The sequence below is a fragment of the Limanda limanda genome, chromosome 4 (genome assembly GCF_963576545.1).
Source record: "Limanda limanda chromosome 4, fLimLim1.1, whole genome shotgun sequence".
In the NCBI taxonomy this organism is placed as follows: Eukaryota; Metazoa; Chordata; class Actinopteri; order Pleuronectiformes; family Pleuronectidae; genus Limanda; species Limanda limanda.
In genome coordinates this window covers 16692237-16836415 of record NC_083639.1, presented here as the reverse complement: position 1 = coordinate 16836415, position 144179 = coordinate 16692237, and the positions used below count along the sequence as shown (strand labels likewise).

The 144179-nt window shown below is 41.2% G+C and overlaps 6 protein-coding genes, 1 long non-coding RNA gene and 4 other non-coding genes across 22 annotated transcripts; 3 read left to right on the top strand and 8 right to left on the bottom strand.

Annotated features, from left to right (window-relative positions):
- Positions 1-26855: 26855 nt before the first annotated feature.
- On the bottom strand, positions 26856-37665 carry LOC133000240 (inter-alpha-trypsin inhibitor heavy chain H3-like). The gene is made up of 22 exons (XM_061070122.1): positions 37499-37665; positions 35298-35333; positions 35123-35146; positions 34068-34225; positions 33879-33983; positions 33622-33784; positions 33327-33437; positions 33094-33222; positions 32898-33014; positions 32608-32776; positions 31688-31813; positions 31360-31541; positions 31042-31227; positions 30552-30691; positions 30266-30426; positions 29688-29807; positions 29551-29598; positions 29169-29282; positions 28885-29086; positions 28215-28390; positions 28016-28127; positions 26856-27512 (listed from the first exon to the last, which is right to left on the bottom strand). The coding sequence occupies exons 1-22, from the start codon at positions 37637-37639 to the stop codon at positions 27374-27376; spliced, it is 2859 nt and encodes a 952-aa protein (XP_060926105.1). The 5' UTR covers positions 37640-37665; the 3' UTR covers positions 26856-27373.
- A 246-nt stretch (positions 37666-37911) lies between these two features.
- LOC133000239 (inter-alpha-trypsin inhibitor heavy chain H3-like) lies at positions 37912-49913 on the bottom strand. Of its 7 annotated transcripts, XM_061070115.1 has the most exons (24): positions 49766-49907; positions 49462-49491; positions 49163-49186; positions 48346-48506; positions 48046-48150; positions 47789-47951; positions 47571-47681; positions 47310-47438; positions 47102-47218; positions 46840-47008; positions 46596-46721; positions 44955-45136; positions 43982-44167; positions 43732-43871; positions 42727-42887; positions 42521-42547; positions 42291-42314; positions 42059-42085; positions 41914-41955; positions 41357-41470; positions 41069-41270; positions 39291-39463; positions 38674-38785; positions 37912-38560 (listed from the first exon to the last, which is right to left on the bottom strand). In XM_061070115.1, the coding sequence occupies exons 1-24, from the start codon at positions 49877-49879 to the stop codon at positions 38422-38424; spliced, it is 2778 nt and encodes a 925-aa protein (XP_060926098.1). In that variant the 5' UTR covers positions 49880-49907; the 3' UTR covers positions 37912-38421. The 7 variants fall into 7 exon arrangements, with proteins under 7 accessions (XP_060926098.1, XP_060926099.1, XP_060926103.1 ...); XM_061070116.1 differs by lacking the exon at positions 42291-42314; XM_061070118.1 differs by lacking the exons at positions 37912-38560; positions 38674-38785; positions 39291-39463 and adding exons at positions 39550-40557; positions 40630-40784 and having other exon boundaries at positions 49766-49912.
- A 5590-nt stretch (positions 49914-55503) lies between these two features.
- On the top strand, positions 55504-56971 carry LOC133000238 (uncharacterized). Its single transcript, XR_009678179.1, has 3 exons — positions 55504-55648; positions 56091-56353; positions 56852-56971. It is a non-coding gene; the product is annotated as an uncharacterized LOC133000238 (long non-coding RNA).
- A 5318-nt stretch (positions 56972-62289) lies between these two features.
- Positions 62290-71875, bottom strand: LOC133000237 (inter-alpha-trypsin inhibitor heavy chain H3-like). 2 transcript variants are annotated; one of them, XM_061070112.1, is made up of 24 exons: positions 71739-71875; positions 71409-71438; positions 71128-71151; positions 69974-70134; positions 69674-69778; positions 69417-69579; positions 69199-69309; positions 68958-69086; positions 68731-68847; positions 68467-68635; positions 68225-68350; positions 67945-68126; positions 66893-67078; positions 66643-66782; positions 65638-65798; positions 65432-65458; positions 65202-65225; positions 64957-64983; positions 64812-64853; positions 64247-64360; positions 63959-64160; positions 63671-63843; positions 63052-63163; positions 62290-62938 (listed from the first exon to the last, which is right to left on the bottom strand). In XM_061070112.1, exons 1-24 carry the CDS (start codon positions 71850-71852, stop codon positions 62800-62802), a joined length of 2778 nt encoding a protein of 925 aa, XP_060926095.1. In that variant the 5' UTR covers positions 71853-71875; the 3' UTR covers positions 62290-62799. The 2 variants fall into 2 exon arrangements, with proteins under 2 accessions (XP_060926095.1, XP_060926096.1); XM_061070113.1 differs by lacking the exon at positions 65202-65225.
- An 8144-nt stretch (positions 71876-80019) lies between these two features.
- LOC132999597 (store-operated calcium entry regulator STIMATE-like) lies at positions 80020-95278 on the bottom strand. 5 transcript variants are annotated; one of them, XM_061069299.1, is made up of 11 exons: positions 95060-95278; positions 94273-94722; positions 90657-90705; positions 90478-90573; positions 90199-90320; positions 89836-89948; positions 87954-88031; positions 87590-87733; positions 85959-86066; positions 82187-82310; positions 80020-80147 (listed from the first exon to the last, which is right to left on the bottom strand). In XM_061069299.1, the coding sequence occupies exons 2-11, from the start codon at positions 94496-94498 to the stop codon at positions 80032-80034; spliced, it is 1176 nt and encodes a 391-aa protein (XP_060925282.1). In that variant the 5' UTR covers positions 94499-94722; positions 95060-95278; the 3' UTR covers positions 80020-80031. The 5 variants fall into 5 exon arrangements, with proteins under 5 accessions (XP_060925282.1, XP_060925281.1, XP_060925278.1 ...); XM_061069295.1 differs by lacking the exons at positions 80020-80147; positions 82187-82310 and adding an exon at positions 94840-94915 and having other exon boundaries at positions 84122-86066; XM_061069296.1 differs by lacking the exons at positions 80020-80147; positions 82187-82310 and adding an exon at positions 94840-94915 and having other exon boundaries at positions 84122-86066; positions 94273-94719.
- trnae-cuc (transfer RNA glutamic acid (anticodon CUC)) lies at positions 81364-81435 on the top strand. The gene has a single exon. It is a non-coding gene; the product is annotated as a tRNA-Glu (tRNA).
- On the bottom strand, positions 86583-86655 carry trnar-acg (transfer RNA arginine (anticodon ACG)). The gene has a single exon. It is a non-coding gene; the product is annotated as a tRNA-Arg (tRNA).
- On the bottom strand, positions 89186-89258 carry trnar-acg (transfer RNA arginine (anticodon ACG)). The gene has a single exon. It is a non-coding gene; the product is annotated as a tRNA-Arg (tRNA).
- An 85-nt stretch (positions 95279-95363) lies between the features above and the next one.
- On the bottom strand, positions 95364-114385 carry sfmbt1 (Scm like with four mbt domains 1). The gene is made up of 21 exons (XM_061069720.1): positions 114317-114385; positions 108760-108817; positions 108557-108651; positions 107911-108154; positions 106930-107018; positions 106078-106330; positions 104786-104883; positions 104569-104670; positions 103322-103481; positions 103056-103138; positions 102209-102335; positions 101485-101598; positions 101327-101369; positions 101155-101222; positions 100903-101042; positions 100277-100386; positions 99765-99940; positions 98788-98966; positions 98413-98637; positions 97400-97528; positions 95364-97220 (listed from the first exon to the last, which is right to left on the bottom strand). The coding sequence occupies exons 2-21, from the start codon at positions 108782-108784 to the stop codon at positions 97080-97082; spliced, it is 2601 nt and encodes an 866-aa protein (XP_060925703.1). The 5' UTR covers positions 108785-108817; positions 114317-114385; the 3' UTR covers positions 95364-97079.
- Positions 114386-116184: 1799 nt separating this feature from the next.
- LOC132999678 (protein kinase C delta type-like) lies at positions 116185-138630 on the bottom strand. Its single transcript, XM_061069415.1, has 17 exons — positions 138376-138630; positions 125912-126042; positions 125455-125727; positions 123467-123635; positions 122470-122501; positions 122286-122371; positions 121756-121885; positions 121563-121663; positions 121374-121458; positions 121020-121144; positions 119657-119830; positions 119348-119439; positions 119146-119208; positions 118839-118977; positions 118407-118595; positions 118115-118243; positions 116185-117642 (listed from the first exon to the last, which is right to left on the bottom strand). The coding sequence occupies exons 2-17, from the start codon at positions 126018-126020 to the stop codon at positions 117484-117486; spliced, it is 2055 nt and encodes a 684-aa protein (XP_060925398.1). The 5' UTR covers positions 126021-126042; positions 138376-138630; the 3' UTR covers positions 116185-117483.
- On the top strand, positions 125116-125187 carry trnae-cuc (transfer RNA glutamic acid (anticodon CUC)). Its single transcript has one exon. It is a non-coding gene; the product is annotated as a tRNA-Glu (tRNA).
- Positions 138631-144179: the final 5549 nt, after the last annotated feature.

Below are 144179 nucleotides of genomic sequence, written 5' to 3'. Positions count from 1 at the left end.
AAATTGGTTTGGACACACTAAAAAATGTTCCCATATTTTTACATATTTGGATGAACATGAGGAACGTGAGCACAATGCAGAGTTTACAAACCGTACAAGAAGATGTTTGGCGACTGTATGAGTCTCACAGAATAGTAGCCCCCTTCTCCCTTACTGTCATATCTCTCCACGTCTCCATCTGCTATATATCCCGACGATGATTCACGTCTGCTACTAATGCTGCAAATCCAGAGAAGGTGGCTGGGTTGGGTGTCAGGCTGCCTGCTTAAAAATGTCCAAAACCTAAACAGTGCAACAGCATTTTAAAGTAGTATTAAAAACACGTGACTAACACTGCACAACTATTACATGCTAGAGTGCACCATGAATTTTGCCTGTACAGAAATCACCTTCAGATCAGTATATTACATGAAGGAAGACGTAGAAGGGATTTATATGCAGCCTACACTCACATGTACACATGATAGGCCTGACTGCCAAGTCATTTCTGTATCATGTCTACGGGAGGGTTGGCCATGAGCCCCTTTTGCATTTTCTCCAAAAGAGTGGCTTTGGACTCACATTCAATCATCTGGTAAATTAGTTTAATCCTGCAGCAAATCTGTGCCTCTCCTGGGACGGTTCCAGAGGTGTCAATCGGAGATAAGGCCTGTGTGACAATAAAGCCACCAAACCACAGGGGGGGTGCTGGTCTTAAACTCTCCCATACATTCAAGGTATTTGATTTATGGGAGCGGAATGAAAAACAGCCATATTCTTTTCCATTAAACTGCTAAAGAAAAGCAAGACATGGTGAGGTCAGGCAGTGTGCTGGGCAGAAGCCTTACCTTTAACAAATTACACACATTTGTGTAGAAGTGCAAAACATTTCCGATGAAAAACACACTGATCAGGGAGAAGTAATAGTAAACCCTTTAATTAAAATCACTGCAATACTGCCGGAATCTGCTCGGAGCCAAACCCTGAGTCTTTGTCAGTGTTTAATAATTAGTTCATATGAGCCTTGTGGTGGCTACATCTCTGACAGTAGCACAATAATTACAATTACAGCCCCTTAATACTCACTTTCAATATTTTTGCTTTTCTACTTGTATATCATTGTGGGTTAATATTATTTCCGTTAATAGGTGGTCAAAATTTAGCATCAAGCACAAACAGCTGGACCAGAGATAAAATAAAATGTATTAAAGGCATAAACATGCAAACATGTATTTTCATGTGGTTAAGCCTTTGTGGATCACTTCTGCCCTCTATTGACTATGACCGGGACTGCGGCTGCAGAGATATGGAGTTACATGATGGAATTAAATAAGACGAGGATATTAACTTTTTCATTTTGACTGTATTGTATTGTTAGCAGTGTCAGTGTAAAATGTCATTAGCTGCTCAGTTAGTAATAGAAAACTGGCAGTGAGCCATAATAACGACTTAAATGATTTAAATCTGTGACTAGAATAGTGGGGAATTTCTTATTCCCTGTCATCTACATTATTTACATCTAAGAATTTTATATTGAAAATAAAATTACCAACAGCAGCTATTTTTTGTACAAATATTATTATTATTATTATATCATCATTAATAGTATTAACATTTGCAATTCTAAAATGTACACTAAAGTAAAATTGGTAGAACTCAATTAATTTTTTTAAAGTTAAGTTGTAAGAATGAATACGGTACAAAAATGTGTGAGCTGTCAGCCACAGCATTCTTTGTTTCTTTTACTAAAAAATGAATTTCAATTTCTCACTTCACTGTTGCTGACCAATGAAAGCTGAACGCGCTTTCCTCCATTACACCATGTTTTTACTTAAACAAGCTTAAGCAATTCTACATGTTAAAAAACAATGTTGTGATTCTAATATACTCTCTGAACCTGTAAAAGTTCCCTCTTACAGAGAGTGGAGAGCTAATGTGTTGCAGAATGGCATTTCAGAGTGGGGGAGACCCACATGGTTTAACATGAGTCATTTTAACATTAAAACAAGTGGAAGACAGAGGAAACTAAAAGAGCAAAAGAGGAAAGGAAACTTCAAAATGCTCTTTGAGGAAAATGAGATCACAGTCTGCAATTATATAATTCTCGTCAAGTGATGGTGGCGATAGTGCAAGAGGAATGCACACACACACAAACACACACACACACACACACACACAGGGAAATCCTTGTCTCACTATATTTGTGAGCACCAACATTAGAATAATGCATTCCCTAGCCCCTCACCCTAACCTTAACCATCAGGACCAAACACCAACCCTAAACCAAGTCTTAATCAACAGTCATGTAAAGTTGTGGGATCCAACATTTCGGCCCCCATAGCTTTGTGGTATTAAGACCTCACGAAAATAGTGCAACAAGGCTTAAACACACACACACACACACACACACACACACACACACACACACACACACACACACACACACACACACACACACACACACACACACACACACACACACACACACACACACACACACACACACACACACACACACACACACACACACACACACACAGATAATACACCCAGATGGGAGAACAGGCTTCTTGACTGCATTCTTATATGTTGGAAAGTTAGAGGGGTCACTTGGGGGTCAGATATGAGTGTGTGTGTGTCTGTGTGTACATGAGTGTGTCAGGCCCTGAATACTGGGCCCCTGATAAAAGCACTTCTTCCGATTTCCTCCTTTGCCTTTTGTTTTTGTCCATTTGGTCCCTCGCTTTCTTGTTATGATGAAAGTCAAAAAGCCAAGCGTTCCCAAGAGGTCCCTGATGCTGAATACAGATTTGAAGTGGGAGCATGACTGTGAATGTTGTTCGTACAGTGTGTGTGTGCCTCAGTGTCTCTGGGTTTGAGAAACAGTCAGTCTGGACTTTGCTTCTTCACGTAGACTACAACGCAAACATATGAATGCAAACATATTCAATGAAAAGTCAGATGAGCGTTATGGGGCACTGCTTCCTAATGAATGTTCAGAGAATAAACTAGGCATTCATGCCGGGCGCTACACATCTCCCAGTTTACAAAACCCATTTACAGACAGGGCAGCAACTGGGACACAAAGGTTCCAGTCTGAGCCTTCGTCCTCCATCCAAACACACACACACAAATATATATCCATATAAATGTATGTACATTTACACACACGCGCACACACACACAAACACACAGACACACACACACACACAGAGTGGTGATGGGGCCAGGGGGTCTGCTGCTGCTAGGTTCCCAGGGAGCCTCACTGGTCTGATGGAGGCACTTTGTCTGAGGCCGGGGCAGACTACAGCAGACTCCAGAGGAGATGCCTATCAGCTACTGGCTATGCTATGGCCTGGAGGAGCGAGGGAGGGAGAGAGCGAGTGATATGAAGAGAGGGAGAGAGAGGGAGGACTACAATACAAGATGCTGAATGGAAATATAATCAACATCAGCGAAGAAATCAGAAAAAAAGAATGCTCACTGAAGACAGGGACAGAAACCAAAAAAAAAAACACACCAGTTTAAAAAAGTTAAAGGCCACATCAGGATAAGATAACTCACAGGAAATAAACGTTTCCTGCTCGGTGCGTGTGCCAGATATCGACAACAGAGTTTTTTCTGCGTCAGTCGATTGGCATAAATCCCTCAACGGGCGAATCGAGTTAAAGAGCCCAACTACTCTCCATTGACAAAACTATCCCTCTGGCATTTGACGTAGTGCAGATAGCGGTAGCAGTTGAGGCCGTATGCAAGTGTTGACAGGCAGAGTGATGTATAGAGAAACTGAAGGAGAGTCAGGTCGGCGACACAGTAGAGGTCAACAAGGAGCGTGACCCCTCCAGGTGTGGCCTGCTCTCTCAGCTTTAACACTGTAGGCACACTTCCACACTTTCTTCATCCATCTTTTTATCCTGCTGAATAATCTGTGACAGGTTTAAAAATGATATGCAACATACAGTTCATCTTTCACTCTGACATGGACCCTGACAGTATTGTAAGGTGCTGAGCAACGATAGGACCATCAAAAAGGATACAAGGACAAATGCAATTCCTTCCTGCCGCCTCTTTTTCTCTAATCTCCCTCTCTGATTACTGAGGCAGTGAGGGGTTATGGACTGGGTGAGTTAGCCGGTGTAGTGGTAGACAGATCTAATGTGCGCTGTCTGCTGCATGGCGACTTCTTAGTTACAGTGTCAGGGCATATAGGGTTGGGATGAGAGGAGGGGGGGGGAGCGGTGGACTGGAGGGAGTCGCACCGTGACCCAAGGATCTCCATGGCCTCTGTCAGCGGAAAATTAGATTACAACAGTCGGACCAGGGGGTGACTGAGGAGGGGGCGTCAAGAAGTCTAAATATGGAGGGATCAGTATGTCTGTAATCACTTTATACAAGTTAGATGAACAAAAAGACTTATCTCCTTCTCGCTGTCCAGATTGCCTGTGTGCTGCTGGTGTCAAGCGTTATGTGTTTGCTGTGAAACCTCTCTGACACAAATCCTCCGCAGTCCTCCTACCTCTGTGGTGTCCTTTACCAGTGAGGGGGGAAGAAAAGTGCACGGTGGAGCATGAATGTTAGTGATATGTCTGAATGGGTGTTTGGGACGTGGTAGCAGCCAAAACAGGCCAATTCAGATGGCTCCATTCAGACAGTAGCCATGCCGGGACACAGGCTGAAATCAATGCAAGTTGTACATGTGTTTGGATTCATATTCAAATGATGGATGATCAACCCAAAGGAAGATAATTTTTTTAAGAGGCGGCCGATGAATAGGAATCAGTGTGATGTGAGTTAGGGGTGAAATCACAAGACAGCAAGAGAAAGACAAAAAGAAAGGAGAAGTCACCGGCCGTGACTGCAGACAAACGGTATGGTGATGAGCAGGGAAGGGAAAGAGTTGGTGGGGGTGGGTGGGGTGGGGTGCGGGGGTGATGGACAGAGACAGAGCAGAAAATTGAAGTACATGTAACATGACACAAATTGACAAAAGTATTTAGCTAATGATTTATTATTAAACAGAGCAGGCAGCCCTCCCCGGCCCAATCCCCCAGCCTAGCCCAGGCCCCGGCCCTATTGTAGGGAGATGGAGAGGCAGATAAGCGGGGCTGTAATGGTAGTCAGATGGCAGGTGGGCCGGCCGAATCCGGGGTTAATCACTGCTAAGTGCTGTGGAGAGGGGAGGACATGGGGCCTGGCTGAAACACTGTATCCTGGGGGGCAAAGGGAGGCCAGGTAAGTCAGCCCAGGTAACTCGCCTCGGCAGCTCAGTGAGACAGCTGGACTCTCGCGCCACTTGGCTAATGGTGTTAACTCAGGAGAGTCGCCACAATGATATGCTACATCAACACACTCCCCTCCGTCTCACTCTTTTATACCGTGTTAGGCTCTTTTGTAAGTGCTCCATCCTGCCTTATTGCTCGCAGCATTTCCGAGTAACACAAGTGATTTAATCTGTCTGAGAGGAAGGAGAGAACACTGTGCAACACAGTAACAAAACAGAGGCTTGTGGGCCTTTAAATGGAACGTATCTGAGGCTAAACCAAACAACTTAGTAATTTAGTAAGTTTTCCTTTCAAAGATGCATGAAATAAAAGGCTAACATGATGCATATTAAATTTTCTCCTAAAAAAAAAACCGCGGTGGTCACAAAGGCGCCAGATTACAAATGCTGTGCACGGAACAAAAACAACACTTAATCCAACATAAATATCAAAACCACTTCATTTAGTCCCTCTCTGCTTCCAATTCTTATTCACGTGGAGTGCCCCCTACTGGTGACTAACCGTGCTGAGGTGCATTTGCCTCCGGCGGCTATCAGACTACATGAAAAACACAACAAGTGGCCTCTCCTGCCACAGCATGAAATGCAGGCTGCTGTGCTTCCAAACGGCGGATGACAAACCCATAACGAAGGCGGTAATTGGAACAACATTTCCAGGTCCACTGTGCATGTCTTGCTCCGGTATCCCTGCCGCCATCAGGCCCTTCTCCCAAATCATTCCCAAACGTCCGGCAAATCAAAACAAAACACGGGGGAAGGAACACAACTTTACAGAGCACTGACATCTGATGGGCCATTTCTGCTGGAGACTCCAGTCTGCGTGGAGGTGGGCCTTACTCAGCCCTTAACATGAAACAGGCTGCTACTCTGGGCTACATTCTGCAAGAGCCAGCGAAGGTATGGGTGCACTGTTACTCCAACACACATGAGCTGTTGTGTTTGGACTGAAGGAGTCTGCACTGCACGCAATAGGTCCCATGATAATGTGAGGGGACAAAATGTACACATACATGGATCTCTTTCATTTTCTACAGTAAAACAAACACCTTCATCTTTAACACACACACACACACACACACACACACACACACACACACACACACACACACACACACACACACACACACACACACACACACACACACACACACACACACGTGCCCTCTCCCATCAACCATGTTGCCAATGTATTCCTCCGCCTGCTCCCATAAAATGGAGTCGTCGTAAACAACAGATGAAGTCATCTTGTTTTAGAGGGAGAAAAAACGGAGAGGTCAAGTTGAGCGGAGAGCGTTAGTTAAATCATCTGCTTGTAGTAAACAGTTGAGAGGAACATCTATCAGCCGGGCACGTGCCGCTGACAGTATAATAATAAGGTAGCGAGGGCTGGAGCGTGCAGGGAAAACAGATGAGGAGACCCGCTTCTCTACGGGATAGAGACAGAGAGCTGAAGGAAGAAAAGAGAGGACAAATAGAAGGAGAAAAGTAGCTCATCACCTTTTCCATCAGCGCGGTGGGTGGTGCTGGTGTGACTGAACACAGTAACACTGCCGACCCTGTTCATAATCACAAGGTTACTGTTCATTGTTCACAGTGACCTGGCGGACGTGAGTGACAAGGTGGGCGGCCGAGCTCGGTGCTACTGCACGGATAATTACCTCATGACGACAAAGTGAACTTTGATGTACAGTCGGCCGCTGTAAAGCTTTAATGACCTCGGAGCCGGTATACGTGCACATCTTGTGTATATGTTTGTGTAGAAAATGCCTGCACATGCACGTAGACACCCACGAACAATTGCGACGCGCACACTGTCTCTCTGACTGTCACACTTTCATAGGCGCACACTCGGCTTCAGCCAGCCAGTAGGCCTGATGTCAATCAAATGGGTGTCTAATTAAAAGTAACAGGAGGAAGCTGCTGGGGACAGCAATTGCTATCAGAATCCCATTTTCATATGAATGGCCTTTTTTAATTAAACTCAACAGCTAATAAGCCTCAGTATCCAGACCATGTAGCAGTTGAACAGACAAAGAGCCACAAAGAAAACACACGCGAGCAGAGAGGAGAATGGGGGATGAGAGGTAAAGACAGAGGGATGAATAATGAAGAGTCAGAGGCAGAGTGATGCATTGCCTTTGAACCTGTTGGCTCTCCTTTGTTTGTGGAGGCGCTTTGCCAGCAGCTATTGTTGTCAACAAAGTTTATTTAGCGTTGATGATATTAAAGAACACACTCGCACCGTCGCCGCGAGATGGGGGAGAAATGAAAGAGAAGGGAAAGAAAGAGCGAGAGGCGTTATCTCTTTCCCAGATGAAAAGGAGAGTCTACAAACGATTTGGGCACACGTGTGTTATTCTGTCCCACAGCTAAAGGCTAATTGTGTATTTATTTGAGTCAGGCGGACTGGATCAAACACAAACACCAATAAAACAAAACCAGCTGCCATTATTTGAGGCAAGAACGGAAAAACCATTCGAATATTTTACGACATGGTTTGGGGATATCCCACAATCAAATTATTCACAAGGAAAAGTGTCACTGTAAAAGCCGATCTTATTCCCATCAATTGATTTAGCAGCTTTTGAAATACAAAGAAAGAAAAGCATGACAGCATAATTCAGTGACATGAATGCAGTGCTTAGCGGCACGGTTATATGATGTTCAGACTTGTACTGCCAAGCTCTAACAATGACATTTAGCAGCTCCAAAAAATTGCTTTGTTCATGCGCCAGACATAATTAATGTGTTGATCCTCTTCTATATGAAATTAGCAAGCCACTCAAATCTGGTATTTCTGTAAAAAAAAAAGAAAAAAAGGAGAGATTTTCTTCCTCAGCATCCCTCCCTTCTCATATCAACAACGTGTCAACAAACACACCAGGTTGGCAAGATGCGCGTTGAGAGAATCCGGGACAAAAGGCGAAATAAATGGGATGTTATGATTCCCATACTGCTAAGATTTCTCCGCGGAGGAGATTATGGCTCCGTTCTAACAAACACGACAAATCTCCATTTTCCCAACCTTTTACAACAGATAATGGGTCTTGGATCCCTTTTCCGCACTAAATCCCAGATCATCTTCTCCTTAGCTATTCAAACCACCCAGCAGGTTGTTCCTTAAAAGGCTTGAAAGTGAGGCGGGAGATAGCATGCTCTGGGATCTCAAACCAGCTCTCAACGCCGCCGTGAATCCTCCCTCTTTCTCACTTCTTCAGAAACTTTTAACATCATGACCCCGAGAAACATTTGCAAACTATAACAATAAAATTAACTTGTAATGAGCAAAATAATTGCACATCAAACGCTGCTCGATAGCGGAGCGCTGGCTTGGAAGAAAGGGCCCAATTTACAGATTACATGGCTCATGACTGCCGAAGTTCAAAACACAGAGAAATTGGTTGTGAAGTGAGAAAAAGGGGCCCTTCCAAAACGACTCCGAAGCATTCTTTAAACTTGTGTAATGGATACGCTGCGGGCAACTGGGCGAATTTACCATGCAAAGAATCTCCATTCTGCACGCAGCACTTCAAAGGGGAAGAGGAACTGAGTTTCAGGGAGCCAGTGGGCACAGGCAGAGGGGGGAATGAACTCAGCGATGCACATTTGTCTCCCAGAGTGACAGAAATTGGCGGGGGGTGTTCAAAATGAGAGATTCAGCTGATCTAGGGCAGAGTGGCGGTTCAGTCAACACCACAGCGCTTCCTCAATCTTCAAAAACGGAGGAAAAATCATAATACAGAGAGGAGAAACGCTGAGAAAGTTAAAATAGGAAGACTAGACACAGGCACATCAAAACTCAGAGGGGACCGGGAATATTTTTCTCTCCTCGGCCAAGAAGTAAAAGAGAAGCAAGTTAAAGAGAGATAAAGAGAGATAGAAGATAGTGAGATAGAGGGCTGCAGAGACTAGGCCAAGTTGTATGTTATATTTTTCGGGGCAGCAGTCTTTTATGTCGTGTTGGTAGAGGAATGGGAGCAAGAGATTACATTAGAGATGATAAAGTGACCAATGCTGTGCCACGTCTTACCATCAGATACACGAGACAAAACACAGCAGATTACGCCAAAAAACACCTAAAACCCAGATACACTCTGGACTGCAGTGGACAGCTGATATCACCCATGCAGCTCAGCACACAGGGAAAATGTGCGCCAGAATAAAAACAAGTGTGAAGGGCTACAGCTCCAAGTTTCTCTCCCTCTGTACTGTAAAGAAATCAATAATCAGCCTTAGCTAAAATACTGGAATACCTAGAAGACCGTCGGACAATAATGTGTGGCTATTTATTTAGCCATCCTAAAAAAATTCAAGAGACATATTCTTGGCGACGATAGTTTGTGCTCATTTCTCCCATTGCCCTCCACTTTCACCCCTCACTCATTCCGTCTCCCCTCCGTCCCTCTCGGCTTCACAAGACAGTCTCCTTCTGCTGTTCTGGAGCCTTATCTGATGGGAGCGCTGCCACTGTTTGCATAAAACACTGTTTATAAGGGCTTGCATATGTTAAAACATTAAAAGACACATTAGAGGGCATGCATGCACAGACATACACATGCGGCACGCAGATGTGCGCACGTTGACAAGTTGAGCTGTTCTGACCTTACTAAAACGCTTTGCAAGTGACGTGCAGTGGATTTGTTTAAATTAGGCGTCTCCTTTTATATTATCAAGGAGACGGAGAAAAAAACACTTCACACACACACACACTTAAGTTCTTAGTGGCATACACATTAATAATATGATTAAGCTTTCAGTCAAAAATGTAGCTTTCACTCGAGACTGTCAATGCTTTCATAGTTACTCATTTACTCATTAATTATAGAAAGAATAAAATGACACTACCCAATAGTGACTGAGAAAGTTGTAATGTTGCTATTGTAGGAATAATGTAACCATACTCTTAAAACAACAAGAGAAACAATAAATGAACTGTTGTAATTACTCAGGTCAGCTGAATACTAATAATTTGTGGGTCAGATTGTGAAGTCTCACAATAAACAGAAATAACAATAAATGTATAGCAATGGGAGAAGGACTGCAACTGACATTTTTTTATTATTGATTAATCTTTAATGAGCAGAGCTTGACTAATGTGGATTTTTGAAGGTTGATGCTGATACCGATATTAGGGAGTAAAAAAATCCATTGTCAATTTATATTAATATAATATATATAGAGAGAAAATTTGGTGATGTCAAACCTTTATGATAAAAAAATATTAATGAGGTTTAATATTTTACAGTTTAAACATAAACTTTAATATACATACCTATAGATACACAGAAATCCCAGGACAATCTTACACAAATATAACTTTAATATAGAAGCATTATTTTTGTGTAAAAAAATCTTATCGGAATTCTTTTTCTTTTTCTGCAAAATTGTCTAAAAATGACTTGTTAACAACCGAGATGGCCTTTCATGTTACAATCAGAATATACTCATCAACTTTATTTTTATATTTAATATATTACCACTTAGTTCATCAATCAGAAAGACCTGCAGTAAGTCAGTCTTTTGGAATAGTTGCATATTTGTTTTATTGAGGGGACTACACTCTCCATAGGATTTGCTCTTACAGACCATTTTATTGATTATCCTCTGCGCTGTTCCACAAATTAAAGAGCAGTTATAATTTCCGCGGCAGCAGCCTACACAAACCATTAGTCTTCCCATCAGTCTCGCCTCATTTTCTCCTTTCTGCCTGGTGAGTTGACCATCATTGTGTTCAATTAAAATCCCCCCACTTGTTTTCTCTGTAAATTAGGTTACTTCTGAAAATTTACACTAATTTACTTAACTTGCGTCCACCTCGGGCTCCGGCCAATCAAAAGGCCCGCTGTTTGTTTAACATGCAACTTGAACTCTGTAACTTTTGTGTAAACCCTTCCTTCACCCGTCGCCTCCCCTTCTCCATCCCTACTCTGAGACCCCGAAAAAGGTGGATCAATGTGGTCCACGTGGTTCAAGCAAGGGCCATCTTTCCCAGATTGGTATTCAAATTGTAAAACTAAAGCGGGTTCGATCAGAGATAAATCAAGGTGGGCTTCCGATAAGTCCATCCCGTTGCTCCCTGAGGGAAGTTATCCTCTCAGCGCGCACTCCTGCAGAACAGCTCCTTGATATCCAAACTGCCAACAATGGCTCTCTATACTTTGGTCAGTCACGTCAACGTGTCTCTTCCTGTGTGGACAGAGCGCTTTAAACTAAGCAGCAGAGGAGTGCAGGTTCCAAGGAGGTTGAGGAGTGAGAGCTGTGTATAGACTAGGAAGGGTGCTGTCAACAGAGACGAGCCTTTTGCCCTGACACATGACCCGGCAACTTCCGGGTCATGTCGTGATAGCTTTCCTGAAGGTTATTCAGAGTGCCAGCGGTAGTTCACATGACCCCCAACACATCGCATTCCTCAGCACTAATATCACGAAGCCCTGTTCCTTTCCCCTCTCTCGCTCAGACACACACACTCACACAGACACTTGTCGACACAGACTGCTCATGACACATCCGATCATGTCAGTCCCACCACATCCACAGAGAGTGTCACTTGGTGCTGTTTGATGTGTGAACATTAGACTGGGGTGGGGTTAGTGTCAACATCTGAGTCATGGGGGTTAATGGAGATGATGGCGAGTGCAGGGGTCTTAAATGCAGCGCTCTCTGTCTTCGGCCACGCGTGACTGAGGATCATGATCATTAGAGCCGAGGGTCTGCAGCTATGAGATCATCACGGACAGATTGGTGCTCGTTTGTCACATCCGTGAAGAGAAATAAATCATTCACTCGGGAAAGACGTCAGGGCGAGGAATACATCAGGCTGTTGTCATGACTCTGTGTTTATGTAAAAAGCTGGTTTCTCTCTTTGTCATTGGATGAAAAGGTTTCGTGAACATATGAAGAAAAAGTCAGTTTGTATTTATACTCACATATTGTACATATTGGTAATTATGATATACATACCACAGAAGTTTTTTCTGGATAATCTAGTGAAAGAAATGCATGTAAAATTAACATGTAATTAGCCAATTCGCTGAATTATTTGTCAAAAGAGAAGGGGCTTAGTCACACCGACACAAAAATGCTTTAAATCTATTATTGCCATTTAAGCCTTTCAGATTAAACTTTAATACAATAAATTATTATTTATTCATTCAATTTTCAAGAAATTAATTGAACCACAAGCCAATCACAGCTTCTCTTATATAACAATGTACAGATTTTCAGTTTATATCATAGTAAAATCAATATTTGGGATTTTTGATCAGTTGGTCTGACATTCGTATAAATTATGTCACACTCCATAAGTTGTATTTGACAATTCCCTCATTAGTTTATCTAGAGTTGAGAAAATAATCTGCAGATTGAAGGACTTCTTTACAGACAGACATCGAGAATAGAGAAAAATGCATAGGGCAGTGTAGATAAAATAAAAAGTTAAAAGTAGATAAAATTATATAAAATGTAACAAATTCAACAAAAGCTAAGAAATGTATATTTAATAAAGGGCAAGTTTTTACAAGGATTAAGACATTAAATAAACAGCTTCCTCTGTAAAAACAATGTGTCTGACATCTGACAAATCTCTGTCATCTCAAGTTATACTAGGCTACTGTCAATATCACAACAAATAATAATACCCAGTAAAATATATGAAGAAGACAGTGCAGCATTTTAGTTGTTATAGAGTTTATTAATTACTTTAAATTCTACGGCTTTGCTATTATATTACATTATGCAACATTTCATTACCTGTTAATAAATAGACATGTACTCATACAACAATATGACTATTTCTGTCCACATGTGACCTTTATCAAAGGGCCAGACTTTTTGTTAGTTTGACCACTTTAGTCTAATTCCAGCCAGGCAGAGAGTCTTTGAACCTCTCGGTGAACCCCGACTTGGTGCTCAACTCTCAGCGGATACACTGGAAGTTGTGTGTCGACCCATTAAGGGCAGGCAGCGATAGGGTGGACTGAGGTCACGTGACGGGTTCCCACAGCTCAGAAACTCTGCTTCCCTAAAGCTACGACAGGAAGCAGAGTTTAGGGACAGACTAATGGACAATCATTATGCTTTCTGGCTCTGCTTGCTCTCATTGGTTCTGCTAGTGTGAGAACATAGAGCCTCTAGCCCCCCCGGCACCGAAAGACAGTGATATCTGCACTTTGTACATTTTCCTGTACAAGTGATAGCCTATTTTCCCATTTCGTGGCTTTTATTCATTTTAATTCATCCTCTACTTGGGCCATTTCCCCAGCCGTCCTGCTCTGCTCAGTCTCCAGGTCTCTATCTCTTAATTCTCCTCTGATTAGTGGAACTGAATGGAGCACTGAGGAATAAAAAAAATGCATCTGCAAAGTTTCCTCTGCAGAAAAGCATCACTAAATTGTCTGTGTCTTTGAAGAAAAATATCTCATTCATTTATTTTGTACTACGACTTAATGTTTAAAATGCGCGAATATGGAGCATGACGCAGCTGAGGCAACTAATCAAAGCACATGTTTCTTCAAACCCAAGACAACTTTTACCTCCTCTGTTCTCTTTCTTCTAAAGTTAGATAACCCAATACGGTTTGTTACAATGGGTGACAGTGTTCTGTCTTCCTGTCTTCGCACCTGTCTAGTCTGACTCAAATAGACCAGCATGGACAGAAGAAAGGATGGGGCATAGGCAATATGGCTGCAATTGTTAAAGTATCCTTGAGAGACAGCCAAAAGAGACAGAACCACCAAACTGGGCCAAAAGAGAGCTAGCTGAATGGTGTGTGGATGATGGGTGTGTATTTAGGGGGCAGCAAGGATGGGAGATGTCAACATTTTTCCTTCAGTGTGCCCATCTCCATTTGCATAATTTCCATTCCCTATGAGCAACAAAGAAAGGAACGAGATGCTCACACAAAACCCAAATTGACAAGGGAACAATGGTGGTCTGAAGGGTCGTTGTGAGGGGGCTAAAATGTCCTAAATCGTGGTTTAATATTTTGTCAGGCCAGTTTCAGAAAATGCCTTTTTGCCAAAGCTCAGAACACTGCTTTGTCTGATTTGATGAGCAAAATACATTTAATGTGAATAGTTCTCACATCATCTACGGAAAAAAAGAAAGAAAAACAATGGCTTTCATTTCACTAGTCGGTGTCTGTTAAGTTTGCCGCAGGCCAAAAATGAGCAGCCACAGATAATGGCACAGTGGACGGTGGACATATCAATGATTAATGTTCATCCTCCCAAAGATGAGTTTGAGATGCATCATTTATAGAAGAGTCTATGGCACATCAAAACAGCGGAAACAGTTTGCCGTTCAAGATGGAAGTTTATCAAGTTAACTGGCAGAAGTTCACAAACCAGTCCATTATAAAAATGGGGACAATGGAGAACAGAGATGCAGATAGTTGTGACTGCTTTATTTAAAGTTTCGTGAAAGGTCAGATGGTAACTGGGCACACAGCTGGCACAGGGGCAGGTGTAGGGAGTGATAGGGCGGCTGTTGTGAGGACGAATGCGCGCACAGCAAAGCAAAGATGGATGATGGATGGTGTTGATACAGGAGGCAGCCGCCCTGCTTTATCTACCCAGCACAAGCCAGGCCTGCCGGGTTGATGGGTAGGCTGTCAGCCCTTTGTTTATGGACCACCACCCATCTCCCATCTCCTATATGGCCCAAAAGCCTAGATCACTCAAAAATAGCTATTCACCGCTCTTTGTCTCAAAAATGTGAAAAAAATTAATATTACATTAATTGTAATCATTTTTAAATGTTGATAATAGAACATGTCTCCCAGACATTTCCGTCCACAGAGGAGGAGAGACAAGAAAGAGAGGAGGGGGAAGAAGAGACAGAGAGCAAAGGGAGGAAGTGAACCTAATCCAACCATATCCCCACGAGTTGCACGCTTCCAATTAACGACTGGTTGGTTTATCAGTCTCTGACGATGATTGCTGTTTTTAATCATTTTCTTTCTCTACACGGTTTCTTCCAGTCTATCAGTTCTTCCCACTCTTATCATCTAACCCCCTCCGTGCGCTGTCTCGCTTCCCTCCCCATCTCTGTTCAGCGCTGCCTCCATTTCACCACACTTCCCATGCAGCCGTACTCTCACGCTGCGTCCGACATGACTGTCTGTTGAGCCGCAACTTCAACCTGCAAGTTGAAAATCTGCCAATCGTTGTTCTTTGACCACTGAAACGGCCCCTTCCACAATTAATCATCCAACTCCACATACCAACCCAATTAAAACAACATGAAACAACAGCCAAAATAATAAAGCTACAATAAAGCTATATTGACGCTACAGTCAGAACAGAACATGCATCAGGCAGAGATGCATGCACTTATACCACTGTACTGGAAGTTAGACAAAGTTTGAGTCTTTGGTTGAGAACAACAGAGGGTACGGTCAGGCCTTTTCTCCTGACTCATCCAGGTATAAAGCTGTGGTCCCCTCTGAAAAAAAAGGATATCACCTCTTCTTTCACCTCCCTTTGTTAGTGTGATTGTTTCAGAGACATGAAATGTGTCACATCGATCGATCTGTCCACTTGATGTTGGGGGCACTGTAATTAATGAGGGGTGACGGGCTGTTGACGGAGCAGCGGTTATGGTTTCTTTAATTTACCTGACGCCTCACACTGACAGAGACTCATAACAAGGTGACACGGCGCTATAATGGTTATGCTCAGTCACCTCTTGTCGGGTGGAGAGAGGGAGTGGGGGCGGAGGTGTATGATAAGTGTGATTTTGTGTGTGTGTGTACAGGCTCGCTGATTTGATGTTGCCTCTCCTCCTCCTGGTCAAGGTGTTATTGAGAGTGGGACTGTTATCTCTTTCCAATGAGGTTGCCCGCTGCCTCACTAGCGTTAGTACACCGGCCCCTCCAATCCCAGCAAGCCCCGAGCGGTGTGTCCGGGTGGGTTGTTACTCGCCACCTCCTCCTGGGTGGGCTATAACTCATCTCCAGACGGGGAAGGGGCCTTATCTCAGTATCCCTCAGCAGGCCTGATCCTCGCCTGCTCTGTCTTAGGGAAAAGATTTGGCGGTGCCACGGTATGTGAGTTATAGTTGGGGTTAAGGGGACTGAATACGCCTGTCAGTTTGCGCTGCCTTTGTAAATCTATGTCTGTGTGTGAGCAGAGGAAGATGACAGTGTGTGCCTGTCTGTGTGTGTGTGTGTGTGTCTGTATTTATACAGCATGTGTGTCTTCATAACTGAGATTTATTTCACATGCAAACAAGATGTGTGTATGCTCATCTTAATGTTTCCTATCCCATGAGGTGAAACACTATTGTCACAAGTTATATCATGTGAAGGGCATCGTTACAGTTGCACCCCCCCCCCCCCCCAGCGCGCATACACACTCCCCTCCACCCACCTACCCCATCCACGCCGCCTCTCTCTGTCATCTTGGCCTATCAATCAAAAATGTATTAAGTCCAGAGTCGGGCCGATCAAAGGCAGAATTCCTGGGAGGAGAGCAGATAAGGCCTATCTCATTAATAAGTGCTTTACCATCGTAGGGCCCCGCGCGCCTCGCCACACCCTGCCTGCCTCCCTTTGATATCTAATTATCCATCCGTTTCATTCTGTCAGAGAGGGAGGAGAAGGACGACTCACAGTGTCATTACATGCAAATACTGTTGCGTATCTGCATGTACCGGGATCTGTGCAAAGGGGCTGCACCAAAACATCGTGACATGTGGCAAATCCGAATGTGCAGCGAGTGGCACGTGTAAACAAATGCAAATAAGATGTTCTTGCAAAAGGGAACTGGTCCCACGGTTGTACGGCACACATCCTGTGGAGCTGTCATGTGTTTACAGTGTGAGGCTGAGATGAAGAGAGTGATCTCGCACTAACAACCGACTGCAGATGAGACTCCCAGGCATCTTACAAATCAACCTTTTAACAAAGTGCAGGAGCAATGAGCTGCAGACAAATTAGATAGTAGTGGGTGAGGAAAAGAAACAAGTTATTAAAACATCAAGTTAAGATATTGAGGAAAGGGGACAATTGAAGGAGAGCAAGGGTTAAGAGGATTTTTAAGAAATACCAGGGAAAGACTGATGGACAAAAGAAGAAGAAGAAATGAAGTAGGAGGGCAGAGACAGACAGGAGAAATGAGAGAATGGGAAATGGGAGGGAGAGAAAGAACAGGGCATTCTTTTCCCTTCTCTCCTTGGTTTTCTGTAAGAGTAGCTCAGGAAGATAAGGCTAAAAGGTCCGTCAGTCTGTTGTGGAACAATCCGTTCTGTGTCTCCCCCTTTTTCTCTCTCTCTCTCTCAAGATACTGCCTTTCTTTCTCTCTAATGGCACAACTCAGATTTCGAGCGATGCCTCTTGTGATATGGCTCATCTCTGGTGGCATGGTTTACTGACATCACTTGTCCAATACAATATACTCACATGCCATGAAGAGCAAACCCGCCTCGAGTCTAATGTGACAGAGAAAATTCTGCAAACACTTTGGGTTCTTTTTCTTTTAAAGAACAAACCTTCAATGTATCTAATATTCACACCAGTGTCATTTATTCATATGAAGGAGGACGATTCAAAGCGACAATAAAGGGCTGAAATGATGTCTTTTAATTTAACCGAGCCGTTCGAAACCTCGTCCCCAATCGCTCAAAGCAGAGCTCTGAGACAAACACAAACCAAGGAGGATTTAGAAGAACAAAAATGACACAAAACACAGGCCCATGTGCCTCACAAAGACTCCAAAGTCTGCCTCCCAATCCCGTGTCCTCTTTAAAAAAAAGAGACCTTCATCTCCTGGCACTCCTGTTATGAAGAGACTTTCTTCAGGAGGAGAAAGGAGGCATGTCAAAGACACGGGTCACAGTGTTTACAAAGACGACTCTTAATCCAACCACAGCTTCCCCCTGCTTTTATTTCCTGTTTCATGGGATTAAAATTAAATAAAACATAATAAAAAACAAAATTAATTTATGGCTGAATAACTTATTTTTCTTGTTTTAAAGGGACAGGGTTTAAAGACTGAGGGGGGGAAATCTACAAAGGAAATAATTAAAGTCAAAGAAGCAAATTAGTTTCTTAGACTTTTAAATTTATTTTGTGTTTTCTAAAGGAATTTCTTTATGCGACCCGGGTATGCGACTGGATATTACCCAAAAAGACACAAACTCTCAGTTTGTTCTAATTAAAAGTAGCAGTCCTCATGCAACAGTCTGAAGTTAAGATACCAGTTAATCAGCACATCATCAGCTGCTCTCTCTTTCTCTCTCTCTCTCTCCCTCTCTCTCTCTCTCCCTCTCTTTCACTACCTCTCTTCAGCTTTCCCTCTGTTTCTGTCTCTGACCTGTTGTGAATCTGCCTGAGGGTTTGAATAACTGTCTGGTGCCAGGCTGCCTCACCCCAAGGCCTTGTGGGAGATGAAGAAGAGGTCAGTAGAGGTGGGGGCGGAGATTGTGTGTGTGTGTGTGTGTGTGTGTGTGTGTGTGTGTGTGTGTGTGTGTAGGTGTACACCCTTGGCTGATGCTGTTCACAGAGTCTTGACAGAGAAAGGCAGAGAAATTGAAAAAGTGTGTCAATGGAAAGACATGGGAATAGATGGAAAGAGAGACGCGTGTATCGCAGTCATGAGACCCCAGAAGGTTACACAAGGAGCTCAAACAGTAGCAGAAAATCACATGAAAAAAAAGAAACCAAATTGGCTTCTTCTACAGGATATATTTGGCTCCATACTCAGGGCACTGACAGACTCACAAAAGCTAAAAACAAATCTGAATCCAATTAGGATTTCATCCATACTGGGCACCTCGTCGCATTTGAAGCCAAGCTATTTTTTTACAGCAACTGGAAAAAGTACTTATGATTATTATTATAAAAAAGACTCCCCTTGTAACAGCTGTCTGTCTGTCTGTCTTCACCTAATTCCTCGCCCCTTGCAGCCCTACCCGGGGTGTGAGAGAACACCTCAGACCCACACGCAGATGAAAGGGAGGTCAACTCGCCGGGGTGAACCTCTTCTGGGGCTGACCAGGGCTAGAGGGGGCCACATGCCTGGGTGGCACTGCCTAACTAACCCCCCGGATGAGGAGTCTGGTTGTGATTTGGTTCAGTGGATGCAAAGACACAGAAGACTCTTCCTTCGTTTTCTCTTTTGGCTAACACGAGTTGGGAAGGGGTGACAGGGAGGTCGGGGGGCTCCAGTTGACTGTGCCCTGAGGGGGAATCCTGGGGAGGGATAGCAAGAGAGGTAGTTGAGAGAAAGAGAGAGAGAGGGGACGGGGGTGGGGGGGGTATCCCTCAGGAGCTTGGCCCGTCCTGAATCAAAACAAACAAACAGAGTGGTCCTCTGATCTAATCTGCCTGAACTAAAGCCCTCCAAACAGTCCGCTCGAAGCGGCTACTGCACTCACCAGCGGCACGTCCCTCACAGACATTCAGAAGCACCGTGAAGACAATAACTTCATTTTACTGCATCTTTACATTGTGAGTTAACAGGTCGAACTGAATGAAACTCATTTACATGAATACAATGAAGCACTGGGGGTTAGCTGCAATACTCTGACCCGGAGTTAAGCCCTGACTTCTGAGGACTGGATTAAGACACAGGACACTATTACTGTAAACACTGTAGTAAATACAAGTGTTTATATTGACTGACATCCACCCCTGCCTGTGCACGTTATCAGGATTATTCTAAGGCCACTGCCTGGGAAAGCCAACATGTTTGGCTCTTTGAATTCTCACCCTAAACATTCCTTCCATGTCTGTGTTTTGAGGCTTTGCCATGGTTTAGACAGTAGACTAAACTTCTCACTGGCTAGCTGTTACCCCAACACAATGCTAAACAAATCCCTCTTCCTCAGCGGCGCTCCCACCAATGGCAGCGTGGCCTGCTGTCAGCTGACCAGCGAGAGAAGATGAGGGTGAGATTAGACCAATCAGGGGTCAGGCTGAGGTTATCACAACCGCTGCAAAACTAAAACAGATGGGAGGACGGAGCGCAGCGCGACTCAACATCTACTGTTGGGATTCATATCTTCAGACCGAGTATTCTCCTGCTCCACTGGACTGGAAGAATGTCAGACTTAGTTTTGGTTTTGGATTCCGGGTCATGTTGCTTTAACAAAATAAGAGTGTGGATCAGCAAGTCCAGGGCGTACGATACGACACATGATAAGATGTGTAAATCTTACACAGTGGTTAAATCCCTCGGTCCCTTAACGAATGTGACATAGAAACAAGAAAACATGCAAAATAAAGGCCACTCAAGTGTGCCGTTCTCATCTTCAAATCTTTGCCTTTCATCATTATAACAAACATTATTAGAGAGTTACAATACACAACTTAAGCATCATCACTTTTCTTGTAAGTAGCAGGGACCAAGATCACCCTCCTCTTTGATTGACATTATTAAGAATTACATAAAATACACACAAGACAAGGTCTTTTATAAAGCCTTGGTAACAAAGTGTGTGTGGTTTCATTATGATCACAGACATCCAATTTTTCTCTTAACTGTAGACTGGCCTTCTGGGATTAAAAACCCAAACTTGCCCCAAATGGCATGTTTGCCCCAAACATCATTCCTGTCGTCTGTCAGTCTGCTCTTTCTATTTTCCCCCCACGTTTGTCTATTTTTGCATAATTGTTTGCTTGTTTTCTTCATTATCTCTCCATCTGAAATTCAACTCCCCTCTGTGGTAAACATTAGGCCCCTCGCAGTCTCTCTCTCTCCCTCGCTCTCCCTCCAACTCCTTGCACCTAGATGAGATGTAATTGTGATTAACAGCGCCGTGACAGGAGCACACAAGACTTTGGTCATGACGGAAAAAACAAACAAACAGCGCTGACAGAGATAAAATGATTGAAATATGTACAACATCTTATCACAGATGTTAATTGTTTCCGTGTGGGAGGGGAGGGCGGCTGCGGAGGGGAGAGGAGCGGTTCACGTGAGGGAGGGAAAGAGGAACTTGAGAATATCCTCCCTCTGCCTTTGGCCTGCGCCTGACTTCAGAGCTAAGCCCTCTCTCAAGAGAAGGTCAACACCAGGTTCAACTTTTCACCTCAGCAGCCTGAGAGAACACACTAAATACCAAGGATTACACCACGGTGCGCTGCAATATCGCCCGGCCTTCCACTGCATTTCAGAACAGACCTACACAGCACATTTCCAAAACCACAAAATTCAATAATGCACTTTCAATATAAAGCAAATGCCACAACTATGTGACTGTTGTCGTAGGGTTAGACACACTTGGTTCAGCAGAAAATACAAGTGCATCTGCTAGAAATGCATTGGCATTCAATTTGTATTATTATACGTGCAACAACTGTAATTAAAATTCCATGCATTCGATTTTTTCAGTTCAAGTACTCGCAAACTTTTTTTAAATTAAAGATTCAAATTTGGATCACACCAACTCTCAGCAGTAATCAGAACACCAAAGCCTCATGCCAATCTCATGTACTGAAGGGGCAAGTGGGAGCTGGTGACCCCTGGTTTAACTTTGTGCACCATATCTAGTGGTGCAGTCCGTGTGTGTGTGTGTGTGTCTGTGTGTGTGAGGGCATGATGATGTCTGTGCTGGTCAGGTGTAACCGAACAGACAGAAACACAGACAGGCAGGCGGCCGGCTGGCGTCAGCGGCCACACGCCTGTCACGACACACCACACGCCGTGCAGCCACATACCTCAGCGCCCACACTGCGTGCACACAATGAGCGCTCAGTCCCCCGCATCACGCACCAGCGGCAGCAGCAATGTGAAATATTCACACAGGGACAGAAGGTAGAGAGACGGGCGGGGAACGGCTCGGGGGGAGACCTGGGAGGTGAGGTCGGAGGGAAGGGTTCAAGAGAGCGGGGGTGAAACGACGGCAAGAGGGATGTGATACTGCAACTTTTGACAAACTTGAGTTGTCTCTCTGCACAGCTGTTTGAGAGGAGAGGAGTCTGGGTACAAAACAAATCAAAATCAAATTTAGATTATGAGAATTGCTTTGGGGAAAATAAATTTACTACAGTATAAAAAGGCATTGTAATGCCTGCCCTCAGTAGAATTTACAGTTACACTTATAAATATAATCTTTTACAAGAATCACAGCAAGAGCAGAAACAATTCACTGATAAATAGACATATAGTCAAATAATTGGCACCAATTTTGAAATATAAATTAACTTTAAAGTCTTGCAAAGAAAATATCCTAATTCTCGCGCATGAGGAGTTGCTGATCTTTTGTCATCTGTTTTTACACATTGAATTGTTGACTGTTGGCTGAACTGTGTTGGGACTGTCTTCAGAAAACTTGTGATGCAGTATTTTCTAAAATTGTGTAAACTAAATAACAAATACATTAATCACGGCATATCCAATAGATTATCAAAACACAAGTAATACTTATTTGCAGCGCTAATCACAATTTTAAATCAGTCTCTCCCTCATCCTAGTGCACTACTTTCTAAGTGAAACTTTCTGTGGAAGAATTTTTTTTTTTACATGTAATTTCAGCACAGGAACTCAGTACAATAACATGATGTTCCCGTGCTTTATTTGAACTGGAAACATTACAAAGATCCCTGAAAAAAAAAATAGTAGTCACTTCTAAATGTTGGACCTGAGTTTCAAGCCACTGCAGTTGTTATATAGCTCTCTCCCGCCCTCTGGTGGAGCAGGAGGAGACCTACATTAACTTCCTGTTAAAAAGCTCCACAACCTCCTTATTCAACATGTCAGACTGATCTGACGTTTCAAACTTTCTGTGGATCTGTCGGATGAACACCACAGATACGACGGTCTGTCATGTGAGAAGAAGGTGCTCGAGCACTTTCTACAGCCGGGGAGTGGATGGAGTACAGTGGGGCCCTCTCAAGCAACCGCCGACACCCTGAGCTGTGCACATCTGGTGTTAATCAGCAAAGCTTACACAAACACACACATACACACACGTACAAAGAGGCAGACACACACAGGCAAACACTTCGGCAAAGATCCCCCTTAAGAAAATCCCTCTCAACTCCTGAACTTCCGACATGACTGGGGTCAACACACTTGCCCTGGCTCTATTAGTACAAACGCCGTGGCCATGTCGTAAGAAGTGGTGAGTTGTTAGAGTACAAGGACTTTGCCAAGTACACACAGTAAATTCTGGGCTCACTGCGTCGAGCCATGACAACACATAACCACAGATGCATACATAAACACACATAGATTTGAATGAGGGTATAAAGGGGTCAATGTTCAGAGCTCTAGATAATTAAAAAAGCTGGGGACAGGGGTTGAATTTTGACTTGTGATTAAATGAAATTTACTTGACAATAAAGACTTGCACAATGAAAGAAAATGGAAAAACAATAACTTCTACACATTCTAATGACATTCATGGACTACGAGGAAAGAGCAAGATAAAGACAAAAACACAGTGTGACTAAATTCAATCTGCATCCTTCTGTGAAATTAACATCTTCATCAAAATGTTGCCCAAAAAGTTATTAAGAAGAAAAAAGCAGTAATCCAACAATAAAAGTGGTCAAGCCATTTCTTGATCCTTTGTGGGGATCAAATGTTTTTTTCTTTTGATCATTTATTTATTTTATTTTTCTTGATATGTATAATGTGTTTATCTCCAATTTTTCAGTGTCTTGGTCTTCCAATGTTACTCTTATTGTGGACAGCATGATGTGACCTTTCGTGACAGACCTCACACAACCTCACATATGTTTTCATTTGTTCAGGTTTAATTTGGTTGTAGCTGCAGAGTTATGAAGGGCTCTACATCATGGCACTATACTCTTTGTCCTATTAAGAATGATGAGTGTGGAAGATGTCAATCAGAATTTTTCCACATCAGACATGTCACAACACAAGTGTAAACTAGAGGGGTACTCAGGAATCACACATCTCCACCAAGCCTAATACCCTATGTTGCAAATAAAATGGTCTTGGCCCATACTCCACCCTTTCATCAAGTTTCAGTGAAATTGATTCTATATTTTTTGCTTAATCCTGCTAACAGACAGACAGGCAAACAGCGATGACAACATAACCTCCGAGGCAGAGGATAAAAGTTTAAATAGATTTTAAGTAGGAATGTTTTTTTTATATATATATATATATTGAGCACAAACCTTTTATTCATTTTTAAACTTTTATTCTCTATAACAAAGCTATCATTGCTTTGATGAGCTAACCTGTCCTTCTTTTTCAACACTTTAAATTTTTTCGTTGACCCTGTGTTAACTTGGATATGACAAATAAGACTTAATAAAATAAAATAAATACAACAGCCAGTCAAGTGAAATCCCCTGAGTGGGTGTGCCATAGGCACACGTCTTTAATAGCCTAAATGCTAAATTTCAAAATACATCAGAAAATGTATATTATAATTTGAATTGGAGTGTTAATGAAAAAAGCTGAAGCTAATCTCTTTTGAGAAAACAATAAGCTTAATTGATTTTTGAAGGTACAGCAAACTGATATATAAATGAATATCTTTATGACTGAGGATTAATTAGTTACATTCATGGGAAGTTTGTCTTCATTTTGGATTGTAATTTGTAAAAATAGACTTGAATCATTCCAATGGTTTCATAAATGTAAACAGAATGGATTATAATGTACTATATACAGACTATAGTCTTACTGTACCACAAAGTTGTGTACATATCATCATTAAGTTCTGTGTAGGGTAACATACCTGTGTGTGTTCCGGTCATAGACTGTATATATAGAGGTTCCGGTGAGGCTCAGGAGCTGAGGCTCTGTGGGGGCTCCCCTGTCAACAAACACATGATTTACATCAACATGCTCACACAGACACACACACACACACACACAGACACACACACCCACACACACCGCAGCATTGTGTTGTCATTACAAACCAACAACAATGTGTCATTGAACTCACACATTGAGATTCCTGGTTTTAAATACGTCTGTTTGTTGAAGTTTCAAACATTAGCTTTAGCTCCTTTAAACTTTTAGCTAGTCCTTTGACATAAATGTGAAGTTGGCTAACAAGGTCGCCTCACTGTTCTGTATTTGAGATGGAGAAGTTTTACCAGAGGTGGAAGTGGCTTCTCTTGTAAACTTGGAACATAACATTTGGTGATTAATTAAAAAACATTCACATATCTCACCTCAGTGTAGCTCAATTAGCTAAATTACATTATATTCTGTCGTTTCTTCTTCAGCTCAGCTGTCCGGTGCTACAAGTCGTACTTTGCTCAATGCTGCCACCTGTGATCAAAATAACCACCAACGTGTATGTCTTCACACAAACAACATGAAAATATAAACATGTCCCACAAATTACTTTACAGATGTAAATATGTTCCACTACAGTTAATCTACTGCTTTCAAAACTTGCCACAGTGAAGGTTTGGGGCCCTGATTGTAAAGTGGCACAAGCTGAAAATAACAGCAAAATTGCAGCATGTTTAGCTTCTAAACATACACAAAAAACTGGGGACTTTTACATAGTTTTTATGATTTACAGGAATATCTGTTTACTTTGTCATATCTGCTTTTCCCATAATGTTAATGTTTAATGTAAATATCAAATGTAAACATAAATGTCAAACATAAATCCAAATAATAAATCTGAAAATAAATATTGGATTTACATCTTAATATTAAATTTAAACGTAAATATTTAATCTAAATATTAATATTGAATCCAAATCCAAACATTAAATATAAATACAAATATCAAATATAAATGTGAATACTACACTTATTTATTAAATCTAAATGTTGAATCTAGTTGTTAAATTATATATTGGGTCTATCATTGATAAACTTTTATATACTCTTTATGAAAAAGTAAATGTTTCAAAGTTATTGCGGTAAATCTGGTTAAAATATTTAAAAATGCACACCACCTTTTAAAAACATTGTACAGCTAAACATGTTAAAATGTTGCTGTTGTCTTCAGCATGGGCCTCCTTTACAATCAGCAGCCCATTTAAAAACATATGAATATAATCTGACAAAGCTTCTCTTTCAACATAATAATGTTAATCATGCTTTCCACACCATGTCCAAACTCCCCTCCCCTATAATGCTCAGTCCCACGGCTGCTCCACAGCTCAAAGAATCTGGCAGCTTCCATCAGGTCAGAGAAAGAGAGAAGTACTGGGATCCAGAAAAAAGAGGAGGGACTCTGTGTTCAGGCTTTTTGTATTGGGGAGGAAGATGGAAATACTCAAGCACCTAAATATTTTATTACAGTACTTGACTAGTTGTATTTTCTTTTCAGCACTGGTTGCTGTCAGATTTGGTTCTCAGTCATCCAGTTTAGTACAGTTCAATGCAGAGGCAGTAAATAATTTTATTTAAATAGAACTTTTCTAATCTTATCAACCAGTCAGAGCACTTTACTGTGCAAGAATCAAACCACCGACCCTCTGGTTTGTGGATGAACCCCTGCCCTTGCGTGTGTAATGAGTATTAATGTTTTTAATTTATTGTAGAGACTCCTCACTTAACTTTCGCAGGGGTGTGACAGAACATGTCATCCCACCAGGTTTGCACCCACAGTTCAAATACTTAAACTTTGAAACCTGAAAATGCAGAACTCAACTGGACACACCCAGTGTCTGTCTTGCAGTGAAACAAGGTACATATTTTCACATAGAGAAATATTTATTTTAGACATGAAAACAAGGTTTATTTGGGTACAATAAGTAGACATACAGTGCCACTAAAGCTTTACCAACTCTAGTATTTAAGTCATTAGTGAATCTATAAAAACACTTTGCATTGCAGTCAGGCTTTACACAAGTTGCACACATTGGCATTATTATTATCTGCCCATGTCACAGTTATATGATTAAAGCCAATACTGAGTTGTAAGAAATATCTACTGAATAATGTCTAGCTATTAAGTTTAAAAGTTAACTGTTGAGAGATAACTGTTCAATTATCTAAAAATAGCATTAATGTTGCTAGAGTTAGATCACAAATTATCATTTCGTATTATCTTCAAATAAATTTGTCAGTGTCCCTGTTGTTTTAATAATTTTTATCTCTGCATGTGCATAATTGTTGAGAGATGACACACAAGTTGTGATTTGTCACAACACAACACTGTCACCGTCACCTTAGTGTGACCCAAGCACAATTCTAATTCATATTTTAAAATTCAATTTGTCTTATAAAGCCCTGACACAATGTAGTCTGAGGCTCTTCCATCGATGAGGCCGGCTCCATCATTGTCGACAAACCAGCAGGGAATACTTTCTCCATTCTTCACGTCCTGGCTGAAGTCCTTCTGCCAGTGTCTGAGGGGAAGAGAATACTGACCATTAGGTGTGCGTGTGGTCCAGGTATTACTCATGTTGTTTGGACCCACATCTGTTTACACAGTCACATTATGGGGACTTATTTTTCTTATGTGGACAAAAAGCAAGTCTCCATACGTAATTAATTGAATTTTAAGGTGAAGACATGCTTTAAGGTTAAGGTTAAGGTATAGGTAAAGGTTAGGGTTAGGGTTAGGGTTAGGGTTAGGGTTAGGGTTAGGGTTAGGGTTAGGGTTAGGGTTAGGGTTAGGTCTAGGTGTAGTCTTAGGTTAGGTTAAGGTTAATGTTAGATTTTAGTTAAGGTTATGGTTGGGCAAAGAGCCACAAAGGTTAAGGTTGGAGTAAGTCTCCAGGACATCAATGTAAGTATATGTATAGGTGTGTGAATGTGTGTGTTTGTGTGTGTGTTTGTGTGTGTGTGTGTGTGTGTGTATGTGTGTGTGTGTTTGTGTGTGTGTGTGTGTGTGTGTGTGTATTTTTACCTCGTCACATTGACTGCTTGTCCCTTCACATACATGGTGGCATCTAATTTCTCCTGGAGGTCACCTGGACGGAAGTCTGTCACCTCAAACTCAACCCCATGGTAGAACTGACCTGGACCAAAATTGCTTGTTTAATATCTTTTGATTTATTGAAAGTTAAAGAATAAAAGCATGAAAACATGAAATAGCTGTTGCTGACCTAGCAGGCCATGAACTGAAGCAGACACATGGTGGCTGTCCAGTGTGTAGAAGCCCAGGTAGTCCTGCTCATCCCGGAGTCTCTTCCATTTCTTTGTGTGTTTGATCACCGTCAATTTAATGAAATGCTTCAGGGTCACGGTCAGGCTGCAGTTCTTTGTTAACTTGAGGTCCATGCTGGAAGAGATACAGAGAATCTGTGTTTGACCCTATCCACTGTTTAAATGTTGCCCAAAACTTGGCTCAGAGCTGGAGGAGTACTGATACCAAAAGAGCGTGGATAAAAGGCTGAAACACCTCATGGCGCTATAGTCCACAAATGATGATATGCCCCTAACATCTGCTAGTGGTTGCTAACATCTAGTGGTGATCCCTAACATCTGCTGGTGGTTGGCAACTTATCATCAAACGATTTCTGGAAGACCTTCAAACGTACAAGGGATATTCTACATTTTGTCTTATTTTATAAAATATGAAATCATTTTAGATCACATACTCATATTTTGCACATGAACTTGAGCGAATTACGTGTATAATAAACACAACAAGTAACACCATTTTAAACTGTGGACAAAAAAACAAATATGTATTTATATAATTATAAAACATCTCATTTTTAACATGTTGCGTGCATGCATTTTAAATAATATTTGCACAGCAGTTTTACTCACTTGTTTTCTTTGATAGAGGCTGTATCAGACCACAGCAGCTTGACATATTTGCCATTGTGGAAGACGGAGATGTCCTGAGTGCTCACCTCCAGAGTCACTCCCAGCTTCCGGTGGCTGATACCAAAACGTCCAAAGTAGGTGTTGGTTTTACCATTTGGAGCAACTTTCTTCCTGCCAATAATTTGGCCATTCACCAAAAAGCCTGAAGCATAATGAAAATCGTTCATGTCATTGTTTCTTATGTTTTGATTCTTTTTACAGCACATGGTAAATGAGTGACTAACCTGATTTGGGGTCTTTGACCAGAGTGAGAATGGTTCCTGGTTTGTCGTTGATGTTGAAGCACAGAGCGTCCTTTCTCTCTGGCAGCTCTATCATGAAATGAGGATCTCCATCCACTGCACGAGCATCATCGAAGAATCAGACAATCGTCAGACACAAATACGATAGTAATAGTATTTGACTGAGCACTGTGGATCATCCCCTGACTTTCAATACAGGTATGTGATAGATAATGAATTAAACTGAATATTTGAAATATCCCAGGTATCATTGTTTCATTCGTGTCTGGTATGACTGGCCAATGCAATGATTTCATTTTAGAGGTAAAAAATAAACATGAATTATTTCTGTTTTTGATGAGTCAAGTATTTGTTAGAAGCTTACCATCTGAATGACTACGAGAACTGGCAGCACGACCTGAGCCTGAGGAACCTGTCGTGCAAACATATTATTGTCAAAGTTGTTCTGTCAAAGTCAGGGTCGATTAGTTGTGTCATATAATTAAGTTAAAAGAGGTTTACCACGACTAGATGAACTCTTGCGAGATGAACTCGGGCTAGATGCAGTTTTTTGTGAATTACTTGGATGAGATGCACCTTTTTGAGATGTACCCTGGCGTCTCTCTGCTTCCTGGCGCTGGCCTGTAAAATAGTTAAAAAACACAAAGTTGGTTGGAAGCCATTGCCAAGTTTTACTGACACATACTGATTTAAAAGATTTTTTAATAATCTATTCTGGTTTACTAGTAAGTTAAGCAGATAGCCAACCTCTCCATCTGTCCATTATCTATACCTCTTATCTGTTGAGGGTTAAGTGAGGGGGTTGGAGCCAATCCCAGCTAACATTGAGCTAGCATCAGGGTACAACCTGGAGAAGTTGCTAGCGAATCACAGGGCCAACACCCATGCACACAAGGGCAGAGAACATGCAAACTTCACACAGAGACCCTGGCAAAACTGGAATTCAAACCAGGCAAAAGTGCAAACCACCGCACCACTGTGCTGCCCCTGCTAACCTTTACTATATCAATTCCTTTCTATTCCTGCAAATAAAAGCAAAAGATATGATAATAATTGATAACTGGTCACATGTCCCTTACTCTCAGTCAGCTTGTCAGCAATGAGAGGGCTGTTTGATCCGTCCTCGGTTTCAGGCTTGGTGACCACCATGGAGGTGAGCGGGGTGACAAAGCTGTACTGCAGGGACATGTTCAAAACCTTAGCTGTTATAGCATCTTTCTCTTGCTGAGTACCGAGGTCACTGGGAGACAGAAAAGAAAGACGGGCTCAGTTGGAAGTTGAATAATAACATGTGAACTAATCTTTGAGTAATCTGTTCTTCTCAATCTTGTCAAAGGTACAATTTAAAGGTGAACGTGAACAAACCTGTTCTCCAGTAACTGCTGGATGGTAAGGTAGGCCCACAAACGCTCAGCAAAATCCCCAAAGATGTACTCTTGCTCCGGGTAGGTCACCTCCCAGTTTACCACATTGGCATTTCCCTGCACTTGTAAGTCTTTATCAGGCTGCAAAAACAAAAGGTTTTTCCAAAACAGATGATGAGAGAGGGTAGTAAATGTATGACTAGTCACGCCAGCCGCTCCAAGCTAAATGCTAACGTCAGCATGCTAAAAAGGTTGTAGCGAGTACAGCTGAGTTAATGGTTTTGCTCTTAGCAGTAGCGGACAAATTAATGTTTTAGCCAGGTGATAAAGTTTGAAGAAAAGTTCAGGAAAGTAAACCTGTCGGTTGGGCTACTTGTTGAGATTATTCAGTCTGGACCAATGTGTCATGTCAACCATCCTTGAAAAATTAACAGTACAATATGATGAGCTTTGAATATTCAGTGTCAGCTACAACAAGATTAACTTCGTACCCCCTGGCCAAGCACTTCCACCAGGAAATTATCCATGTCATTGCCGCTCAGCCGACCGGACACCACGATCTCTGAGCCGTTAAACAACTGGCTGAAGTGGTTTTTGGTCAAAGAGTCCACTGCATTGTCAGGGTAACGCAGGTCCACTTCCAAGAGCAGAGGGTTGGAAACCTCCTCATAGAAACCCTGGAAAAAAGGCATAGCACAAGTCATGCAATATCTGTATTCTACATTCCCTTTAAGGTGCAGAGATAGATTGGCAAAGTTGTGTTAGACAAACCCTTTTCTATTAATCTGTCTTTTATTGTTTTACTCTACCTGGAGTTGAATAGCAGAATCTGAAGCTTCATATATTCTGCGGGCCAGTCCCTTATTTTGTCTGCTCATCAAATCCAGGAAGGAGTAATCCACATTATTTCCGAATCCAAGACAGAACAAAGACATCTTCCCCTGGATAGCATCGTGCACATTCTTTTGGATCATTTTGGGGACGGACACACCTATATACAAGCACGCACACGTGAACAAAATCAAATGACAAACTGTCACATATAAGCTTGTTTTTAGTTATCTACTTAATGTAGGTACAGAGACTTCTGACCTTCCAGACTAAAGTATTATTATCTTTCAAATCAAGACAACTTACCGCTGTTTGGCATCCCATCAGTCAGTAAAATAATCATATCCACACTCCTCTCTGGACGTGGCTTCTCTTCTCTTTCTTTCAACAGCATGCTCACTGCCCTCAGTACGGCCCCATTGATATCGGTGGCTGAGAGGGAAAAGAAAAAGTTATGTAGTCATTCCTCAGTATTTTCTTAATATTCGCTAGCAGAAGTAGCAAAGCTAGCCACATGATGGTGTGCCAGAGGGTCAGTGAATGCACCTTTTATGAAGATATCAGAGGACATTTAGGCTTAAAACATTCTGTAAATGACCCTGTTTCAGTCAAATGTAAAGGTCGGGGCTTGCGGACACTTGGATGACACCACACGAGCAGTATGGAGGCATGTTATGTTGTTTTCTCTTGTTTTATTACGTCTTAAGTCACGCTTGACTTCAATTGTAATGGATTTGGTTGCTACACTGTTTATATCTGAGACTTGAGAAGAGTTTTATGGACTCATACATTTCACCCATCCCCCGATCGGCATAGTGGTGAGTAGATGATGAGTGAATTTTCCTTTTTTACAGTGACCTATCCCTTTAAAGAGACAGGAACTAAAACCAAGTGTTGCCCAGTGGCTGAAAAGAGGAGTTGCAGCAATGGACACTGAGGAAAGTGATGCATATTCTGAACACTTCAAGTAATAGCTCAAATTAAAATGATTCACCAGAATGTGCATAAAATATGTCTCCTTTGAATCGAAAAAAGACAGATTAAAGGCAGAAGACGTTTATGTCAAATATATATACATAGTAACATTATGCATCTGTTAAAATATATTTAGATTTTTTTTTTAACTCTATGAATAGTAAATTGTTGATATTCAAACAGGACTTCTGTTAATTTTCATTGAACAAACCACATTGCACTAAAGTTGGTGTCACTTGTTTTTCGCTTACATCCATTGTCTTTTATCTTCCTGACGTAGGCAATGGCTTCAACCACATTTTCCTTTGTTGCTTTAGTAAGCGAGTCCTTCCAGGTGATGATGCGATTGTCAAAAACGATGAGAGCGAAGTGGTCCTCCACATGGAGGTCTTTCAGAATGGCCTCCAATGCGTCCCTCGTCTGCAAAGGTGCACAGTTTAACACATAAAGACGATCATAGACTGATGCATGCAGTATGGAGCTTGCTTACTCCCCCCTCCCAAACTCACACACACACACACACACACACACACACATTTACCTGTCCCATCTTTCTCCCATTCATTGATCCGCTCCTGTCGATCACAAACGCCACATTCTTTGGGACTCTGCGCAGGTCAGGTGGAGCAAAGAAGTGCACAAAGTATCCATTCACAATCTGCAGGGCAGTAAAGAATTGAATCAACACTCATTTGTGATTCTTATGTGCTGTTGTAAAGACTTTGTTGGGAGCTGACCTGAACTTCTCCCAGGCCCTCCTCTCTTTTCACATCGTAGTTGATGAGGAAATCTCCGTCGATTATGCTCCCCTCACATTCTGGACACGCTCTCTGCTGCTCCAGTGTTGGCGAGAAAGAAATGTGGGCCTGAGATACAGAGAGGTTAATTTGACATTATTCAACACTTTACTTAAATTGTTCTAAAAAAGACAAAATAATTTTAGAAGAAGGAAATCTTTGTAATCCTCTACCTTTTTGTCAGTAACTGTTTTCTCCACCAAGGAAAGCAGGTCATTGGTGAGGAAAGTTGCTGAGGCTTCTAGAAAAGTGAAGCCCCGAGGCTCGTAGATGTTTGCTACAATCTGTCTCCACACATACACACACACACACACACACACATACACACACACACACACACACACACACACCAACACAGATCAAGAGTGTGATATAAGTCTCATTAATGCGCTAACAAATTACACACAATGAAGCAGCTTCTCTTTTACCAAACGTTATTTTGAAAGATAAAACAGGAGAGAGTAGAACCTGAAAGTTCTGCACCGGCTGCTTCGGTTTAACCCGAGTCACAATCTCATACTGGCCCCGTTTCCTCTGGAGGAGTTCCTCATAGGTCAGAATAAAAACCACTTTATTATTGGCTGCAATGTTGACAGACACTGAGAACTTCTCCATCTTTCTCCCAGAGGCCCTGAAATAAAACACAGACATAAGTGATAGCTGCAGATGTGCAGACAGTGTTTGGAGGGCTGGGTTTATGTATTTCTTCATCTCCAGAGACTCACTTGACCAGTCCAGCAGTCTGTCCAGAGGAAACAGCCTTCTCATACTCTTTCTTAGCTTTCTCTTTCTCCTTCACTTCCCCGACATACACCTGTCCTTCAATCTCCCTGAGAGACAAAATTACACGGGTCACACCCAGAGAAACTTGTAGCTTATGCTCAACTGTCAAAAGTTCTGAGGTTTGAACTGACATGCTGAAGTTGGTGATGAAGGCGGTCTTGGGCAGGTCCACCTCAAAGAAGATTTCCTGCGAGGAGTTTGCTTTGTTCCGAGCCTTGGAGGTCATGACAGTGTGGGCGAAACGAGACGTCACCGTGCACTCCACGGTGACACTGTACACCTCCACCACCTGAGAGGATGAAGGGAGATTTTGGCATGGTTGTCGAGTAAAATATTTTGTTTATGGGGCGTGAGCATCAGTAAATCGTAACCACTATAATTACAGCAAATAACCAAGACTGGTGGGGGACTGGCAAGCTCTGTCTTATGTCTCAGGAAGTGTCCTGAAATTCATGAAGGACAAAAAATCTGTATTAATATAAATGAATAAATAATGCAGAAATTAATAATAAGATACAAAATATTTCTTTCTGTATTTGTAAAAAAAATTATTTCTCTATTTGTACATTTATTAATTAAGAAGTTCTATATATTAAAAAAAAAGTATTTCAACATTGACTGATTAATTCATCTATTCAATTTTGCATTATTTTGTCAATATGTTTTTGTTAGTATTTCTAAAGTTATTAATTCATTCATTTCTACGTTTATGTATTTTTTCTATAGCCTGATTGGTTATAGCGGCGTTATCTTGTCCCTAATAGAAACAATTCACGTCATGAAACGGGAAGAGTTTACTTTAAAACATGAGATGAAACTTACAATTACTCGTGATGCAGATGGGAATAAAATACAGATGGAGAAATCTCTTCCGGGCTTTTTATTGTCATGTGAAGCACAGAGGAAATAAAAGCATGCCAGTGGACACAGGGGAGGGGGGAGTGGAATAAGTGGCATCTGGAACCAATGTGATCTATGGGAAATGTGGACTTCATTTCGCAACCGGTAACAATACCAAACAATCCCACTACTGTGAGAGAAGCTACCAGTGATCTTGACCACGGCCTCATCTTTATTCAATTATCATATTCAGATTTGAATCTGATCCATGAACAAATGTAAAAGCTTTGCTGTTAGTCAGACCCCCTGTCCTGATTTTACGTCAATAGAAAAATTAGTTCCTTACGTTTGTAGAGTTTGTGCTTCTTCTCTACAGAGAAAAAAGAGAAAAAAATATATTTTCATAATTAACATTGTACTCTTTTAGTTTTGCAGAAAGGCATGACCACAAAGAAGGAAGGAAAGAAAGAAAGATTTGTTAAATGGCAGTTTAAACTGTGATACGTAATTAAGTTTAATACCTTTATTGACCTGGTTGCCATAGTTTCTTGGTTCTCCTGAAACAGAGTATAGAGTTACTTTGATGTGCACCATATTAGACATCCCTTGATTAGACATTTCCCTGATGTTAACCATTGGATACAGCCTGAAACAATCACTTATTGCAAATACAAGTGTCCATACTGTTGATAGTCTTCATTAGTCGTACTCCTCTGTGTTTCCCAAAATGTCAGCTGAATGTCAAATAAACAGGTTTATCACGAATGTTAAGGGATCTTTGCTGCAGCATGCAGAGAAGTAAGAATCAGACAGATGACGAATAACAAGTGTGGGAAAACAACCTTAGATGTAAAGGTCACACACAAACACAGACACTGAGAAAGGGAAGATGATGAGTGAAATCGGTGCTCCACACACTTTAGTTCAGTTCAACCATTTGGACGTGACGGCCCCTCTGTGCCCTTTTTCCAGCTAGGCCTGATGCACTAGATTTCTAGAGCTTGAAAATGTGACATTCTTAACGTGTTCTGTGGAGTCGGGGGAACAAGGTGCAAGACCTGCTTGCTCCACTGCTGAGCTGAGGTGAATGAAAAATGGCTGTGGAACTGAAGGACGACCTTGTAGACAGATGAATACATGTGGACGCAGGGCGTCACGTTTACCATCACATCTGCTTTAGAGGTTCAATGTGTCCGATTTAGTGGCATCTTTTAATGAAGGTGCATATTGCAGCCCACTGAGTACCCCTTCTACCACCTCTTCTTTACAGTGTTAAGAAGAACCTGTAAAGGCCTTTTAAATGTAAAAACATGAGAGGCTGTCTCTAAAACCAGTGTTTGGTTTGTCCAGTCATGTGGAAATATGGCCTTCTCCGTGATAGGATGAGCCTCTCTGATATAGATGTATAGAGGACTCCTTCTGAGGTAACAAGAACACAAAAATGTGTACTTTCACATGGTTTTACGGTAATGAAAACGTAATTATCATAACTGCTGATAGTACCCCTAAATCCTACACACTGGACTTTTGCATGAAATGCATGAACAGAGATGGGTTCAGTCAATCCATGCAGGAGTGTGATATCAGTTTATGTATACTGTATATCTCTAACCTTGGTTTTCTATGAAAGTTCTATCCTCAGCTAATTTCACTATTCAAGATAATGCTGTAGAAAGATGTGTGCACACATTTATGAATGAAACTATAAATGAAAGACATGAAAAAGGTGTACGTGACAAATTAATCAAACCTACACTCTCGTCAACATTGTGACCAAATTGTACAACACCCATCTCACAAATGGTGGCATGCACAGAGAAGATCCCTGTTAATGCGCAATACACACAAGCCTTTTGTTACAAAAAATGAGGACTGGAAATTTGACTTGGACTCAACTCCTGAAGATCAGACTTAACTCAGGACAAGAGTTTAAAATCAAGTCTGAATGTTTGACCTGGTAAAAATATGGAAATGGTAAAAAGTTAATAAGACAGACATGAGTTTAGTGACTGCACCAAAGTAGTAAGCCTTTATAAGTTTAAATTGCGCCCAATAAAGCTTTGGAGGGAAAATAATCAAATTGCACATCATTCAAAGGGTCACTATTCTGATGCTGAAACGTCTTGAATCTTGCAGTAAAGATTTAACATGGATCTGGGACCATGAGTTTGATGACGTGCATTAACAGTTCTGGGACTTGACATTGACAGCGACAAACTCAAAAACAGCACATGCAAAAACTGCTGTTTTAGTCAGATTTTCTCAATGAAGCTTCGTTGTACCCACAGGTAAAAAGTCAAATCCCCTGCAAAGAGCAAAATTGTCTTAAAATGCCTCCCACATCAATGATTTCTAACTTGTTAAATGCTTTTTTAGGCTGCAAGTGTTCCTGCAGATGACTGGGTCTTTTTTAGTTGATTTTCTGTGGTACTCCTCTGATTTTCTGCATAGCTGTGGTGATCGTGCCTGATAAACAGATCTTCCATTTGTTACTTTCTGTCACAAACAAAAGGGCTGTGGCAGTAGGCCAGCACTGCAAAGCAACTCACTTCCTGCATGCCAGGGGATTCGGCATGGGAAAGCTGTAGCTCTTACAGCTACAGATGCTTTCATAAACTGTGCATATACTCACCTCACATCACCTAAGCATCATCTGACATAGAAAATAACTAATCACAGATTTGTATAAGCAGTTGCTGCACACATAACTTATTTTAAATACCTTTGGCAGAGCATCACTCCTGGAAACGAGCAGAGCTCCCCGGGCCTTAGCTGGAAGGCAGATGTAGATGCAAACCCACAACAGGAGGACTCTCCACACAACAGGCATGCCTGGGAAACAGAAGTGCCTCTTCCCCGACATGGCTGAGAACAAGTGTGGAAGGAATCTGAGGCATGTGGGGATCAAGTCTTCCAGTAAGAGTTGTACTCCGCCCACACTGTGCAGGAGGAGGGGCCATCCATGTCCAAAGCTCTTGTTTTCAGTATGATTGTGTGAGTAATCGTGCATATTTTCCCATAAATTGCTTGCTTGTGTGTGAATGTTTGTGTAGGTGTAATGCTTAGCCAGTCCCAACTTGCCCATACGTGTGTAGTCATGTATTTACTTCATGGAAAGTTACATAGACAGCAGGGTTTTCATCCAACATTTATTGTGGTTAGGTGGGAACAGTTCCTGTAGCTGAACAATAATCAAAGGCATTTGCCACAATTAGGATTTTCTCTTTTTGCCTGTTTAACCATGAATAAAAATGTCACCAATTTGTTGCCACAGAGATAACATTTATTAGGTGCCATGTTTTTAAGTAGACTTTACATGAACTGTAATAAACACTTCACAAAAGTGCATAAAAACTGTTTGGATCCCAAGACTTTAAAACAGTTTTTAAAAGTTTAACTGATAGAAATTTAGCTTTAGTCCATCTTTAAGAACAGTGTATTCCATGTCTTCCACAACAAATGAGCCTGTCTCCCAGTGCTTGTCACTGTTTTGGGATTCTTTTACTTTCCGTTCTTATATTTGTAGAAGATCAAACTCATAACACCTGTTTGTCCATGAGTATATGACTCTGGAAGTATTGCTATTTTAATAACATTTTTTATCACTGTGATGGGTTCTTTGTTTGACACTGATGTAACCTGCGTTTAAGCGGTTTTGAAAAGTCCTGACACAATGTAATCTGCTGCATCTCCGTCGATGAGGCCTGTTCCGTTACTGTGAATGAACCAGCAGGGAACATTTTCTCCGTCCTTCAGATTCCTCCTGAAGTCTCTCTGCCAGCCTCTGTGGACCAAGAGAGAAACGTCATGTAGACCAAGCGATGTTAATTCATTTTTGGACACACTTTGCATTCAAACTCTTCCACGGAAGGTGGGACACTTATCTGAGTCATGTACCTGGTCACATTGAGTTCATGTCCCTTCACAAACATGGTGGCGTCTGGTTTCTCTGGGACTTCTCCCTGACGCAGGTCAGTCACCTCATATTCAATCCTGTGATAGAACTGACCTGGAGGACAAGCCGACATTTACAGGTAATATTTTTTAATAATAATTTCAATAATGTTATTCCTTTTTTCTGCAATAAGGAGACACCACTTTAAATTTTGTAAATACGTGTGCTATAAACCTTAAACTATGCAGCCTAGTTCTAAGTAAGGCCTCATCCATACTACGATTTCGCTTGAAAATAAAATGATCCCTGTCCTCACAAGCATTTTGGATACGTATCAGTTTTAATCCCTGTCCATACTAGCGGGGCTGAAAACGCATATCACATGACCACTCACATACACTGGGCATGCGCGTGCCAATGTTAACAGGAATTGTAGCTGATTACTCGAATAACGGCTTGGCCAGTTGTTTTCTTCTGGAAGGGGATCATGTGACCTGTGCCTGACGAATCAGTGAAGGCTACATCATGATTGAAAAGACCAAGACAGCAAGCAGAGTTGATGCATTTTGAATGAAAGCGTATAGCATTATGGATGTAGCGTATGAGCGTCACGTTGTACCTAGCAGGCCGTGAACAGCAGGGGAGAGGAGATGGCTGTCCAGGGTGTAGAAACCCAAGTAGTCCTGATGGTACGGATGCTTCTCCCACACTTTGTGCAGCAGGATCACAAACTTTACTGAATCGTTTAGAGTTACGGTTAGGCTGCGATCCTTCGTGACAAGAAGATCCACGCTGGAGGAGAAAGAAGAGGAGTTCATCCTGGGCTTCATGTTACATATTACTCATGTAGAGCGATGGGTCTTTGAGAGACGGAGAAGTAAGTAAGTAAGTTTTATTTATAGAGCACATTTAAATACAGCATAAAACTGACCAAAGTGCTGTACAATGACAATAAAAGGCAAATAATACAATATAACAATACGGTGCTATACAATGACAATAAAAAGGCAAATAATGCAATATAACAATACAAATTGACCATAAGTCCTAAAATCCAATACAAAGTGCAATAACATTCAATAACAGTTAGGGGGAAAGGAAGGCCAGGGAGTAAAAGTGGGTTTTTAGCCTAGACTTGAAGGCAGAAATGGAGGGGGCGGATCTAATGTCCTGAGGGAGCAGGTTCCACAGACGTGGAGCGGCGACAGCTGTCAGGCCTGGACTGGAATGAGGACTCAGAAGCAGAGAATATCACGTACCAGCACACTTTATTGATTTCAGAACCTCAATGCAGAGTGACAAACAAGAAGGCTATGAAAATCTCACTAACTATATCTATATTATAATATAATACTTGGCAAGCAATAACTGGGGAAAAAGAACTTCCTAATAAATACAAAACATACACTAGAAAAAGAAAGCTTTTAAACAAACCACTCCCGAAGGACAAACAAATGGCAAGAGCAAGAAATCAAAAGCGCTCCCGAAGGAGGAAAACCAAACTACTAATAAATGGGGCAAAAGAAAAGGCTCACCTAAACAGGAGGCTCAACAAACTAACTAAATCTCTCTTAACATAAATCGCTCCAAAAGGGAGGAAGAAAAACAGTTTACAAACAACACAAAACAAAGCTAAACTGGAAAACTTTAACAAACAAAAAATCACTCTCAAGGAGGAAACAGAAAACATCTTACGTGGCGTAGCAAGAAACTCTTTGGCAAAAACGACAATGACTGTGGGTAAGGCTTAGGTGCACGAACAAGAACGAAACACTTCGGCACAAGACAAAGGGGAGACGCAGACTATAAGCACATGAGGGTGAAGGGAACAGGTGGAAACAATCAGAGACAATCAGACCGGTGACACATGAGGAAGGGCAAGTGACCTGAAACGAGAGGAGAGTTAGGATTTCAAAAAAAGTTACGAGACAAAAACCCCAAGACAAGACAAACCTCACCGCGGTGTGACAACAGCAAAGGCCCTATCACCTTTCTGCTTGAGCCGTGAGCGTGGCACGTGCAGAAAACCTTTGCTAGAGGATCTGAGGGACCTTTGGACTGACTGGGGCTGTACAAGGTCAGTGATGTAGGCTGGGGCCAGCCCATTGAGTGCCTTAAAAACAAATAATAAAACTTTAAACTGTATCCTTAAATGAATAGGGAGCCAGTGCAAGGAGGCCAGAATGGGGGTGATGTGCTCACGCCTCTTGGTGCCAGTTAAAAGACGTGCAGCTGCATTTTGAACCAGCTGTAGACGTCTGAGTGAGGATTGGGGGAGGCCGAGGTAGAGGGAATTGCAATAATCCAGCCGTGATGTAATAAAGGCATGAATTACTATCTCCAGGTCTTTATGAGATAGGAAGGTTTTGAGAAGCATGCAATGGTGCAGCCACTCACTTGGGTCCTTTGAGAGAGCCTGTATCAGACCACAGCAGCTTCACCCATTTGCCATCCTGGAACACTGAGATCTCATGAGTGCTGACCTCCAGCCTCACCCCCAGAGTGCGGTGGATGATGCCAAACCGCCAGAAATAGGTGTGGATTGTACCATCGAGGGGTATTTTCTTGTCCCCAATTGTCTGGCCATTGACCAAAATACCTGAGGAATCAATTCAGTCACTTACTACAGCATATGAATGAATGAGAAAAAATTAACATTGTATTTATTACTGGTTTTGGGCTGACCTGACTCTGGATCTCTAACCAGTGTGAAAATGGTTCCTGGATTGTCGTTGATGTTAAAGCACAGAGCGTCGTCTCTGTCTGGCAGCTCTATCATGAAATGAGGATCTCCATCCACTGCAAGTGACACCAGAGCACAATGACAGTAATGAATATGATTTAATTAATATAATATAGAGGATGGGTTTAATATATAATATTTATAGTGATGATGTCAAACAGCCACGCTGTGAGGCAGGACAGCAGGTACAGCTGTGCTTTGATGTAAATGCTAATAACAGCAGCAGGCTATGCTCACAATAGCAATGCTAAAAGGTCTCATTTAATGTTCACCATTACAGGATAAAGTCCATCGGATTCATTGCTTTAGGGCCGTGAAAATCTATAAAATAATATGTGTCAGTACATAGGTGAAGATAGTGACCTGCCTGTGGCACTAATTGAAAAGTCAGAGGATCCAAAAGTCCTCAATTACATGAAGGACTGACAGAACAACTGACTGATAGCCATCCAGGTTGATGAAAATGACCAAAATACCAAACCTGTAACCCATTGCTTACCAAAATATGTAGGTGAAGGTTGATAGTTCGCAAACGGATATGCTAGATACAGGAATAATGAAGTAAAAAGCTAATTAATAAAAGGAAATTACTTGAACATATACATCTGTTTTATGCTACAGGACAAACAACATTACTGTCTTACCCATTCTGCTGGGGTGAAGTCTTTGCGCTGAGAAAAAAAAGAACAAATTAATACCTTCTACAGTTCAGGTTGACCAAAATATGTATGTGAAGAATAAGTGTTAAAAACCGGGGTTACAAATTGATGTGCTAGATACAGGAAGAATAAAGAATAAAGCAAATTAATAAAGTGGAATTACTTAAACATATACTTTTTTTTTTGAGCTACAGGACAAAAAACATTACTGTCTTACTCATGTCAAACTGTTGTCTTTGCGCTGTCAAGACAAACACAAATTAATACCTTCTACAGTTCAAGCTTACCAAAATATGTAGGTGAAGAATAACTGTTCAAAACCAGGGGTTACAAATTATTGTGCTCGATCCAGGAATAATAAAGACAAAAGCAAATTAATAAAGTGACCTTACTTAAACACATACATCTTTTTTTATGCTACAGGACAAAAAAACATTACTGTCTTACCCATTCTGTCAGCCTGTTGTCTTTGCTCTGTCAAAAAAAGAACAAATTAACACCTTCTACAGTTCAAGCTGAAGCACTACACCCTCTACTGGTTAGTTAACTGAATAGAATGTTACAAGAAATATGAATTCACTGGCCAGTCACGCCTGTGAACGCTGTACATTTTGGTCTGCATCACTCTTTAAAGCCTTTCTCTTTCCCTTTACCCTCAGTCAGCTTGTCGGCAATAAGAGGGCTTTCAGTTCCGTCCTCGGTTTCAGGTTTGGTGACCACCATGGAAGTGAGAGGGGTGACGAAGCTGTATTGCAGAGACATTTCCAACGCCCTTGCTGTAGCATTGACTTTCTCGTCTGGTGTTCCACTCTTGCTGCAGGATGAAAAAAGATATTGAAGCTGCAACAAATGACACCTGAATTTAGAAAAGGATGCTAGAATCTACAAATGCATATTACAAGCTTATTTAAGTGCTTACAGACAATAGCCAAAGAGTATCATTTTCATCTGCCTTTATTCCACAAATGTCTGTCTGTCTGTATGTGGACTGCATATCTCAAGAACCATTCATCTACTTCACCCTTGGCATATGTATTGCAAATTGTCAGAGGAAGTGCAGTGCAGACTTTGTAGTGATTTGGTGCTGCTTTACATTCATCATTAATAAAAATGTATTTAACAAACAGGCAAGCAGCTCTCTGTAACAGTCAGTGGGAACAGGGCGGTTGGGCTTTACTCTGGACGGAGTTGAATGTGTTTTTCTTCTAGTCATTGAATAAACTACAGCAGAGCCACTTTCAGCCTGAGGCCAATACTCTCTGTCTCCAGATCATTTAGATAAATTGATTATTATCATTTCACCATATAAGAGATACACAGTGGTTGATCTCTATCAAGGCAGCAACATTCATAGAATTATTTCCTCTTCAGCAATTTGTCTTTAAAGTAAAGCACAATGTTTTGTTGCTGTAACGCTTTGTGGAATTACAGAGGTTTTATTTTGAAAAGGTTTTGAGTCTGAATACAAAATCCAGCAACCAAACAATACAAAGGGACAGTATATTAAATAACTTTTGCTGGTCTGGAGAATAACCACAGAACAAACAAACAGCCTATTCCAAACAGAAATGTTGATAACAGCGACTGCACTAGTTAGACGAATGGAAATGATTTTCAAGCTAAAGCAGCTCAGATTAACCTAAAGGACTCAAACAAACTTCTTGTCCAGTAATTGCTGGATGGTCAGATAGGCCCACAGGCGCTCTGTGAAGTCCCCAAAGATGTACTCCTCATCTGGGTACACAACATTCCAGTTCAGAGCACTGGCCTTGCCCTGCACTTTGTACTTTTCCTCAGGCTACAGGGGAGAGAAAACAGGAAGAAATGCAAGCAATTTGAGAAATAGTCGACAAGTTTTCTCTCCATGTTAGCATTGTCTCCAAATTTTAGCCATTTCCCTCTTCTCACCCCCTCGCCGAACACCTCCACCATAAAGTTGTCCAGGTCGTTGTCTGTCAGCCGACCAGCCACCACAATCTCCGAGCCATTAAAAAGCTGGCTGAAGTGGTTGGTTGTCAAAAAGCCTACTGCATTGTCGGGATAACGCACATCCACCTCCAAGAGCAAAGGGCTGGAAACGTCCTCGTAGAAACCCTGAAATTGTTGCATATACACATTGTTTAAAATGTATTTGTACAAAATGTGCTAATTAAATGTTTTTTTATTTTAATCTGCCATAAATTTCCATGAAACTTGATGGAGGGATGGGACATGAAATAAATTACCCATTAAACTTTTGGCATGGATCAAGTCCGTGGGGGATAATCCAGGATTTTTTGGTATAACTTTTTTTTACATTGCCAAACATTTCCCCTATTCCATGAATAATTGAGGATCTTCTATATATATAAATACATGCATACACACTCTGTTTAAACAGTATTCTATTAGATTTTTTAGTTGTGTTATTTTGAGCTCTATCTTATTCTAATGTACTGTTATTTAAATCCATTTTATTCAAATTTACATTTGTCTTTTTCTTACTTTAAACCGTACTTTATATTTGGTTTATAACATTGCTCTTACTGTTGAGCTGAGCTCTCTTCTTCACCACAAATTGTACCGTTGACCTTGACCTTGTGTTAACTTACATAAAACAGTAAAACTTGAACTTTGTCTCATAAGGGGGAAGGAGTTTTTTCTGCTGCTCTACAGTAACAAATAGGGCAACAAACCTGAGACAAACATCAATGTGTAGCTGAGGTAATGTTGAGTCGGTTACTAATCAGAAGCAGTGTATTTGTATCTTCAATACTTTTAGGACTGTGTCCAAACGATCATTTTAGTCATGTGGAATTCAAGGGGACAGCCATTCCAGTTTAAATTATATATTATTAAAAAACTATTGGCTGATAATTGTACTCATAGTCTAATTCTCCACCTGAAGTTGAATGGCTGCATCTGAAGCTTCATATATTCTGCGGGCCAGTCCTTTGTTTTGTTTGCACATCACGTCCAGGAAGGAGTAGTCCACATCATCGCCAAACCCGAGACAGAACAGAGACATGTTTCCTCTGATGGCAGAATGCACATTCTCCTGGATCCTCTGGAGGTTAGTCTCTCCTTCAAACAGGGCTGGACTGGGAGAACAAAACGGCCCGGGCATTTTTTGGCTCAGACCGGCCCACATAATTAGCCGAGCACATCTGCCATTAAATTGACGTAACTTATGTCTTCTAAATGTCTTAAAGTAGCTCATATTAAAAGTACTTAAGTATCAAAAGTATCTGGTGTTGAAATGTACTTAAGTATCAAAAGTACAAGAACTAAAATTAAAAATGCAAAGTGCTTTTTATAGTAGGTCTATACAGACACAAAACAACCCAAAATGTTTCTCCTCAAGATTTATCTCAACTGACTGAAAAATTACAACAACAATATGCATATAATGTATAATTTTACCAATTTTGAACCCTAGATGCTGAGGTTCAAATAGTAATGGACCAGTGCATCTGAACTTCTAATTAACTATAAACAAGTGCCTCTTGTGTCTGCCCAAGAACATTAATAAACCACAGTATAACCACTATACTATAGGCACACAAAATAAGACACTATCTCTATTCTAGAGGAAGTAAAAGTCGTAACAAGATTTCTGAAGGTGAACCTGCGGAGGGATAGACCAACCTCTCGCGCTGACCCCCCCCCCCCCCCCCCCCCCCCCGCCGGACCTGCACATCTAAGGAGGGAGGGGGCAGTGAGAGAGAGAGAGAGAGAGAGAGAGAGAGAGAGAGAGAGAGAGAGAGAGAGAGAGAGGGGGGGGGGGGGGGGGGTGCGCCGTGGGTAGAGGCGTGCGACGCCAACCTCCGCTGCTCAAGTAACGAGCCAGTTTGGAGAATGTATTGAAAATTGAAAATGCGCGCTCACATGTCTGCCTCCACTCGCTCATCATTGTCGAGTCCTCCTCGCTCGTCTCCCGGCGCACCTGCTGCTGCTGGGCTGGTGAACCCGGCACCACATAGGTCCGTCAGTTTGGCACATTTAGCAGCCTCCACCTCCAGAGACTTCAGCTTTTTTTCCCGATGCTTCTCAGCGCCACCCGGGCGTTTTTTTACTCTTATTATCCATTAAGTTAAGTTTCTGTCTCAGCAGCAGCCCGTCCCGCGACTCCCCCCGCCAATGCTATGAGGTCCCGCCCCCCCCGCCCCCGGTTTGTGTTGTGATTGACAGCACTGTCAGGGCTCTCTGAGCCTGTCAGCCCATGATTGATTGACAATGACAAACAATAGACCAATAATATGTGTCGATGCTGGCAACACACTGCTAGCCCTCTGTAGCCAATTGGCCGGCCCAATTGGAGGGCATTTAGAGAGGAAGAAGAGAAAAAAAACAAAACAACAACATAGCGGACCAGACCGGCCCACATTGGGTCAACGGCCCACCGGGATTATGCCCGGTATGCCAGATGGCCAGTCCACCCCTGCCTTCAAAGCAAGAGATACAAAATCCACAGTTTCAATGCTAAACCCAAAGTACATTGATCAAATACATCCAACAGGATTTGCAGACTCAACATGCTCACCAGAATTTGGCATTCCATCAGTCATTAAAATAATCATATCACTACTCCTTTCAGGGAGCTTCTTCTCCTCCCTGTCTTTGCCCAGCATTGTCACACCTCTCAACACTGCATCATTGATATTGGTCCCTAGAAGAAAAACTCAAACAGTCACGTGTCTAGTATCAGGATACATTTCTATCATTGAAGAAATAAAGAAGACATTTGGTCAAATTTGGACAAAAGTGCCACTTGTTCTTCTCTCAACCTCCATTGTCTTGCATGAGCCTCACGTAGCTCCTGGCATCATTCACATTTTCCTCAGTAGCTTTGCTAAGTGAGGGCAACCAGGGAGTTATACTGTGGTCAAACGGGATCAGGGCAAAGTGGTCCTCCTCGTGGAGGTCTTTGAGGATTTCAAGCATTGCCTGTCGTGTCTACAAAGGAGTACAAGGTCAGAGGTCACAGTGTGTGCATGTGCTTGCAATATATCAGAACTTCATCAACATATCATTTAAAAGGCCTCTCACTTGTTCCATCTTTCTCCCACTCATCGATCCGCTCCTGTCGATCACAAACACCACATTCTTTGGGAGTCTGGGCAGGTCAGGTGGAGCGAAGAAGTGCACAAAGTATCCATTCACAATCTGAGGGGAAGATGATCATGATTTACATGAAGGAATGAAACAAATATTTTTTGAGATTGTGCAGCAGATACTGAGTTAAGTGACAGCTGACCTGAATGTCTCCAAAGCCCTCTGCTCGGTTTACGTCATATTTGATGACAAAATCTCCATCAATGAGTGTTCCATCGCAACCTGGACACTTTCTCTGCTGCTCCACAGTTGGTGAGAACGAGATGCGTGCCTGATAAAGGAATAAACACACTGAGCTCAGCTTGTTTTTTATTATTCTTGGGCCAGAAATGCTGGTGCATGTGAAGCCAAGGAAGTGAAACCTGAATTGTTTTTAATTCTGAAGGGTTACTGTGCCACGCACCTTTTTGTCTGTGACCGTTTTGTCCACCTGGGGGAGCAGGTCATTAGAAAGGAAGGTTGCATGGGCATCAACAAACGTAATGCCCTGAGGCTCAAAGATATTTGTCACAATCTGTTTCCGCACACAAACAGACACAAACATTACTTGTGAGGACAAACTTTCATTCGGGATCAATTAAATCCCCATGAGGTAGAATATTATCATGAGCATAGTTGCACCTGAAACTCCTGGACAAGGGTTTTGGGTTTAACTCGAGTTAAGATCTCATACTGGCCCATTTTCCTCTGAAGGAGCTCCTCGTAGGCCAGAATGAAGGTCACGCTACTATTGGCTGCGATGTTGACAGACACTGAGAACTTCTCCATCTTTCTCCCAGAGGCCCTGAAATAAAACACAGACATAAGTGATAGCTGCAGATGTGCAGACAGTGTTTGGAGGGCTGGGTTTATGTATTTCTTCATCTCCAGAGACTCACTTGACCAGTCCAGCAGTCTGTCCAGAGGAAACAGCCTTCTCATACTGTTTCTTGGCTTTCTCTTTCTCCTTCACCTCTCCAACATACACCTGACCTTCAATCTCCCTTTTAAAGAGACAGAGAGATGGAGAGCTTGCATGATGCAACTTAAGAAAAGTAAATAAACTGGGCCATTTTAGCTAAAATCAGCTTTAGAGCACAGTTGTAAAAGTTAACAGGAAGATTGATTGTGTCGTAAACCGAATGTGGTAACATGCTGGATTGTGGAGAGAGTTGTCATGAGAGTGGGGAAGTACTGACATGCTGAAGTTGGTGATGAAGGCGGTCTTCGGCAGGTCCACCTCAAAGAAGATTTCCTGCGAGGAGTTTGCTTGGTTCCGAGCCTTGGAGGTCATGACGGTGTGGGCGAAACGAGACGTCACCGTGCACTCCACGGTGACACTGTACACCTCCACCTGAGACTGAAAGGAAGGATGAGATGGAAAGACAGAAACTCTCATGAAAATGAGAAGCTTGCGTTCAGGGTTCAATATTGATAAATATGGAATAAACAGGCGACAAGTGCTCTGTAGCAGTCATTGGGGGTGGGGCAGTGTGCCTTCAGTCTGTGGACTGAGTTGAACAGTTCTTCTTCTACATCCTTGGATAAACTACAGCAGTGGTCAGAAACTGTGTCAGACCGTGGGTCAGAATCGCTGCAAGACCTTTCTGATGACTTTTGATTATTTTTCTTTCACGACAACGGATGAGACAGAGATTGACCAGTGACTGGTGCTGGTCTTCGTCGTGTCAACAACATTCATAGAATCACGTTCTCTTGAGCAACTTGTCTTCAAACGAAAAAGCACAATGTTTGTTTGGTTGCTGCAATGTTGAGCTGAAATACAAATCTTTTATTTTGAAAAGTTTTGAGCTTGGGTCGGAAGAAGGTGTCTGTTGTTTAACAGACCTCTCAAATAACTGAAATGCAACACAGAGATAAGCCGGGTAGGATGAACACAAAGTTTTCTAACTTCACTCTGCATCTTAGAATGTTTATAAAAAGCTGTGCACACAACGTCCAGCCCATACCAGACAAGCTTGTTTAATACTGTTTTAAAAACTTTTATTTTATTACCGTGGCTTCATTTGTACTTCTTTTCTGCAAAGGAAAAGAAAAGAAAAAAAGGAAATTATATTATTTTTAGATTTGAAAAATCCAATTTAAGACCGTACAAAACCATCAATTTCAACTGAGACTGCTTTATGCTCCTTAACAACATGCATTTTCTATGTACCGTACCTATTTAAAAAAAGTTAATTTATGATACATTTTAATGCAATTATGATTCAGTACCCTACACTTTTAAATATTGTTTATTAAGGGGCAAAACTTTGATAAAATGAACATAATGTGTGAGTGACTCCAACAAGTACCTGCATTGATCTGGCAGCTCCTCTCGTCTCCTGAAATACAAATAAAGCTCCATGATTGGACAAAAAACACATGTACAAATAAAGAGGAGAGGAAAAAGTGGGTTTAAAACGATCATGAATCTAAACTGGATCAAAAATACAAACTTTGGAAGAACAAATTTTTGGGTCAAAATATTTGAGAGGAAATCGGACGTGCTTCAATCAGGGGCTAAACTGATAAAATCATACAAAAAAGCGATTTCAAATTAAAATCATGGTACAAAAAGCTGTGCGTGTGTGTGTCTGTATGTGTGTGTGAGGTCACCTGTGTCGCATCAGGGTACCCAGAGATGACCAGGGCCCCCTGGGTCAGGCTGGGCGGCCCGAGGCAGACGAGGCCCCACAACAGCAGCAGTCGAACACCCAACAGTCCAGACATGACCAAACTGAACACTGAACACAGGCTGACTTCACTGCTGAGGAAACTGCCCTCTGTCCAGGGGGAGGGACGTCGTGTGTGTGTGTGTGTGTGTGTGTGTGTGTGTGTGTGTGTGTGTGTGTGTGTGTGTGTGTGTGTGTGTGTGTGTTTGTGTGTTGCCCTGCAGTATTGACAAACAGAAACAGACCTGAGTTCGAAATTCTTATGCTTTTAAAGTTGTGAAAGAAATGTCTGTGCTCAATCTGCAATGTGTATGACTGTTGGTAGAACTGACACCAAACTTACATATAATGACATCAGCCTCAACTTAAATAACATTTTCAATGTCTAGTTGGATATGAGGTCAATATGTGTATTTACAGTCTGTCTTGTAAAGCATTTGTTTCGTCAGTAACTGTGATGTTCGGTTTGCATGTGTCAGAATATCTTTTGGAGTTATTTTACGTGAATTTTACATGAGTGCATGTATGTTTTCTGAATAAAACACTTGATTTATTCATTCATTAACCAATATCAGTCGGGTTTGTTTAATCTGGCGTTTGGTCAATGAGTTCTTCCTCTTCCTTTCACTCTTTCACTCAACGTCTTGTGCTGCTCCATTCTATGCGTGTGTGTTCATCGTTTCCCACGTGGGAGCGAACACTGGGCAGCTGTCTGAAACCAGAAAGACTCTCTTGTATGTTTTTTTTAAATGCAACTACTGAAAAAAGTAAAGATTAGATTTGACTAGCAGGTACATTGCATATAGATGCATGTGTTACACTGGGCTAATTAAATAACTTGAATACAAGGCGCCTTTGACAGTAAATGTGTCATTCATCCCTCACACCATATTCCAGATGACCATTTATGACAAATGTAGATTTAACCTTAACAAACAGATTTTGTCTGCACTATGAACCATGTGAACAAACACAGTGGACATGCACTCTGCACATCTGGTGAGTCATGGTCAACAGTAGATTGAAGAGTACGGGAATCAAAATTGTGCAATTTCCCATTGAATTCTTTCAAATCAAAATCTGTTTATTGAAGGGTTTTCAGTATATATAAGTGCAGTGCTGAATGGACATTACAGAGACAGGAGGTAAACGTGATTACAACAATCAACACCAATGTGTCCAGACAGACATGGATTGGGCAATATAACTTCAGGAACAGACAAAACAAAAACAAAAACACAAGGTAACAACAGAAAAAAAAGAAAAACAGAGAAAAAAAACCCAAATGCAGCATTATACAGAAAAGAAAGAAAATATATCAAATAAAATCTTCAAACAAAAAGTAATCCCTTTTTAGTCACTGCCATTACACTACAATAGTATGAGCACTTTGTCACATCTAGAGCCTGCGCTAAAAATAAGCATAATCAAAGAGTACATAGTGTTGTTAAGCTGCACCTAATGGCCAGGTTTTCACAAAGTCTGGAATGTATTAAGAAAAGGACCCCACGCCTTCTGAAATCTCCCAATTGAGTGCTTAAGCGAGTATCTAACCTTCTCCAATTTTAAGCAGGACATGATTTCTTCTAGCCATTGTGCGTGAGTGGGGGAGGAGGCATCCCTCCACCTGAGCAGGATCAGTCGCCTAGCTAGCAGGGAGACAAAGGATACAGTGCGTCGGTTTTCTATGGGCACCTCGACCTCCGCCTCCATGAGCCCAAAAAGAGCAATCAATGGGCTTGGTTCCAATCTGATGTCTAACACCCGAGAGAATGTATTGAAAATTTCCCTCCAGTAGTTGGTAAGGCTCGAACAGGACCAGTACATGTGGGTGAGTGAAGCTTCAGCAAAACCACATTTGATACAGTGTGGGCTAATATCAGGGTACATAGATGATAGTTTTGCTTTTGAGATATGAGCCCTGTGCACCACTTTGAACTGAATTAAACTGTGGCGTGCACAGAGGGAGGTCGAGCCAACCAGTTTAAGTATGGAAGTCCAAGTGTCCTCTGATAGAGAGAGACCCAAGTCTTCCTCCCATGCTGTTCTAATCCTATCTGTGGAGGGACGCCCAAGATCCAACACCATGTTGTACAGAACTGAAATTAACTTTTTTTTAAGTGGATTAACAGAGAGGACTCTCTATCAACAGTGGTCGAGTCTGTTGATATTAAAGAGCCAGGTAAATGAGAAACAACAAAATTTCTTGCTTGAAGATATCTGAAGAAATTTGAGTTAGGAAGACTGAATTTTTCACTTAGCTGCTCAAAAGATGCCAGGCTGTTGCCGAAAAGGTCTTTAAAGCGCATGATACCCTTCCTGTGCCATTCACGAAAAGCAGAATCCTGGCAGGAAGGTTTTAAAGGATGGTTTGATGCAATGGGGCTCAGAAGAGAGAAGCTGTGAAATCCAAAATATTTCCTAAATTGTGCACAAATTTGAAGAATGTTTAACCACCGGATTTTTAATGAATCTGAGTGAGGGAAGTGGGAATGGGGATCCGAGAAGTGCAAAAATTGACATATTATCATTCAAATGTAGCTCCATCTCTACCCAGTCAGGGCAGTCAGGTCGGCTGTAGTAAAAAGACCAAAACACAAGACAATGCAAGTTCGCAGCCCAGTAATAGAAACGAAAATTTGGGAGAGCAAGACCACCGGTAGCCTTGGTTTTCTGAAGGTGGTTCTTGTTCAAATATGGTCGTTTACCTTGCCATAAATATGAAGAAATAACTGAATCAAGAAGTTGAAAAAAGGATCCAGGGATAAAGATAGGTAAGGCCTGAAAGAGGTACAGAAATTTTGGTAAAATGGTCATTTTGACAGAGTTAATACGTCCGACAAGAGATAGTGACCAGGGTGACCACTGTGCTAATAATTGTTTAGTTTGATTCAATAACATGGTAAAGTTGTCTTGGAATAGGTCTTTGTGCTTTCTTGTAACTGAGATTCCTAGATAGGAAAACTTCTTATTCTCAATTCTAAAAGGCAAATTGGTAAGGTCTAAAGCTTGTGCGTTGTTGTTGATGGGAAACAGCTCGCTTTTGTTAAGGTTTAACTTATAGCCTGAAAATTTACCAAACTGACTGAGCAGCGAGAGAGCGGGAGGTAGTGAGGCGGTCGGATAAGAAATAAAAAGCAAAAGATCATCAGCATATAGGGAAACTCTATGAATGTAAAAGTTCTTCACTATCTCGAGGGGAACTGCAGAGTCCAGTGATAATGGTGAACTTTCACATGTGTCACGACCCATGACCCCTGTCACATACAAGTAGTCATGTTATGCACTGTTTACATTAGAAAGACTCCTGCAGTTTAAACTGAATTACAATAGTCAAATCAATAATATTATCAAAATTAATCATATGTTGACTTTTTTCTTTTTTACTGAAGACTAAATAAATATTGATTTGAAAGAGAAGAATAATTCAGATACATACATTATAGAGATTTACTGTTGTACATACATGAATGAGACAGTGGTTGATAATCAAATAAACATTTTCTTCTATAGTTAAAAACACTTGAAAACATTAAAGCCCAAACCACACATTCCACTTTATATTTATCATTTTGTTAGAGATATTGGAGTAAAGGTGACAAAATGACTGTTAACTGTATTCATACTGCATCATTAATTTCAAGCCCCAAATATAATTACTACAAACAAATAAAGATATTAAAAAACAATATTTCAATATGAGGGGAAATTATTTATTCAGGAAATGGTCATGCAAAAGCAGAACAAATAGGTATATTATTTTATTAAAAGCTAAGTCTCTATTAATAAATAAATGATACAATCCATTTATAGCTCATGACCCACATTAACAAAATATTTACAGAGTCTGATGCACTGTTCAAACTACAAAGTACAATAACTGCTTACATGGCAGTAAAGTCAACACACTCCACAGCACTAAGCAACCATCTCTGAACCATAACTGCTACTAAAATATGACAAACCCTGTTTGTAATCCATATCATCAAACACTTAAAGAGTGCAGTGTATGTTTTGCACAGCTCTCTCTCTCTCTCTCTCTCTCTCTCTCTCTTTTTCTCTCTCTCTCTCTCTCTCTCTCTCTCTCTCTCTCTCTCTCTCTCTCTCTCTCTCTCTCTCTCTTTTAAGTACTTAACCCCAGTGCAGCACTTTAAAAACAGTAACTCTGGAGATGTTAGACGACACAAATATCTGCGATGGTAATATTATTTTACACTTTCACTGAGTTGCACTTTTTAACAAAGATCAGTCCTAATCATAATGACCAAATAATTCATTTGCAGGATTTAAAGGTTCAGTGTGTAGAATTCAGGTGGAAGGGATTTATTGGCAGAAATTGAATATACAATAATCCTGGTGATGTTTTCACTGGTGTGTTTCACCTAAATTGTACTAATTGTCGGTTTTATTTACCCTAGAATGGGCCATTTATATTAACAGGAGAATAAAGAAAATAACCTATCATCTCTGTCATAGTTGGACAAATACAATGAATTATTTTTGTTCTCATGGTTATTTCATCAAATTTTGCTATGTTTACTGAGGTTGGAATTTCAAATGGCAGACCTTTTGTAAGTTTTGATGCTGATTTCACGTTTCTTATTGAGCTGTTTGGGTTACTGGGCTCATTATATATCTCAGTAGCAATTATCCCACAGCAGTATTATGCACTTGCAGATTTAAGTGTAGTGTAAATAATAATAATTATTATTAAAAATAAATAATAGTTTAATTTTCATTTATAGCACTTTAATCATGATTTCTCTTTTATATTTCCATGTGAAACATTGAAGCTGCAGCTGCAGCTCATTAGTTCCTACCTACAGCTGTTTACAGGGGGACAGGTTTGAATGTAACAGGGGGGAGCCACGTGCGGGTCGGCGTGTTGATTTAATGATGGGAAATGTGGACTTCATTTCGCAACTGGTAACAATACCAAACAATCCCACTACTGTGAGAGAAGCTACCAGTCATCTTGACCACGGCCTCATCTTTATTCAATTATCATATTCAGATTTGAATCTGATCCATGAACAAATGTAAAAGCTTTGCTGTTAGTCAGACCCCTGTCCCGATTTTACGTCAATAGAAAAATTAATTACAAGTGTCCATGATGTTGATAGTCTTCATCAGTCGTACTCCTCTGTGTTTCCCAAAATGTCAGCTGAATGTCAAATAAACAGGTTTATCACGAATGTTAAGGGATCTTTGCTGCAGCATGCCGAGAAGTAAGAATCAGACAGATGACGAATAACAAGTGTGGGAAAACAACCTTAGATCTAAAAGTCACACACAAACACAAACACAGAGAAAGGGAAGATGATGAGTGAAATCGGTGCTCCACACACTTTAGTTCAGTTCAACCATTTGGACGTGACGGCCCCTCTGTGCCCTTTTCCTGCTGGGGCTATGATGCACTAGATTCAGGACTCGACTCCTGAAGATCAGACTTAACTCAGGACAAGAGTTTAAAATCAAGTCTGAATGTTTGACCTGGTAAAAATAAGGAAATGGTACAGAGTTAATAAGACAGACATGAGTTTAGTGACTGCACCAAAGTAGTAAGCCTTTATAAGTTTAAATTGCGGCCAATAAAGCTTTGGAGGGAAAATAATCAAATTGCACATCATTCGAAGGGTCACTATTCTGATGCTGAAACATCTTGAAACTTGCAGTAAAGATTCAACATGGATCTGGGACCATGAGTTTGATGACGTGCATTAAAAGACCTGGAACTTGACATCGACAGCAACAAACTCAAAAACAGCACATGCAAAAACTGCTGTTTTAGTCAGATTTTCTCAATGAAGCTTCGTTGTACCCACAGGTAAGAAGTCAAATCCCCTGCAAGCAGCAAAGTTGTCTTAAATTGCCTCCCACATCAATGATTTCTAACTTGTTAAATGCTTTTTTAGGCTGCAAGTGTTCCTGCAGATGACTGGGTCTTTTTTATTTGATTTTCTGTGGTACTCCTCTGATTTTCTGCATAGCTGTGGTGATCGTGCCTGATAAACAGATCTTCCATTTGTTACTTTCTGTCACAACAAAAGGGCTGTGGCAGTAGGCCAGCACTGCAAAGCAACTCACTTCCTGCATGCCAGGGGATTCGTCATGGGAAAGCTGTAGCTCTTACAGCTACAGATGCTTTTATAAACTGTGCATATACTCACCTCACATCACCTAAGCATCATCTGACATAGAAAATAACTAATCACAGATTTGTATAAGCAGTTGCTGCACACATAACTTATTTTAAATACCTGTGGCAGAGCATCACTCCTGGAAACGAGCAGAGCTCCCCGGGCCTTAGCTGGAAGGCAGATGTAGATGCAAACCCACAACAGGAGGACTCTCCACACAACAGGCATGCCTGGGAAACAGAAGTGCCTCTTCCCCGGCATGGCTGAGAACAAGTCTGGAAGGAATCTGAGGCATGTGGGGATCAAGTCTTCCAGTAAGAGTTGTACTCCGCCCACACTGTGCAGGAGGAGGGGCCATCCATGTCCAAAGCTCTTGTTTTCAGTATGATTGTGTGAGTAATCATGCGTATTTTCCCATAAATTGCCTGCTTGTGTGTGAATGTTTGTGTAGGTGTAATGCTTAGCCAGGGTTGGGCAAAAATACATCAAAATGTATTTTGATACAAAATACCCCTCGAATAAATGTATCAAAATAAAATACAAAATACTGGTGAAGGAAGAAAAAAGAAAAAGGAAGAACAGTCACAGAATGTCAGTGTAACAACAATTTGATTGATTATGTATTTATACAGTACTGCGCAAAAGTTTTAGGCAGGTGTGAAAAAATGCTGTAAACTAAGAATGCTTTGAAAAATGGAAGTGTTAACAGTTTATTTTCATCAATTAACAAAATGCAAAATGAGCAAACAAAAGAAAAATCTAAATCAAATCAATACTTGGTGTTACTACCCTTTGCCTTCAAACCAGCATCAATTCTTATAGGTATACTTGCACAAAGTCAGGGAATTTGTAGGATTATAGGTGCTAATGATCATCAATTTCACATGTAGGTTGAAACAAGATTGTCCAGACAGACAGCAACCTTACAAGGCTGATTGAACCGAGGCGGGGACGGAGGAGAGGGAGGAACCAGCATCTTTGGACACAGAACGAGGCTGTGAGGAACACATCACACATCAAGAGGGTGAATGCACCACACCAACACAAACACTAAACACAGAAGTAAAAGATTTTTTAGAAAAGAAAGACAAATTACTTATAGAAACATATGTTAAGTATCAATCAGATGCTTATGCTCATATGCCAATGCACACACTCACAGTGCTAGGGAAAGACATTACATTCCTTGTAGATTCAGGAGCAACACATTCCGTCATCAAGAGCAATATGTTTGAAACACCTCCTAAAATGAGTGGACGATTTGTTAGATCTGTGGGCGCTTCAGGAAGCACCGTGGTTGAAAAATTCACTGCTCCCTTAATATGTAGTGATAGCAGCACAGGAAAATTTAAGTGTTCATTTTTGCTATCCTCATGTTGTCCAATTAATTTGATGGGAAGAGACGTAATGTGTCTTATGGGCATTTCTCTAATTTCCACCCCATCAGGAGTAGTAGTGATCCGAACGACTGATCTGGATCCCCCACAGATTTACACATGCATTAAGTATAATGCTGATTCACTGCTATATGCGTATGAATGGAAGCTCTGCTCATCTCAATCAACACTGATCTAGTGGATAAGGCACATTCAGTCACACTAGGAACAGACACCACATATATGTTTCCAGAAGATTTACACTGCATGGCACACATACACGAAGGGAAAGATCCAGGATTTGAGAAAAGATGGTTTCGAGAAAGTTGTTTGAGAGAGAAGTTAACGCTAAGTTGCATGTTCTGGAATGAACATAGATGTGCTGTTTCTGTAATTTTGCCTAACGCAGAATATAAGTTACCCTCTAAGTTCCTTCACAGATATTCAGAGGTTGCTTCCCTTTTTGACGTTCCTGATTCCTATCCACATGTCTCACTGTCGAAGCACAAAAATGATGAATGGCAAGACTTGGGACCGTGGATAAAAACATGTATCAATGCTGACGTTTGGGAAAAAACATCAGATCCTGTGGTTCAGTATAATCCATTTTTGAAAGTGTATAGAAAACGATTTACGTCTGTTGTTCACACATTCAGAACTGTTCAACTGGTACCAGACACACACACAGACACCCAATATGCACATGCATATTTAAATGACACAAACATCATTTCAGAAACACACCCAGCTCTAAAAGATGTCCCTAAGACACTTTGGGCTCAAGGCAATCATGATGTGGGTTTAATTCGAAACATGAAACCTGTAGTCATCAAACCAAAATCTGACTATAGACCACATCAATCTCAATATCCACTAAGACAGGAAGCCATCGATGGTATTACGCCAGTTTTCAACTCTCTATTGAAGGCGGGTGTAATTGTTCCTTGCAAGGATTCACCGGTGCGCACTCCGATTTTTCCGGTCAAGAAAGTTTGCGATGAATTACAACCTGACGATTGGCGATTTGTTCAAGATTTGAAAGCTGTCAATGCTGCAGTACAGCAGCGCGCTCCGTTGGTTCCAAATCCTTATACAATCCTTTCCCAAGTTCCGCCGGATAGTAAATGGTTCTCTGTTGTTGATCTGGCAAATGCATTTTTCAGCGTTCAAATCGATAAAGACAGCCAATACTGGTTTGCATTTGAGTTCAACAGAGAAAGTTACACCTTCACACGCCTATGTCAGGGCTACTGTGAATCACCTACCATTTACAACCAGGCATTAAAAGACAGCTTGAGCTCATTAGAGATCACACCAGGAAGTGCACTGTTACAATACGTTGACGATTTAATGATTTGTGCTCCAACTAAAGAACAGTGTGAAAATGATACTGTGGCTCTCTTAAAACATTTAGATGCAGAAGGCCACAAAGCAAGCCTGAAAAAATTGCAGTTTGTAAAAGAACGAGTTTCATTTTTAGGGCATGTGATCACAGCAGAGGGCAAATCCCTCTCCCCTAAGAGAGCATTAGCAATTCAAAATATTCCAAAACCTGTCACAAAGAAACAAGTGATGTCATTCCTGGGAATGTGCTCTTATTGTAGATCATTTATTCCTAACTATGCTGTCCTCGAGGCGCCCCTTAGCGCAATCGCACACGGGCATTGGACCTGTTAAAAGACAATTGCCCTCAACAACTCTCTGTGATAATGAAATGTTGTCTTATTGTACAAATCTCTCTTCTGCTTTATCTGCCATTCACAAACAGGTTAAAGACGCACTCCCTACCCCGGCGACTGGACCACTTCATAACCTGAAGCCCGGCGAATGGGTGGTAGTGAAAGACCTAAGGCGGAAAAGTTGGCTACACAGACGCTGGACAGGACCGTACCAGATCCTATTAACGACCTACACGGCTGTGAAGGTCGCTGAGAGGACAACGTGGATTCATGCCAGTCACTGCAAGAGAGTCCCAGAACCAGACCATCCACCTGCTGCACCCACACTTAATAATTAAAACAAAGGATCGGTGAAGAGAGGGCAGTGCTGACCAGCACAGCTGTTGGTAATCGTTGCTTCGGAGAATCACATAATACACACACAGCAGAGAAGGCGACGATGAAACACCGACCTCCGTGGCATCACTTCAGTCAGCTGGGTCGGAGTGGCAGTAGAGGAACTGTTCTCTCAATATTGATGACATCAATCCCCCGCTGACTGATAACTCTTGATACGAATTTCGTTTTTGAAACATTCAATCCAATCTCCCATGCCAGTTTGATTTGTTGGGTTCCAAGCATCCTGTTTTCGCACGTATGTCTCCCCCACACTGCACCTTTATATTCCCAGTTTGGTTACTGTTGGGGTTTATGGGGGATGCCAGCTGTGTCCCGATGGTTTGCTCCGCCAGATGACGCGCCAATTAGATTTACAGTGACGATAATGTAAGATGTGTTTCCCCTCCCTGACTGGTTTCCTCCCCAGTACCCTTTAATATCGATGAAGAATGTAATATTGTTGTGTTGTCTGTTTAATCTACTTTTATCAGTGCTTTCTCCCATTTAAAGACGCATACCGTCCACAACAAAGGCAGTTTGTTTTACACTACAGTGATGATGATGATGCATTTTGAAATCCTGGTGAATTGATGTATTTGATGTTTTACTGTAGTTGTAAACTCTCTTATGTTGTCAATAAATGACAAAAAGGAGGGAAATGTAGTAGAAAATTAACTCAGCAAGGTTGAAAAAGTATTTTGTATAAGTGTTTAAAGACTTCTCAAGAGACTTTTATGACTTGTATTTACATACAACAGATTATTGATGACTTGAGCTGTTTTATGGTCGGAACTGTTTATGACGTCAATATAGTAAGACCTTGTGCGACTTAATTACCCATCAAAGGAAGGAGTGTATCTATTCTTATCACCTCAGGGAACACATGTGAATCAGCTGTTATGTTTAGTTTCCTGTCCTTCCCCCACCTATGGGAACCTGTCTGGATTGGCTCAGAGAGACAGCCCTATCCCCTGGTATATAAGATCTGTGTATCTGACTGTTCTGCATCTTCACTCTGAGTTCTTTGGGACTCCCTGTGTTGATCCTTTCTGCAGAAAGCCCCTTATTAAATACACGTAGATAACTTTGTTGTTTTTAGCCTCTTGTATCTCCAGATTTCCATCACAATGGTCATTAACTGAAACAGAAACAGCTGTGTAGGAGGCTTCAAACTGGGTGAGGAACAAACTCTGCTTCCAATGTGAGGTTGTGAAAGACAGTTTGGTGTCACAGGTCATACACTACGGCAAGACTGAGCACAGCAACAAGACACAAGGTAGTTATAGAGCTTCAGCAAGGTCTATCCCAGACTAAGAGCTCAAAGCAGACTGGGGTTTCCAGATGTGCTGTTCAAGCTCTTTTGAAGAAGCACAAAGAAACGGGCAACGTTGAGGTTCATGGACGCAGTGGTCGGCCAAGGAAACTTAGTGCAGCAGATGAAAAATACATCAAGCTTATTTCCTTTCGAAATCGGAAGATGTCAAGCAGTGGTATGAGCTCAGAACTGGCAGAGACCAGTGGGAACCATGTACACCCATCTACTGTCCGGAGAAGACTGATCAGAAGTGGTCTTCATGGAAGAGTTGCAGCCAAAAAGCCTCCGACATGGAAACAAGGCCAAGCGACTCAACTATGCACGAAAACGTAGGAACTGGGGTGCAGACAAATGGCAGCAGGTGCTCTGGACTGATGAGTGAAAAGTTGAAGTTGACTCCAGATCAAAAGAGTTGACGTATCAACACTGAAAGAAACTAAATATGTTAAAATAAAACTGATCTTCTTTCTCGTTATCTCTCAACAAAGTTACGTTTCATTGCTGTTTATTTGTTTGTGGGCAGGACTTTGTAATAAATAGGGAGGGTATATCATATACAATGATTCAGGAGCTATTGTGACACGTTTTACCACGGCCTGGTTAATTGAGGAAATGTTGGTGTCAGAGGACTCTAAACCCAGCTCACTGTAAAGTATTAAAAAGAAACCTGCTGCCTCAAATGACAGCCTTGTGCTCTGGAGTGATGAGTCAAAAGTTGAAATATTTGGCTGTAGAAGAAGGCAGTTTACTCGCCGAAGGGCTGGAGAACGCTACAATAATGAGTGTCTGCAGCCAACAGTGAAGCATGGTGGAGGTTCCTTGTAACTTTGGGGCTGCATTTCTGCAAATGGAGTTGGAGATTTGGTCAGGATTAATGGTATCCTCAATGCTGAGAAATACAGGCAGATACTTATCCATCATGCAATGCCATCAGGGAGGCGTATGATTGGCACCAAATTTATTCTGCAGCAGGACAACGACCCCAAACATACAGCCAATGTCATTAAGAACTATCTTCAGCGTAAAGAAGAAAAAGAAGTCCTGGAAGTGATGGTATGGTCCCAACAGAGCCCTGATCTCAACATCATCAAGTCTGTCTGGGATTACATGAAGAGACAGAAGGATTTGAGGAAGCCTACATCCACAGAACATCTGTGGTTAGTTCTCCAAGATGTTTGGAACAACCTACCAGCCGAGTTCCTTCAAAAACTGTGTGCAAGTCTACCTAGACGAATTGATGCTGTTTTGAAGGCAAAGGGTGGTCACACCAAATATTGATTTGATTTAGATTTCTCTTCTGTTCATTCACTGCATTTTGTTAATTGATGCATACTCGTGAACAGTAATTTGAATATTTTAAATACAAAATTACTCCACTCTAAAATATTTTGTTACAAATTACGTTCGATTTTTTATCGGCCCTATCAAATACAAATTACAAAATACTCAAAGTAATTGAAATACGTATTTCAAATACAAGTAATAGAAATACTGCCCATCTCTGTGCTTAGCCAGTCCTAACTTGCCCATACGTGTGTAGTCATGTATTTACTTCATGGAAAGTTACATAGACAGCAGGGTTTTCATCCAACATTTATTGTGGTTAGGTGGGAACAGTTCCTGTAGCTGAACAATAATCAAAGACATTTGCCACAATTAGGATTTTCTCTTTTTGCCTGTTTAACCATGAATAAAAATGTCACCAATTTGTTGCCATAGAGATAACATTTATTAGGTGCCATGTTTTTAAGTAGACTTTACATGAACTGTAATAAACACTTCACAAAAGTGCATAAAAACTGTTTGGATCCCAAGACTTTAAAACAGCTTTTAAAAGTTTAACTAATACAAATTTAGCTTTAGTCTATCTTTAAGAACAGTGTATTCCATGTCTTCCACGACAAATGAGCCTGTCTCCCAGTGCTTGCCACTGTTTTGGGATTCTTTTACTTCCCATTCTTATATTTGCAGAAGATCAAACTCATAACACCTGTTTGTCCATGAGTATATGACTCTGGAAGTACTGCTATTTTAATAACGTTTTTTATCACTGTGATGGGTTCTTTGTTTGACACTGATGTAACCTGCGTTTAAGCGGTTTTGAAAAGTCCTGACACAATGTAATCTGCTGCATCTCCGTCGATGAGGCCTGTTCCGTTACTGTGAATGAACCAGCAGGGAACATTTTCTCCGTCCTTCAGATTCCTCCTGAAGTCTCTCTGCCAGCCTCTGTGGACCAAGAGAGAAACGTCATGTAGACCAAGCGATGTTTATTCATTTTTGGACACACTTTGCATTCAAACTCTTCCACGGAAGGTGGGACACTTATCTGAGACATGTACCTGGTCACATTGAGTTCATGTCCCTTCACAAACATGGTTGCGTCTGGTTTCTCTGGGACTTCTCCTGGACGCAGGTCAGTCACCTCATATTCAATCCTGTGATAGAACTGACCTGGAGGACAAGCCGACATTTACAGGTAATATTTTTCAATAATAATTTCAATAATGTTATTCCTTTTTTCTGCTATAAGGAGACACCGCTTTAAATTTTGTAAATACTAAGTGTGCTATAAACCTTAAACTATGCAGCCTAGTTCTAAGTAAGGCCTCATCTATTCTACGATTTCGCTTGAAAAAAAATGATCCCTGTCCTAACAAGCATTTTGGATACGTATCAGTTTTAATCCCTGTCCATACTAGCGGGCCTGAAAACGCATATCACATTACCACTCACATACACTGGGCATGCGCGTGCCAATGTTAACAGGAATTGTAGCTGATTACTCGAATAACGGCTTGTCCAGTTGTTTTCTTCTGGAAGGGGATCATGTGACCTGTGCCTGACGAATCAGCGAAGGCTACATCATGATTGAAAAGACCAAGACAGCAAGCAGAGTTGATGCATTTTGAATGAAAGCGTATAGCATTATGGATGTAGCATATGAGCGTCACGTTGTACCTAGCAGGCCGTGAACAGCAGGGGAGAGGAGATGGCTGTCCAGGGTGTAGAAACCCAAGTAGTCCTGATGGTACGGATGCTTCTCCCACACTTTGTGCAGCAGGATCACAAACTTCACTGAATCTTTTAGAGTTACGGTTAGGCTGCGATCCTTCGTGACAAGAAGATCCACGCTGGAGGAGAAAGAAGAAGAGTTCATCCTGGGCCTGGACTTCATGTTACATATTACTCATGTAGAGCGATGGGTCTTTGAGAGACGGAGAAGCATGCAATGGTGCAGCCACTCACTTGGGTCCTTTGAGAGAGCCTGTATCAGACCACAGCAGCTTCACCCATTTGCCATCCTGGAACACTGAGATCTCATGAGTGCTGACCTCCAGCCTCACCCCCAGAGTGCGGTGGATGATGCCAAACCGCCAGAAATAGGTGCGGATTTTACCATCGAGGGGGATTTTCTTGTCCCCAATTGTCTGGCCATTGACCAAAATACCTGAGGAATCAATTCAGTCACTTACTACAGCATATGAATGAATGAGAAAAAATTAACATTGTATTTATTACTGGTCTTGGGCTGACCTGACTCTGGATCTCTAACCAGTGTGAAAATGGTTCCTGGATTGTCGTTGATGTTAAAGCACAGAGCGTCGTCTCTGTCTGGCAGCTCTATCATGAAATGAGGATCTCCATCCACTGCAAGTGACACCAGAGCACAATGACAGTAATGAATATGATTTAATTAATATAATATAGAGGATGGGTTTAATATATAATATTTATAGTGATGATGTCAAACAGCCACGCTGTGAGGCAGGACAGCAGGTACAGCTGTGCTTTGATATAATTGCTAATAACAGCAGCAGGCTATGCTCACAATAGCAATGCTAAAAAGTTGACCTTTATCATTTAATGTTCACCATTACAGGATAAAGTCCATCGGATTCATTGCCTGAGGGCCGTGAAAATCTATAAAATAATATGTGTCAGTACATAGGTGAAGATAGTGACTTGCCTGTGGCACTAATTGAAAAGTCAGAGGATCCAAAAGTCCTCAATTACATGAAGGACTGACAGAACAACTGACTGATAGCCATCCAGGTTGATGAAAATGACCAAAATACCAAACCTGTAACCCATTGCTTACCAAAATATGTAGGTGAAGGTTGATAGTTCGCAACCGGATGTGCTAGACACAGGAATAATGAAGAAAAAAGCTAATTAATAAAAGGAAATTACTTGAACATATAAATCTTTTTTATGCTACAGGACAAACAACATTACTGTCTTACCCATTCTGCTGGGGTGAACTCTTTGCGCTGAGAAAAAAAAGAACAAATTAATACCTTCTACAGTTCAGGTTGACCAAAATATGTAGGTGAAGAATAAGTGTTAAAAGTTAAAAGTGTTAAAAAGGGTTACAAATTGATGTGCTAGATACAGGAAGAATAAAGAATAAAACAAATTAATAAAGTGGAATTACTTAAACATATACATCTTTTTTTGAGCTACAGGACAAAAAACATTACTGTCTTACCCATGTCAAACTGTTGTCTTTGCGCTGTCAAGACAAACACAAATTAATACCTTCTACAGTTCAAGCTTACCAAAATATGTAGGTGAAGAATAACTGTTCAAAACCAGGGGTTACAAATTATTGTCCTCGATCCAGGAATAATAAAGACAAAAGCAAATTAATAAAGTGACCTTACTTAAACACATACATCTTTTTTTATGCTACAGGACAAAAAAACATTACTGTCTTACCCATTCTGTCAGCCTGTTGTCTTTGCTCTGTCAAAAAAAGAACAAATTAACACCTTCTACAGTTCAAGCTGAAGCACTACACCCTCTACTGGTTAGTTAACTGAATAGAATGTTACAAGAAATATGAATTCACTGGCCAGTCACGCCTGTGAACGCTGTACATTTTGGTCTGCATCACTCTTTAAAGCCTTTCTCTTTCCCTTTACCCTCAGTCAGCTTGTCGGCAATAAGAGGGCTTTCAGTTCCGTCCTCGGTTTCAGGTTTGGTGACCACCATGGAAGTGAGAGGGGTGACAAAGCTGTATTGCAGAGACATTTCCAACGCCCTTGCTGTAGCATTGACTTTCTCGTCTGGTGTTCCACTCTTGCTGCAGGATGAAAAAAGATATTGAAGCTGCAACAAATGACACCTGAATTTAGAAAAGGATGCTAGAATCTACAAATGCATATTACAAGCTTATTTAAGTGCTTACAGACAATAGCCAAAGAGTATCATTTTCATCTGCCTTTATTCCACAAATGTCTGTCTGTCTGTATGTGGACTGCATATCTCAAGAACCATTCATCTACTTCACCCTTGGCATATGTATTGCAAATTGTCAGAGGAAGTGCAGTGCAGACTTTGTAGTGATTTGGTGCTGCTTTACATTCATCATTAATAAAAATGTATTTAACAAACAGGCAAGCAGCTCTCTGTAACAGTCAGTGGGAACAGGGCGGTTGGGCTTTAGTCTGGACGGAGTTGAATGTGTTTTTCTTCTAGTCATTGAATAAACTACAGCAGAGCCACTTTCAGCCTGAGGCCAATACTCTCTGTCTCCAGATCATTTAGATAAATTGATTATTATCATTTCACCATATAAGGGATACACAGTGGTTGATCTCTATCAAGGCAGCAACATTTATAGAATTATTTCCTCTTCAGCAATTTGTCTTTAAAGTAAAGTACAATGTTTTGTTGCTGTAACGCTTTGTGGAATTACAGAGGTTTTATTTTGAAAAGGTTTTGAGTCTGAATACAAAATCCAGCAACCAAACAATACAAAGGGACAGTATATTAAATAACTTTTGCTGGTCTGGAGAATAACCACAGAACAAACAAACAGCCTATTCCAAACAGAAATGTTGATAACAGGCACTGCACTAGTTAGACGAATGGAAATGATTTTCAAGCTAAAGCAACTCAGATTAACCTAAAGGACTCAAACAAACCTCTTGTCCAGTAATTGCTGGATGGTCAGATAGGCCCACAGGCGCTCTGTGAAGTCCCCAAAGATGTACTCCTCATCTGGGTACACAACATTCCAGTTCAGAGCACTGGCCTTGCCCTGCACTTCGTACTTTTCCTCAGGCTACAGGGGAGAGAAAACAGGAAGAAATGCAAGCAATTTGAGAAATAATCGACAAGTTTTATCTCCATGTTAGCATTGTCTCCAAATTTCAGCCATTTCCCTCTTCTCACCCCCTCGCCGAACACCTCCACCATAAAGTTGTCCAGGTCGTTGTCTGTCAGCTGACCAGCCACCACAATCTCCGAGCCATTAAAAAGCTGGCTGAAGTGGTTGGTTGTCAAAAAATTGACTGCATTGTCGGGATAACGCACATCCACCTCCAAGAGCAGAGGGCTGGAAACGTCCTCGTAGAAACCCTGAAATTGTTGCATTAACACATTGTTTAAAATGTATTTGTACAAAATGTGCTAATTAAAGGGCTGTTTATTTTAATCTGCCAAGGAGCTTATGTATTTGCCACCGTTTGATTGTTAATTTGTTTGTTTGTTTTTTCATTAGCAAGATTAAAGAAAAACTACAGAATAAATGTAATAAATGTTATAATAAATGAATCTTGATGGAGGGATGGGACATGAAAGAAATAAGCCATTATACTTTTGCTATGGATCACGTCCGTTGGGGATAATCCAGGATTTTTCAAGCATATTTTGGGGATTTTTAATGTGGTTTGTAAACTGTATAATTTATATATATATATAAATACAAGCATACACAATCTGTTTAAACAGTATTCTATTAGATTTTTTATTTGTGTTATTTTGAGCTCTATCTTATTCTAATGTACTGTTATTTAAATCAGTTTTATTCAAACTTTACATTTGTCTTTTTCTTACTTTAAACCGTACTTTATATTTGGTTTATAACATTGCTCTTACTGTTGAGCTGAGCTCTCTTCTTGACCACAAATTGTACCGTCGACCTTGTGTTAACTTACATATAACAGTAAAACCTAAACTTTGTCTCATAAGGGGGTTGTTTTTTTTCTGCTGCTCTACAGTAACAAATAGGGAAACAAACCTGAGACAAACATCAATGTGTACCTGAGGTAATGTTGAGTCGGTTACTAATCAGAAGCAGTGTATTTGTATCTTCAATATTTTGAGGACTGTGTCGAAACGATCATTTCGGTCATTTGGAATTCAAGGGGACAGCCATTCCAGTTTAAATTATAAATTATAAAAAACTATTGGCTCAGAATTGTACTCATAGTTTAATTCTCCACCTGAAGTTGAACGGCTGCATCTGAAGCTTCATATATTCTGCGGGCCAGTCCTTTGTTTTGTTTGCCCATCACGTCCAGGAAGGAGTAGTCCACATCATCGCCAAACCCGAGACAGAACAGAGACATGTTTCCTCCGATGGCAGAATGCATATTCTCCTGGATCCTCTGGAGGTTAGTCTCTCCTTCAAAGCAAGAGATACAACATCCACAGTTTCAATGCTAAACCCAAAGTACATTGATCAAATACATCCAACAGGATTTGCAGACTCAACATGCTCACCAGAATTTGGCATTCCATCAGTCATTAAAATAATCATATCACTACTCCTTTCAGGGAGCTTCTTCTCCTCCCTGTCTTTGAGCAGCATTGTCACACCTCTCAACACTGCGTCATTGATATTGGTCGCTAGAATGAAAACTCAAACAGTCACGTGTCTCGTATCAGGATAAATTTCTGACATTAAAGAAATAAAGAAGATTAGGTCAAATTTGGATAAAAGTGCCACTTGTTATTCTCTCAACCTCCATTGTCTTCCATGTGCCTCACGTAGCTCCTGGCCTCATCCACATTTTCCTTGGTAGCTTTGCTAAGTGAGGGCCTCCAGGGAGTTATACTGTGGTCAAACAGGATCAGGGCAAAGTGGTCCTCCTCGTGGAGGTCTTTGAGGATTTCAAGCATTGCCTGTCGTGTCTACAAAGGAGTACAAGGTCAGAGGTCACAGTGTGTGCATGTGCACGTCAATACATCAGAACTAAATCAACATATCAAATTCAAAGGCCTCTCACTTGTTCCATCTTTCTCCCACTCATCGATCCGCTCCTGTCGATCACAAACACCACATTCTTTGGGATTCTTGGCAGGTCAGGTGGAGCGAAGAAGTGCACAAAGTATCCATTCACAATCTGAAGGGAAGATGATCATGATTTACTTGAAGGAATGAAACAAGCTTATCACAGATTCATCAATATTTTTTGAATTTGTGCAGCAGATACTGAGTTTAGTGACAGCTGACCTGAATGTCGCCAAAGCCCTCTGCTCGGTTTACGTCATATTTGATGACAAAATCTCCATCAATGAGTGTTCCATCACAACCTGGACACTTTCTCTGCTGCTCCACAGTTGGTGAGAACGAGATGCGTGCCTGATACAGGGTATAAACACATTGAGCTTTGGCCAGAAATGCTGGTGCATGTGAAGCCAAGGAAGTGAAACCTGAATTGTTTTTAATTCTGAAGGGTTACTGTGCCACGCACCTTTTTGTCTGTGACCGTTTTGTCCACCAGGGGGAGCAGGTCATTAGAAAGGAAGGTTGCATGGGCATCAACAAACGTAATGCCCTGAGGCTCAAAGATATTTGTCACAATCTGTTTCCGCACACAAACAGACACAAACATTATTTGTGAGGACAAACTTTCATTCAGGATCAATTAAATCACCATGAGGTAGAATATTATCATGAGCATAGTTGCACCTGAAACTCCTGGACAAGGGTTTTGGGTTTAACTCGAGTTAAGATCTCATACTGGCCCATTTTCCTCTGAAGGAGCTCCTCGTAGGCCAGAATGAAGGTCACGCTACTATTGGCTGCGATGTTGACAGACACTGAGAACTTCTCCATCTTTCTCCCAGAGGCCCTGAAATAAAACACAGACATAAGTGATAGCTGCAGATGTGCAGACAGTGTTTGGAGGGCTGGGTTTATGTATTTCTTCATCTCCAGAGACTCACTTGACCAGTCCAGCAGTCTGTCCAGAGGAAACAGCCTTCTCATACTGTTTCTTGGCTTTCTCTTTCTCCTTCACATCCCCGACATACACCTGACCTTCAATCTCCCTATTAAAGAGACAGAGAGATGGAGAGCTTGCATGATGCAACTTCAGAAAAGTAAATAAACTGTTTCATTTTAGTTAAAATCAGCTTTAGAGCACAATTTTAAAAGTTAGCAGGAAGAATGATTGTGTCATTAACAGAATATGGTAACATGCTGGATTGCAGAGAGAGTTGTCATGAGAGTGGGAAAGTACTGACATGCTGAAGTTGGTGATGAAGGCGGTCTTGGGCAGGTCCACCTCAAAGAAGATTTCCTGCGAGGAGTTTGCTTGGTTCCGAGCCTTGGAGGTCATGACGGTGTGGGCGAAACGAGACGTCACCGTGCACTCCACGGTGACACTGTACACCTCCACCTGAGACTGAAAGGAAGGATGAGTTGGAAAGACAGAAACTCTCATGATGAGACAGAGATTGACCAGTGACTGGTGCTGATCTTTGTCGTGTCAACAACATCCATAGAATCACGTTCTCTTGAGCAATTTGTCTTCAAACGAAAAAGAACAATGTTTGTTTGGTTGCTGCAATGTTGAGCTGAAATACGAAACTTTTATTTTGAAAAGTTTTGAGCTTGGGTCGGAAGAAGGTGTCTGTTGTTTAACAGACCTCTCAAATAACTGAAATGCAACACACAGATAAGCCGGGTTGGATGAACACAAAGTTTTCTAACTTCACTCTGCATCTTAGAATGTTTATAAAAAGCTGTGCACACAACATCCAGCCCATACCAGACAAGCTTGTTTAATACGGGCTCTGCACAGGCTTTCTCTTCTTTTTTCTGTGAATTAATGTGACATCTGATATTTTCACTTTAATAATCAATTGAAACTGTGTTTTCCCTTCTTGATTCACAGCAGGGTCCAGCCCATGGTGAGATGCCCTGACTGTTGCCAAAATGAATTCTAAGCACTGGAAAAAGTATCTTAAAAGACAGAAGACATGATGTCACTAGTTCCACCTTGGGAGTGTTCTGATGAGGCTGCTCAGCAGGGTTAATATGGATATGTGGAAAAAAAAAGTCAGGTCAGTTATATCCAGTTCATTTTTTATCCAATCACTTTTTGAACATACCTGCATCCTGTGTGAATTCTCATTGCTTTCTTCTGGACGTTGCTCTACCTGCCTGTTACACTACAGCCTTTATTTCCTCTGATTCTCCAAACTCTTTTCTATACGCATTTAATTATGGATCTATCAGCAATTCCACACATGCTATTCAAGCAAATAGCCTTTTTAGTAGAAGGTTCTGTTATTAATTGTATTTCCATTTTTCTTCTCCTTCTTATTGTGTGTATCTGCAGATCTGGCAGGTAAGATGATGCCCACATCATTAAAGAAAACTTTTATTTTATTACCGTGGCTTCATTTGTACTTCTTTTCTGTAAAGGAAAAGAAAAGAAAAGGAAATTATATTATTTTTTAGATTTGAAAAATCCAATTTAAGACTGTACAAAACCATCAATTTCAACTGAGACTGCTTTATGCTCCTTTACAACATGTAAAAAAAGTTAATTTATGATACATTTTAATGCAATTATGATTCAGTACCCTACACTTTTAAATATTAAATATTGTTTGTTAAGGGACAAAACTTTGATAAATATGAACATGATGTGTGAGTGACTCTAACAAGTACCTGCATTGATCTGGCAGCTCCTCTCGTCTCCTGAAATACAAATAAAGCGCCATGATTGGACAAAAAACACACTGTGTTAAAAACATGTGTATCACATGTATAAATAAGGAGGAGAGAAAAAGTGGATTTAAAACGATCATGAATCTAAACAGGATCAAAAATACAAACTTTGGAAAGAACAAAGTTTGGGTCAAAATATTTGAGAGGAAATCGGACGTGCTTCACTCAGGGGCTAAACTGATAAAATCATACAAAAAAGCGATTTCAATTTAAAATCATGGTACAAAAAGCTGTGTGTGTGTGTGTGTCTGTATGTGTGTGTGAGGTCACCTGTGTCGCATCAGGGTACCCAGAGATGACCAGAGCCCCCTGGGTCAGGCTGGGCGGCCCGAGGCAGACGAGGCCCCACAACAGCAGCAGTCGAACACCCAACAGTCCAGACATGACCAAACTGAACACTGAACACAGGCTGACTTCACTGCTGAGGAAACTGCTCTCTGTCCAGGGGGAGGGACGTCGTGTGTGTGTGTGTGTTTGTCTGTGTGTCTGTGTGTGTGTGTGTGTGTGTGTGTTGCCCTGCAGTATTGACAAACAGAAACAGACCTGAGTTCAGTGGTCAGAAGGCCCTGAGTTAGAAATGCTTATGCTTGTAAAGTTGTGAAAGAAATGTCTGTGCTCAATCTGCAATGTGTATGACTGTTGGTAGAACTGACACCAAACTAACATATAATGACATCAGCCTCAACTTAAATAACATTTTCAATGTCTAATTGGATATGAGGTCAATATGTGTATTTACAGTCTGTCTTGTAAAGCATTTGTTCCGTCAGTTACTGTGATGTTCGGTTTGCATGTATCAGAATATCTTTTGGAGTTATTTAGGTGAATTTTACATGAGTGCATGTATGTTTCTGAATAAAACACTTGATTTGTTCATTCATTAACCACTATCAGTCGGGTTTGTTTAATCTGGCGTTCGGTCAATGAGTTCTTCCTCTTCCTTTCACTCTTTCACTCAACGTCTTGTGCTGCTCCACTCTATGCGTGTGTGTTTACATCATTTCCCACGTGGGAGCGAACACTGGGCAGCTGTCTGAAACCAGAAAGACTCTCTTGTATGTTTTTTTTAAATGCAACTACTGAAAAAAGTAAAGATTAGATTTGACCAGGGCCGGTTCTAGGCAGGGGCAAGAGGGGGCCTGGCCCCCCTCAAATAAATGTTGTGCCCCCTCAAACTAAATCCCAATTTATAATAATAATAATATAATAAAGCACAATGCCCCCTCAAGATTTGTGGCTGCCCCCTCATACATGCCTGTCTAGACCCGGCCCTGGATTTGACTAGCAGGTACATAGAATTACCATAAACAAATAATGATAATAAAAAACAATATTTCAATATGAGGGGAAATTATTTATTCAGGAAATGGTCATGCAAAAACAGCACAAATAGGTATATACTTTTATTAAAAGCTAAGTCTCTATTGATAAATAAATGATACAATCCATTTATAGCTCATGACCCACATTAACAAAATATTTACAGAGTCTGATGCACTGTTCAAACTACAAAGTACAATAACTGCTTACATAGCAGTACAGTCAACACACTCCACAGCACTAAGCAACCATCTCTGAACCATAACTGCTACTAAAATATGACAAACCCCTCTGTTTGTAATCCATATCATCAAACACTTAAAGAGTGCAGTGTATGTCTCTCTCTCTCTCTCTCTCTCTCTCTCTCTCTCTCTCTCTCTCTCTCTCTCTCTCTCTCTCTCTCTCTCTCTCTCTCTCTCTCTCTCTCTCTCTATTTGCTGAACACACTGGCTCCTGGAGCTTTGGCAGCAGTCGGCCTTTGCAGGGCCGTCTCCGTCCCCGACCCCACTCCGCTGAATACAGACGGAGCCACTTTGCCCATACGCTCTGCACATGGAAAGAGACACAGACACGTGTGCAACACTTTAAAAACAGTAACTCTGGAGATGTTAGACGACACAAATATCTGCGATAGTAATATTATTTTACACTTTCACTGAGTTGCACTTTTTAACAAAGATCAGTCCTGATCATAATGATCAAATATCAATTCATTTGCAGGATTTAAAGGTTCAGTGTTTAGAATTCAGGTGGAAGGGATTTATTGGCAGAAATTGAATATACAATAATCCTGGTGATGTTTTCACTGGTGTGTTTCACCTACATTGTACTAATTGTGGTTTTATTTACCCTAGAATGGCCATGTTTTTTACAGTAGCTCAGACTGGACAAACTAAACACCTTTTGAGTTTTTATGACAACTGAAGGTTTCCACAGGTTCTCTTTCATGTTTGGAAGGTTAGGGTGAGGTGACCGCTAGATGTACGTAAATTCTACACACTGAACCTTTATGCTCTATAAATACCAGCTTGTAACTATGATGTAACGATTTTAAAATGAATAATTTTTCCAATCATTGAATGCATAATTCTTTGCATTGTGAGGTAACAGGAGAAGAGAGTAAATAACCTATCATCTCTGTCATAGTTGGACAAATACAATGAATTATTTCTGTTCTCATGGTTATTTCATCAAATTTTGCTATGTTACTGAGTTTGGAATTTCAAATGGCAGGCCTGTATTGCAGGAACAAAGTTGAAATTCTAGAATTTCATAAAAAGCACATACCCTTGTAGACCCGGCCCTGGATTTGACTAGCAGGTACATTGCATATAGGTGAATGTGTTACACTGGGCTAATTAAATAACTTGACTACAAGGCGCCTTTGACAGTAAATGTGTCCTTTATCCCTCACACCATATTCCAGATGACCATTTATGACAAATGTAGATTTAACCTTAACAAACAGATTTTGTCTGTACTATGAACCATGTGAACAAACACAGTGGACATGCACTCTGCACATCTGGTGAGTCATTGTCAACAGTAGATTGAAGAGTACGGGAATCAAAGTTGTGCAATTTTCCACTGAATTCTTTGACTTGATATCCAACCTTCTGGGTCTGAACCATGGGTGTCGGGATTTTGTGTTTGCAGTTTGTAGTGATGACAGAGCAGAACATGCCACCTGTGCTTTTGTTTGTGCTTGATTTTTGTATCGGTTGAATTATTGCAATTATCTCAGACAGGCCAGGGTTAATCCACGGTGTTCACAAAGCAAACACGTGCTTTATGGCTTTAGTTGTCTGGTTGTTTTGTATTTATTGAATAGTGATATGTGTCATGAAGTGTCAAAATTCCTTAAAAGTGTATTTTATAATGATGAGGACTTAAAAGGCCCATATTTGACACATTTCTGGGATTTAATTTGAGGTATTGGTACCCATAAGATGATATATCAGTGGTTTAAAGTCTAAAATAATTGCTGCAATGAGTATTTTCATGTCCTGTCTCTGGAGCTGCAGTCAGAACAGGCTGTTTTCGCCTGCCTCTTGTGCCCCTCCTCTGATTGGCTGACTACACTTTCAGACACATTGACGATGTCTCTGGTAAACACAGCTGAAAGTCACGTGGTTATGTTTGGATACAGCTGACCAGCAAGTGCATAGTCAGTAAGGTACACTGTCCTCATGTTTGTTCAGGTTTTAGCAGGACAGCTAGCAAATGTAGGTGTAACGTCCCGAGTTACAGTTTCACAACATAGTTTCAGTATGGAGTAACGTAGACTTAGTGAGCTCATGTCAGAAGAAATAAAGCATAACCGCTATTCTCAAACATACAGTAACGTTCTTTAGGAGGAATGTGCATGGTAACATTCTCTTCCTTTCATCCCTCCAATGCTGCAGTGTTTCTTCAGTGTTGTTTGTTGTGGTTAGCCTGTGGTAGCTAACAAGCTGCTAGCTCAGCAACATGTCTGCTTAGTGTCAATTTGGTGTGGAGGGGTGGTGGTGGTGGTGGGTTCGGAGGCTGCACTGGTACCGGCTGGGTGGGGCTGAGACATGAGTGCGATCCCATATGACTCACATGGGGGAGGAAGTACGAAATGTTTCAAGCCATTTTGTTAGAATAGACTGAGTGAAAAAGTCTGCGGAGTATTTGAGGGTCCCTACTGACCCCTTCAAGTAGTTACAGACAGTGAAAGCCCAGAAAATGTATTGTACACAATATGGGCCCTTTGAGACTTTAGAGTTTTGTGGTGCATAAAGACCTTTACACATTTGCAGAAATGACAAGCTGGGTTGATAATGAAATCTTGTTAGCAAGATCTATAACCCATCTATATAAGAGAGTAACATAAGTATTGATTAGGAGTTGTGTCCTGGCAACCTAATGAATGTAATGGTTGTTCACTATCTCGAGGGGAACTGCAGAGTCTAGTGATAATAGTGAACTTTCACATGTGTCACGACCCATGACCCCTGTCACAGACAAGTAGTCATGTCATGCACTGTTGACATAAGAAAGACTCCTGCTGTTTCAACTGAATTACAATAGTCAAATCAATAATATTATCAAAATTAATCATATGTTAACTTTTTTCTTTTTTACTGAAGACTAGATGAATATAGATTTTAAATAGAAGAATAATTCAGATACATACATTATAGAGATTTACTGTTGTACATATATGAATGAGACAGTGGATGATAATCAAATAAACATTTTCTTCTATAGTTCAAAACACTTGAAAACATTAAAGCCCAAACCACACATTCCACTTTATATTTATCATTTTGTTATAGATATTGTAAAGTAAAGGTGACAAAATTACTGTTAACTGTATTCATACTGCATCATTCATTTCAAGCCCCAAATAGAATTACCATAAACAAATAATGATAATAAAAAACAATATTTCAATATGAGGGGAAATTATTTATTCAGGAATTGGTCATGCAAAAACAGCACAAATAGGTATATACTTTTATTAAAAGCTAAGTCTCTATTGATAAATAAATGATACAATCCATTTATAGCTCATGACCCACATTAACAAAATATTTACAGAGTCTGATGCACTGTTCAAACTACAAAGTACAATAACTGCTTACATAGCAGTACAGTCAACACACTCCACAGCACTAAGCAACCATCTCTGAACCATAACTGCTACTAAAATATGACAAACCCCTCTGTTTGTAATCCATATCATCAAACACTTAAAGAGTGCAGTGTATGTCTCTCTCTCTCTCTCTCTCTCTCTCTCTCTCTCTCTCTCTCTCTCTCTCTCTCTCTCTCTCTCTCTCTCTCTCTCTCTCTCTCTCTCTCTCTCTCTCTATTTGCTGAACACACTGGCTCCTGGAGCTTTGGCAGCAGTCGGCCTTTGCAGGGCCGTCTCCGTCCCCGACCCCACTCCGCTGAATACAGACGGAGCCACTTTGCCCATACGCTCTGCACATGGAAAGAGACACAGACACGTGTGCAACACTTTAAAAACAGTAACTCTGGAGATGTTAGACGACACAAATATCTGCGATAGTAATATTATTTTACACTTTCACTGAGTTGCACTTTTTAACAAAGATCAGTCCTGATCATAATGATCAAATATCAATTCATTTGCAGGATTTAAAGGTTCAGTGTTTAGAATTCAGGTGGAAGGGATTTATTGGCAGAAATTGAATATACAATAATCCTGGTGATGTTTTCACTGGTGTGTTTCACCTACATTGTACTAATTGTGGTTTTATTTACCCTAGAATGGCCATGTTTTTTACAGTAGCTCAGACTGGACAAACTAAACACCTTTTGAGTTTTTATGACAACTGAAGGTTTCCACAGGTTCTCTTTCATGTTTGGAAGGTTAGGGTGAGGTGACCGCTAGATGTACGTAAATTCTACACACTGAACCTTTATGCTCTATAAATACCAGCTTGTAACTATGATGTAACGATTTTAAAATGAATAATTTTTCCAATCATTGAATGCATAATTCTTTGCATTGTGAGGTAACAGGAGAAGAGAGTAAATAACCTATCATCTCTGTCATAGTTGGACAAATACAATGAATTATTTCTGTTCTCATGGTTATTTCATCAAATTTTGCTATGTTACTGAGTTTGGAATTTCAAATGGCAGGCCTGTATTGCAGGAACAAAGTTGAAATTCTAGAATTTCATAAAAAGCACATACCCTTGTAGACCCGGCCCTGGATTTGACTAGCAGGTACATTGCATATAGGTGAATGTGTTACACTGGGCTAATTAAATAACTTGACTACAAGGCGCCTTTGACAGTAAATGTGTCCTTTATCCCTCACACCATATTCCAGATGACCATTTATGACAAATGTAGATTTAACCTTAACAAACAGATTTTGTCTGTACTATGAACCATGTGAACAAACACAGTGGACATGCACTCTGCACATCTGGTGAGTCATTGTCAACAGTAGATTGAAGAGTACGGGAATCAAAGTTGTGCAATTTTCCACTGAATTCTTTGACTTGATATCCAACCTTCTGGGTCTGAACCATGGGTGTCGGGATTTTGTGTTTGCAGTTTGTAGTGATGACAGAGCAGAACATGCCACCTGTGCTTTTGTTTGTGCTTGATTTTTGTATCGGTTGAATTATTGCAATTATCTCAGACAGGCCAGGGTTAATCCACGGTGTTCACAAAGCAAACACGTGCTTTATGGCTTTAGTTGTCTGGTTGTTTTGTATTTATTGAATAGTGATATGTGTCATGAAGTGTCAAAATTCCTTAAAAGTGTATTTTATAATGATGAGGACTTAAAAGGCCCATATTTGACACATTTCTGGGATTTAATTTGAGGTATTGGTACCCATAAGATGATATATCAGTGGTTTAAAGTCTAAAATAATTGCTGCAATGAGTATTTTCATGTCCTGTCTCTGGAGCTGCAGTCAGAACAGGCTGTTTTCGCCTGCCTCTTGTGCCCCTCCTCTGATTGGCTGACTACACTTTCAGACACATTGACGATGTCTCTGGTAAACACAGCTGAAAGTCACGTGGTTATGTTTGGATACAGCTGACCAGCAAGTGCATAGTCAGTAAGGTACACTGTCCTCATGTTTGTTCAGGTTTTAGCAGGACAGCTAGCAAATGTAGGTGTAACGTCCCGAGTTACAGTTTCACAACATAGTTTCAGTATGGAGTAACGTAGACTTAGTGAGCTCATGTCAGAAGAAATAAAGCATAACCGCTATTCTCAAACATACAGTAACGTTCTTTAGGAGGAATGTGCATGGTAACATTCTCTTCCTTTCATCCCTCCAATGCTGCAGTGTTTCTTCAGTGTTGTTTGTTGTGGTTAGCCTGTGGTAGCTAACAAGCTGCTAGCTCAGCAACATGTCTGCTTAGTGTCAATTTGGTGTGGAGGGGTGGTGGTGGTGGTGGGTTCGGAGGCTGCACTGGTACCGGCTGGGTGGGGCTGAGACATGAGTGCGATCCCATATGACTCACATGGGGGAGGAAGTACGAAATGTTTCAAGCCATTTTGTTAGAATAGACTGAGTGAAAAAGTCTGCGGAGTATTTGAGGGTCCCTACTGACCCCTTCAAGTAGTTACAGACAGTGAAAGCCCAGAAAATGTATTGTACACAATATGGGCCCTTTGAGACTTTAGAGTTTTGTGGTGCATAAAGACCTTTACACATTTGCAGAAATGACAAGCTGGGTTGATAATGAAATCTTGTTAGCAAGATCTATAACCCATCTATATAAGAGAGTAACATAAGTATTGATTAGGAGTTGTGTCCTGGCAACCTAATGAATGTAATGGTTGTTCACTATCTCGAGGGGAACTGCAGAGTCTAGTGATAATAGTGAACTTTCACATGTGTCACGACCCATGACCCCTGTCACAGACAAGTAGTCATGTCATGCACTGTTGACATAAGAAAGACTCCTGCTGTTTCAACTGAATTACAATAGTCAAATCAATAATATTATCAAAATTAATCATATGTTAACTTTTTTCTTTTTTACTGAAGACTAGATGAATATAGATTTTAAATAGAAGAATAATTCAGATACATACATTATAGAGATTTACTGTTGTACATATATGAATGAGACAGTGGATGATAATCAAATAAACATTTTCTTCTATAGTTCAAAACACTTGAAAACATTAAAGCCCAAACCACACATTCCACTTTATATTTATCATTTTGTTATAGATATTGTAAAGTAAAGGTGACAAAATTACTGTTAACTGTATTCATACTGCATCATTCATTTCAAGCCCCAAATAGAATTACCATAAACAAATAATGATAATAAAAAACAATATTTCAATATGAGGGGAAATTATTTATTCAGGAATTGGTCATGCAAAAACAGCACAAATAGGTATATACTTTTATTAAAAGCTAAGTCTCTATTGATAAATAAATGATACAATCCATTTATAGCTCATGACCCACATTAACAAAATATTTACAGAGTCTGATGCACTGTTCAAACTACAAAGTACAATAACTGCTTACATAGCAGTACAGTCAACACACTCCACAGCACTAAGCAACCATCTCTGAACAATAACTGCTACTAAAATATGACAAACCCCTCTGTTTGTAATCCATATCATCAAACACTTAAAGAGTGCAGTGTATGTCTCTCTCTCTCTCTCTCTCTCTCTCCTCTCTCTCTCTCTCTCTCTCTCTCTCTCTCTCTCTCTCTCTCTCTCTCTCTCTCTCTCTCTCTCTCTCTCTCTCTATTTGCTGAACACACTGGCTCCTGGAGCTTTGGCAGCAGTCGGCCTTTGCAGGGCCGTCTCCGTCCCCGACCCCACTCCGCTGAATACAGACGGAGCCACTTTGCCCATACGCTCTGCACATGGAAAGAGACACAGACACGTGTGCAACACTTTAAAAACAGTAACTCTGGAGATGTTAGACGACACAAATATCTGCGATAGTAATATTATTTTACACTTTCACTGAGTTGCACTTTTTAACAAAGATCAGTCCTGATCATAATGATCAAATATCAATTCATTTGCAGGATTTAAAGGTTCAGTGTTTAGAATTCAGGTGGAAGGGATTTATTGGCAGAAATTGAATATACAATAATCCTGGTGATGTTTTCACTGGTGTGTTTCACCTACATTGTACTAATTGTGGTTTTATTTACCCTAGAATGGCCATGTTTTTTACAATAGCTCAGACTGGACAAACTAAACACCTTTTGAGTTTTTATGACAACTGAAGGTTTCCACAGGTTCTCTTTCATGTTTGGAAGGTTAGGGTGAGGTGACCGCTAGATGTACGTAAATTCTACACACTGAACCTTTATGCTCTATAAATACCAGCTTGTAACTATGATGTAACGATTTTAAAATGAATAAATTTTCCAATCATTGAATGCATAATTCTTTGCATTGTGAGGTAACAGGAGAAGAGAGTAAATAACCTATCATCTCTGTCATAGTTGGACAAATACAATGAATTATTTCTGTTCTCATGGTTATTTCATCAAATTTTGCTATGTTACTGAGTTTGGAATTTCAAATGGCAGGCCTGTATTGCAGGAACAAAGTTGAAATTCTAGAATTTCATAAAAAGCACATACCCTTGTAGAAATGTATCCAGTGACATAACTACAATGATCAAGCAATAAATTAAAAATAATTATGTATCCGTAGTTACCCACCACATTATATGTGAGTTGTTCTAACAACTCAAGTTTTGATGCTGATTTCATGTTTCTTATTGAGCTGTTTGGGTTACTCGGGTCATTTGATATCTCAGTAGCAATAATCCCACAGCAGTATTATGCACTTGCAGATTTAAGTTTAGTTTTAAAACGTCATTGTTTAATGATCATTTATAGCACTTTAATTCTGATTTCACTTTTATATTTTCATGCGAAACATTGAAGCTGCAGCTGCAGGACATTATTTTCTACCTGCAGCTGTTTACAGGGGTACAGGATTGAATGTAACAGGGGAGTCTTCACTGAAGACTGAAGGAGATTAAAGAACTGCGTATAGAGTACCCAGCTAAATCAAGGATTAGAAATATTTCTCTCACTCTCTGCATATCCTTCCCTGGTGGTCTAGTGGTTAGGATTCGGCGCTCTCACCGCCGCGGCCCGGGTTCGATTCCCGGTCAGGGAACTACTGTTTTATCAACATTATGAACCTCTCCGAACTGTGAACAACTTTGTTTACATTACCAGACTGAAGTAAACAGATCAGCTTTATATCAGTGATAAATACACAAGACTACTCCAACAATGCAACAGATGTAAAACAAAATGTTAGTAATATTATTTGTGAATCGATTTTGAAATGAAAGAAGAGATAGCATACAGATATAAAGAAATGCATTTGCACTTCTGTATTTCTACATTTTATCCACAAAGACACTTGAAACTGGCATGAAAGCATCATCCAGTAGGAGAAGAAAAAAAGACTAAGTACGCAGTACAAAGAGATAAGAGCTAAAACTGCTCAGTCAGTGAAACCACTTACCTCATGTTAAGTTCATATTAGGCATTTTATTTAATACATTTCTAATAATTGAATTCAATGTTTAGTTATTTGTTTATATATTAACTTCAATGTTTATATTGTGATTGTATTTATAATGTTTTTCATTCATGGGTAAAGGATATACGTTTTCTATAGAAGAGGCCAAACGAACAGCATAATGAAATAGTGATATATGATTAACCAGCTTGCTAAACTTAAGGTTCTATAAAAGTTGATCGATTGCATAGTTAAATTATATACAACTGTCATGAAGGATGATATTTGACGTCCCAAGGCTGAGCAGGATTAAAATAAGAGTAGAAATGTGTTTTTAGAGTCGACATCGGAGGTTCTGTTGTGTTTTTATATGCCATAAGTAAAAGGCTGTGCTCACCACACTCTGCCATGACCTCATAGGTCTTACTCTTCACCTCGCCCTTCAGTCCCAGTTTACTGCGGGCTCCTTTCAGGTCCTCCTCCTTCATAGGGGGACGCTTCTTCTTCTTCACCTCGCCTGGCTGGAGTCGGTAAAGAAAGAACACTATGAATGTTAGGGGCGGAAATAAAAGTCATGGTATATTTGATATCTGTCATAAAAACTGGAGTAATGTGTAAGATGTAGGTGATTAACCCATTCAGCTAACTTACCTGGGACATGGTGATCGAATTTGTTGTATCAGTCCAACAGACGGCCTTTCCAGTGTGACACTGTCGCTGCTGTTTTCCAACTGTGTCTCTTTGTCTCCCAACATGCCTGCCATCATTTATATATAGTCCTGGTCCAGACCCAGTGAGCCAGTCAGAGCAGCTGCCCACTGCCCCGCTGCCTGTTGTCAGTGTGTATTATTAGGTGTGACGTGAGGGATGCGACGGCTGGGACGGGTCTCCCATCTTTAAAGATAAAGTTCCAGGCCGACAGCTGATACTCAGGACACAGGTGGCACCTACGACTCTTTCTGTTGAAATCCAGAGCAAGCTAAATCCCTCTGCAGGTGAAGTAATAAATTAGAATTATTGTGAACACATTTATTCTGATAAATGTATAAACCATGTTATTTTGTAGGTTTATCCAATGTCAACAGTGAGTGTGACACTCAATTCCAGATGTTATTTTGTTTGTATTTTCTAGGGTTTTCATTCATTGGATTCTCATGAGAAGCTACAGATTAAGGCTGGAACAAGTAAGCAAACAGTTCAGGAGACAGCAGTCAGAGGACTTGGACTGAGGTGTTAGCTCAGTTTCAAATGAAGGATGAAGGACCCAATGACTCACACATTCAGAATGACTAACCGTCTCAGTCGTCATCTGTTTGTGAATCTTTCTACTGAATCTGAGACAGAGTTACAGAGTTACCGTATTACAACAGTGGACTATTGTACAACACTTTCTTGTATGACTTAAAGATATATGTAGCCTAAGTAGGGTATTAATAAAGTATTATTAAACTCAGATCCTTTTGGGATTACTGCAATACTATCAGCAGAGGGTGGATCTTTTTTTAATGTGTATTAATGAGACGAATTGTGATTTGTGAATATGGGCTATACAAATCAAATTTGATTGATTGATAACCAGACAGAGCTTTTCATTTCATACATACATATACATCATTACAATTTATTAGTATGTCTCAGAAAATGTCTCACATAAAATCAAAAGTAGAAATTGAATGAAAAAGGAATAAAGATAAATGAATAAACAGGTCTGTCTCTCTAACCTAAAATATTATATTACAAAACACAGTTGGCGCTCCACAAGTGGCTCCTACAGCAACTGAGTGTTACTTGGGCCAAAGGGAACACGAAAACAACTAAGACAACATATGATATAGTTGTGTGAGGCAGGGAATGAGATCACAGCGTGGCCTGTGACAGTGCAACATGGAAACTCAGGCATTAGTGTGTCTTTAAGTGGAGCTGATGAGTCAGGATGTAGTGGATTATCATGACTCCCCACACCAACTGTGGGTCTTTGCCTTTCTTAAGCTTTTGTAAGAAGCTATTAGAAGTTCTAGTTGGATCTATTTCTGGACACATAGCCATGACTGTAGGTATGCGTCTTCTAAAATCCGGTGCTCCATCTAGTGGTAAACCAGTCACAATGCCCACAGTTCTCCTCACTCATAAGCAGCACCTGAAATATTTTTTTTCTACAGCTTGTATTGATTTAAATTTCTGAAGCGTCCATGAGTGGTACCATCCTCCCTGGTTGTTTGCTGGTCAAGATTCAGGGTTGCTTGGATTTGTTTCTCGGTCAGGCAACCCTTTGTGGTTTACTAAAACAATACGAGATTCACATTAGAAAAGGAATCAAACATTTGGCTCAACATGGTTTATCACATCCTTTATTGAAAAAGCAGTTATAATGATAATTTACCTCCACCTCTTTCCTTTATACTCACTCCACTTTGCAAAATATTAAAAGTCCTTTGTCCTGGTTTAGTTAACATAACTGCTGCAAGATGCTGTAGTGTCAGTCATGTAAAATACACTCATTTATTCCTTACCAACATGCCAAACACATCCTAATCAGCAACATAGTCATCGTACATCGCAGTCACAGTTTATCACACTCTCCCTTAATGAGAAGAAGCACTCCCACATGCATCCAGCAGAAGCCAGTGCATACAGGTATACTGTGTGTATATATATATAACCACGCACACACACATACATACACAGAAAACAAATCCACATCCACCCACTCGCAGCCTAACTCTTGTCTGTCTAGTGGACAGTCACTTTACAGTTTAGAGGTCTATGCATGTCACATTCTTTACATCAGAGCCTGCTGAATGCTGCTTGATGATCTGGAGATGGATAAAAACAGTCAAAAGAATCTAACAAACAGGCACTCAGGCACATTATTGTAACAAAAAACAAATCACAGGAAACACAAAAGGAAAGGTGAAAGCTAGAATAAATGGGAAACTGTGCAAGAAGTTGTTCCCATATCTACTCTTCCCATTAAAGTAAAGGAATGAAGAACACTTTTGGAAGAAGCATAGTCACCTTTTTGGCCCGAAAATAACACAAACAAAAACATATATTAGATCCCAACAAGTCCAAATGAAATGAAATGTGTCCAAAGACAAACAACACGCAGTCACAGCAAGTCAGTCGAACAGTCGACCAGAGGGAAATCTTGTGTCCACAGACAAACGATACTGACTGAGCGGACATGTTGCACACTGTGGTACCTGCAGTCCTGTAGGTGGAACAGTTGAAAGGACTTTACAAGAGAATACAAATGGAAGTTTGCTGCAAGCATGAATGTGCTCCCTTTGATATGAGTAACATCACACATGAAGTTTACAGTAGTCAAGTGTGGAATTGTGCTCAAAAGTGTTAAGAGTCACATGAATACCGTGATTCAGTCTGATGCAATCGCGAACATGCGCACACACACACTTCTGTGTTTGTGAGGACACCCTCTGACATAATTCATTGTCTAGCCCTTGCCCTACACCTCACAACTAAAAGCTTTAACATTATTCTAACCTTACGACGTTATTTAATCCTAATCCTTATAAACCTTTACCCTTAAAAACTGTACAGGACAGCAAAAATATCCTCACTTCCCACACACACTTTTAACATGAGAAAACAAAAGCACAATGTTCATATGGAATCTACATCAGGGATACAATCAGTTTAAAGGACATGTTAGAGTATTAGATATAATCAACAGTTTTGTTTGCATGTTTGGGTCTGGTGTGGCCACTGAGATTTGTCCAACTGTCATAATCCTGGACCACTGCATCACAATGCCACCAAGGTCCACACAGTATTATACCAGTGTTGCCCTTTTCATACGTCACTCACATTTCGGATTTAACATGTTAACAAGGGTTCATGATTTAGATGTTTTCCCAAAGTGAATTTTAGATCAGTCGCCACAGGAGTGCCAAGTTAACTGCAAAAAAGAAATCTCCTGCTGTGTTGAAATAAATCCCAGGTTAGACACTGTTTATGCAGGAACTCTTCAGGAGTCAACAGGGAATTCAATGAAAGTATTTTCTTCAGTCATCAGTGAGCATCCTGTGTTTGAAAAGAGTTTGATATCAGATTCTGTGGAGGTACTAGGACCGTTTGTAGATCTGTGTGGTGAAGAGCTCCTGGAGAACATCTGATGGAAGCAGTTTAGCTAGGCACACAGGTCAAACAGGGATCCCCATGCGAAGCTTCTTCTTCTTCACTGTCTTCAGGCCACTTAACCGACGAACATCATCCTCGTCTGACTCATCCATTTCATCATCTGCTGAGAAAATGATCTAAGGAACAGGAAGGAGAGAGAAGTATTATAAGTGAATGGCGCACTGGGAGACCGGTTCATGATATCATTCTAAAGGCCTCCAGAAGTCTTTCACGACTGGGTGGAGAATGAAATAGGACAGAATTGAATATACTTTATCGTCCAGATGAGGCAGGAAAATACAAGGATCACCTTCTCACCTGACATTTTTTTCAGTTCATTATGAATCAAAAATATGTTTCTCAAAAATTGATATATGTGTGGTCAATGACAGTGTATCATTATTGACCACCATTTATCGATTGTTCCTCATATCCTTTTAAATGAGTACAATCATATTAAAAGGCTCTGTTTAGAGGTGAAATCCTGTGTCATTAAACAGCTGCATGGAGTGCAATTATTCCCTCAGCACCTCCTGGCTCTGCTCGGTCTCTCTCCCCCTTATTCACCAACACACTCACTGAGACACAATGTAAGTCAGTGAAAGTAAATCAGTCATTCGCACAAACTTGTTGTGAGGCGAGAAAAGCAGAGACGAGCCAGCCAGGAGTCGAACCTAGAATCTTCTGATCCGTAGTCAGACGCGTTATCCATTGCGCCACTGGCCCGCTGTGGCAGTTTCACTCCACTGAAAGGAATACATTTGTTCCAGCACAGCTCAGCCCCTCCCCCACAGCTCTGCAGCCTGCGAAGAGCATGCTCTCTCAGGCCCGCTGCTGCCACATGGAGGAAGTCATACAAACCAATGTCTGCACTGCGTTAACCTTCAGAAGTTCAAATAGATTGTAATTCTGAATTTCAGTTCTATTGGTGATCTAAATATGTATTAACCACTTGGCCCACTAAGCGAATTCAACTAACGTTTATAACAGAATCAACTCTTTCTCAAATAATTTCAGCAGAATCTGCTTTCAGAAAGTAATTCAAAACACTTGGATATTTTTGGATACAAGCTGTCTTGGAACATGTTAAACATGGGTGTCCACTTCCCACAATGTGAACAAATGAGACCAAAACAGCAGATGTAATAAAATACACCTTTCAAAAACAGTCTAGTTATTCATTAGGGCTCTAGTCTTGCACCACATTTAGCTAGTGTCTGTCGGCTGTACCCAGTGTAGACCATGGTACTGTGTTAGGTGATCTGTATGGGTCAATACAAATGGCAGGGTATGAAACCGTGCCAGCCAGGAGTCAAACCTAGAATCTTCTGATCCGTAATAAGACTCATTAACCATTGCACCACTGGCCCACACATCTAAAACCATCCCCCCCGTTCCCATGAGTCCGTGTCAGTCAAAACGGAGTAGCATATATCGGCCTTTACCCCAAGAAACACAGCAACCACAGACTAACATTAGCATATCTGTAGGCTAACGTTAGCATATCCCTCCATGGACGATGAAACATTAATAAATAAATGAACTGTTAGGTAGTATAACTGAATTCCAGGTTTTTGTACCATATCTGATGATTTCTACTGCATGGTTCTTCATGTGATTTCTCCGATAGCAACATGCATATTACTGCATTCAGACTCACCTCTGACTCTGAGTCATCATGAGACAGAGCTCGTCTGTAGCGAACCTTACTGTTCCCCCGAGGGTCCTCCTCTCTCTCCTCCAGCTTTGCTTTTGTCCTGTGCTTCTTCATTAGAAAATTATCTACCACCCAGAACATGAGGGCCTAAAGGGAAGACAGAGGGCATTTGTGATGTGATGTTTCCTCTGTTGGAATTACCATACGTGACTTTTTAGAGTATACACCAATATTAACATTTTTTTATTGGTGATACACACACACAAGGCAATGGACTTTGAATGAACAAGCAGACATGATATCAGTTATGAATTATGAAATTGCACAAGACACATGGTGCTAGTGGTGGAGAGAACACCGGACTTACGTTGACGAAGAACGGAACGATGAGCATAACGATGGCCAGTTCCAGGTCAGGATTCTGTATGGGGTTCAGGAGAGCCAGCTGCGACACACATAAACAAGCACAAACGTAAGCATACATACATAACATATATACAAAATGAATATGAAAGTTTTGGAATGCCCATTTAAAAGCAAATATGTGGTTCAACTTCAGAATGCATGTGCATACATATGGACTTAAAACACTTTACTTGTTTAGTCCACTGAAATGGCAAATACTGCTGTAGTGTACTTTAGCACCATAATAACTGCCACAGTTGTCAAAATACATAAAAAACAAACACTTGCAGCACAGAAATTTGTCATAAGAGGCTGAGCAGTTGTCGCTAGCGAAATAGTGGATTCTAGGATTTGGTAGCCGGGTTTGATTTCCTGTCAGGTAACACGTTATTCTCTTTCATTACACTGGACTGTAAATCTGCTGTCAGACATGCACCAAACTTCGCAGATTCCTCCAGAGCATTGATGACGCTTGTTACATGTAACAGATGCCAAAATGAAAAAAAAACTAAAAGAAAACAAATATCTTCGGCAAAAAAGCAGTGTCATACAAGAAGAAGACACAGACATAGATGTTTAGAGAGTTTGTGGTGATAAGAGCCGACACCGGTGTTGTTCTAGAAAGGAAATCACGTGATCTTTGCAGTGGAGTTAATACATTGTTTCCGGTCTCTGCTGCACCTGGCTGCTCCACCTTTTGCCTAAATAATGCGGAGGATTGGTTGTTGATATGAACACATCTGTAAAGAAAACCTTTCGCTGTGTTGTGCAGGTGTGAAAGACAGACTGCCGGCATATTCTCTAGATTTTACCTGCAGGTCATGTCGGAAATGTGAAAACGAGTATAAAACCTGGTGCAATGATCTGTATCTTAAGCAGCCCAACACAAGCCAAATATTTCTAAGTGAAGAAACCAGACAAGAGCTGACAAAGCAGTGTGCTAAGTGAAAGGCAGACCTGCTCTATGCATTTGTGTAATTTCTCATGTACAGCCTAAATTGCTGTTTTTTTCAAAGCTGAAATCGTGTCTCATTTTACAGCTGCATGCAGTGCATTTATTCACTCAGCCCCTCCTGGCTCTGCTCTCTCTCTCTCTTATTCACCAAAACACTCACCGAGACAAAAAGAATGTAAGTCAGTAGATGAAAGCAAATCAGTCATTCGCATAAACTTGTGAGACGAGAAAAGCAGAAACGAGCCAGCCAGGAGTCGAACCTAGAATCTTCTGATCCGTAGTCAGACGCGTTATCCATTGCGCCACTGGCCCGCCGTGCGCTTCCCACTCTGCTGAAACCAATACATTTGTTCCAGCACAGCTCAGCCCCTCCCCCACAGCTCTGCAGCCTGCTAAAAGCATGCGCTCTCAGCAGGCTGCTGCCACATGGAGGAAGTCATACAAACCGTTAAGCTGGCTTTTGTCTGCACTGCTTTAAAATCTCATTTTAAAAAGGTTTGAAATTCAGAATTTCATTTCTATTTAAACAGATACACACTAAGAGGCAGTGGCCCGGCTTTTATTTCCAGTCAGGGAACACCTTACTCTCGTAGTCTCTTTCTCTGCACTAGATTAAAAAGAGATTATAAACCCTGGTATAATGATCTGCATCTTTCGCCGCCCAACACAAAACAGCAAAATATTTTCAAGTCAAGAATCCAGAAGAAGAGCTGTCAAAGCAGCGTGCTAAGTGAAAGGCAGGGCTGCTCCATGCCACTTGTAATGTAATGTATCATGTACAGTCTAAATTGCAGGTCAATGATAGCTTTGGAAAGTACGGCTTCCCCTTTAAATAATGAGAGTTCTTCTCTACTTGTCGGCTTTTCAAATAATTTGTCTTTATTCTGACCTTTTTCCACTGGGGTATGAGGAGGACCAGCATGATGAGGACTTTCTCAAACATCATGATGAGGATATAGAGGATACACTGGCCCAACCACGCTGTGCACTGCACTGGCTCTCCTACACACACAAACACGCACGCACACAGACACAAACATAGGGAAAATAGAGATACATCAGATTATTAACAACAGCTATGACTTCACAGCTTGAGTGTACAATGTGTAATTGAGGGAAGAAAGCACTGTAGTAAGAAGTGACACAGCAACATCACATTATTAAGGGGAGCTACTGCCCTCCATTGGACATTCCAGGCTCTTTGGGAAATCGCTGTAACTCCCACTCTACCACTCAGCCACATGGTCCTCACCATATTCTCCGAAACGCAGAGACTCCCACTGCCTCCACTCTACTACAGCACTGACAGCTCTCACCCCAGCATAGATCAGCAACATGCCCAGAGAGGCATCTAACAGGAAGTTAATGAGGTATCTGGGAGAAAAAGAAGAGTGAATGGAATCTCCATCTACAGTTAGACACATTATGTCTACAAGATTGAATAGTCGTCATTGGAACAGGTTCTTGGTGATGTATCTGTAGCATGCAGAATCAGAAAGCTCTAAGGTCGTCGAACACACGATTGACTCACAGTGAGCAGGGGTCCTCCTCTGTGAGGCCTGACAAGTAGACATTAGCGAAGTGAATGAATAACATTCCTATGGCCTGTTTTGAGGTATCCAGGAACCTGTAGAGACACAGGACAGTTGGTTAGTTTCCATCTTAATGTCTTTGCAGAGAAATTTATTTAAGCTCGCTCAGCTGCCTTACCAGATCCTCCAGGGTCTCCTTTCACGTTTTGGCTCCCGGAAGCGTTTCACTGCGAATGGAAGACATATGTTCTACAGATCACTCACACAAACACAGAGGTGCATAGAATCAGTCAAACAGATTATTACTTTTCATGTAGTCAGGTAACGACTCTCCTTTGAGCTGTCAAATGTCCAATGATCATTTGTGCTTTTATAGTATTTAGTCCAACTCCGAATCTAGTCTTATACAAATGTATTTTAGATGAATATATTAGGGTTGGTGTATAATTTTTGAGCAGCTTAACACACAAGCAGGATACAAAGTGAGATATGAAAAAGTAGCAGGAGCGGCATCATGCACTCTCTGTCTCTGCAAATGGCTGCTATTCGTTTTTCTGTAGGCTAGAAGAGAAACTTTCATATCTCACTCTGTGGCCTGCATGTGTGATCGAGTTGCTGCTCAAAAAGGTGGCATCAGTATTTAGTTTCATATGTGCTCACTTTGTTCTTGCAGAATGAGAAGTGAGCAAAGGCAATATGTTCACTGACCTAATATCATGTGCAGAAACTGAAGTGATTCATCTGCTATCTTTGTTGTCAGCTCACTGCTAAATTAACAAAAACGTGTTTATCTCAAGATTCCCAGAAGGGGGAAGTGAATCAGAATCGTTCATTAAGCTCATTAGGTATGCTGGTGTGTGTAAGCACTGCTCTCCAGGTTACAAACTCTGAGAGAACTCAGTATAGCTGTATTATGTAGGGGCTGTTTTAGTTAAGGGCCACCTAGAAGTTGAATTTAATCCCTGTGTGAAAATGGTAAAAGGTAAATGGATTTGTATTTATATAGCGCTTTTCTAGTCTTGATGACCACTCAAAGCGCTTTACAGTACAGTTTCACATTGACCCAAAAAGGAGTCTGAGGGGATAAATGTAAGAAGTCTCATCAGTATAAGCGATGAAATGATCAACATAAATAACTCTCTAGCTGTTCCTCACAATAGTGGCTTGTTTTCATGAGACCCCCACTACCCTCCACTTTTAAATGCTACGACAGAGCTGCCTGGTGACAGGGGAGCTTCACTACTGTTGTTGTTAGATGACTGATTTACTTTTCTACCATCAGGGACGTACTCTGACCATTGTTTTAAGCTGTGACACTGTGAGCTGCACAGTGACCTTCTTCCGATCTGAGAGCTGTTTGTGTTTTCATGTAGGAGAGTTTTACCATTAGCTATGACCTCAGTGTCTGCTCTGAGAGTGACTTCAGACCGAACACACCCAGCACGCAGCAGAGAGCTGCCTCCAGCTAAATGCTAAACATTCCTCACCACTGTGATGCTGCAGGGACGCACACAATTCAGGCTGACTGAATGGAACCATGGGCGGAATCTTGACTGTAATTGTTTTTCTGTGGCAGTGTTTCCATGTCTAACTTAAAAAAATAAAAAGATGCTGGCGCTAACACAAAGCCAGAGATGGGAAAAGCCATGAAAATTATTCAGACAGCAGTTGAAAAAAAGCAGTTGGTGAAATAGGCACATATACCAGTTTTTCCAACAGGGTTTCTGCATGTCAACAAGTTCAATTTAAAACTTTTTGTGCAAGACACTGGCCCCCAACTGTCCTCGTGGAGGAAATTTAAGACCTTTGTCAAGTATGAAAGAGGAGAATAACTCATGATACACTTTCTTATCTTGCACACTGGAGACAGTAGATATCCATTGTCTTTCCTATAGCAAGTGTTTTGTGATAAACTCTGACTAAAGGCTCCTTTATGCTTCTCCGTCTTTTTTAAAACGGACAGATAGGACCGCCCTATCCGCGCGCCTTGGACAGCTTTTCGTGCACCTCTGATTTTTCTAACTATTCGTGTTTATTTCGGAGACCCCACGGACAGCCCTTGGCTGTGATTGGTCCGCCAACGACATCATTTCCATACATCATTTCCCTACGACGTAATTTCCGGATTTCACATTTCCGGACCTCAAACTTCCTGCTTCACAACAAACACAACTACGATTCTACGATTAATGTGACTTGTGTGTTAAGCCAGCTGAGTTGTCCGGCTGACGGTGGCTCGTTAGAGCACTGACGGCATGTGTGCAAGGTCACATACGGTTATAACGAGCTTTCAAAACGGTGCTAGCGGGCTAGGCTAGCGGGCTAGCAACCATGCTAACTGCGGTGGTAACAGTGCAAAAACCCGCTGTCACGACTTTAATTCCACTGCTATCATGACACTGTTTCTATAATACCGTCAGGTTAGAAGCAAACACTGGGTAGTAGTTAGTGCCGGGAGTCCCTGCTGACTGTGTGTGGAAGCTGGGGGGGAAGCTAGCTAGCTCCGTGTAGCCTCAAGCAGATTCAAGCTGTGGAATCAGCAACACAGTTGGGAAACAAAAGCGGGGAACCGCTGCGCTAAGAAACGATAACATCAGCATTTTGACCCGCTGGGTGTCACTTTATTTAGTTCTGTTAGTTGCCATGGTTCAGTGTGTGGGACGCAGGCTAACATGTAAACAGAGACACGTGGACTTCTTCTTCCCAGAAATGGGGTAGGCTTCTCTGACCTCGTCTTCCGTTGCGCCAACCATGGGTTTGGCGGGGAATTGTTTTTAGACGGATAGTCGTCGGAAAGGCATAAATCAAAAAGACTCTCTGGTCTCCGTGTGTCCCTCTCCGAGAAACGGATACGTAGTAGCATAATGGAGCCTTAAGGCTGATCAGTTCCATGTTGGTGTTGTTTGTAGTTTTATGTGCTAATATTTGTATAGTTGTAAAAAAACTAACTGAAAACCGAAACACTCCAAACTATGAATGCCACCAAAACGTTTCCTTTAAAAAAAACTTTAAAATGTAATGGAGTTTGTGTTAAATGAGCTTTAGCATTATAAAGACTCAAGTAAGTGTGTAATATTATAACTTAAGACTTTTAAGTCCTAAAATTCTGATTATTAAACTTGAGACTTTTTAAGAAACGGCAGAAACCCTGTACTAAGATACTTTGGAAAGTTAAGTGACTATCAAGCAGCTGCAGCATATATTTAATAATAGTGATTGAAATTGGAAAATGTTACACAATTTTGTCAGAAGGTCGGTGGTTTGAGTTCCCGTGTTTTTGTGCAAGACACTGGTCCCCAAATTGAATTCACTAATAGGGAATGCTGTAATAGAAGAAGCTCTGTATGAATGGGTGAATGCAACTTGTAGGAGCATGTTGAGAGGCTAATGGAACCAAAAAAAGTGACATAACTACAATCCATTCACCTGCAAGCTACTGCTGCTGCTTCCCATGAGGCTTTTTTTATTATTGACATTTAATCTGATAGGGATGTAATTGATATTATGTGACAGGAACATGTGCAAGCAAACGAGAGAGTGAGCAGCTCTTATTACCACAGTGAAGAGGAAGTAACCAGACTGAATTAAACCCCTGCATTTAGGTTTACAGGCAAGAGAGAGCATTTCTACTTCTGCCACGTTAGTCTTCCTCTGTTCTGGAGTCGGACATGATCCTCCCTGCCTAGATCAATAATACATTAGTTGACAGAGCTCTGCTATTGCTTTATTGCCCTTGAGCAGCTGGTGTCTGATATCAGAGGCACGCAGCAGATCCTCCCTCGGTCCATACTCACACATCAGCGTGCTGAAAGCCATCATGGCCAAAAGTCCCTGTAGGAAGATCCCAAAGGAGTCCATGAGGGCACCGTTCTCACACCTTCCACCATCGGTGGCCGGCGTCGGGCTGGTAGACGCCGAGGTGTTGGTGAGGGACCCGGCGGGCAGCCCCGCTCCCCCGGGACCCGCCAGCGCCACGTCCCCGAGCTGGGACTGCATGTGGACCCCAATAACAGCCGCCATGGGACAACAGGAGCGGGTCGAGACGAAACGAGGAAGCCGGGGTGCAGCAGCAGCGACCCCCCGCTGCTCTCCAGCGGTGGACGGGTCAGCTAATCGATGGGTTCAGTGGGACAGTCTCCGGTGGAAGATGGTGGCATCCTCTGCCTCGCCAGCGCGCTCTCATTCTCCTGCTTCAGACACCCACGGAGACATGGCTGTTCCAAGTGCCGCCGAGCCTCCACCTGCTAAGCAGAAGTTATAAAACCGTAATGTGGGACTCCTGCTAACCGGTGTGCACACTTTAAACACATTTAAAAACTACAGTCAGGTTTAAAAAGCTCCGTCACGCAGAGGAAACATACCCAGGCTCGTCCTGGAGTCTCCTTCTCTGCGAGCTAACACTGGTGACAGGAGCCGGCTGCAGCTACTGCCTCCGAACTACTTAAACACACGGAATAACTTATCTTAAACCCCAAGTTAAGTGTGAGTTAACAGGTCAGGAGTGTTTAAATCCCCGGCTGACAAAACGTCAACGTGGAAAATCACAGATACGGCGGCGGAGACACCGCTACCATCACGTACCTAGCTAGCATCCAAGCTAACTCCTCGGTTCCATGGCGCTGACGCCAGAGGAGCTAACGTGTGTTTCCTGGCAGTGAACACCAGGCTGCGCACTGTTCACCTGTCACCTCCTGCTCGGGCTGCTCCTCTGCGATTCAAATGAGTGTGGTGGATCTATATCTGCAGGTCCCGGTGACAGGCGGTCCAGCTGCTCTCCTGCCCGACAGAGCCCACTCGTGTTGACAGACCCGACGCACGGTCATGTGACCTGCGCACATGCGAACTGCACACTGGGTAGTTTAAAAGGCCGACAGACAAAAACTCGTTTTGATTGTAATTTTTTTATTTTCTTATTGCAGATTTCTCATTAAATAGCTGTCATAATTTTTTTTTTTTTAAACATGAGATAAAAATATGTTCCATTGCAGTAAGTACAAGCACACGAGTAAACAACTCCCACAGCAGGGTTTTCAAACACAAAAATCCAGCACACGACAGTAAACCACGCTACAGGAACTGGTAAAAAGAGGAACAACTTAGATACAAAAACATTTAGAGAAAAGCTTCTCGCTTCAAAACTGCCCATCAAGTTAAATTGTTTAAAAATAACAACTATTCAAAGATATGAAATGGCTCAAATAATCAACTGAAGCTGAAATTGTTAAAACCTCTCCCTGTGTGAGGAGGAGTTGTCATATTATGTGCAAACATCATGTGCCTGTGTATTTAGGGCATTTGCTCAGAAAGTTAATTGCTCAATAGTTTTTTCTTAACACCCTGTTGCACTTAAAGATATTTCATTATTTACACTATATACAAACATGCACTGTCATATTTGCATACCCTCCAACAGTCGATGGTGTTGCTTGTGCTTCCATTACTGAATCCTCGCACTGTAGACTGGTCTTAACAGAAACTTGTAGGAGAAAGCAAGTTGATGTAATGAGATGAACATATTGCATTTGTTGTTGAGCAGACATGTGTCTGGTGTTCACACTAAAACAACAATCTGTCAACCGCTCACAATGACTCACACACTCAGATTAGCAATGACCGTGTATCAAGCTTAATATTACCCTTAGCTTTCAAAAAACTTGCAACTTGCTTTAAATGTATGGAACTTGTAGTTTTATCTGGGTAAAATTAATTATAAATGTATTAATTATCAATTAATAGGCCAAATAGAATGTTGCAACTAAAAACAAAAAGGACCCCTCACTTCCTAGATCCAAGATACAGCCTGGAGCTTATGAAGTGAAAAATTGTTTTGTTGATTTTAAGTGCTTCAGTAAGTGGGCTGTCATATCTCGAGTACAAAGAAATGTTTATCTTTTTGATGTAAAACTACTTAATTGTGAAAACACCAGGTTTTTCTGACTCCAGCAGACAATAATGAATGTTGACCAGCAGATGTCAAATACTCTGAGGTCAAACTGTGACAAGTAAACGCTGTGATTCAGTGCCGTTCCCTTTTTAGAGAAAGCAAGGCACGCTGGAGGTCATGAATGGACACAACAGACCAATGGAGTCGCAGCACTGGTGCTCAATTACCTTTCCTCAAAGAAAAATGAAATGTTAAAAAAAAAGAGGAATAAAAGCGGAGAATCCAAGGCATTCAGAAGACACAAAAGAGTAAAGAAATGATTGTTAGTACATGGCGAGAAACCGAATCGTTTTATCTTAAAAGCATTTTGTGCCATTATAGATTGAAGGAAAAATGTGTTGGATTTAAAAAGGCTTTTAGATTTATTTATGACAAAGAAGGGCCTTGAATTCTCCTCTTTCAGTCCTTCCCTGTGCTATTCTCTCATAAAGAGAGACCCGCAACTGTTTTGGATCAGTATCTCTACTTTGCTTTCTATTCCCTCCTCCAGGATCAGGACATGTCCCTCCACCCTCTGGTGTTCACGCCTCATGTAAATGCAGGATTCTAAAGGATATCCAGTGTAAGAAAAGTCAAAATGGGAAAATACAGTGTTTTCACAGGATTAATTCACAAAACAGGATGTAATCGTGTCCATCAATGTTCATTCCCCGTCAGTTACGTGGCAAACTGTTGATAAAATGCCAGTTTGACCCTCTCGATGTGGTGGCACAGCTTGATGGCCGGTCCCAGCTTCAGGTCCATGCACTCCTGCACCGTCGGGAGGTTCAGCAGGAGCAGAGCTTGTCCGTCAATCTCCTATAAACACATACATCTATATGAGAAGCATATCCATTTATAGTTTGTTATTGGCTAAACTTTCTCTAGTGGTTTTGATGGGTGACTGACCGTGGATATAATACTAGTGCACTTATTGCAGTATAGAGTGGAGCAAGCTGTCATCCTGAGAGGCCAATAATTCTGTGAGTATTTCTTACCTGGTCCAAGAAAATCCTTGCAAGAGGTGCACAGTCAGTGCTCCTGATGAAGCGAACTACATCAGTAATGCTCCACTCCAGGGGGCTGGTGTCCAAACACAGCTTCTGAGGAGGCTCAGTCTTTGAGGTCTATAAACACAGAGATGAGGTGAGTCAGACAGAGGCTCAGAGATCTCACAGCCTAAGTGGAAAAACTCAAAGCATGTTTTAACCCTTACGATTGATACTGAGAAGAGAGAAAACTTTCACAAAGAGAGCACTGATTGCTTGAGTCTTGATTTCAACATAAACTGAGTTCAGGGCACAGAGAAACAGCTGTAATGAGGATTATGTTGAAGGATGATGGAATAGAGCATAACAAGTTGGAAACATCATTAACTCCACCGAGGACATATTTTCACCTGTCCCTTTGTATTTGTCATTTTTCAGCAGGATTACACATAAATTACAGAATCGATTTCAAGAAGTAGAAGGTGGAAGAATTGTACATGGACCAAGAAAGAGCCCATTAAATTTGACCCAGATCAGGTTATTTTTGAATTTCTTTAACAATGTGAGATTAATGCATTTGACGTTTTTAACAATTTCCCAGAGAATAATGCATGGATTTTTATTTATGGATATACAAATTTACACTATTCATATTTATGAGTGTGTGCAATCTTGTTTCGTAGGGGGTATGCTTTTTTTCTGCAGTAATAAATATGGTGAGGATCTGCACAAAGGGACTCAGCCAAGAACATATTTTTACTACTTTCTTTTACATTGCGAGATACCTCCTGCTAGAAAAGTAGACTCTCTCATTCAATATATTATTGAGATGAATAAGTTGGGCTGTACATTTAATGGGTCTGGGTGCAGAGCTGATCTAGCTGTAATATTTTCGTATTCCTCACAGAGATACTGTTTAGAAACACCGCTATCAAAAACACAGATATTATATAAATATTTGATAGTGTTTGTACAAATGTATTGTCAGGGCACACAGCTTTTTCTTTCTTTACTTTAAACACCTTTGGTGAGGGAGGGCGGTTCTCATCATCAGAGAAAGAGGGTGAGCGTGGTTTCCGGCGTCGGCGTGTGGGCCTGGGTGTCGCTGGTGGGGAGGGGGAGGGTGTGGTGGGCTGAGACTTCCCAACAGATTGTTCAGAATCATCCTGGAGATCGTCCTGCAGCTCTGAGCCGGAGTCTTCACTCAGAGAATCGTCTTCATCTAAATCCTCTTCCTCTCCACTGCCCTGCAACCCAAAGATAAGGACAGCCATAAATAAATCCAGTATAGTGACACAGATTAAAATAAGTACCAAAAGTAGAAATACTAGTTTAACAATGATGACACCTACGAATTCCTGTAATATAATGCTTCATGAAGAGAATGTGTGCGTTACCTGTGGAGAACCAGCAGGTGTGTTATCCACGGAGGCTGAGGAGCGTCTCTTCTTATGGACAAAGAGCTGCTTCCTCCTCTTCCTCTTCCTCCCTCTTCTCTTCACTCCACCCTCCAGGTTGGAGTGGCCCCCCGGTGGACGGCCCACACGTTTACTCTTCTTCTTACCATAGTAATATGCTGGAGACAAGAGGACAGGCTTATTTTGTTGCATCTTAATGCCTGAAGGATTTTAATATAGAATTGAGAGACAGATGGGAAATTTACAGCAGGGCCAAATAAATAAATCACACTATGTTTATTCTTTAATATGTACATTCTCAATGGGAAAAGTATTATTAAATAAGATGATTGAGGGAGTCTGGAGAGCACATGGTGTCAGGATTATCATGAAAAGTACAAGACAAAAGAGACAAAAATCGTACGTGTGTTACTATCATCAGTTTTTGAGCCAGAGAGAAAACCAAACGCCCCTGACCTGCCAGACATTCTGTATTTAGGATCCAAACCCCACCAGAGAATGATGCAGTTCATATAAGCTGCACTGAGTTTGTGTTACTGTCCCCAACAGGCAAGCATATTTTTTTCATTTTCCCAGATAACAAGCAGTCTGTTAGAAGATGTATGAACACACATGCATACATACATAAATGTACATGTGTGTATTTCTTGTGCATGCCTATTGCAGTTTCTAAATCATGGGTTCTATCCCTCTGCTTCACATAATTTTTTTTAAGAATGCATCTACACATTGATTTTTTCTACTCATGAGCAGCTTGACTGAAAAGAACTGGACGTGTCTGAACAAAAAAATACTGAATGAGCTGTGAGCCGAATGAGAGGAGAGAAAAGAAAATATTCATATTTCCAACCAACCGATAATCAGTAACTAGATGTTATGTTTATCGTCCGTTGATCATGTGACAAATCATTTAAAGGCTCAACAATCAGCAGTGTGTATTTGTGTAAAGCACGTACTGTATTTGGTCTTGGTGAGGACAGAGCAGTTCTCAGAGCAGCGCTCCAGAACCATGCGAGGTCCAAACAGGTTTGGGCAGCACTCCAGCTTGATGCAGGTTAACCTGCAGAAGTCGGCCACACGGTCTGCAGTGCGCACTATCTCCACAGTGGCCCGGTAACTCTTCCCCTTGTACCTGAAATGTGAGTAAAAGCAACGTTGAGTAGTGAGCAAATTATGATAAATATGTTACAAAGTATTTCCAAAGATGAAGATATGACTCTTCCCTCTGATAATCATGTCTAACAAATACAGTAGTTAGAACCAACAAGAACTAACACCTGCTAAGTAACACTGCTAAATATAGGCTGAAATGTAGTATCAGATATTTATTCCCTGTTGTGCATTTAAGAATAATTGTAATCCAAAATGGGTCCTGAAATAGAGCAGCTGTGAACACTTGTGCTATCCCTGCCAGTTATCTAAAGACGGGAGAAATTCTATCTGAGGATTAAATGGTGATTCCACTCACTTTGCTTTGAGTGTCTCTCCATAGCCCTGCCAGCGGCTCTCCTGGTCCAGCTGCAGCTCTCTCAGCACCCGGCTTGGCTTGTACGCAGAGTTTATCAGCAGAGTCAATACCTGGGTGTGAGACATGCACAGGAATGCAACACGTATCGGTTAATTGTGGGTCGGAGGGTTAGTGGCTACTTTTGCTAGCAAACACTGATATGAGCTTTTGAAAGATATATCAAATCAGTGTTTATGTTTTCCAATATGGACAGAAAGGTAACATTTATTTTACTGAATAAACAGTGCAATAAAGATGTGCATTTATGTTTACCTTACATGTAAAAATAGGTTTATTTTTCTTAATTCATGCTCAGTATATTTGGTTGTATATGTGTTTTTATATTCACAATTATTTATCATTACGTTTATGGTTAACTGTTATATATCAAACCTCAATTTGAGAAAACATTTAGGTTCAACTTCATCTATCTGTAAAATGGTACATAATATATGATAATTTGCTATGCAAAGTCATGCCACAAGCATTGCTAAACAATGCTGACAACCATACCACTGTGATGTATGATTGAGTGGAAGTTTTTATGTTGTTATCTACACAGTAAACCTGTGGGCAGGCCCTCTCACCTCTTTGAGGACGAGGACACAGTTTCCAGGGCCGATGAACTGAGGCAGCTCAGCGATGCGACCTTTGTTGAGGTAGGGCCCAGAGAAGCAGCGGTGGTTGAAGTATATCTTGGGACAGCTGTATTTCCCGTTTCCATATCCTGCACGGGGATACAAAGATAGATACATATGATGGGACAACCACAGACAGCCAGTAGATATAATACATATCACAGTTTGGGACTTTTCAGGGACAACTGACACACCACTCACCTGTTTCTGACTGGTGGGCCAGCTGCTGCCTTATAGCGTCAGGTGTCATAGACTTTGGTAGATTTCGGCTGTGAAGAGATGAAAACTGAGTCAGATGCTGAGAGGTTGTTGGGCTCGCTCCTCTTAAACTAATAAACCAACCAATGCCCACACCCCCCCCTCTTATACTCACTGTTTTTCTGGCTGCACGACAGCAATCTTCCTTTCTTTCGCGACTAATAACAAGGAAAGATTAATGAGTGCTCAGTCACTCATTTGATATTGTTAAAAAATAACAAAGCATTGGATACAGACTTGTTATGGGAGGTGTTTTAAGAGGACGTTGCGTACCTGTGGGTTTGATGGGATGGACGAGTGGATAGCCGTTTGTCTCACACCAGCTGATGGGGAAGATGTCGAGAGAGTCCACATGAACGATCATCTCTGGCATGGGCTGCTTCAGCCCTGGACAAACACACACACACACACACACACACAGAGCTGCTCAGAAATCCATCCAGTTCACACAAAGCAGCACTAAAAATATCACAGACTACATTCTTATCCAAGCAAGTGGAGTATGAAGTGTATAGTGACCCAAATGGTCTCCCAATAAGTGAATGATTTGCTACAACTGGCAAGATCATCCATGTCGTAACACACAATTTTACTTTGATATTTCCACAAAGTTTTCAACATTAATATACATTTCCATAGCTTAACAATATTTACACATCCCGAAGGCTCCAAAAAAACCCAGTTATCTTTAGCAGCTTCTTTTTCTGGAAGAGATTAATGTTTTCTGCTCCTCTCACTGAGATTTGTTGAAATTCTTATTTACATAAATGCTTGTGAAAGTTTTAACATCTTGGAAGTAAAAAGCTGAACACTACCAGCTGGTGTCTGAGAGGTGTGATTTCTATCTGGGCAGCTACGAAGCTGTGATTAGATCCACAAAGGTTAATGTTTGACATATCATTGACACTCATGTGTGGTTGGATGGCAGATTAATCATTCTTTTTTAAATCTATTCTAATCTAGTAAAAAAACACTTTCTTTCAGTATCTCCTCTCACCTTCCAGACTGAGCCAAATGTACTGGCCTTTGACCCGGTTGACTGTTGCCACATGAATGTTCTCAGGTGACAGCGGGTTGACAGCCTCCAGTTTCATGGCCTCTTTGAAGCTGTGTTCACACTGCTCCTGGCAGGTAAACAAAGAGGGAAAAACCTTGTGAGCACCGTCTCACAGCAGTTTGTGTTGGGTGATTTTTATCCACTAGGAAATCACCACAGAGTCAGTGGTACTTCACGCTAGAGAAATATGTTCTCATCTCTAACATCTGTTACATCGGAAGTTCAGCCCTGAACTGCTACTGCACCAAACCAAGCTGTTAACATTATAATAATGAGCACATAGCACTACTTTAAATTCTGATGCTATTCTTTTATAGGAATATTTTATTTTTCTTTTATTCATCCGGTCATTGGCCTTTCTCTTTACTTTTCCTCACATCCAATCTGAACCGATAAAAAAATCATATTTTATTTCGTTCACTTATTTAGAACTATCTATCTGAAATGCTGCATGGATATTGCAATTCAATAGCAAACAGGTTTTAGCTTGGACAGTAGGATAATGGTGATTAAAAATCCAATATATTTCTGAATGCCCACTACAGCCATATAATAATATCATTGTAAAAATAAATGTATTGTCACATTTTGACAGTGACAGGTGGAGAATATAAAATACGCTATGAGATGTTAAATAGCTTCTCTTGTATGACTCATGTTTGCACAGCCCAGGTTAAGTTTGAGTCCACATAGTTCTTTATCCTGTTATCAGTTTGGGACAGGAACATGCTTTTTACTGAAGTGGGACCATTGTAACTTGTACTGGGTAAAACACAGGTTGACTTACAGTTGGGAAGCAGTGCTGAGGAGCTGCCTCAGCCTCACACTGCTTCAGGTAATCTGCCCAGTCAAAGTCTGGACCCTGGTATCCTGCACATGATGAAATAGGGAAAGAAAACAGAAAGAGATAAGAGAAGAGAAAGGGAGATAAAGGAAGCAAACAAAGCCAAGGAGAGAGAGGCAAAGACAACACAAGTTATTTAATCAGGTCATTCCTTAGAGGCAATTGGTAAAGAAGGTCGTAATCAAGGGACAATGTTTGACAGAGCAGACCTGGTGGGGGGCTGAGAGGGAGTCCATTTTTGAGGCTCCACTGAGTAGGGAAGATCCCTGGACTGTCTCTGTGACACAGGAAGGAGCGTCCTGCACCTTCTGACTCCTCCATACCACAAAGATCATCCATCGTCACCAGGAAGTACTGCTCACTGAACACCTGAAGAAGAAGAGAGGAGGAAATTACCTAACAGATAAGGAAAGGAGCAGCAATGCTTCCTTATTATCTCATTTAGCAGAGGAAACACTAAACTGTCTTTTATGAAAGGAGAGGAAAAAATGCCATCCCACAATTCATTGCAGCAGCAACCTTGTCTTTGAACCTGGATAGACCTAAAAACAGAATGACTATTTAATTTCCTGACACGATCCAGAAGTGATGTGAATCCTCACATTTGTCTGAGCTCCTAATTTCTTCTTTGTCAAATCTTTCCAGTCAGGAGTCACAGTGAGCAACAAACAAATTGGATAGTTCACAATATCATCATCAGAACTAAATACAGTATAAAAGTCATTTTAATCTGCTGACGTTTAAGTTGCTGAATGCAGGAACAAAAGCTCCACTAAAGAAATATATAAAAGCAGGAAACTATATACTCATGTCTGAGCATAATTCACCTTGGTAGTTCGCTTTTTTTTCTATTTAATTATTATTTCAATTACGAAGATATCTCTGCTTGTAAATTAGTATGTTATTTCAACATGTCAGTCTTGTTGTTCATTCCGTGGTTAAATGTTCCCTCTGTTTAAACTAAAACAATCTGTTATAGGAGGTGTCATTCTGTTTCTGACAGGACATTTTTCTGGACTTGTGCGAGAACGGCACTGTACCGAACATATTTAGTTATAAATAAAGTTGGTTTAAAAAAACAACAATGTTTAAATGGAGTCAGGTTTTCTCTGCAGCGTGGTTCTCCTTTCCTAACTCCTTACAGCTTCTCCTTCACATCTTTCCTTGACCTCATGACATTTTTCCATCGGGGTCAGGGAATAGTGGTTAGCAAGGAGATTATTTAGACTTTTCAAATGCAGCCTTGAAGTAGTTCCAAAGTGACAGCTTTAAAAATCTGAATTCAAATGAATTTCAGCCATGCTGAAGAATGTGGGTCGACCTTTTCTTAGCTACAAAATAAAGACAGTTCAGTAACAAGATAGAAAGCGCAAATGTCTACGGCCAACAAATAGCAAACAGGAGAGTAAAAACATAGCAGCATAGCAGAGACAGATTTCATAGGAAAGGCTGTTACCTTGGTGACAGTGGCAGGCCTAATGGAAATAGGAGCAGCAGGGTCAGCAGCCTCCAGTTTCATGCCTTCCTTGAAACAATGAGCAGGGATGGCAGGCTGATCCTGAGACAATACACACACACACACACACACACACACACATTGAGTCATTCTTAAACAGCACAGCACTCAGATGTTTCAGCGCCCAGTTTGGAGGTGTCACAACTCTTTGCAGTACCTTACTGAGCTCAGCAGTCAGAGCGTCATCCTGAGGCAGGTCACTGATCCTCTGCCTCACCTCCTCCCACTCCTCCTCTGTCCGCAGTGCCAGCAGATCTGAAACCAACAAACACACACAAATCAGCTGCCGAAAAGAGCACAACCTTGACTTACTCACCACTGCGGTATTATTTTATTAGCAATGAGCTACAAATTAGGAAAACATCCAACAGAACTAATTCTCCTTTGCACACCTTCCTATTTTAATTTACTAAACCTGTTGGTCTGGATTATATCTGATATCAGCCTGTTCCTATCGACTCCTCTAAAACGGTTCCCTGCAATTAATTAAAACAATGTTGTCCTTCACAATTTCACAACCATTAAACACACAGACTTCTTATCACAATGCGCTAGGTACCAGCCGGATTTATAAACAGGACAACGTGTAGAATTAATGAAGCTGAACTTTGGTTGTTACCTTTGATGGATTTAAAAATACTTTATTTTTTCCCTATTATTTTGTGAAATAAGAAAATAACACACAAACAGGCTGACCTGAAGGTTTACCTTTAAGACGATGATTTCAAATCCCTTTTACTGCTCAGTACATTCTGTCATCACATTAATCAAAGAATTGGCAGATTGTAGCCATAAAACAATGATCCATCTCATCATTCATAGAAAATCTGTTTCAAGGTGTAATGGGGCACCATTCCATTGTGAATATTTGTCTCATAACAGCACCTCACATGTGAATACACATAATGAAAGGACATATCTGATTGAGAAAGAAGGAATAAACATGGGATTTTCAATAATTAATATTTAAACATTAGACCTGTAGCAGTGATTATTTGTAAATGACAGAGCATAATAGATAAAATAGGGTTATACTGAATAATTGGACATGTTACACATTCATGATTTACACATGCATTTTTTGTGTCCTTCAATCAGAACGCCTGCTTTGACAGTAAACATCATTTCCTCTGCCAAGGAGGTTATGTTTTCATCTGTGTCTGTTCGTTTGTTTTGTTTTTTACATTCTCACTGACTTCCAAGGGAATCCTTCATGGATCTTGATTTAAAAAACAGGGATATTTGGGGGACTGATTTCTACCAGCGTGTGCATTTCTCTGCAGCTTCATGCGATAATTGTGTTCTCTGCGGGCCCCTCTGTGTGCTGGGCCCTTGGAATCTTCCTAGCCCCCCCCCCTACACCTTGACAGAAATATGCGCTCCACTGAGTGCCATTCTTCCTTTTGTTTCTAAATATATATATATGTGATCTGTGTCAGAGCCACTGACCTGAGGGAGGCCTGAGGGTGCAGCTGTGCTCTTTGGCCCAGCCCGGTGGGTGGAGGCGTGGGTGGAGGTAAAAGAGCCAGACGGTTGCAGGTGTGCCTGGCAGCCCCTCTGTGCCAAGCAGACGCAGCTTCAGTCGCCCTCCGACATTCTCTTCCACCTCTGCAGCCCAGGCCAGCCCTGAGTCAGCGATGTCCTGGAGCTCCACGTAGCAGCCTGCGCACAGCAGCTCCACTGGGTCCCTGCCACGCTGGGGCTGTGTGGGGGGGGGTGAGGGACGGTAAATGAGAAGGTAGCAGCAAAACACTTACAGGAAACCCGCAAAATACAAACATCTGGACAAGTATTTAAACTGGGAGAAAACAGTCAGCACACTAAGGTATGGTCGCTGATTGCTATCTAATGGCTCTAAAAACACACTGGGTGCTTCATGATAGACTTCTTTATTCAGTTCACATTTATTCCACCATTTTACATTGAGAATTATAAAGTCTTTAAATGCTTGGAGATTTTAATCTAAACTAAAATAATAAATCATGACATGCAGCACAGTGAGTGTGTGTCTTTGTTTCTGTTTGTGTGACAAAACTGAAGAGTCATGGCTCTGATCACCTGAGGGTAAAAACTATCAGCTTGCGGATTCTCTTGTCATTTCTGTTTTACCAAACTTGCGTCAAACACTTGCGTTATTGGGGTAAGCATGTCTGACTCTATTGTCTTCATATTTATCATGCGAGTAGTAACAGAGGCGAGTAGTGATAGAGGCACAGCCATAGAAAAAGACAAAAGCTAATGTTGCATCTTGGGTATGAGTATATTCTAAGGAGGGACAGCCGCTTTGTTTCCCTGCCTTACCAGTTCCAGTAGGTTGGCAGGCGCGCTGCACTCCTCAGCCAGAGCCTTCTCCAGTAGAGCCTCCCAGTCCTGGTGCTTCTCACGCGCACCTGAGGTGGATCATACACACAAAGCATTTAGTTGTATTAAAGGATACACAAAAAATGACAGAAAATGCACTTGAACATTTTAACTCTGTTATATTTAATAAATTTAACGATAAATACTTTTAATGATTGACGTTCACATAATCCTTTTTAGCTCCGCAACGGAGGTTTTATTTTGTTTTGTTTGCTTGTTTTTGTCAGCAGGATTACGCCCATACCGATTTCCATGACATTTTGTCGAGGGGTGAGACATAAGAGAATAATTTATGTTTCTTGATGAAAAGTCAGAAATATTTAGGGGACTTATATTTATAAGTGTGTGCATTTTGGTGCAGATCCAAATAAAAATCTGGATCTAGTGAATTGAAATGTTTTATAAGGGGACTGTTAAGTCTTGGCAGAGGTATGCACACTATGGCATTTTTAATTAGTTTCCATGTCATGTGACCCACACAATCCAAACCAAAACTAAATTGCATTATTATTGTATTTCTTTATTAAGATGCAACTCTTTTTATTTCCTCCACCAAGAAGGCTATGTTTTCATTGCCATTTTTTGGCTGATCTTTAACAGGATAACTCAAAAACTACAGAACTGATTTCCATGAAATTGTGTCGAATGGTGGAGCATGACCAAAGGAGGAGCCCATTACATTTTGGAGCCAATTCAGATAAGCAGGCAGATTCAGAAATTGCAAGATAGGGTGTCTAACTGGTCAGAGGTATGTGCTCTATAAGGGCCCTTCTAGTATAATGTAATGTAATCACACAGCTCTCTAGGACATATACCTTGCTACTTATTGATTATCCATTGGTGGATTACAGCCCAACCATTAGCCTACGTCTTACAGCTAAAAAAAACAAAGACACCCTGCCAACACAAGCCATGCCTCACCCTCAGGGGCCTTCATGGTCTTTCCATGTTGGCGGCTCCAGCCCAGTGGGTGGAGGTCTGCCGTCATGAGATCACACCAGAAATCTGCACGCCGGTCATCTTGGTAACCCTCGTAGCGTAGCAGCAGCAGCTGGCCGCATGTGGTGATGATGTTGGCGACCCAGTAGGGGCTGTCGGGCTCTGAGCGCACACACACCTCCAGCTTCATGCCTGGAGTCAGACCTGTCTGCAGACCCTGGTCCACCTGAGACAGAGACAGAGGATCGGAGAAACGTGACGTCATTAAACCAGGTTTTCACATAAATAACAATGTACCCTGTGCTACTATTTGGTTTAATTTCAAGTGTTTAAACCGATATTTGTGGAAGTTTTGTTTCAACTGGTGTTGCAACATGCAACCTTTGTGTTCAGCTGTTGACTTTCTGATTGGATGCTGCTAAAGCTGTTTCATTGGAACCTGTCAACACTTTATTAGGGACTTCACCTGATTGCACATTATGTGCATTTGAGTCATGCTTTCAGATTTATTTAATTTAATACATACTTTGAAACTAACAGGAAATGACATGGAACTAAGAACTTCACACAGTAGCTGTATAAGCTTATCAAGAGACGTGAGTTGGCTGCGATCATAGTCAAGACCCACATGTTTGAAGGCGTGATGGGGCACGGACACGGTTCCAGTCTCCTCCAGGTATTCATCCCAGTTAAAGTCACATACATCCTGAGCAGAGTCTCCATCTGACACAAACGTACAAACACACACAAACACTCCTCCTTTACAACCCGCTTCCCAACATTTTATCTTGCCCATTTCCCGCAGCTGTTCACAGAGCGCTTCTTTCTTACCAGACTCCAGTGACTCCTGACTCATGCTGGTGCCCCCTCAAGGCCGAGACGGGGAGCTCTGAGGAGAGGAACAGAGGAGGATTATCATTATCATCCCATGAGAGTGAAGGAAGAAGCACTCGACCAAAACCCTGATGCCACAGAGGAGAAAACACAGAAATGAAAATACAGCAGTGAAGCACCCTCGTCACAGCCTTACGTTTATCAGTAATCTCTGAGCGCTGCTACCGATTAGAGCTAGAAGATTAATGAGACAGGTTCTATCGCCAGCTGGCTCAGCACTTCACAAGCCAAACTGTATCAGCAAAAAGTTCCACAAAGAACTGGAAACCATGATCAAGAGTTACTGCGGCTGCCTCGTTTAAACTCTGGGTGAAGGAAGTGCTCTCCGGGATTCCATTAGAGAAGCCGAGATGCAATCCTGACACCACCCGGGACAAATCTATTAAAACATGGTCCCGCTTTTATAGAATTTGTTGAGAGTATTTCCCTTACTGGGGCCAGCTTGAGCAAAGGATGAACAATGTTATAGAATATTACTATCTTAATATTACACAATGTATATAATCATATCAGAAACCCAATCATGTAGATTTTTCTTTATTTTCTCTCAGAATTCCTGACTCTCTTTTTTCCCACTATATCCTTGGTTATGTTAGAAGAGGGTTCTTTCTGTACTACAACATTTAAGTGTATCTGGTTTTTATGCTGCATTTTGCAACCTGAAATTCTATAAATGAAGTACTCAATTTTTCTATAATAGTCTGTTATTTTAAAGGTTCAGTGTGTATAATTTAGTGAAATCTAGTGGTGAAGTTACATGTTGAAGCTGAATACCCTTCACCTCACTCTCCCTTTCCAAATATGAAAGATAACTTGTGGACTCATTCAGTTGTCATAAAAACTCAAAAGGCGTTTAGTTTGTCCAGTTTGGGCTACTGTAAAAAACATGGCGGCCTCCATAGAGGGGACCCCCATCCTGTAGATAGAAAGTATTTAAATATAAAGGGTTCATTCTAGTTCTAGTAAAGAAAACCACAATTCACCCAATTTAGATGAAACACACTAGTGAAAACATCACTAGGATTATTTTATATTCAATATCTGCCAATAGATCCCATTCACCCAAATCTTACACAATGGACCTTTAAAAAGTCAACATGCAAATAAATGCACAAACCAGCAGTGATGGCATTCATTAGTAGGAAAGCAAACTAATTCAACAGCTTTAACTTTAAAAAAATCTACTTCAAGGGCAGATATTAGCATTTGTTTGAATTCCTCGGCTATTTTAAAATCAAGGACGGCTGGGTTTTCATAGAAGATCTGTTCAGATACCAATTCTTTGTTTAAGTTATAACATCAATATTCAAGTGCTTGCATCTGGTCCCGGTCTCAATAAATACAAAACAGAAGTAGTGAATAAAATTACAGATTACATCCTGCTGACTGCAATTCATTAGGGCAGCACAGGCTACCACCTAAGTAACACAGCAGATGGTGCGAGATGGGGAAATATATTAAACTATGCTAATCTCATCCTGCTTCATCTCTACTTGTGAGACTCAACATCTAATACCTTTTCCTGACCCCATGTAAAGACTCAAACGGCGCCTTGACATGAATGTGGACACACACATCAAACTCTGACACATCAAACTGAAGCCGCAGCATTGTGACAAGCTGGTGAAATAAGTTCATGCAACAAGAGAGGGGGCCTGAATGAGAAGGAAGGGAACGCTGGGCGTGAAACAGTGGATAGATAGAGCGGTGTATGGGATGCTGAGGAGAGCTGCTCTGTCACGGCGGCTCCATTCAGCCGGCCTGTCAGGCCCGTCTTTGTCACGTCTGACATCTCTATTAAAAGCAGGGCCGCCATCGGAGTGCACCCCCTCCCGTCCACCGGACTGCCGCCGCGACCCCCGTGCTCTGTCGGGATCAGCGCCGCCTTTCACCCCTCGACCCTGCCCCAGACTCCCTCTGTCTTTCTGACCCCCCCCTCCCTCCGATACACACACACACACACACCAGAGGGCCTTATTGTCCCCGTGGGTCACACTCCTCGCACAAGAGTGGATAAAAAAAGAGAGCATTGGAGTCAGTATTAAAAATAGAGCTCAAGTCAAGAAACTTTATGTGACGCCGACACATCATTTATGAATTCATGATACAATTTCTACCTCTCATATAAATCCCTGTGACCTTCTATAATCAGTTCTAAGGTGATTCCATGTTTGTGAATCTTTTTCATGCAGTTTAAATAAAAGGTAACTGAATAAATCCTTCTCAATGACACCCTATGTTTAGGTAATGCCTCCTACATGACGGACTGATTGCAAAACTTCTGACAACTACTGAAAACTTTCAACATTTCTTCTGACTTTGACTTCGCTAGCCGAAGCTACAACGTTTCCACAGACCTCCACCTTGCTGAACAGCCCAAGAAGAAAAGCAACTTCCCCTATTTCATGCAGAGTAAGTGTGTGGACCCCAGCGATCAGCAGTCTGCCTGAATCGTTCTGCACCACCCGAGACTCTGACTGAACCGAACAGCAAAAGGGCCAAATGTGAACGCACCCACGCACACAAAACAACAACTGAGATCCACACTACATCCTCTATACAAGCACTTACTGAATTATATTCTCATCAGCACTTAGCATGCGACAGAGCGTTTCTAAACAAGCCTTCCTGAACGTCCGAGGTCCCTGGGCGGGAAATGCAATTTTATAAAACGCGCATCGCAAATGCATTGTACGACTACGCCAGGAAACAGAATCAAAGTAAGCTTTCAATAAATCTAAATGATCTGCTGAAACCTTTCCCCAAACACTATTTGATGGCATCCGCTGATCACCAGTGGTCGACTTCACATCATAAGCAGTAATGTAGTGGAAAATGTGTGCGCACTCCTCTTTGTGTCCTCTCAAATATAACAACCTGTTTTCAGAAAAGCAATTTTGATATAATTTCAATGGTTTCCATAAAGTTTGGTATAAACTTATAGCACTAAATGGCGATGATAAATCCAAATCACAGAACACATTCTTTCTCATGGATTGCTGTTTAGCTACACTATATTGTTTGAGTTTTATGGATCTATAGGTTTTAAGAAATCAGTCTTTGGTATTTCTGCCTTCTCCACAATACACAAGGAAGTGGAAAGAAAAGTTGTGTTTGTCACTCACATCATTGAAACCTACCTTTGAGAAATCTGCAGCGTATTTTCGTTACAGAAACTCTGTCCACTGAATTTTAAATAACCAGCAGACCTCCCTGTGAATAGTCTTCATGGGGACTATCTCAAGTTCCTCCTTTGAAAAGTGTCTTTCATCTATGACAGAGACATTGTTTCTAGAAACTGATGTGATTCAACAGTAGCTGAAACCTAATTGTATCTGTCAACACTGTGAGGATTTTTCTTTTATCATTTTTACACACTTCTGTATAATTTTCATCAATAGCAATATAACAAAAGCCAAATCAATATGTATTTATATAATGTTTATGCCTTGTAAAATGTGTTTGCTGATTTTATATAGAAGAGCAGATAAACATATTGCTCCTTCCTACTGCTTTTCAGACAGAAGATGAAATGTTAATCCATGATACTTAACATTCAGGATGTAATGTTTTCCTTGTTGTTTTATCTTTACTATGCTGCCGATTATCCATATTGTGATCTTTTTCGACAATCTTTTGAAATTGTATCTTTTAAAAGCTATAATGCATGATTGATCTACCTCAGACTTATTAAATGTTTATAAGTGTTTGCCATTCTCTGCTCATAAAGAGTTTTAAACCACAACCTTCACCCAGAAGCCAAAATCTGTCTTTATATTTAAAATTAATTATATTCTGACATGTATTATGATAATTATCGATAGACTGATATGAACATTTGTATAAAGCTTGAGTAGGCTTTCATCACATGGGCTTCCTGACAATCACATGATACCATTCAGAACCACATATTTAAAGGGGTAGATCACCCGAAAATCAAAATTCCCTCATTATCTACTCACCCCTATGCTGATGGGGGGGTGGGTGAAGTGTTTGAGTCCTCAAAACCCTAATTTACACCGCTATGTCTGCTGTGAACATGGCTCCAGGGGAGGATACCAGAGGACATTTACGCTATAAAACATGATATAAATGGCACAGTTTTGAGTCGAATTTGAATGTTAGGGCTTGAGGACACTTAGATGACACCCCAAGCTGTATGGAGGCATGTCATGTTTTTTTTTCCGCTGTATTTTTTAGGTTTGACCTATACGTAAAGAATTGGTCACCATTTACTTCAGTTGCATCGGATTTGGCTGCAACGCTGTTTACCCTTGACACTCCAAAACCCTTCTCCCACCCCTCTATCGGCTTATTGGCGAGTAGATAATGAGTTTTAATAATTTTAATTTTAGGGTGAACCTTCCCTTTAAGCAGAACAGTGGAGGTTTAATCTCGGGTTTATTTTGCCAGGTCACCTTCCACCTGCCATGGCGACTTAAATGACTTTAAATGCATTAACGTGGACAGCAAAGGGTGGCACCGAAACTGAACCCACACAAAGTTGGCCTCGCTCATCGTGGTCCATCCACCGACTGGAGACCGAACCAGGTTGTTGTTGATCTTCTCCTCCATACACAACAACTCTCTCCCTCAACTGCCTCCACTCAGCTGGGAGACATGCTGCCGGCTGCCACAGGATCCCTCAAGTTGCACAATGGGTGAAGTTGCGAGCCAGAGGCGACGCGGGGCTGCGGTGAGTCAACGCGGAGCATGACAACCGAGGGACGAGCCGGGCATCGGGGTCTGCCCGAGGCGAGGAGCTCCTCCAACAAACCCACTTCTCATTCAGCTGGTTTTTATTTGAGGGAGCGAGCTGTATACGCATGAAATATGCCGAGGTTTCGCGCAACCTTCATTATATATTATATAAGACTTCCACATTAGAAATATTCAACGACTTATTCAAGGGCACATCGCTGCAAATCGGAGCCCGTGTAGTGGAAGCAGCCCCGAGAAGATCGCGCTGCTGCACCGCAGAGATGGGCCATTAACGCGATGGCTTTGCAGAGAGAGAGAGAGAGAGAGAGAGAGAGAGAGAGAAGAGAGAAGAGAGAGAAGAGAGAGAGAGAGAGAGAGAGAGAGAGAGAGAGAGAGAGAGAGAGAGAGAGAGAGAGAGAGAGACTACCGCGGCCACGGTCTTAACTTTCCCACTGAGGAGAACGTGGCAAACGGCGAGAGAGAGACAAACGCAACCAGGCAGATGTGCGGTGAATAAACATGCGGGGCTGGAACGCGTGAGGTCCCGCACACACGGTGAGGGAATAAACAGTACCCCCCCCCCCCCCGAGCCCGAGTCCAGTTAGTGGCAGTCAGGGCTTCGAGCAATAAGAGCAGGCAGCAATAAGGGCGCTTACACTCGACCGAGCCCGACCCGTCTTTTTGAGAGACGGGAAAAACGCCGGATGTGCTCCCGGTGCACCGAACAGCGCCGGGGTCCGCTGACACACAACGTCCCGTACGTGAATATTTAGTCGCCAAATTCGCCTCTTACCGCTAAGTAGTTTTTCCAAGTCGCTTTTTTCGGATGCCGTTCCTCTCCGCCTGCTCGCCAGCAGCTCTGTGAAGCCAGAGCAGACGAGCGCCGGAAGCCCCGGAAGTGTCCTTTTCAGAATATAACGGCCAGGAGCGGCGGTTGGCTTCCGTTACAGTGAAGGGAACTGAACGGGGCTTTCTTTCTGTGGAGGGGGGGGATTGCGATACTTCCGGTGTGGCCCTGCGAGCTTGACGCGCTTCTCGTCCACGACCTCGTTCCAATATGGCACGATGGGCCAGTGCGCATGCGCGGCCGCCTGTGTGCCTGTGAGCCCGGCTACACCGACTTCCATCTTCACACACACACAAACACACACTCACACACTATACACAATACAATACCAACCAACACTCACATCTGTAAGGCGAACAAAAGACAGCAAAAAAAAACAACACATTTATTATTATTTATTATAAACAGAAAGTGATGAGTGGTTTAATGGCGTTTAATGATTCTACACCGGTTGAGCTGTATTAAAATCTCACCGACCCACTTTTGATAAGTGCAGCGTGTCTTTTTTTAACAACAAAAAAAACTGCGCCCTGTGTGTTGCAGTTGCGTTTATATAGTGTTATTGAAAATGACCTCAAATTGCTTTATTCAAATTAATTTTAAGTAAATGAAATCCCACACCCTGCGCCTTAAACTGCTGCTGCTTCCTAAATAAATCCCAATAGCCCCATGTTATAATATAATTCCTGCTGTGTGGGATCTCAGCTCAGGTTTTTATTATTTTTGGTGTGGGGGGGTTGAGGGCGGGAGAAACTGCTGGAAACGACAGAGCGAAGTCCATGTTTCCTATTAATAAACGAGCTTCCTTTATATGAATATGAAGTGTGATCGTCTGCGGGAGCTCACACAGCCCATAATCCGCGGTGTCTGAAACAGGTTCTGCCGCTCACTTGGACCGCAGAGCTACAGTGCCTCACATTATTGTCCACAATAGACCAAGCCTTCGAATGCCTGTTGTGACAAAAGACCCACAAAAAAAAAAAAAAAAGATATCCGCGTTTGACGGAAACAGTGCATGAAATGTGAGAGTCAGAGAAGCGATGGGATTTTGCACGAACAGTGGAAACAGTCGTGGACATGCCGTGCATAAATCAAAAGGCATGTATACTCTTAAATTCATCATTTTATCACAAGTGCGGAGGTGCTCTCTCTCTCTCTCTCTCTCTCTCTCTCTCTCTCTCTCTCTCTCTCTCTAAGCTCTCATTCATCAGACTGTAAAACTAGTATGATGAAATTAGGTTTTGCAAATAAAAATTCTATTAAAATTATTTGTTCTTTTTTATCACGTTATTTTAACCCCGACAAAAGTGTGGGGTCATTTAATTTTTTAAGAGGTCTGTAACTTGAATGCTGCATTCAGGCTTAAGGCTGTTATTTGCATAAAGACAAATGTTCTCAACGGCTTGGATGAGGTTGTATCTCTCGGTGCAGGGCTGCAGCTTCTACAGGGCCTGTTTGTTCAGTGGTCACATCCTGCAGCAGCCAGTGGATTACTGCTGGGGACAGAGGACAAGGACAGGGTCAGCCGTGCGCACTGCAGGAATGCGTCCAGTCCACGCATTGGAAGAGACATGGGAGGGAGCAGTTACATCACCTGACCGCTACATGGCAGTAAATCCCAACAGGTCTTCCTACATAGAGCTTCTTCTTTTCGGCGGTCAGGTGCTGCAGAATCACTGCCACAATAGTGTACATTCTACGGGTTGTCTTTACAGTAGGCTACACGAATACATTTGTACACATGAAACCCTGCGGCATACACATCTTCAGCGATAGATATAAAATGCAAAAATAAATCCACAAGAAAACATCGATTTGAGTTTATATTATATTTATTTATAATCAGATGTAAAAGACGAGGAGAGTAAAAAAGTAGACCCTTAACTCAGGAGACAGCACATGGTCACGTACATAATGGTTTTTTTTACATAGACAGCACTATTATTCTCATGTTAAAAATTCCTACATTCAAGTAATATAATACATCTCAAAGACTTTGTGTTTCCAGTGATATAGGCCCCTCCCTCCTTCACGAAATGACACATCCTTCTAGACACATACTTCAGGTATAGTACCACACCGCTGCTACAGCTCTTTCCAGTAGGTCTGCTGACACCCCAGGAAATGAACCCGAGGATGACATGCGGATCGATTGTTTTACGTTACGCTTTAGTTTGACGAGCAGCCGGAGGTTTGACATCAGTGGCAGAGAAAGAGAAAATAAGACAACATGCAGATATCTGTGCTAAATAAAAAAAAAACAGAACCCACATTCTCACACTCTTTGAGGTGTGTGTGTATGTGCAGTGTGAGGGGAACAGCCCTCGATAAGCTTAATTCAGAGGGATTTAACAACCCCCCACTCTCCCTCTCCCAGCTTTGTGCTACAATTCTTCCTATGACGACTGGATCAACCAAGGATACATTGAAAAGCAGACAATGTTACTGGGCACAGCAGCACCATTTGCATCTAAGAAAATACCTGCACACACCCACACACTGGGGTGCGTGTGCTAACACACACTCCCAGATGGGGATGTGCAAGCTGGGCATACAGCAGGCAAAGCAACACAGGGTGAGAGTGAATACTGTCTGTACCACTGACTTCTCCTGACATGCGTGTGCAATGCAGGGTGGATATTTTTGTATGACTAAATAAGGGGCGTGTGCACATGCCTATGAATTCAAATGTAGAGAAATTCATTCAAATTCTGTCCAATAGACGATTTGTACAGATTCAAGATGTGATCATGACAACAACACGAAAAAAATCACAGAAAAGTAAGAAACAGCTAAATTCAGAATTGACCTCCCCCCAGCATTGATTATAGTAACATTGGTTTCTTTTAGAATCTCCTTTAATTTTCTTCAGCTTTACACTCTTTTATACATCTTTAAATGTTTGACTGCTGTGACATGATTATCGCTTTAAACATTGGCAAACAACAGTATTATTTTATCTCATCCTCTGACAGAGGAAGTGCATAGGTCCTAGTCGAGCCCAAATCTTTTCATGTTCTTGTCGTCCATACAGTTGATAAGAGAGCAGGATGACAACCTGTTTTGGTGTGCTGGGCTAGGACCGTGCTCCCAGGGAAACCATTTTTGCATGTTCACTTGGTTATCATTTGTTCTAGCTTGGGGTTGACAAAGGAAAAGCCAGCAAATGCGGACTGGTCCATGGAGTCGATGAGGTTCTTGTCTGCGTGCGAGAGGCGAGGCTTTTCACTCAGGAACTCTCTGTCAAAGTTGCTACAGTCACTTGCAGATTTCTGTTGGAGGTAGATCAGGGATTTCAGTTTGGTATTCAGGATGCATGCAGTAATATTTGCACAAATGGAGCAATGCTTTCTTGAAAGTTCAGGTAGCCAACTCTGGCTCCACTGCTCCACTCATGTGACATGTCTCAATCTCCAGAATTCTCTATTATACGTATCCTCTTATTTTAGTTGTTTATTTAAGCTGCAGATATTTCCCATCTCTCCCTTTGCCTGACAGTGACTCATCTACCTCATCCTCCTGCAGCCTCGGACAGGGAGTTTAAGGTTTATTAGTTCATCATAAATATGCCCCATTATTATCTTCATGCAATCATATCTGTTGGGAGTGATAAGGAAACCAGAATCCAATCTCTGACCACGTTCTGCTGCTGTAATAAATAATTCCAACATGAGTTTTCTAACTGAAGTGGATTTCTGGCAGCACATAGGTTATTCAGGAATAAAAAAAATCATAGGCTCATACCACTTTGGGCTTGAAAGGGGGGTCCATCTCTCTCCTCTCCAGTGCTGGCCAGTTGATGGATTTGAAAAAGGGGTGTTTACGGATGTCTCCCACCACGCCCAACCTCCGACTGGGGTCTCGATCAAACAGCTAAAATGACAGGATATAACTGATTTCACTACAGACACAGCAAAAACAACTCCCTTTCATACTATATTGTGTAAAAAGGAAATGATTACAATGACATCTATTCATGTTTATGATATATTTGCCTTTGTAGGACAAAGTGTATCTAAGAACGTTATTTAATCACCAGTTCAATCAGGTTCTTGGCCTCCTTGGAGATCCAGCGAGGGTAGTGAGGGGTGTCCGTCCTGATGGATTCAAACAGCTCGTCCTCATCATCACCTTGGAAAGGTGACTGGCCAATCAGCATCTCATAGATTAGGACACCAAATGACCACCAGTCCACTGAGAAGGTGTACTTCTGTCCTAACAGGATCTATGATCGGAGACAGATACATTAGATGTACATATGGAGAATAAGGACATAAAGGAAATGTAACTACAGACACTGCAATGCCTCCTAACAGCCACAGGGTGGCATATATTGCAAAACAATGAAGGAATACATTGTTTTGCCGATTTATTCGAAACTATACAGCAAAATAAATATGTATATAGGATTTTAAGGCAGACTTTATGGTATAATACTACAAAATGTGCTCTAAGATTTAAGACAAACCTCTGGTGCAATATAGTCTGGTGTTCCACAAAATGTTGTGGCTCTGGCCTCTCCAAACACATTCTCTTTGCACATGCCAAAGTCTGCAATCTTTATGTGTCCATCCTTGTCCAGCATCACATTGTCCAGCTTCAAATCTCTACAAAAAGAAAAATACACAGAAAGAGTTAATTCCAATTCCAGCAGTTTTTGTACAATATATTCTGCTAAAATGACGGTCTTAAATCCCAAAAGAGATTCAGTTCTAAACTGATCTGTTGAAGTTTAATATATAGATTGTAGACACTGATGCAAAATGTTTTTTAACCTGTAGATGATTCCTTTTGAGTGGAGGAACTGCAGTCCCACTATTATCTCGGCACCATAGAATCTGAGGATTGAAATGTACAAAACAACCATTCAACACTGTTTTACTGTGAATAAAAGCGTCAGACACACATCCTCAATTGTGCAAAATGACAACAGCCAAGGCACTCATGTTTCTTAACGTGGTGTCCTAGTTTACTCACGTGGCTCTGTTGAGATCGAAGCGCCCTTTGTCCTGGATGTGGAACATCAAGTCGCCTCCATTCAGGTACTCCATCACAAAGAGGAGGTGCTCCTGTGCAAACAACACATTAATGTCAGCTCACGGTCCCAGATAAATGAGGCATGAGGAGACAGTGAGTGACGGGGTTCAGATAAAGGGGGTGGGTGTGTTGGTCCTCATGAACAACTGGGAATTGTTGCTCTTACCATTCTGACCCAGATTGACTCCCTATAAAAGAAGATGCTTAAAAATATTTTAATCATGAAACTCTCAGTACTTCTCTGCTTACTTTAGACTGGAACGTGGAGTAGAGGTGTGTGAGGAAGGGGTTCTCCCAAGCGAGGGCCAGGACTCTCTTCTCCACCATGGTGCAGTCCACGTCGTCATCCATGAGAACGACATCCTTCTTCAGAACCTTCACGGCAAAGAACTTACCCTGGCCCTTCAGTTCTGCCAGCAGTACCTGGGGTGTCAGAGTCATGCAGCGTGAGCACTTCATCAGGGTGATCACAGCAGTATTTTGGAGTATATTTATAGCAAAATAATCGAGATGAGGAAGTTATTCATATCCACTGCTCCTGCTCCTGCTCTCAGTGCACTGCCACCAGGATACAATGGGCCTGGATATAAATAAATTTATAAATTTAACTTCTCTACTTTATGTCTCTGTTTTCCTGAAATAGGTCAGCCTTTAAAGGCTGTATGATTTGTCAAATGTTGACTGGGATCTATATTGATGGAGTAACACAGCTCTGAAAACCATCTCCCACTCCAGTACATGAAGAAAGTAATCTAACAAGTAGTGGGGGAAGTATTGATCTACTGATGCTTTGCTAGCCTAGTTCATCAAAAATGTACGACACCATAGTCAGAGAAGAATAAATAACGGAGCTGGGAGAGGTAGGTTAATATTGCAAGAAAATATAATTCTTGCAATATTTAACATTTAAGTTGTAACTTTATAAGGAAAGAACATGAATAGTCCCTGTTAAATTCTAGATTGTAACATTAACAAGAGAAAATAAGTAAAACTAGAGTGTGTTTTTGTCACAGTACCACCTGAGGTGGATGACAAATTCACATTAGCATACATTGCATTCAGGTTTTATCACAGGGGGTTTGAGTGAAGCTTGAGAACAGAGGAGATGAGCTGGTTATAGAGAGCTGCGTGGCTATCAAAGTCAAACAGGCAATCATGAAGTGATCCTAAAGCTCAATGAATTATAGGTTACTGAAAGAAATTCACAAATCCCACTTGTATTGCTGTAGATGTAACCAGCATCTGTCCATTGAGGTGTGGGTCCTGATGTACAAAATGTCTCTAAGAGAATACCATATTTTTTCCAATTGTTTTTCACCAAATCGGAATTTCTCAAAATACTCGGAATGAGTTTAATAAAAGTATATTTTGTCATAATAAGCATTAACATTTTTGACTTATTGTCAAAGACGTGGGTTGTGAGCTCACCTTTGACCACCAAATTCTACAGAAGTCATCTTTGAATCTAAGTGAATGTTCAAGCCAAATGTAATGCCATCAGAGATCTCTGGATATTTTGACTTCACAAAAGTTGAGGACACATTGACCTTGACGTGTGACATCTCATGTTAAATTCAGGAACATGTTCAGAGATGGGGATCATGGGACACACCTTTCCAAAGCTGCCTTTGCCCAGCACCTTGTGGAACACCAGGTGGTTCAGGGTGAGGTGTACCCGGGGGACTGTAGAGGCCACTGGGACTGGGCTCACGCTCTCTCCTGCCTTCCCATTACCAGCTGTCATAAATACAAGTTTGCACATACAAGGTCAACATACAAGAAAACCTGAATGAAAACATATATAAACAGACCCATACAATAATGAGCTAAGATTTCAGAATGTAACTGGAATTAACTAGAGTGTGATTTCGAATTATACAAAACCTATTCTAGCATTATATAACTGGATTTAAATCCAGTGACTTTGCAGTGTATATGTGTGTGTGCTACAATGAACACATCTTACCACTAGGGTCTACTATTGCACTTCGGATGTCTTGGTAGATCCCAACGTCTGATTCATTGGAGTCATCTGGCTTCCTAATAGATTTCTGAAGAAGAAATAGGTTTTTGAAACAATTATGACAACGTTCATATTTTTCAACATTGACTTGACACAATCAACACAAACTCAAATGTTTGTTAAGGTGCTAACCTGGGCGACTTGTAACAGAGCCTCTGCCAGGAGTTTCTGGTTGATTCCACACATATTGGCCACTTTCTTCTGACAGTTACTGTGTACGTTCATGCCACAGTCTGTTCACATGTGAAACAAATGTCAAGTTGTGAGGGAGAATACGATGAAAGGTTGACCGACAAAAAAACAAACATGAACACTTAGGACTCACCATCACATTTGAGGCCCTGTTTGTAGAGACCCCACAGCAGACTGCCACAGTGGTCACAGAAAGTAGGGCTCTTGTAGTTATAGTGCTTGAAACGATGTGGCATATCAATCTTGAAGCGCTCTTTCTGGAACTACACAAACACACACAGACACACACAGACACACAGAAATATGTCAAAGTCAAAATAAAAATCTACAGCTAACATTTAAGCACATTCCACCATAGATTTCAATACTGAATTTAATATAGATGCATTCTGTACACTTGGATCTGTCCTTTCCATATGTGTTTAAGAACTAATTGAAAATATTTTTGTATTCATGGAATTACACAAGGATCAAATTAATGATTAATGTTCTACCTTATAACAGAGCATAAGCCATAAAAGCAGGAGAGAATAACTAAATCAGTTTCGAATCATAGCTTGGAAGAATTAATAAAAAGATAACGCTGAAAATCAAGTTAACAGTCATTATCAGATCTGACGTGAAGTTTTGCTTTCACGCTGGAGAACATTAACTTCTGCTCACCACAGTATCACGGCTGTTCGTTGCCGTTCCAGTGCACCTGCCAATGATTATTTCGGTGCACTTCTTGTGGATTGCAGCATTGCATTCTGAGTGAAATAAACAAGGACATATTTTGATAAGCGAGATGAATAGAAAAAGCATTACATCTGTTAAAAATGTAGTTAGCAATTAAGTAAACACTCACGTCTGCACTTGTAACCTTGCTTGTTGAGCCCCCTAAAATGGAATAAAAGAGATGAAAAGAAATGAAAAAAAGAGGAGAGGTAAACATGGCTGCTGATACCAGAGAAATATAATTAAGATGCTTTTCATTTCTTGGACTGTGACTGTGTCACTTATGTATTGTAATAAAGAGCACAAGTTGGCGTCTCCATTGTGCAAAAACTTCTAATCTACAGCTGAACTGTCAGACAATTATTGTTCAAAGTATTATATAAATAAAGAACCCTAAGAAAAGCAGAGAGAACTGAATAACAGTGTTTTACTTTTTTTTCATGCAAATCTTGGATCATGATTAAAACTAATACAAATACACAGTTTCAGGTGGTATGTCGGAACACACACACATACACACACACACACAACTTAGAATTTCCTCCTGCTTGTCTCTTGGGATAAAATAAACTACTGTATTTTGTGAGACTGGGACTTTGGCTCACAGGTTAGTCCTGCTGACATAGTTGGAAAACATCATGATAGCCTTGTGGGATTTCCCTAGACGGTGACTCATTCCCAAAATAGCAGCCCTGCTGTTGTTTCTACCATTACTCCCGCCCCCCGGCACTGTTCCATTTAGGAAACTAGAATTGCAACTAATTGGTCTTTTGAGAAATACCCATGGGGGGGCCCGGCTTTTCTTATTGGCCAACTGATGTTTTTATCCCATTTGGTGCCCAGAGAATATTCAGTAGGTGATGGCACAACTGGTCTGAGTTTATTAAAGCTGCGCCAGTGGCATCTTCATAAAAAATGCAATGATGATCATAATAACACGTTATAAAAAACAAGCTGAAAGGCGTATTAGCCTCTTCTGGGTGAGTCATGTCCAAACAAAAGCCTTTCCCTGGAACTCAAAAACACTAAACGTCAAAGAGAAAGAAGTATTCGATATGTGAACCAGCTAAAGCACACAAGTGTAACAGTGACGTAGTGGAATCACGTAACAAAGGAGGGACTCTCACCATAGGAACTCTCTGCACACAGAGCAGAAGGTGGGCTGGCCGAAGAAAGTGGCGCAGAACTCGTGGTTCTTGATCATGTGAACCTTGGGCTGCTTGAAAGCTCCCCTTCTCCTGTTGAGGGTCATGACTCCATCCTCCGGAGGAAGCTTCACTGACCGCTTCATAGACACTGAGGAGAAACATTTACATAAGCAAATCAAACTGAGTTACTGTATACTTTGTCTGCTCAAATCTAAAAGACTACAGGGAGAACTTTGAAGTGAAGCGTTATCAAACTCCCTTTTTTATTGATTCTCAAAAGCATATACAATGACTCTTTGTTTGCCTAATTAATCACCCTACTTTTATTTAATAGTCTAGCTAGTAATGATGATCAAGCACTTTGGGCTTTTAAATGACATCACAGTGGTAATTTATCACTCAAATATCCAAGGGATACTTTGTCAAAAAGCCCTGTTTGATAAAGAAGGAGGCCGAAGGCAATGCTGGGAACTGGATGGCAAACAGAGAATAATGCCCTTCTGTTTAGGCGACTGCAGTTGACTCAAGTCAACAGGGTGGGGTCAAAAGTCACCCAGGGAAGAGTGTAAAAGAAGGCGTGGGAGAAGTAAACAAAGAAAGCAGAAACTCTGGAAGAGATAGGGAGAGTGGGTGGGCGTTATGGAGGAGTTCAGAAAGAAGAACAATTCAAAAAAGGAGTAGCCTCACAGAGAGAATTGATAGACTGGGGGAAAGTGGGAAGAGTGATGAGGTGAGTGAGATAAGCCAACTTCCTCTCTGCCATTCTCCTGACAGATGTTTGTGTTTGGACAGTGTTTTAGTGAGCCAAGAAAGTGGGAGTGAGGGAGAGAGGGGGCAATGACAGACAGGGGAGGCAGACAGCGTCGAGGGGTGTTCACACATACCTAAAAATACTCTGCTTTTCAGGAAACCCGTGGAGTGTGTAGGAGGGAGCTAACGGAGTAGGGATCTCTTTCATAACAGTAGGCACACCTCCTTCTCATGACCCTCTCCGACCCTGAACAGTGAACCCCCGACTGTTCCACTCCCACAAAAGTAACTGTCCTAACCAGAACCAGTTGGTAAATCTCACCCAGTTCACTTCATGTAGGCAGTGAGTTGGGTTCCATGCAGGGGAGTGAGCCATCATCTGTTTCCAGTAAAGTATCCCGGCCACTAAAGGCTAATGGAGAGAGCACTTCTATGAAAACTCTTTAAACCTACAAGTTTATAATCTCCATTTCAAACCAAAGGACTACAAACTATGTAAAGCCAGCCCCAAAGACAAATGTCTACATGAACATGAAGAACTGTTGCAGGTACATTGGTTTCCTTCCCACAACTGAAAAATACAATGTGATTTAGACAGATATATTTTTGCAGTTGGGCCAAAGAATGACAACAGCTGACTCCTCAGAGAGGCTGACAGTAACTAACATGTGAGGTTGTTTGCAGAAAGCGCAGGGAAATTAACCCCAGATGAGGATCATTTCTGCCAGTAGAGGGCATCGCATATCACACAAAATGCAGGAGACTGATTCTGGGGTGAGAAAAGACCGAAGGGTGGGGGCAAGAATAAGAGACAAGAGGGAGGTTGTGGTCCTCACAGTTGAGACCGGTATAGTATCGTCATATTCTAAAGATAACCTTCCCTGGTGGTCTAGTGGTTAGGATTCGGCGCTCTCACCGCCGCGGCCCGGGTTCGATTCCCGGTCAGGGAACTACATGTTTTAATATTGAAAGAAATATGTTTACAGTCACCAGTTAGGATTTAGAATATCTGAAACCAAACGTGATGAGGTCGTGTGCTTTGTCTCTGGACACCTGTAACTTAAATCTGATCATAAAACACCCAGACAGAACCATCTTCTCTATTAGAATTTGCTTATTTCAATAAACAATATTATCGGTATTTTTGGGGATCTGCAACTTATTTAATGTTAAATGTTAAAAACAAATGTTAAGTCTAAAAGATGTAGACATTTTACCTGCATCAGCATCCTCCAGGAAGAACTGTACAGCCATCTGGATTCTCCCTGAAGGATGTAGGTCCACCCAGAACTCGGAACGTCCGTTGCTTTTGGACTTTTTACAGCGTTCTGCCAGTACAGACACGCCCACTGTGGCCTTGGCCAATGGCTCATCAGTCTTCTGCATGAGAACCACTTCTAGGACACGTCCCTCATAAATGTGAGCATCAAAATTGGTCTTCCATCCTGGATACATGGTGGGCTTCCTCTGGACCAGGGTCTTTCCTCGCTCTGTGAAAGAACATTGGGATCATCCATTTGAAGAAAATGCTCATCTTTTACTTTTTCATTCTCAGGACAGTCACAGCAAATGAACTAACAGAAACTACCTGGACTTGTTGAAGTTTACTAAACTGACTTTTGAGCTCAGCAGATGGTGACTGTTAACACTGAGGATGTGTGCGTCAGTACATACCTGTGTCGAGAGACTCCTTCATCTTGACGGCACAGATGGGAGGTTCAGTTTGAGGAGTCAGAACGCCCATGTCATGAGCATTGAGAGAGATACGCAGGAAGGGTGCCATGGTGACCACTCACCTACGCCTCCTGGAACAGAGAAACAGACCCAGAGTTAGAAAATCTCATATCACCACACAATCATGCTTCATCTTCTTCTAGCGTCACTCATAGTGTATGTTTAAAAGAGGAAAGAAGAGAGTCAGTCACTCTGGCCTTCTTTTTTTAAGGTGTTTTGACTATATCAAAAGCCCCTTTTTCAAAGAAGGGGCAAACCTCTTTGGCAATAAAAATATTTTTCAGCAGTTTTACCCACATTTAAAAACCTGCATATACCCTGTAATTTTGGTGTAAAAAAGAACTGTCTATACTTAGCATCAGCCCTGGCGATTCCGAGCGCACAAAAGGCTTTTACTTTATTCTGCAAGGGAGATAGTGGTCATCCTGTTTGGCTACATTTTAGTCCTTTACTGTTTCTTTTTTCAGTTGGTGGTGTAGGCTGAAGCTCAGGGGCCACTCCTAACAGACTAGTTGGCCAGAACACCTCGCAATTCTATTGCTTTGATTTGCTAAGGGATCATCCAGGCAGCTTTTTACTATATTACAAGAAAATATCCTTTCCAAATCTGTTTTAATGTTAGACTATAATCCAGACTTGCATTAAGCTGAAATGCCAAATCTTAGAAATGTGATATTTGAAGTTATAGACTCAAGTCAATTAATTATTTGATTTATCTTTACATTCTTTGAAAATAATAGTTAATAATTTGTTGTAGCAGAAGTGAAAATTAAATTTTTTCACTTCTGCTACAACAAATGAAACAGAAAACACAACTTGCAAAAGTATCCACCCTCTTGCTTCATTTAGACCGAATTGCTCCATTGACAGATTTGCTCACCACTGCTTTCCACGTGATCCGTGTACTTCCTCTTAAAGTGGTTCCTGAACCCAATAATTACAAAGAAGTGTAGTATAATAAATTAACACACACTGTTTAAACATACATTAATACAACCCAAAAATAAATGCATATTATATATTTTTTTAATTAGAAAATCCGGTTAGCAGGGAAATGGGAGCATGAACTTTTTTCTGAGAACTTTAAAATGATAAAATGTGGTCATCTAATGCAGAAACTATATATACAATGGTCCAGAGCGAACATGTGTGATTAAGTCAGTGTCTAGAAATGTTCTTCTATTAAGTAGCAACAGGAAACCATAGCATCTTGAAAGGTACCACAAGGGCAAACACTTAGTGATCTTGAATAGTGAAAACAGCTACATAATGACACTTCCTCCAAGGCTAAGGGGCTTTGTAATAACATAAATTACAACAGGTTCTAAACAAGGGGCCAGGCATTCAATCCTCATGTTGTGGAGAATACTGCACTTATGCACTCTCTGAACTTATGATGTTATCACTACGATTTCACACTTGAGTCACACAAATGCTGCGTCACACACTAGCAGGATGCGGAGGGCGTATTAGTCTACATTCTGATTCCCCAACCAGCGGAATATCCCCCAGAAATCCTCAAAGAATTTCCACACAGCATTCTTGTGAGCTTTTAAGTTCCTTAAGTTGATCTCTTGAAGCTTTAGTTGCTTGCTCCATTGACATAATCTTGGTTTAATAGTCATTTCAGAGACACCCATGTCTGCGCTTTGAGGAAAAACCGCATCTCATTCTAAATTCTCAATGTTGTAAATCTGCTCTTTAAAAATTGGCAGTAATCCCCAAAAGCAAAATGCACATACAAGCTCTCTTATGCTTGAGCATGAATATGTACATGAAGCCCCGGGATAATGAAGAACTGTACTCTTCCTGTTCCTATTCAACAGTTAATCATTAATGAGCAGACACGTTTTGTTTGAGTTCTTGATGCTTTTCACGTTGCTGAATGCCTAATGAGGTCCTGAGTGACTGAACCAGTATGTGCCGGATAAACAGTGTGTACATGTATTCTGCTCAGCCTGTAGTAGACTAGTGTAGATGCTATTTTCAGCTCTGGTTGGATCAGATCAGGTTTCATTTTGTCCACTAAAGACTAATCTGAATGCAAGATTTTAGGGAGAAGACATTAAGCTCTTAACCATTTTCCTGTGGAGATCTCCACTTTAACATCCACTGTTTTTCTGGAATCCCCATTGGGAACTGCCTACCAATCCATTACTGTTCCCACACAGAGCAAATCTCAGGTGTATGTTCTAATGTGTATAACTGTGAGCAGCTGGACATTCTTGATTAACTAAACCCCTCCGGATCTGTGTTGTGTCGGAGGCCGTACTGTACTGAGGCAGGCTTGCGAACCTAAGGTTGCTGGTGTGATATCCCAGACAACAATTGACGACTCAGTAGCCGTCACTTAACTGATAACTGCTCCTTAAGTCAGAAGTTACTCAGTAGCCAGTTTGTTTTAAAGTTGACTTGTTACCAAAATGGTATATGACTTATTTTGGACTTATTTGGACTGTCTGAGAGTAACTTACTGTGCATTCTCGTGCTTTATATGGAAAAACTATGGATGCTGGAAACAACAATATGTAGAATTTATGTGCTTAGAGCATTTAAACAACACATTGATACCTGTTTAAAATATTTCTATAATAATGAAGAGCAAAGAAAAGGATCAAGGGTAACAGATACTTGATTTATTATTCATTAAAGTGATTGCTTGGCTAAAAAGTATGGTGTTTGGTGTTTGTAGGAGATGGACATTGTAATGGGAAAATTATTACATATCATGACACAACAAGCAATTATCAATTCTGGATGTTTAATTCAAACCGTCTGCGGACGGTTTACAAAGGTCAAGTCACGACAACAGACTTGACCTCAATGGCACAGAGCTCAAACATCACGGTGACAGATATGAGGGCAATGGCAATGAGCTCTCAAAAGTACACTCCATTTATACAATCAGATCCCTCCTCTCCACAGTAAAATACATTTGTCCAATCAGCTTCTCTCCATGTCGTTTCAGGAAGACCAGACATTGGTCTCTGGCGGTCTCTTTGAAGTTTGAACAAGATGCTAAACGCATCTTGTTCCAGACCCTGTGAGTTTCTCAGAGATCTCCTGTCTCTGCAGGTCACACCTATTAGCCTTTGAAGCTCCCTGCTGCAGAAGACTTAATTGGCCCCTGTTGAGAAACCTTTTGTTCACACTAGACTGAGAAGGCCACGTCTATAAGGCCCTTCAAGAGTATTATGCATAGTGTTAACTTGACCTAAACTCTGACTATGAGTCTTAAACACAGAAATACATCTTTCAGTAAACTTCTTTCTATATAAATGTAATCTGTTACATTTGAACATGTCTAAATACAAAATTCCCATCACAACATGCAATTTGCAAGCGACAAATGTAACATTTGACATTTTTATCAAATAGTATACTATTTAGAACTGATTGCAAAATCATGCTCATTAGTTATTAGTGATGATGTCAGCAACTCTTCAATTTGAGTACCAACATCGAGATGGCGCTTTGCAAAGTAAGGAAAAATAAAAAGCAAAATGAAAAAGGACATGAAATGTGAACTGGAGAAAATTAAACTAGTGGTCAAAAGTCTTTGTGAACAGGTAAGGTTCAGGAGGTCTTTGAAAGTGTCCAGTGATGGGGCATTGAGGATGCTGGGAGAGAAAATTAGGACAACCATCGTGTCTAAGCGTGAAGATATGTTGTGCATGTCAGTATATGAAAATATGTTAGTAACAACTTTACATGCAAGGTATATTATGGATATAAATTTGCATTTGTCCACTTCTTTGCTGTGACTCTACCAGCCTCAGAACATGTTTGTGTGACCCTGAGATGTGAAGAGGACACAAACAGGCAACCATTCTGAGTGAGGTCAGGAGGGTCGAGAAACTGTTAGAGCTCTCATTGTATGGCTTAAGCATGCATATACACAGACAGGCACACATTCAGATAAAATATAAATAATCTGTCTGAGTCTGACAGATGCAAAAGTATATAAAAAATATGTACATTTTGCAGCCTGTTTCCAGTTTTCTTTTGGCTTTACACACACTCGCTCTTGTGTACACATACATTGGCTCTGCTACACAGAAAAGAGAGCCTTGTTTCCCGAGAGGGAGTGGAAAAAATGAGCACATTCAATTGGGGAAGGGGTGGGTAGAGGAAAAGCGCAAGAGGGAGGGAAAGAACAAAAAAAACAGATAGGCGACATACTGTGAAGCAGGCCAGTGGACATGAGCAGAAACCAGACTGAATGAGAGAACCAGATTAGTCTTCACTGGATCCAACCACAATGATTTCAGCTTCCAGCAACAAGAACACCATTTTAAGAGTTACTGGTGAGTTCGAGTTACTCTTAAAATTCATCCTTAGCTTTTGACCTCGCCGGAAACATCTGCAGGGAAATGTGAGGCTGGACTCCCTGCCTGCGCTGTGTGTGCTAACTTTGCACAACACACAATGATCCATAAATTATACACAAACTGGAAGCTGGCACAGTATGTGGAAAACATGACAACCAGATGACATAAGTAACTACAGCAGGCCATTAAATGTCTTTTGACTTGACATTTCTCCTGTCACTCATATTAGCCCTGAGGATGTTTAAGGAGTTCCTATACCAACAATGGCACCTGACACATTTAATAATCATTAAATGTCATAAACAGGCAGCAGAAAGTATGTTTCAACAATTAGCAGGTAGAATTGATCAATTATTGGCATGAATATTTAGTTGGAATGATATGACACAAATCCTCCATTACCCAAAGTGGGTCAAATAACAATAGTGGAGACAGAGATGCAAGAGCGTCTACATAAGATAGGTTATCATTAAAGTCACGCTGGTAGATGCAGTCAGAGGTCTGGTATGCCCTGAATTATAAGACATGCCATGTACTGGAAAGAGTGAACGAGCCGGTCTGGCAGGTTTGGGAGCTCCTAACCGTCAGCCGGTAATCAGCATGTCTGAGCAAAGACAGGTACAATTACACAGAGAATGACAGCAACAGTCATCGAAAACTCAACGAAAGAGACATTTCATTTACCAGCGATGGGAAATCCTTTGTATTTGTTGGCCGCCTGCAGAATGGCTGGAAGGGATTCTGAGTCGCATTCACAGTGTGCATGTTTGATGATACAACACTGTTGAAGGGTTAATCCTTGTTCTGACGACTGAGCCAAGAGTTGTTTACACCAAAAGGAGCAAGCATTCTGGGTGTTTAGGTCAACACTTGGTAAAATGCAGCAGAAAAACAGATCCTAAAGACAACCCAACATTTTTCATGGCCACAGTAGAATGTTGTTGTTGGGACACTGAGGTGAGTTACCTGACACCAAGCCCGCTGAAAATGTGCTTCACTCCCAGACTGGAAGGCAAAAGTCCCCCAAAACAAACAAGAAGTGAATACGGCCGCAGTAGATGCCTGCTGTCTATGGGTCGTAGTCACTAATCAAAAAGAAACCAGATACAACATATTATGACTTTGATTAGATTTATCGTAATTGATCTGATAACACTCAGTCCACTTAAACTGTGAGTTTATATATTAAAGGATCACCAGTTTCTACTCTGCTCATGGTGTTGAAGTGTGAGGCAAATAAAGGCAATTTTGCTATTATTTTTATATTTAAAGAATGTAGCAAAGGCACTTAAAACCGAGCATAGACAACAGGTGACATGTTGTCTTTTTGTAGCAGGAACACACACACACAAACATCTTACTAAGACCTATCACAATGACTGAGTTATAACAAATGTTATTAGACTATTTAAGAGAACTAGCGACTGTGAATCTGTCTCAGCTAAATGGTAAGCATACTTTATTAATAATGTTAACTACAACATTAATTTATTTCAAAATAGTTGTATTTAAGGGTTTAAATTCTTCTTACTCAGCAGACTACCTTTTTCCTTTTAAAGATACTTGAATATGTGACAGGTTGAAAAGCACAGGTGTTTTTAACAGTGAGCTGCTTTGGTTCCAAGGTTCTGTTATTGTGCGTGCTGCCTCACTGTTACACTGCCAGGATTTACTCAGATATTTGAACAAAGTGCAGCCATTGTTATTCGTAAGACCTCTGCGTTCTTCCTCGGTCGAGTCAAACTCTGTTAGGTTAGGTGACAAAAGGAGATCAGAGGTACTGATTAAACTCACTTGGATGAGAAACATTGAGACACCCGTACAGTATCCTTTCATTCACTCTGTATAAAGATACATTTTGACTTGACGGATTATCTTCATTTACAGTGCAAATAAGTCAGCTGGTGATGGTCAACTAAAACGGGTGAAATGACACAATGAAAGTTTGGAAAAAATAATTGTATAATCTGAATTTTATCGGCAACTGAATAAAACATTTCTTTCTGAATTCATGTGATCTGAATAAATCATCAATTTCAAAAACCTTTTCCTGTATAAATTTACTTAAACCTTATACTTAAAAATAATATCCAAGATGATGTATTTCAATGAGGCCAATACTTGTAATAGGTGGTACTGGGAAATGACAATCATGCGATGATAGAAAAATGTTTATGGTTTCCTTTTATGTTCTCTTGTTTGTTTTGTCACTGTGCACATCACTCTTTAGGATTCAGTCATTATTTGGACATGGCTTTACCTACTTCAACACAGCTTGGATTCAGGCAGAAAATCCACATGAGGGGAACGCAAACAAACATGGAGGAGGGTAAACATGACACAGAACAAAACTCATTATGACCAGCCAAGACAAAACAAGTCATTCCCAAATAGTGGCTATATGATAGACATGGTCTAGCATGGCCCAGAAAACTGTGCTTAAACATTAAGCTGCAGCCTGAATCAAACAGAATCAAACACCACTAACCTCCTTTACCACAGGTGCAAGAATCATGCCAAACTTGTTGCAAGAGGTTTTTGTCGACAGCAGAGAATCATAAAGATTGAAAGAGATAACCGTTGCTGTTGTAACTTACATCTTTAAAATTAAAATGGCCAAGACAAGGACTGAGCAACAAAGTGAAGATTTGTATCATTATCTAGATATGAAATGTCCTCTGTCAGAACATGAGATTTTGGTCATATCTCAGAGCCTTAGGTGGTAATAATGTGATCAGTGCATTGGTGAGTGATTCAAACAGACCTGACAGGAGGTAATTAAAGCTCGGAGATGACGGATGCAGGTACTAAGATCACTAAACGAGAGCTGCAGGTGCTAGCCAACAAATCCTGTGAGAGGGCATCAGATTTGGAGACTGCTGACTCACCTGTTGCACTGAAGCTACTGTCAAGAAAAACAGGAAGTATGTGACACTTTCTTGAACTGACATGTTTACTTAATACATTTATAACCAATGTCAGGAAATGTCAAGGAAGAAAGTTGAGAAAATGAGTCTTGTCGTTTCATCCCATGTGATCCAAACATTGTTTGTTGGAGTACAAAAAAACTTGCCCTCCCTGTGCTACCATTTTGTGTTACCTTTGCGATTACTTCATAATAATCTCGAATCCCATTGGCTATCATCTGATCATGAATTAATGTCTGGGGGCAAAGGCCAATATTTTAGAGCCTCAAGTGCAAAACAGTAAATATTCAAGCCAAGAGTCCATTTTGCATTTTTACCGTACACTGTTTACAATCTGACCAGCGTGAGAACGTTTCTCCACACAAAACCCAAACATCTGCACTTCTTGTGGGTGTTTTATGTTCAGACCTCATCTCTATTAACAGCTCTCTGCATATATATATATATATATATGTAGATAAATTAAAAAGCCAATTAGGTCAATGTGTTCTGCCTCTCAACACGGACACCTGACTGCTCAAACATGATCGGTCAAACTAGAAACGGTAAAATTAGAAGGAGCCCGGACCCCGTATATTCACCAGCAGAATCTGTTTATTGAGATTATTTCAAGAGAGACACATGACAGCGAATGACAAAAAGATCCACAACAGACTCAGAGCAACCTGGCTGGATGGAGCTATAGAACAGCTGGTGGCTCAGAAAATGAGAGCTGAACAAACATGCATCACACGGTTATAATGAACCTGTACAAGTATGGTTAGTCGGGACGGCCAGACCACACCTGTACCTATAACCTGTGTGGATGTGCGTTTAAACATTTATTGCATCACAAAGCCGGTCTTTATTATAGCTCAAAGCAGATTGGAAGTTAAACGATAATAATACATAATTGAAAAAGGCTGTTCTATAGTTGTGGTTATACTGTTGATTGAACAGAGAGTACATACTGAGAGTACATACTGTACCCCTGTCAAGTCTGCACACCCATCTATCTGCCTTTTTAAACTACTCAACACTTTCAGATGTTTTCCATCTTCTTCAGGATCCAGATCTGCACCCAAGTACACCCAGTCAATAATAACTAGGCAGCTTTACCTCTTTGACGGAGGTAATATACTTTGAGCTCAGTCCATCATTTGATTTTCTTTTCTACTCCCAAACAACAAACAAAGTCATGCAAAACACCAGGTCTTACAAAACTTTCCTTAATCCAAAAGTCTTACACTGAGGCACGATGGTATGTGTTATTACAGTATTAACCCTGTCCAGAAGTACATCACACACATGCACTGACGCACACATACACACAAACACCCACACACCCACACACACTAATAACCTAGAACAAAGCAGTCTTTAATGAATTTCAGTGGAGGCTGACTTGAAAGAATCAAAGCCTTCCTTTCTTTCACTAACCAAGGTTAATGTCTAACACCAACTTCACCAACCACATACGGGTGCACACACAGGTTGTCATAGTTCAACTCTGGAAACTTGAGACTTACATTAATTTTCTGGAGAACTGACCTAGCCTTAACCTCATCCACTGAATTCACTTTTCAGTTTCAAGTTAACGGGAAAAGCGAACTCTTGCTCTCTCTCGCACGGACACACACACACACACACACAAAGTAGTACAAGAAAGAAAAGAGATTTAAGTTTGAAGAACAGCTGGTGGTGCTGGTTCAAGGCCAGAGTCAGATAAGTGGCTGTGGCGATACCTATATTCGAATAATACTGACTGGGAATTCACCTAAGACCAAATCAATAGAAGCTGTCATTGTCTGCCTAATGGTGGTGAGAACTGACAGTACACAATGACACAAACCTCAGATGTTGTGCAGGGTTAACCTTTTTGGACTTTCTATCTCTGTTTCTGTGACAGAGCACTTTGGCATGGCGTCAAACCTGCTCTACGAGAATGGAATTAATCCTGCCACTGTGTGCGAGTGTGTGTGTGTGTTCTCTCCACATGCATTAAGAGCGGTGTCCATTTCTGCCCAGCTCACAGTTCACAAAGCCTTAGTTAAATCAGACAAAATAGAATCTGAGCGAGGAAAGCCGAGTAGGATACAATGATGTAGTGTGTGTGTGTGTGTGTGTGTGTGTGTGTGTGTGTGTGTGTGTGTGTGTGTGTGTTTGATAGAGAGAGAAAGAGAGAGGGACCAAGGACAAACACTCACACAGCATTGATTTTGCAAACCTGCGCCAACTAAGTTTTTGTGTGAGTCTGCGTGTGTGTGTTTGTGTGTTTAACTGTAGGTGTTCTCTTAAGAGAATCACATCTATTCATCATATCAAAAGCAAGGTAGTGTAGTGTGGTGACATTTAGGGGTTCTTTAATATTCTACAGTACAATTCAATAAAGTGAAAATGTAGTTTCGAAGATACTGGGACTATATTGTATTGTAGATGTTTTTGCCATAATTATACTTTTTGTGTTGAATGGTGATGCACTGAAGAAAACACCCATTAAATTAAATAGACCAAATTTCTCAACTGTACTTGTGTTTATTTTAATTTTGCCTCCTCACAAAGAGCAGCGCAACAAAATAAAAAGTAGAGCAGCAAGATTTACCAAATTCAAATTGACACCACAAAATTAATTATGTACACTTCTTGTCCTCGACTGATTTAATGTGCAATTTGTCAGGCACAGATTGATGAAAAAAAAATGAGCTGGTTCAATTCCAAGCTGCTACTGTAGTCGATGGTTTTACCTTTCATTTGCTCTGTTTAAGCTTACCCCACTCCCGCAATCCTGTACCAAAATAATTAATGAATATGTACAAGAAAGCGAGGTGTTTATGAGCATAGTGTTCTTTTGAGGTTTTAGGGTGTCTCCAGTCCCAGCCGTATCCTCCGAACAGCTCATGGAGCCACAAGCCAATATTGACACATCAATAACTGCGGGCGGATAGTGTTACTTGAGCTCACAAAGCTGCAGCGCCTCCGGAATATGACAACGGGATACAGGTTCTTGTGTCATGGTGTGTGACACAAGACTTTCACAAGCGATGAGGGCAATATTTCAAAACAGGACAACGTGTTGTTTAGTGTACCTTTGGAGCTGACAGGTCACGTCAGCCACTGTGGATTCAGAGTTATTTTCAGCCACAAGAATGCAGGGTAATTCCCGTAAGCTAAACACTTCCATCACAAACAGTAACTGCGTGCCTTCATCACCTTTTGTGTTAAGTATATGGTTGAGAAACAGGCCAAGCATAAGGCACAATGAGAATGACGTACTCCTGGCAACAAACAGTTGTCGGTATCATGGTTGATGACTACGTGCGGCTCCAACCCGATTGCAATGGCATGAGATCAATTCAGACTCACAGACTGCAGTTACAGCTGAGCGCATAAAACTGGCTTCAATACCAGTTCAAACACAATGAGCCAAGCGCTGCTGTTCATAATCTGTACTGTCTCTGTGATGAACATGACACTGGCTGCTGTCAAACCAGAAACCAAAGAGGAACTACAGTCATCTGAAACTCCACTGAACAAATATGACGTTAACCAGATATGCACTGTCGACATTGACTGTATGCAACCTGCAGAACTGAGCACCTTAAGGTAAATTCATAGTTTCGGTTTCTGCCAGTCCACTGGGGACGCTATGTTCCCTGTTACGCAAATCATCATCCACTCATGTCTGCTAGGGCCCACACGGACCCCTATGCTGACTTCCTGGTGCAGCCAAAATTTGCGACCATGCTGACTGTACATGTCAATTGCGCATGCTACAGGTACAATATATCCATCCACTGGAATGGAAGGTGGGATCATGTGCGCATGTGTGGAACGACAGACTAATGCAGCCCCTTATTCCAGTATGAATGGCCAAGAACAAGTGTGCAACTCAGAACAGAAGTCAATCCTTTAGTGTCAGGGCAGGTTAAGTATCATTAAGAGAACCACTTGATTGTAGACTTTAACTAAAATGCCCTGAAAAAAGCCACTTTAAGGGATTGCACTACTTTATAAACCAAAATATAGCATGTCAACAATATGTGTTGTTTATTGCATGTCAGTGTTATTAAGTTGTCATAAAGGGAGGTTTGTTGTCTAACTTACAAATAAGAGGAATCCTTCGTCTAAAGGGTTAAATATCTACATGGTTGTCTGGCTTTTGGATAAATATTAACTAGCTCTGGGAGGGCAGTAAAACAATATCAGTTGTTATTGCAACAATCAATAGTAATACAGCAAAAGTTAAATATCAATGTAATGCTTATGTATTGGTGAAGCCCAGTAAAAACACACAACTGTTCTACTTCAGATTTGTTAAGATGGTTTGCTGTTTATCATGTGTATGTCATTCTCTGCTCATACAGAGTTTAAAACCAAAGTAAGACATAATAATTCGAGATCTGTCAAGATAATTATCGATATCGACTGGTTTAAACAATTTTGCAAATATTGTCCAACCCTAAGTTTACGTCATAGATGAATTATGCATTAGTTAAAACAAATGGATATATAAACTCTAATTATTTTAAGTACAAGTCTGGAAGGGGGGGGGGGGGTTCTCTTTGGTTTCGGTTGTGATGTGACAGACAGCAGTCAGTGTTATAGTCATTCTACATCAGCCACAATCTTTTATCGTGTGTTTGTCTTTCTCAGCTCATTAACAAGAGTTTAAAACCACAACCTTCACCCAGAAGACAAACAAATCTGTCTTAAAACTTAATAGATAATCTATTGTGACATATATCACGATAATTACAACTTAAAACTTGAACTCCACGGTTGGCTCCATTCTCACTTTCCAGCGGACTGCTGTGTTTCCACAGTGTGGGAAACGACACTTGTTGTAGCGGTGCGTTTAACCCAGTTTCCCCAGTGCCAGTGGAGAAGTGGGAAGTTCGGTCACATGCCGTGAACCTGCGAGCACTGAAACCAGGCTCTACGTAACTTACGTAACAACAACTACAGCAGAGAGGAGGGAGACATTCCGCCACAGTAACTCTCTCATTCCCCCCAAAGCCAAACAGTCCCCTCATTACTGTGACACAAACACAAACACACACACACGCACACACACTTACTGCTGTTACTGTAACACACCGAGCTCAAGTGTTTCTTTTCTTTTTTCTTTTCAAGCTCGAACTAAGTTGACGCCAAATTGAGACTTTACCTCCTCCGCAGAGCCGCCTCGGGTTTGTCGTGGGTTTGGTGTTTGAACCTCGGTCCTTCCTGGAAGTGCCACTTCAATAACTCTTTCTTCGGGTGTGCTTCAGGAAGTGTTCGAGTCCGCTGCTGTTCATTCAAATGGACTGCCTCTGTCTCCTCTGTCCTCTGCGTCTGCCTCCTCTGTCTCCTCTGCCCTGTGTCTGTCTCCTCTGTCCTCTGTCTCCTCTGTCCTCTGTCCTATACCTCTGTCCTCTGTGACTGCTCGGCTCCGTACTGCGGCTCCACAGCAGCGCGCGTTGCAGTGTGTAGTGAACGTGTGACGTCACCCAGGTGAATTCCCAAACACACACACACACGCACACGCACACACACACACACGCACACACACACACACACACACACACGAACACACACACACACGCACACGACTTCAGAGGACATTGCATAGACTAACATTGATTTTCCCAGAACTTTAAAAAACACATTTTCACCTTAAAACTAATTGATTTACGGAGCCTTGCTTTTTGTCCCCATAAATAAGACCCCATGTGACAGATTGAGGTCCTCACAGCATGAGTTATACCTGGAAAACACACACACACACACACACAGACAAAGAGAGAAGGGAAACATAGCTGCAGCACTAAACACGCAGCTCATACAGGTAAACAGGGACATCAAGAGCTCGAACTTTGCTTAGCACTGACAGAACCGGACTGACAGCTCTGCGAACAGGATATTTCACTGTGGAAATTTGAAATGATCTCATCTGCAGGTGAGCATAAATACTGCTGCCTCTTCCCAGAAGTGACTTTGTCTTAACCACAAACTTGACACGGTATCACAGCAGCACAAGGAAGTGGATACAAAGTTTTGCAGGTTCAACAACATTTCCTTGAAGTGAAACACATGTATATGGCCGGTTAAACCACAAATGGGGAAATCAAAACAAAGTTTATTCTCAGATACACACACACACACACACACACACACACACACACACACACACACACACACACACACACACACACACACACACACACACAAACACACACACATGGGATCCCAGCAGGATTTAATACTGTAACACAGATGTGCCACAAGGCTGTGAGAACTCTCCTTTCCTCTACACGCTGTAGAGTAGACTAATGAATACAGGAACAGCCGGCCAAATAATCACATTTTCTGATGATACAGTGATTCTTATTGCGTTGCACCGGTATGACTGCCCAGCAATGTACTTTTAATTGAACTTGTATCAATGTAATGATGAGATTGAGACCTTTAAAAGACTGGTGTGACAGTCGTCATTTAATTTTTGGCATAAAAAAGACGAAGGAGATAATTTTCAACCCCAGATAGGTGAGAGTCCATGAGCCAGTGGTAATCAGTGACAACATTATTGAGTAGATTAGCACTTTTAAATATCTGGGCAAAAAGCCAGACTGTAATCTGAAAAGGAGTGCCCTTGTTGGCTTCACACACACACACACACACACACACACACACACACACACACACACACACACACACACACACACACACACACACACACACACACACACACACACACACACACACACACACACACACACACACACACACACACACACACACACACACACACACACACACACGGGTTTAAAGAGAACACAATTTTATGGGCCAATCCAAAACAGCCATGAACTTGTATACAGCCCCTCCACACTCCCTCTCCTCTCCTACACAAATCAGGGATATCCACGTGGTGATGTGGTGCTGAGTCATCAAACACCCCTCTGCCACACACACAAGCACCAAATACCATATGACTAAGAGAAAATAATCCGTTCAATTTAGCCAGGCTGTCTCTTCTCCTAATGGGGATTTTTAGCTCTAAAGAGAATATAACAATGACATATACAATAGGTGAGCAGGGAATGCTGATGGAGATTTCTGAGTGAGCCTGGAGTGATTCATCACCACCACAGACATTTGGAGCAGAGGACAATATATTTGGAACCACACACAAAGCTTTTCTATCTGGAAACACGTTTGCAGCCAGGCTTAAACTTAAATCTAGTAATGACAACATCTCTGAACTATAATTAGCGGTTGTAACAAAGATTACATCCCAGTTACGTTCAAAGATTCCTCATGTTATCTGTGTGTCCAGCACAGTCACTGATGTCTTTTCTTGAATACAAGCCAACAACCAATGAGAGGAAAATGTAACTTTTTCCATGACTGTCACTTCCTTGCAGACTATCTGCTGTCGTGGAAAGCCTCATGCTGCCCCGGCGGCTGTAAACAAATATACAGCCCAATAAAACTATCAGAGACTTTTCATTAATCACCTCTGCCTGTCCTTCCCAGCGCATACCAGTGGACTTGCACTTCAGTGACCCCTCCCTTTGTTTTATTCCGCCCAACATTCTGGTTGAGCAGAAACTACATCAAATTGGGGAAGCAGGCTTTTCTCAACTACCTCAACAAACGAGAAAAAAAAAAGGTTCTTTACCATCACCTCCCTCTGATGAAAGAAATGAAGGTCAGAAGGGGGCCTGGTTTTCGTCAGCCACCAGTTATGTGACGGTGATAAAGTTAATTTCTTGCTAACACCTGGGGCAGCAGAAGTCCACGGTTAAAATTAGAAACAGCATTGTGGCCTGGGAGCATTCCAGCTCGAAGTTTCCCCAGTTTTTGCAGTTCAATAGGCATAAAGCTGACTGTTGTTGAGACTCTGCAGGTTATGTCATTTGTCTGTGACAGCACTGATTGCATGGCAGCAGCAGACAGCACTCACACTGTATATGTGAATCTGACTGCTTCATGTTTGCTGCGTGAATTAGACTTGTATCCGGACAAACCAGACAGTTCCTGTTGTGATGTCCGTTTCTGCCATCGCCGAGCAGTGCCAGGGCAAACATGAGAGAGAGTAATGAGAGGAGCAGACGAACAGAGGAAGGGAGGGAGGGGTGAAAAAAAAAATCCCTAAAAAAGGAACGAAATTGTCGTTTCATCAAGAGACATGCCACAGACTAAAATGGGCCTCAATCTCTCTGTCCTCATTTCCTCTTCCCTGTGACTTTCTTCAGTCTCTTGTCTGAGAGCTGCATGTAGACAAGGAGAAGTTCAAGTGTCGCTTTTTTTCAAATGACGTTGAGGTAAACCAGACGAGTTTTTGAAACAGATATGAGCCAGGGCAAACATGAGAGAGAGTAATGAGAGGAGCAGACGAACAGAGGAAGGGAGGGAGGGGTGAAAAAAAAAATCCCTAAAAAAGGAACGAAATTGTCGTTTCATCAAGAGACATGCCACAGACTAAAATGGGCCTCAATCTCTCTGTCCTCATTTCCTCTTCCCTGTGACTTTCTTCAGTCTCTTGTCTGAGAGCTGCATGTAGACAAGGAGAAGTTCAAGTGTCGCTTTTTTTCAAATGACGTTGAGGTAAACCAGACGAGTTTTTGAAACAGATATGAGCTTGCCTGAGCCCATACATGGTGACATGTAACACAGAGTTGGTAAAACATTGTGTCAGGGTTTGAGTTATCTCCAAACAGCAACTTTACTTTCCTGTTTCAACCACTGCTGGAGTAACTTTCCTCTCAGACTCTGATAAGAAAACAAGCACCGCAAGTGTTTCTCACCGCAGCAGGAGACACACACACACACACACACACACAAATGTTTGTACGGCTATCTTCGGGAGGACACTCATTGGCATAATGCATTCCCTAGCCCCTTACCCTAACCATCCAAACTAAATGCTTAACCCTAACCCTAACCTTAACCGTAACCAAAACCGTTACCATAACCCTAACCCTAACCCTAACCCTTACCCTAAAACCAGGTCTTAACCCCCAAACTGTCCATTAAATTGGGGGTCACACAATGAGGACTGGCCAAAAGGTCCTCACTTCCCAAAATGTCCTCACTCCCCAGGTTGTAGGCTCAAACTGGTCAAACTAGCTGTAAAAGAGCACACACACACACACACACACACACACACACACACACACACACACACACACACACACACACACAGATGGATCCAGAATAAGTTTTCCCCTCATTCTTTAACATTGATAGGCATTTTTTCACTTTTTTGTTGATCTACAAGAACAAGTCCAATTTGGTGCAAATCCAAATAAAAATCTGTATCTAGTGAATTTAAAATGTGATTTCATAAGGGGACCTTGATGGAGGTATTTACGCCGCACTGAGAAGTTTAGAAAGATTTTAAAATCTACGAAAGTTGATTGTTCCTTTGTTCATGACTATGATTGTTAAAATAAGTTGTGAAATAAATGTTGAACTTTTTTCTTCAGTTGCATATCTGCTTTTTTACAGTATACAGTAGTTAAAAGTAGTACAAAATTGGGTGTTACGTATAGACGTATTCATATTTTGATATTTGGCACAATTTGTGTTGATATAAACACATCTGATTTTATTGTCATTCATACTTATCCTCCCTTCATTGTATTCTATATAAAGAACGAAGATCAGATGCGAGACTTCCACTTCAAAAAGTCTCGATCTCAGGTTGGCTCAGGTGTGTCTACAATGTTGCACAACAAGATTTACGGCATGGAAATAATTACTAAGCTCATAATTCTGGCGTCAGTACAAGTAACTGAGGACTGTCCCTTTGACATTCTCGTGCCAGTATCTCATCTTAAAAAGGAACACTTTGTCTTTTACTTTGTCATTTAACCATGACTTGCAGTTTCTCTTGTTTGATTCTGAATCTTTTTCCTGAAGAGGATTTTTGGAATCAAATACAGAATCTGTTTAATAGCAGACTTATTAATGACCTCCTGAAGGTGGATTGGAAACTTTCCCAGTAAGTAGAAGGGCTTCTGAAAACACCTTAGACATTGCCCTTTTTAGAGGTCCTTTCTTTCATTTGCACAGACAGAAACTGAAGGCTGTCGATTGAAGCATGCAGACAGCTACTCAATCACTCTGTGCATCTCTGGTTCCTAGGTTACTGAGGGGGAATGCTCTGGGACTGTGTTTGTATGAGTGTGTGTGTGTGTGTATGTGTGTCGGGTCATGTGACTGAGTTCATGCTCCCAACGAGACGAGAAGTGGAACAAGGTGTCTTTAACTTTCAGCTGCTCGAAGGAATTGGACAACTTTCAATGTTTTCAATGCTTTTCCTCACTTCTCTGTCTATCTCTCTGTTATTGAAGGAAGTATTGGGTCACTGGCACCCCTGGGATTACAGATATCTGGAGCAACCCCAATCTTCCTATTTTCTCTCCTGCCTACTTTCTGACTGACGTACAATCACTCCATCTTTACTCATCTAATTAGAAATTATCTCTTGGTCTTGATCTCTGTATCCGTTAACACTGTTCTCCTCAAACAATTTGTGCTACTTCCCATCATTATTATGTGTATAGAGAAGCTTTTAAAATGATTAATGATATTAATGCAATTTTTGAATTATCAGAGGGCCGTGTTGGCTGATGAATTAAAGCCACATCCATTTTCTGTTCTTAGGTAAGCTCTCACACTGGCCCTGATCTGGTTGACTTGTTGTCATTAATATTGCATGAGGTGATAGAGAAATAGGCCAAAATGTTTTGTGCTGTTTCTCTGTCTTTAAATATTTAGGCCTGCCACTATTTTCCTGGGCGTCGTCCACTGCTGTCAGACTGGGGTTTCGGTTTTGTGGAACTCCGGGTGAACTATCAATTTATCTGAAAGGGCTCATGCTTGTTTCTTATCATTATACTCACGCACACCATTCTTATTTATGAATGGATGTGAATTTAAAGTGTGAAATACCTTTTCTCCACGTAAATATCTGTATCA

Bases quoted from the DNA above. Each gene is read 5' to 3' on its own strand.
- sfmbt1 (XM_061069720.1), bottom strand. From the start codon at position 108,784: ATGAGTCAGGAGTCACTGGAGTCTG. The intron at 101,043-101,154 runs GTGAGTGGTGTG...ATCCCCGTGCAG, and splicing joins GGCCCACCAGTCAGAAACAG to GATATGGAAACGGGAAATAC. The intron at 97,529-98,412 runs GTGTTTAAAGTA...CTGTGTTTATAG, and splicing joins ACCGCCCTCCCTCACCAAAG to ACCTCAAAGACTGAGCCTCC.
- LOC132999597 (XM_061069299.1), bottom strand. From the start codon at position 94,498: ATGGCGGCTGTTATTGGGGTCCACATGCAGTCCCAGCTCGGGGACGTG. The intron at 90,321-90,477 runs GTGAGTCAATCG...TTTTTCTCCCAG, and splicing joins GAGGAGGACCCCTGCTCACT to ATACCTCATTAACTTCCTGT. The intron at 88,032-89,835 runs GTCAGAATAAAG...TGTGTGTCGCAG, and splicing joins TCATACCCCAGTGGAAAAAG to CTGGCTCTCCTGAACCCCAT.
- LOC133000237 (XM_061070112.1), bottom strand. From the start codon at position 71,852: ATGTCTGGACTGTTGGGTGTTCGACTGCTGCTGTTGTGGGGCCTCGTC. The intron at 65,459-65,637 runs GTAAAGGGAAAG...TTTTTTTGACAG, and splicing joins TGCCGACAAGCTGACTGAGG to AGCAAAGACAACAGGCTGAC. The intron at 64,854-64,956 runs GTAAGACAGTAA...TCCTGTGTCTAG, and splicing joins AGTTCACCCCAGCAGAATGG to CACATCCGGTTGCGAACTAT.
- LOC133000239 (XM_061070115.1), bottom strand. From the start codon at position 49,879: ATGTCTGGACTGTTGGGTGTTCGACTGCTGCTGTTGTGGGGCCTCGTC. The intron at 49,187-49,461 runs GTACTTGTTGGA...TTTCCTTTGCAG, and splicing joins GAGCTGCCAGATCAATGCAG to AAAAGAAGTACAAATGAAGC. The intron at 45,137-46,595 runs GTGAGCATGTTG...CCCTGTTTGAAG, and splicing joins TGATGGAATGCCAAATTCTG to GAGAGACTAACCTCCAGAGG.
- LOC132999678 (XM_061069415.1), bottom strand. From the start codon at position 126,020: ATGGCACCCTTCCTGCGTATCTCTCTCAATGCTCATGACATGGGCGTT. The intron at 121,145-121,373 runs GTAAGATGTGTT...TATTTATGACAG, and splicing joins TGCAATAGTAGACCCTAGTG to CTGGTAATGGGAAGGCAGGA. The intron at 119,209-119,347 runs GTGAGTAAACTA...TTCAATCCTCAG, and splicing joins TTCGATCTCAACAGAGCCAC to ATTCTATGGTGCCGAGATAA.
- LOC133000240 (XM_061070122.1), bottom strand. From the start codon at position 37,639: ATGTCGGGGAAGAGGCACTTCTGTTTCCCAGGCATGCCTGTTGTGTGG. The intron at 35,147-35,297 runs GTATTAAACTTA...TTTTCTCTGTAG, and splicing joins TGGCAACCAGGTCAATAAAG to AGAAGAAGCACAAACTCTAC. The intron at 30,427-30,551 runs GTTTGTTCACGT...TCTGTCTCCCAG, and splicing joins CAGCAGTTACTGGAGAACAG to TGACCTCGGTACTCAGCAAG.